We start from the raw sequence: 144,179 nt of genomic DNA on the forward strand, positions 1-144,179 counted from the left end.
ATGTATTCATGACCTCCAGACATTAATTAGATCTCAAGCAGATTTATTAAAAGGAGTTATTACTCCACCACCTGCGTGACATCATTAACCAACGTGGTTGAACTACCAATTTGCGACAATACGGGTTCAGGAAACAGTCGTGACTAGCTAGTTGATTTCTTCAACGATGCATCGTACTATGGTAGTTAAGCAGCGAGTTGCGTCGTTGTATGGGAAACGCACCCCAGGTCAAGAAAATATGATCATATAACACCAATTTTATCATCTCTACACTGGTTACCTATTAAGTTCCGTATCAATTCTAAAGTATTGCTACTGACCTATAAGTCCATAAAATGGTTTAGCTCCTGTGTATTTATTCTATCGCCCTACAATCTATCACGCTCTTTAAGATCACAAAACTAGAGGCTTCTAGTAGTACCTAGGATATTTAAGTCCACTAAAGGAGGGAGAGCGTTTTTGCATTTGGACCGGAGCAGACTGTGTGCCACTAACGTTAAACCAGACTTCATTTACCCCAATGGAAAGCATATTTACACTGTCTGAATCGTTCCCTATCACCTATGTAGTGCACTGTGCCATTCACCATGTAGAAAATAGTAAATGTGTGAAAAAGTGACAGATTTTAGCGCAGCATGAGCATCTGTTTATAATGTAGGGGACGGGACACTTCAGATAGAGAGCATTTGATTGGACAGAAAATCTGATGAGAAACGTCAATCTATATTGGCGGAAGTGAGGGACTGTAAGTTTTGAACCCATATCTTCTAAATGCGAATTTTTATTTCAGGGGGAAATATCCTTTAATCAAGGAACAAAAGATAGAGAAAATCTTGATTGAATAACATTTGTAGCTTTAAGGCGAGACACGGCAGGCAAAAACATTGGTTTTTTTAAAGATGTTCAGGTATGTCTAACAGGTAGGAACAGAAAAATGAATAGTTATCAAACTCTTCACTGCGTAAATTATTTATTACATATAAATGTAATCCTTATTAAGGCGAGACACTACAGGTGAATAGGGTAAAAATTTACCACAGTCTTCTTTCACCACAGTCTTCTTTCAGACTGTGGTGAAAAAAAGTCTGAAATACACATTTAGGTCTTTATTTTACTACACTTTGTCTGTTTGCGACTGTAGATTTCGCGTAAATTCAACAAAAGTTGTCGTTGTAAATCATCCCGCCGATCCGCGATCGCTGTCTGCTCCCTGTCATCACAGGCACCGCTGGAAAGCTCTCTCTTCACTGTACAATGCTGTCGGATCCAAATATGGTCATTTCCTTTTTATCAGCAACCAATCGCGAAAGTAAAAGGGCTGAATGCGCAATCTCATTGGCTGATGATAAATCTTTAAAGCCTGTTTTCTCAAAATGACCTTTCTCTCATACTCCAAGTCCAAAATCTCCACTTCAGAAGCACCTATATACACCAAACTTTCCAGTCTTGTACCTAGTTATATTATGAAGACATTTACAGAGGGATTTGTAAATATATTATTCCTAGCCTGATTTATATAACATTTTATTCCAAAAAACATGGCGAAAATAATTTTTTTAAGGCTATTGACAGTATATTTTGATTTACAGGATAACAAAAGTAGATATCCATAAATCCCTCTGTAATTTTTTCCCCATCTAATATGTGAACACAATGAAAAAATAATTTTTAATCTGGCTTTACCCAATACTCAGATTTCGTTTTTTTAAATGTATACAAATTAGCGCATATTTAATTAGATATTGCCTAATTTGCATATTTAAACATTAAATTACAGAAAACTTGTAATACATTTTTTTCTCATCTTAATGTAGGTAATCAACTGGGAAAGTTTCATGGTGATATCTGCTAGTTAAAATTTTTACCCTATTCACCTGTAGTGTCTCGCCTTAATAAGGATTACATTTATATGTAATAAATAATTTACGCAGTGAAGAGTTTGATAACTATTAATTTTTCTGTTCCTACCTGTTAGACATACCTGAACATCTTAAAGCACTGTTTACAAGGTTACATGGGTCATGGGCAGGGCAGGTACAAATCTGTCCCACCTGGGAAAAAAAAAAAAACCTTAGTGTTGAACCCTGATATATTAAAGGCACAGCTAAATGTGACATTTAATACAATGGGTTTATGTGAAGATTGTTTTAAGTTCACTTAAATGAAATGTTATAATTTTTTATATCCTATTAAATGTTAAAGGTCCTATGACATGCTGCTTTTTGGATGCCTTTATATAGGCCTTAGTGGTCCCCTAATACTGTATCTGAAGTCTCTTTCCTGAAATTCAGCCTTGGTGCAGAATTACAGCCACTACGAGCCAGTCCCACAATGAGCTTTCCTTAGGACGTGCCATTTCTGTGTCTGTAGCTTTAAATGCTAATGAGGAGGAGAGAGGCGGGGCAAGGTGGAGGGTGGGGGTGTGGCCTTGACCAGCTTGCGCCACGGTACCATGCGCTAATGTTTAGAGTTTATGTATTGCAATGGCTCGTAGACACGCAGTCGTTCAAGCTTTCCAGTTTGACCCAGAATCTGATCCGGATGGAGAAGCACCTGAAGAAGTTGCAACTCAGCGGCTACAGCAGGGCGTCTCCGAATGGTTTAAAATATTGTGTCTGGATACGGTACTTTAGTTGGTTTGTTTATGTATGCTGTTACAGTTATTATCATGTAGCTAACGCTAGCCTACATTGTTGGCTTTTCATGTTAATCTGATTTGCTATCGTTCTAAAGCTGTATTAGCATCTATATCAGTAATCTTTGTAGTTTAGAGAAGACTGTACTCTGGCTTCGCTCATTTGCAAGCCACAATGTCTCTCGAGGAAAAACCAATATCGCGCTCGCATGGACGTAGCTCATTTTCTCGTGGGCGGGCCAAATTATCTGGGCGGGAAAAGCAGAGAAAGGGGAGGTAATCTTTCCCCGTATGACGACATATAGGGAATATTCCAGATTGGCCCATCTGAGCTTTCATTTTCTCAAAGGCGGAGAAGGATACCCAGGGCTTGGTTTACACCTATCGCCATTTCTAGCCACTGGGGGACCATAGGCAGGCTAGGGGAGCTCATATTAATGTTAAAAAAACCCTCAAAGTGACATTTTCATGCCATGGGACCTTTAAAATCGATAGATTTCAATTCTACTGTAATGTTGAATGGCTATAATGGCTAAAATAAAAACAAAAATAAAAAAAATCCACGCAATAACATCCTTATTGGTATCAGTGATACTAGCCTTCATTCATAGTGCCATAAAAAGATGCCATTAAACAAATATTTAAAATATACTGTTTTTATGTTGTTTCTACGTTATTTTGGTGATTGTTACAACATTTAAATATATTAAGAACTTTAATGTTAGGCGCGATTAAAAGCGATTAAATACAGAAAAATGTGCGATTAATTAGTTATTTTATTTAATCGATTGACATTTATGCAACCAAAAATACACTCACCACCACACCACATGGTTGTCAACCATCAACCATCCTCAGTGGTGAGTCCAAGAATGCTTTTACCATCATGTTATACACTCTCTTGCTAAATTGCCAGCCAAGATCAATTTAGCCCACTCCACCCTGGTGTAGACCACAATAGCACTAATATAACCAGGGCTCGTCTTGCGAGGGAGGATGGCAACAGAGTGCTGATATTACCCCAATGAGCCTCTCTTTCTCTGTTTCTGTCTATCAGGGTGGACAGTTCAATTGTTGAAAGGAGCTGCACTTGAGCGGCTCTTCTGGCGTGAGTCACTGGAAGATTTTCCACTTGTCTTAAGCAAAGAACGTTCACGAGGAGTCCACACTGGCTGGTTTCTGGGCCAGACAGTCTCTCTGCCCCCCCCCCACGGCCCTTGTTCATCCTAATAAGCCTAATCTTCCTATTTTTACTCCAACACTCCATCTCTCATAATGGAGAGGAGCAATTTTCTCCCATAATTGTACTTGATTGGGTGGGCCGCTGTGATTTTATATTTCCTTCTGTCTTGGGCTCTTCGAGAGAGTCACTGTGGCTGGTGTCGGGTCGTTCTGAGCTCATCGTAATTGACCCATCGCTAAACTATGCCCTATTGCTTGTTGCCTGCACAGAGAAGCATAAAAACTGTTTTTCTTTTGTAATATGTGCTCAAAATAATAATAATGGGTTTTATTCTTACATGGGCTGAGATGCATTCTGAAATTGCAAAGCATTTTTTTTTTTTAATCTCCAATTTATCTTTAAAGAAATTGTTAAATTATGTACTAACGTGATTAAAAACTGCAGTGACTGCAAATCTGAATCGAGGCAAACGCTTCTCACAGTCATCCGGAAAGAGAAAAGCCTCATGTGACAGTGATTACGAAAGATAACGGTGTTAGTGAGCATAACTGTTCCTAAAGTTTCTACAACACATTCATTTTCATTCTTTAGTTATCAGCGTATCTATTGTGGCCTAAATAATAATTTAAATTAATTCAGTTAATTACGTTATTAACATTCATTTAGATAGGGGAATAAATGAGTGTGATTTATTATTGAAAGAATAATGAGAACTGATCATGTCATACTAGCTTCATGTTTCCATTCTTTCTGGCCATCTGTCATAAATACGTTCACTTGCGTAAATGTAAAGTGTTGTGAAGTGTGCTCTAAGTGTAAACAAACGATTAATATTGAGATTTAAATTTTTTAATCTTAATATTCAGATCTGCTTGGCTACAAACATTCTTCCAAATATCTTCCTTTGTGTACAGCAGAACAAAGAAATGCACTGTTAAGGCCATTGCACACTGAGTCCGAAATTTTCGTATGCGTTTTTTCGTGTTCGTCAGCCTTAAAATTCGTCACGTACAGAAACCTTGCACACTGAGTCCGATGCGTATTTATTAAACCTTTGCGGAAAAAAACGCAAAAAATACAAAATGGATTCGTCAAGCAGTGAGCATGATTTAGTTTTTGTTGCCCTCTTTCTTCTTTAAAAGAGAAAAAGAAAGAGGAAATATTGGGTCCATCCAATCCTGAGATTGCGCCGAGAGGAAGGAGAGTTTCACCTCCTTATCAAGGAGTTGCGAAATTATCCCAAACGATTCAAAATTTACCTCAGAATGTCAGTGGAACAGTTTGATGCTTTGCTAGCGATACTGGAGCCACATATTAAAAAGAAGACCACCAATTTCCGTGAACCAATCGATCCTGAACAGAGACTGGCAGTAGCCTATATGTCTACGGTATGGGCACACAGTGTTGCCAGATGTACGATAATTATCGTATTTGTACGATAATTTTGACCTCTGTACGATGTACGATCAATAATGGAAAAAATCCTATAATGTACGATAATTTCAGAACTGTGTGACACTTCAAATGATGGTCGTTGTAATAGGGCTTCTCATTGATCTAGCTGTGGATTCTACGTCTACCGGGGGAAGAACGTGTAGAGAGAGGGAGCGAGAGACCTTGCGTGTGTGTGCTAGTGTGCCTCACGAAGCGCATGTAAGGACTCAATCAACCGATTTCCGGTTTTGGATGGGCCAGACCAATTGTGAGTGGGCCTTAAATTAAAAACCTTATCCAATCACTGTTTAACCTAATAAAAATTACTGACTAATAGGCCTATACTGTTATATTATCTGTGCGTATACATAATATAGATTTTAATAGCTTGATGCTCTTTAAATATTTTGTTGCATTGTAAAAAGTTTCGGTGCATAGGACGGACCTATCCGCGATCGCTCTCCATGGTTCTGACCAAAGAAGAATCTCCATTACGCATCATACCTGGGCTGCGTTTCCCGATAACGCTGTCTCTTAGCGCGCTACGAAGACTCTCAAGGTATAACTTAACTAAAGGTATACTACCACTAAAGGTATACCATTGCTAGGCGTCTTCAGAGCTATCATCCACTCGCGAGGCAGAGGAGCTGAGAGGCAGAGGCGCTGGCGCCCTCCTAGCAACGGCGCTGGTCACGCTAACTGCACTAGCCGCGCTATCATCCTGGGGTGGCAGAGACGAAGATGTGCTAGGTGAAGTGGATCTCAGCTCTCTTCATCTCCTGGTTGCAGCGATGACTCCGAGACTGTACGTGCGTGTTTAAGGTAGCCTACCTAAACAACGACTGTTGCAACAGGGCCGAGGGCTGGGCTAGAAAATATGTGACGTCATTATGTTTTTTAATTTAATCAATGTTGATTATGAAAGTGCATGCAGCATGAGAAAGATATTATACATCATGAGATGCGCAATGTCTGGAGACATGGAGTGGGTAAAACATGATTTTGACCACTTCATTGAGTCTTGTTTTGTAGAAAGTCTCTTTTTAAAAGATTTTCGTTTTGTATAAATTGTATCTTAATTTTGATCAATGTTTTATCAACCAATTGCCTGTATTTACTAAATAAGAAGCAAATATATAGCAGACAATGTAATAAGGCGCCGGCACGATCACTTGCATTGCACGTGAACTGGAGGGCGCCGAAACTCAGCTTGTGCCTCACAGATTTGAGAAATATAGGCTATCTATTATAGAAAGCTTGAAATGTCTACTTTCAAACAAAAATATTCAAAACCAAAAGAAATAGGTTATTCTCTGAATATGTCATCTGAAATGTGCATTTCTCTCTGGCGTTCATGGCGAATCCACATCGTCAACTTCATCTTGACACAGAAAACACCAGTTTATTAATAAACAATTAAATGTCTCATTGCTTTTTAGACACATTCATAATCATTACTTTTACCGGTTCTTTGTGGCAAGCTTTATGCGTGCGTTCGTGCTCTTGAATGCGGCTATATGTAAACGCTCTTAGGGTATATAGCCTAAGTAATTAAATTAATATAAAGGGGCGATTTGTCCACGAATGGCTTAAATGAACAACTACTAGTCGACTAGAAAAAATTTAGTCGGAAGCAGCCCTTATTCCACATATTTTCGAACCAGCAGGCCATTCTGGGTTGAGCGAGCGACCCTGCGGAATGAATGAGCGGAGCGGAATATATTCAGAGATGCACTCTCCGCTCACGAGCTCTGATTGGAACAAACCCGAACCTCACTGTCTGCTGAACTTGCGCAGAAACATCAAAATGGACATAACCAGCTTTTTAAAATTGTTCTTAAAACTAAACATTTAGACTATTTTAGCACAAATTATGAGCTTATTGACGATTTTTTATAATTCTTGACAAATTAGAATATATTAAAAGTTTTTTTTTTTTTTTTTTTTAAGAAAAACAAACCCATAACCGCGCCGCGAACAAAAAAAGACCCTAATTGGCCCATAAGAAAAAAAAAAAAAAAAAAAAAGAAAAAAAAACCAAGCAGGTGATTGGGTAGATGTGAATTGGCCACCACTTGAAGGAATGTAAAGGAAACACTGTAGTGTTGGCTCTCTCAATGTGTGTATGCCAGTTCACCGTAGTTGCGTGTGGACCATGCATGGCACTAAATAAATTTTTAGGGGGGGCCTCACACAAAGAGCAGCCTAGGGGCCCCTGACCACCTTAATCCGCCCCTGCACACACGCATACACATAGCCTGCGCACGCACGCACGCACGCACAGACACACACACACACACACACACACGGCCGGCGGAAGCGCTGGGCAGACAGAACAGCTGTATACAGGTTATATTTTATACCCAAATAATACATGATTAGTAATCAAATTGGGTGCTCGATTTTGTCGTTCGCTTGTACAGTGGCTCTGAATTGTCAAAAAACCTCTCAAAATACTGGCTGTGGATGCGAAAAACGCAGAAAATCGAACCTGATCCGAATTTTTTTATTACGGACGAAAGTTTCGCAGACAGTGTGCAAGCGTGATTGACATAACATGAGGTCGATTTTTTTTTTTTTACGTGCAAAAATTTTGGATGCGAATTTCGGACTCAGTGTGCAATGGCCTTTAGACTTTTCAAGGGTTTTTTTACAGTAACTTACTGTAATTAAGATTTACAGTACCATTACCGTATTTCATTTTTACAGTAACTACATGATACTGTAATTGTGTAATACAGTGCATTACTGTAAAAACGAAGCTAATCAGTACACTACTGTAATTATTATTTTTATTTGTACTAAATATAAATTAGATTTCATAACTTTGATATATAATTAATTTTATTTTTATCCTACATAAATACTACTGACATACAAACCAATTAGACAAAGTTATTACAATTTTTTTAATTTTTTTATTTAAAACATTTAATATATATCACAAAATAAACAGTCTGCCAATGCTGGAAATGATGTGTTAAATTTTTACACATTAATGAGTTTAGGGACAACATTTTGTTAATTTTGTGTTAATTTGTTAATTTGTGTTAATGTGTTAAAAAACGTGTTAATTTTAACTCATTCATTGTGTTAATGATTTTAACAAAGTAAATATGTCAGAAAGGTTAGCACAAAGATGTGTAAACATGTTAAATTAACACATTAAATTAACACATTATGTGCTGTCCTTCACTGCACACATTGTTAAAAACATACATAAAATCATAAACAAAACGTTAGCATTTGACAAAATTAATGTAGAGTTATTGGTTGTTTAGCTTATACAAGTATTATAATGAAATATCAACCATTACATTCATAAAACTGCAGAATATAAACATTTTTAAGCAGTCAAAACAGTTCTTTTCACAATACATGACACATAACCCCACCTTCAAAATAATTTCACTTATTTACAAAAATTTGTTGGATTCATGTACACTGGTGGCCAAAAGAAGTATTTAAGTGTCTTAATGTTTTTGAAAGAAGTCTCTTTGATGACTGACAACATCAGAATGTTCCCTGGTCTGTATGCGTGTCCACAAACACTAATGTACTCAGTCCTTCAGTGGAGATCCCGGTTCCAACACTATATAAAACAGAGAGAGAGAGAGAGAGAGAGAGAGAGAGAGAGAGAGAGAGAGAGAGAGAGAGAGAGAGAGAGAGAGAGAGAGAGAGAGAGAGAGAGAGAGAGAGAGAGAGAGAGAGAGAGAGAGAGAGAAATTTTTAGTGTCAAAATATTTTTAACCTCCTTTTTTACATTTTTATTATTATTTTTACAATAACTTAAGAATATATATTTGTAAACAGCTTTTGTCAATAGCATATTCAAACATTTCAACTGAACTAAATTAAATTATGCCAGATTAAATTTTAATACTTACAAATCCTAAATTCTGTCCAAAAATGCTGAGATCCATAGAGAGAAAGATTGAAATTGATGATTTTAGCCCATTTCAGCTTGTCTGCAGTGAAGGGGTTCCTGTTTGAGACAAATACACAGTAAGACATCACTGTGTGATGATCGTTCTCCTTCCTACAGTAGTTAACCCACATGTGCGCTGATGTTAGGACATTCCTGGTCAGGTGGGACTGCAAAGGTAGAGAGTCTTCTGCCTAATAAAATTTCAAAATAACGCAAAAATATAAACTAGACCCAGAGCACTCAAGAATCTCATTTTTCCTTTAAATATAAGGTGCCTTTTGACACCATTCTGTTTTCATTGACCGGACCCGAGTGTGAGGGAGATGAGGAGGAGGAGGGGAATAAAGAAATGAAAGAGAGGAGAGAGAGCAAAAGAGGCAGATGAAAATACAGTTGCTTTTAAGGGCAGAAACAGCCTGTTCAGCACATATGCAAACATGCTGCAGCAGTGGCGAACTCTCGCACTCAGGCACATGCTCAAACACACGAGCACAGATGCCTGTCCGTAGATTATGTGTGTAAGTGCGTGTTAGAGGCTGTTATGTCGTGTGGACTATCATCCATATCTTGGTGTCATACAGGGATGAGTGTGGCCCTGGAACAGTGTGTCTCTGTTGCGCTGTGAGACTATTACATGGTCTAACAGAGCCTAACTAATAACCTGGACCAGATCACCCAATTCCCTGCACCTCTTCACATCAGCACGTGGCACGTGAACAGGTCTCTCTCGCTCTCCACTTCCATTCGCACTCTTTTACCAACTTTCCCTCAATTTGACTCTCTGAAGCACATGCCTTCCTGTAGCTAAAACAGTAGAGCACTGCACTAGCAACACTATGGCCATGGGTTCGATTCCCAGGGAAAGCAAGAACTGATAAAAATGTGTACATTGAATTCAATGTAAGCCACTTTGGATAAAAGTGTTGGCCAAATACATAAATGTAACCATATTTTACCTCTTTTTATAATTTTTATTATAGTGTTTTCAAAAATATCCAATACATACAGTACAAATTCAGATTCAAAGACGGGGCACACGTATTACTATGAATGGGACAAAGTGCAACACACCATATTGGTTGTTAAAGAATCAGTCAGTGTTTGACTGCGCATGTGCTTTGGTGGATCTGGCTTGAAAAATAAGATTTTTGAGCATATGAAACAGCATTTACGGGACTGTCAGATTTTTTTTCCTGATTTGAATTATGTTATTTAATTGTGAGTTCGGCAAGCAGATTTTGAGATTTCAGGATTTCCCCATTCAATTAGATAGGAGTTAGTCTCGGATGCCCGAAATAGCTACCCAGAGCCATGCGAATATGGCTGCAGAGTGAACAGACTTTCCTTGAAAGGGACTTTGTAACACATTTTCCAAAGTATCTATACACTAGTACCAGCTGCGCATTCTCTTCTCTCTCTCTTCTCAACCCGACATCAAGTTGACAGCGTTTTCCCCCTTCATTTTACAGTAAAGTAGCATTACTCTAGTATTAAGTCTTATTATTTTTACTATTACTATTTACTGACTCAGTTATCAGGCCTGAGAAATCTCAGACACCAGTTTCAGTTGATGATAAAATACTTTGGTCAAAAGTAAAAAATTTACTTAGATAATGTTTAAATTCAGTATTGTGACAACAATATACCTAAACGATATACCAAACGATATACCAAAAACTTCCAGCTTCTCTTTGACCCTCAGAGTTAAATGGGCCGCTGTTTTCTGCTGTACCTTTAAGATCTGAATTTAAATGACGTCTTTTACGATTGGCTAGTCTGTTCGCATGTGAAATTAATAAATCATGCCTTGTCCAATCAAGGAGTCAAGGGGCTCTATTTCAATGATCTAAGCACATGGTCTAAAGCGCAGGGTGCAAGTGCACTTAGTGTGTGTCTGAATCCACTTTTGCTAGTTTAACGACGGGAAAAATGGTCTGCGCACCCAGCGCATGGTCTAAAAGGGTTGTCCCTATTCTCTTAATGAGTAATGGGTGTGTTTTGGGCGTACCATGCAAAAAAACAATCAGTCTCTCATATGCCATTCCTTTTATAACTAAGTTGCGCTCGCGCCATTGCGGATTCACTATTTACATGGTGGAATTTGCAAGTGGAAAAACGACACTTCTCTAACAAGGAAACGGATCTGTGCGAAAATAGCAATGCACCTGAACACACCTTGTTTTCAGACCAGCACGCCCATGGGCGCACAAATGGGCGCAGATGTATTTGCCATTTAAACAACGTGGTGCAGGATGTGAAAAAGATAACTGCGTCAGGCTGAAACTAGTGCTGCACGATTAATCATATCACAATCACGATGTCAAGCCTATGCGATTATATGACGCAAAATGTTGCGATTTTATGAAATAAATAAATGCATGTGTGGACATGACAACCCATTCTCCCTGAGAGCTGTTTGCCCATTTTCTACACTGCTAATAAAAAGAAGACCAGTCAGTTTCAGTTTAGGCAGTGGCACGTGTGGCGCGTATGCTCACATCGTGACTTTTTCCGGTGTGCAGAGCGGAGAAGAGGTGAAGATGGATGCCGAGCAGACGGACACTGAACTGGTGGCCAGAAAAAAATTCTACCTCTGTTATGTGGCGATATTTTGCCTATAAGATAACCGACACTGAGCAGAGAGAGCAGGGATGCCAACTGACACTTTTCACACGCTCTCGCGCCACACATCCATTTTCTAACGCAGAGAAAAATCACGGAGCAAAGAGGACATGGAGACCAACAGACTAGTTACTTATGATAGGAAACAAATTCTCAGCTCTCAGATTCTGTCAATTTTATTACGAAATTCAAAGCGTTTTGGCGCTTGTAAATGTAACGTGACAGATCGTGGTCGTGAACCGAACATCTCTTACTCTTTAGTAGTTAAATAAAAACGAATGAACAAGTGTGTTGAAAGATACAGTGCAACTTACCGAAATGTTTATGCCTCATACATAATATTCTCAATTTTCTTGAGAAAAATTTACATCTACTGTACCTAATATTTATCCAAATGAATTGAATTCGTGAAATTTGTGTCAAGCAATAATAAAAACAGTAGCCTACCAATCATTGTACCATGTACAAAATGTAACATGTTGTCACTAAACTTAACAAAATTCTGTTTACATGTAGTTACCAAATGTTTTGACAATCACAATACACTTACAATAAAAATGATCCACTGAGTTTATACAAAGCATATTAATGTTACATCCTGCTTAAAGGTCCCTGCTTGTCTGGACAGAATGTTAAAAATATCTTATTTTCATGAGCATACAAATGTTCTTATGTATTGTTCTATTTATTTTATACTATTGTACTATTGAGACAATAAGTTTGCAGTAATGCAAAGATGTCATTATTTAATTTTGTAAAAAATATTATTTTAATTTGAAAACACTGTGCATTTAGTTCTTGTTGCTAGTTTGAGTTGAGAAATACACATTTCAGCATTATCACTAATATGTGTGTGCATTTTCCTTGAGAACCAAGCTAGTTGGCTCATGAAACCATTTGTTTATTATATTGCAGTCGCAACACTGACCTCAATAATTGCAGTATGAATGACATTTTCCCCAAATCGTGCAGCCCTAGCTGAAACTAGCAAAAAACACTTGCATGGCGCTGCATTGCACCAGGTGTATGATAAGGCCAAAGTTTCCAAAGCCTGTGTTGCCATTTAAATTCACCCTTTCTCTCCCTCATGCATTCATACCCCCCTCAAAATGTGGATATTGGTCAATGAGCTGCCAATCTATATTTGTTTTGGAGTACGATCCCTCTGGATGTGTTTGAGTGATTTTTATGCTCCTGTTAATCTGTTTGCAGTGTTTTTGAGGGCTTTCCAAAAGCACTTGCCTGCAAATTCTGCTCCTGGTGGCTGAGCACACATCTGTTTCTCAAGCAAACACTGTTCACGCAGAAACCACTGCACACCATACTTAATGGGCTTGTATGCTCACACAGCCCTTTTTATGATACGTGAGCATGGTGTTGTGTTGTTAGAATTGCATCTGTGCTATAGTCGAGGTGACTGGATCAATGTTATTGGCGTATCTATGCAATGAAGAGGACTCGTGTAAAAAAAAAAAAAAAAAAAAAAAAAAAACACTCGTTGGGACTCTATGGTGTTATCGACTGTAAAAATGGCCTTTCATACTAATTCATATGAATTTCCTTCACATGAAAAGCAATGCAGATAGTATCACAGAGAAGTGATTTTACAGGGTTGCTAGGTTGCAAGAACATAGGAAATTTACCAGAGATCAGTAATCTTAGCTAATCAATGGAATGTGAGATACAAAAACATGAAATAAATATTCATATTTTATTTAGTTGTGTATTTTAGAATTTACAATTGTCAGTGTAAATCAACTGATGTCACAGTCATCGAATACTAAATCGTTCTGCCAATGTTTTGTTGGGTTTAGACGGACGTTGTATTTGTTTTAGAAATGAAGCTGATGGCTGTTTGCAGTCATGAAGATGAATTCTCAAGTGGTCAGTCTCCAATGGACTTTGCAGCTGATGAATTTAGAGACTCGCACCACCCATCATGGAGTCCCCATTGTCTTAAATACACTTTCTTTTTTTTCTTTTTTTTGGCAAAACACATCTTTCTTTAGGGATGCGATTGTGTTACGCTGGGGAAATCTCTTACCAGCACTCACTCTATGGTTTCGGCGAGATGCATTAAACGCCTGTTGTGTTCTCACCAGACTGAGCCATTTTACACCACCTTCACACCCACAGGCAACTGATCTGTGTGTTTGTGTGTCTCTCTAGTCTCACATGCACACAAACACAGAACACTCACTCTCTTTTCCTTGTCAGTCCCTTGCCTCAACCCTCCACTTTTTCCCTCCATCACTTTAGTGACGTTCAGCACTGGGCCGTGACGTTACAGAAAAACAGAGGGGAAATCGACAATGAAGGCAAGACAGAGGAGAGAAAAAGATGTGGGGTGAAAGGGCTTCTGTAAAGGAAAAGTTTAAAGTCCATGTTGCAGGTTAACCAACACTGTCGATTAATGGGTACATAAATCACTCAAGATATGTATATCATTTTTAAAATGTCATAAAAATGGTCTTAAAGACCAGTTTTTTACATTTTTGGTATTAACGGTTTTTTTTATGCAATTCGGTGATGACGTCACGTTGGGGAGAAGTGGAGGAAAGGTAGCCTCAGCCTAGTATTATGGTGCGTTCAAGTCATCTCGTATAGATCGTATTTACGAGTTAAACGCACTTGAACGCCACCACAATGTCGTAAATACTTAATAATTAAATGCATGGTCCGAGGAGAATGAGTGGAGAGTTGGTGAAGTGTCCTGGTGAGTTCATTTAGCAACGCAGAAATGAGCACTGGAGCTAGTCTACCATAGACTGTAAAAAAAATAGTCTACGAGCAGCCGTGCACTAACGTGCACTTTTTTTTACTGTCATTGAATAGCACCGAGTGAAAAATCAACGTTTTCTTTATATCTAGTAGAAGTGATCATGACGTTAGTTCAGATAAGTAGGCTACCGCTAACCTTTGTCATAGTGTTGTAGACGTAGTACTGGTAAACTTTGTCTTTGTCATCTAGAAATAGAAGGCACCATGCTAGCTATATGGGCGTTTCTTAGCGTTTATCTCTTCCTCCGGTGAAAATGTTGTTGCAAACGTAGCCGCCGCATGTCTGTCGCTGTGTTTGGCAGGTGCTTGTGTGAGCGGTGCCGTCCCATGGAAACTGCGTTAGAAAGCTTGTGCTGTGTAGGGAAGTGAGTGCGTTTTGGTCGCTGGTCGAGGAGCTCACCCAGCGACCAGATGTGACGTGCCTCACTCAGCATCCAGAGTTTTTACACTCAGCACAAACACAGTAGTTCACCATTGTCAATCTACCTACTATATATTTCTATATATTTATCTATCTAGCTGCTAGCTATCTATGCTAACGTTATGCTATCTGGCTGTCTGCCTATCTCTCTCTATACTAGCCTATCTGTCTGTCTGTCTATCTATGTCTATGTATTTATCTATTTATCTATAATCTGCGCTATCTGAATACTCTCGTCTCGTCTACTAAGTTACTCGTCTCTCTAGTCACTCTCAATGCTCTCAAGGCGGGCTTTATTAAATTCTCTCCCCAACGTGACGTAATGCAATGCACTGTGGTGGAAAGGAGAATTGCAAGCCGCTGTAAGATAGTACCTACTTTTTCTTATTATATTCCGTTTTGTGATACCCAACAACATAAAATACAATGGATAACAGTTTAAATGTTTATTACCAACAAGTAAATTGCACAAATTCGTTGAAAAATTAACCCTGCAACACGGCCTTTAAGTGATGAACAACACAAAGGGGAGAGAGACAATGAACGAGTGAATTTTCAGTGAAAAAAAAGTCCAATTACATTTTAGAAAAGGTTGTTAGCTACATTAAGCTACTATTAGCCATATGAATTAATATTAGGGCTGGGCGATTTAAATCGTGAGATTGTTATGCGCATCTTGTCAGTAAAGCCGGTTCCTTGATTAGTAGTAAATCGCCATCACCTGCTTTCAGATGGAGCGGCATTTACTACAAAGAGCCGTAGTTAACTGACAAGCTGAGCCATATCGCATTAAAATCGCGGACGTATCGCCCAGCCCTAATTAATATATCATGTTTATTTCATCTCTCAATCATCATTGTATTGCATTGTAACACTTGAAGCTCAAACGTGCTGCGTAACACGAGAAAGAAACCTCACTGGTTCTTGCGGAAGCTCAAACGTGATGCGTAACATGAGAATGAACCTCATTGGTTCTTGCTGAAGCTCAAACGTGATGCGTAACATGAGAATGAACCTCATTGGTTCTTGCTGAAGCTCAAACGTGATGCGTAACATGAGAATGAACCTCATTGGTTCTTGCTGAAGCTCAAACGCGATGCGTAACACGAGAATTAACCTCATTGGTTCTTGCTGAAGCTCAAACGCGATACGTAACATGAGAATGAACCTTATTGGTTCTTGCTGAAGCTCAAACGTGCTGCGTAACACAAGAATGAACCTCATTGGTTCTTTCTGAAGCTCAAACGTGCTGCGTAACACAAGAATGAACCTCATTGGTTCTCGCACGTCAAGCAAACATGCTTGAGCTTTCGTTACCACAACTGATGTGCGAGTTGATGAGTGTTTATATGTGAATAAACGCCTAAATTCATTCTGTTCATCATATAAAGCAATAAAGTCTCTTCAAAATATTTTGGACTAAACCGCTCAATTCATATGGATTCGTTTTACGATCACTTTATGAACTTTTTGAAGCGTCAAAGTGTCAGTTGCGTAGCTGTCTATGGAGGGACAGAAAGCTCTCAGATTTAATCAAAAAGATCTTCATTTGTGTTCTGAAGATGAACGAAAGACTTCCAGGTTTGGAACGACATGACGGTGAGTAATGAAATAATTTTCATTTTTGGGTGAACTATCCCTTTAAGAACTTTAAAGTCACTAAAGTCCCCAAGCTTGCAGTGTCCCAGACACCAATTGTTTTATGTCAGAAAAGATCAAATCACTCTGGCCAACTGATATTTCCGTATGAAGATAAAGGTTAAGATCACAATTTTTTGGATGTGTACTACAGCAAACAGTGAGTGTATAAGCACCATTTGTTCTTTGCTTTTATGATCTGAAGGTGCATTTGGACCTGGAAATGACTTAACCATATTTACCGAAATGAATCAGACTTCCCAGCACTCCATTTGAGAGAGAAGGGGGTACCAAAGACTTTAGACACGTATTACTATGAATGGGAGAAATTAGCAAAATGGCGGAAGTCCCACCTTCTAAATTAAAGAGCCTATAACTACTTAGTAAAGTCATTGTGTTAGAATCTTCGTTTGCTATAGAAACCATCAGTGTTCTGAGACGCGCGCTTATAGAATGTTTATTGGCTGGTCCAGCCTGAAAAATGCAGGGTTTTTTTGTCAAGATTTGAATGTTTAGAAATAACATTTATGAGACAGCTGTATATAGGTGATTTTAAATATGAAATTTAATCGTAAGCTTGGTGAACAGCTTTGGAGAATTTGATGCTTACCCATTCAAAGAGATAGGAGCTACACTTGCATGACTAAAATGACTTGCCTTAAAGGGACTTTGGAGGGGACGCATTTTGTCACAAAATACTGCTACTTAATGGAAATAAAATGAGCCTGTTACTAGAAAAGCTACTGTTTTAAAAACAACTGAGCTTTTGACCAGCTGCTGAAAAATGTGTTTAAGTTAGTAGCATTGCAGATTTTATTTAATTACTGTCCTTGCCAGCACTGATGAAATGACTGTGTGCCAAGAACAGGAAAAAGGTAAGAGAGTGTACAGTGTGTGTGTGTGTGTGTGTGTGTGTGTGTGTGTGTGTGTGTGTGTGTGTGTGTGTGTGTGTCTCTGTGTGTGTGTGTGTGTGTGTGTGTGTGTGTGTGTGTGTGTGTGTGTGTGTGTGTGTGTGTGTGTGCCGTGATATGAGCGATTTCATGTCTGTCAGGAGGCAACGTTGCGAGTGTTGGTGTGCTTGAGGTGAAAGAGCGGTGAAGCAGATGAGATGGCCTACAGATCTGATGAGAGACGGATTCCCTCGGAAAGAATGACAGAGCTTAATAATTCAGAGAGTGATGCAATGGAGGAGGGAAAACGAGAGACGGAGAGAGCGATAAAAACAGAGAAGGGCGATAGGTGATGGCCTGGGGTGCAATAGTGTGAAATCACCAGCGTTTTGTTTTTAGGGCAATAAAAGAGTCGCATTTCTTACAGACTCTGCACTGCAGGTGCACAGCATGATGCAACTAAACTAGATTGCTCTTATTATAATCAAGTACAACCTCATTGTTAATACTGGGGACAATCCAGATTCATTGCATATACTTACTATAGCATTCAGGAGGGTCAAGGTTTAGCTAGTTAGTAGCTGGCTCCTGCTGGTAGACTCTTTACATTAACAAGTGCAGTTAAAAATCGAGCTATGACAGGGTTTTGTGCTGTCAAGCTATAGTTTTCATCTGCTGCTGTCCATGCGAATACTCCTTTTGCGTAATCACATCCAGGATAGCCAAGCTAACTGAAGAGAGACACACAGCCTGCTCTAATATTTATCTAGTTTTACTACCAGCCCCTCATTATGTTTAAGTATCAGGGCTCTCCATATACCATAATACCCATAAGCCCAATTCCTTTCAAATAAATAGCAGCGCTGCCATTTTGACTGTAACAAGTTTTCTTTAAACTCATTAATTTCATGCATGGGGCCTAATTAGGAAGGTCCTGCCAAAGCATATGCACTGCCAAAATGCAGCCAGTGAATTAGTAGCATAAGAAAATCATGTTTGTTTGTCATATACCACTGAATAGCAACGGAGAGTCAGTGTTATTGCTGAAGTTGTACATTGAAGTGTAATAAACAGAAGTTATTCCCTTGTGTTTGGAAACACATCATGTTCATTTCAGCCCAGTTGTTGCGGCCTAATGCTGAGAGGACGGCGGCACAGCAGCACCCAGTGGTAACTTATCTTATAACAACACACCATTTTATTCTCTCTACTTGCCTTTTGTGGCAGGTAGTGGTATTTAGAACTAGCACAGTATGGCCAGATTATACTACTACCATGGTACATGACAGTTCAGTTCAAGTTTTGTTCTCATCCAATAGTGTCAGTGCAGTCAAATAAATAATATTATTGTGTGAATATTAAGTGTTACCAACTAGCAAGCCAAAGGCGACAGTGGCAAGGACGTGCTTGAAAAGGTCTTTACCTGCAGTCTTTACCAGAGTCATTCACAAGGCCCATGTGCAGGTGTGGCAACTTCATAAAGACCTTCTTCAACACTGGCATGCGGTAGAATGCATTTTGCAGCAGGGTCCAATTCAGTGGATTGTATGTAAACACACTTCTTCCCGCGCTCTTTTAGTTCGCTGTGTGCAGAAGTATCCATTTATTGAGCGATATCCCGCTTCAAACGATTCAGCTTGCGTGAGTGATCCGAACTGTCCAAAATGATAGAGAATGAATCGCGAACCGATACAGGCCGTTTTCCTGACCCGTTTGACTGAACCGACTCAACAGAGTGATTCATTAAAGAGATGGACTTCGATTCGCTACTTCTAATTCTAATTCTAATTTATTAACAACAATCAGAACTCAGAAGATGTACATATTTTGCCTCTCAGTTGTTGATTGTAGTGAAAATTATCAAGATGACTTGATTTTTAATATGACTACTACTGTGTTTAACTTGGTCGTTTTGTAGGTTGTAGTGAGATCAAGGAGCTTTTCGAAATGTTTTTCGATGATTCATTATTTCAAAACGCTCAAACTCCACGCACTGGCGACACCTACTGGTCAAGAAATGCAGCCAAACATGTAAAATGGCAATTAATTTACAACCCAATTGCAAATGATTTCATGAAATTATGTGATCTATTAAACGATTTATGTCTAAACGTCATCAAATGCCATTAATTTGTTATTTTATTATAGTAGTTTTGTGTTTTTAGTGTTGACTAGGCCCGAAACAATGAACAAAACTAATTATCCTTTTTTTAAATACACACTTTATGTTTGTCCTACATTTACCTACCTAAAAACAATTGAAGGGGTTATAACATGATACATCAGATTTGCCTTTTCTTTTGGCTTTGTATGGCCTACTATTAAAACATCCTGCAAGTTTCACACAAGTGTGCCGCACAAGTCCTGAAAAGTGAAGCCAAAACATTTCGATCGCCCACAGGTGCTGGATGAAGTATATGTCATAAACCCCACCCTCTCCATGTTTTTTTTTTTATTTTTATTTTTTATTTACATTAAGACAAACATGAAACATTTACAGTTATATCAAGACATCCAAAAAGATAGTAACTAAAAAGATTGGGTTTACAATATATATAAAAAGAAAAGAAAGAGGAAAACTATAGGCAATATACAATACTATTGGTTTAAATAGAAATAAAGAAAATAAACAAATAAATCATGAATTAATTTTTTTTTTTTTTAAAGAAGACAGCATATACAATTTAAAATGTCATGCCCTCTCCATGTAATCTAATAGACTGGTGGTGCAGGTATGACATCACTTTGTAGTGCACGTGTTAGCATTTTAGCACTTCTGAGTTAGCATTTTAGCACTTCCGGTTCAATCCTCCTGAAGTCAATGGGTTCTTTTGAATGGGTTTTTGGTTAAATGACTGAAATAAGTTCTATGGTGAACACAAGATCAAGACTTTCACCTTTTATTCTATGACATAAAATACATCAGTATTGCCCCACTCGTGATTTTTTAAGCTGTTACGTGTCTTGAAAAAGGCAGCTAACAAGTGGCTAAATGGGACTACGGAGGCTGTCGAGGACATTAGACGTCATCACGGCGAACAGGTAAACTCAATCCGCTTTTACAGCCTCATTATAATTGTGCTCTTATAAACTATTCTAACTCAAAAACCTTTAGCTTTTTACTTCTGGCAACTGCCTTTAGTTTTCAAAATTCATAAAGGTTGTGTTCATCTGTACAAAAAAAAATTATTTTGATGGACAAAACGTGTAACTATCATAAACTTTTGTTGATCACAGAGTTTGTTTTTTGCGATAAACCAAAATCCTATTGAGAAATCCTATTGGGTTTTTGTTGAGGGAACCAGTGTGATGCTATCTGCTAGTTGGCCTACAAAGTGACGTCATACCTGCACCAATCTATTGGACGTAAGACAAACTAAACAATCAAATTACAATTATTATTTTTTACCAAATGTTTTTTTTTTTTTTGTTTAGAAATAAGTTTAGTTTTAGTTATTTATTTCTTTGATGCTATAAAAAACGGGGGAGGTCTCGTCCCACATGTTTCTAAATCGCTCCAGCACCACCGCCTCGAGCAGCCACTGGCGGTCACCACTCCTTCGTGCTGCCCGCCTTCCTCGGCACCGCGATCCCCCTCAGCAGCGAGGGCTCTCCGGCAGCGTGTCCCTCCTTCCACCTGGGTTTCGGCACCAATGTAACAAGGTTTGTGTTCGGGGAAGAAGGAGGCGGGAACCGGTGACCGTTTAACATAGACTTTAATCAAAATATTAACAACAAAATGAAAGTAAGGCGGCAGCCCCTCACAGATGACTGCCACATATAAACATAATAAAACACCAACATAAATGTCCCAGGCCTGGTCCTCTTTTGTCTCCCACTGTCATCACTCCTCCTTTTATCCTTCAGGAGCTCATCCATGGGACTCAAGACCGGTGTGGCGCGCAGGTGACGATCATTAGCACACGTGCCACAACCGCCCTGCTTGCCACAACATCATCTAGCGACATTTAGCTACTTCATGAGCAGGCTTTAGCTACTTTCCATTGGAAATAGTAGCAACACTTTATACCACCCTAATGTACCTGACAGTAGTATCACCATGTGCTCTTGAGTTCTGAAACCAATTCTACAGCACTAGCCAATAATTGACTTAAACTGGTGTGTAATATTTACAAGGAATATTTGTAGCCTATTACTTTTAAGCTGTCTTACCATATGATGTATGGTTATGCTAGCAGAGTATACAAAAATCTTATCGAATTTTGTTCCCCACGCACACTGAATTGTCTAAAAGTGACTTCCGTTCTTGGCTCCTTCATACTTTTCCTGATTTTCCCTTGCTTTTTTTTATTTTATATATTTTATATATATATAATTACTTAGACTTTCAAAAAAAAAAAATAGCAAACCCTGAGTATGTTAATGATTCAGAATTAGTAAGTATACAAACTATGATGGGTTTAAGAGAGTTTTAGGACCATGTATAGCTGCATTGGTCTGATGAAATAAAGGCCACGCTTCATACAGATGTCTTTGTAGTTTATTTTGTATCTCTCTCTTCAGTAAACACCGTAGACACCGTGAAAACTACAAGAAATAAAAACATATACTCAAAATATGCATTTCTCAGTCCTTCACAAGTCTCTCGAGCCAATGTCCAATGAAATGTACGTGAATGTTGCAACAGAAATACAATCAACATCATGAATAGCACATCACATTGTGCACGTAAAGTAATATAAAACAACACTATAAACATTATGAAATAAAGGCAAATTACCGTGTGCGCCTCTCAAACCATGCAGATCAGGCAATTCCTTCTCAGACTACATCGCTTCTCTGCATCTATATTCACTCTGACCCAAATAATGACGCAGACCCGCTCCAAACTGAACTGGGTCATGTGACACATCACGTTTTCTACGTAAATCTTAAAGAACCCCTGACTTTAAAGACCTCAAAGGGCATACATTATAAATATAGACTTCTAAACATCACAACTGTTTTAAAATTGAAAGAACTCAAATTGACATTAATTTATAACAAAAACATAAATACACATCTCAACAAAAAACATGTCCTTTGACAGTTACACTCCCACCAAATTACTATCATTTATGATGAACTTGTAAACTTGCAAAAGTTTGAATAAATTTAGTAATTTCACAAACCAAATTTCAGAACCAAATAGAATGTTCTCTGACTCTTGGCATCAAGTCTAATATTTAAACTCTTAATACTTCAAACTCTCAACTTGTGTAGGAGTAAAGAGATTAGTTCCATTGCATAAGATTTAATTGTTTTCTACAAGTACCACTAATTTATGAATAGGACGTTCAAGAATGGATGGATTAGTAAGTCGCTGACCCTCTTTCCCTAACCTTCTATTTCCTATTTGTATTGTGGTTTTTCGCACCAGGCCATCTTCATCTTCACAAACATCAAGCACTCTTCCAAGTTTCCATTCATTGCGCGGAACCCCTTCCTCCTTGATGATGACGATATCCCCAATCTTCACATTGCGTCTTGGAGTATGCCACCGTTGTCTGAGAGTGATGTTTGACAGAAATTCCTTCCTCCATCTACTCCAAAATTGCTCTGTCAGATATTGTACTCTGCGCCACCTTTTTCTTCCGTACAGGTCTTCTTGCACAAATTTCCCTGGTGGAGGCAGAGGAACAGAGGTTTTCATGGTGAGTAAATGGTTTGGGGTAAGTGGCTCTAGCCCCTTGGGATCATTGATTGTATCTGTGGTGAGTGGGCGGCTATTAATGATTGACATGGCTTCATAGAAGAAAGTTCTTAAGGAAGCATCATCCAATCTTCCAGAGCTCTGTGAAAGAACGCAGCTTAGAACACTCCTAACTGTTCTGATCTGCCTTTCCCAAACCCCTCCCATGTGACTGGCATCAGGTACGTTCATTATGAAATCGCATTGCTTCTGGGATAGGTAAGCAGTCAATCTGTCCTTGTCCAATTCTTTCAAAGCTTTTGTCAGCTCATTTTTCGCCCCAACAAAATTTGTCCCTTGATCCGATCTGATCTCTCTTACAGCTCCACGGATAGCTATAAAACACCGCAAGGCATTTATGAAGGCATCAGTTGTGAGATCTTCCAGCATCTCTATGTGGATTGCTCTTGAGGAGAAACAGGTGATTATGAGACCATATCTCTTATGCTCTTTACGACCTTGCTTGATGATAAACGGTCCGAAACAATCCATCCCACAATAAGAGAATGGTGGAGAGGGATCAACACGGCTAGCTGGTAGATCCGCCATCTTTTGCATCTCTGTTGGCCTGCGATTTCGCCTACACGTAACACATTGCTTAATGTGATTTGCCACAACTTTGCTGCCACCAACAACCCAGTAACCGTTCGCTCTCAATTCATTGAGGGTCTGCCCTCTGCCTTGGTGCTGAGTTTTTTCATGGCAGTAACTCAAGATAAGACGTGTGACTACACTATCTCTCGGGAGGATTGCTGGGTGTTTCGAGTCAAGAGGTAAGGAAGCTCTCATCAATCGCCCTCCCACCCTCAGAACACCATCATGCAGTACCGGGTCAAGTTGGAACAATGGATGACAATGTGGCAATTTGCCATGACTCAGTTTTTGCATCTCATCTTTGAAGGCATCCTTTTGTGCCAATCTTACAAGCACAATACTGGCCTTTCTCATGTCTTCAACATTTATGGGTTGAACGATTTTGTATCTTGCTAATTGCTGAATACGAGCAACAACTTTCAATGCTGTGTGCCATTTTGAAAACCGCTTAAACCTCTCCAAAAAATTCTCATCTTCTACTACCTTTGTTTGTAGTATTTGTGTCGTTCTGATTTCAGGATCACCAACAAGCAGCTCTGGAGTTGTCTTTGGTGTGATGATATCCTTTTCCCAAAGAAACTTGGGTCCCGTTAGCCAATTTGAGTGAATCAGATCTGACACCTTGAGGCCCCTGGAGGCATGATCCGCTGGATTTTGATCCGAGTTTATATAATGCCACTGTGCAGGGTCAGTTGTTTCACGAATTCTTTGAACTCGATTCGCCACAAACACGTGAAACCTACGTGCTTCATTGTTAATGTAGCCTAAGACTACATTTGAGTCTGTCCAAAAATATTCTTGATCAATTTTGAGCTCCAGCTCCTCCTTTAACATGCTACTGACTGCTGAAGAGATCACCGCAGCTGTCAACTCAAGCCTTGGTATGGTCACGACTTTTGTGGGTGCAACCCTTGCCTTGCCAATAACAAAGGAGCAGTGCACTTTGTCTTCACTCAACACTCGGATATATGAGCACTGACCATAGCCATGGCTACTCGCATCTGAAAAGTGATGGAGTTCGATCCTCTGAATAGTCCCTAGATGTTCAGGAGCAAAACATCTCATAATCTGGAGATTTTGCAGGTTCTTCAGCTCGTTCAGCCAGCATGTCCATTGTGGCATTAACTCTTCAGGCAGCGGTTCATCCCATCCAATGCCCTTTTGGCACATCTCCTGCAGTATCTTTTTACCTAATAGGAGGAAGGGAGCCAGGAAGCCTAGTGGATCAAACACAGAAGCCACAGTGGAGAGGATTCCTCGCCGTGTTGCTGGTTTTTCATCCAGGGCAACTTTAAAGGAAAAGGTGTCACTATTTACACTCCACTTTACCCCCAGCACAGTCTGAACTGGGAGTTCGTCAGAACCAAGGTCCACATCCTGAACTTCGCTGGCTCTTTCGCTGACAGGAATTGACTCCAAAACCGTTCTGTTGTTGGACATGAACTTGTGTAGACGCAATTTCCCTTTTGCACACACATTTCGGGCTTCCTGGATTAGTTTGATAGCTGCGTCCACATTTTCTACACTAATGAGCCCATCATCAACATAGAAATTCTTTTTGATGAAACTGGCTGCTGCAGGATACTCTCTTTCATTCTGACATGCAAGGTACTTCATTCCATAATTTGCGCAGCCAGGTGAGGATGCTGCCCCGAAAAGATGGACTTTCATGCGATACTCCTTTGGCTCTAAATTTGTATCGCCATTTTCCCACCACAGGAACCGCAAGTAGTCTCTGTCTTCCTGGCTCACATGGAATCTGTGGAACATCCTTTCTACATCACAAATAACTGTGACTGGATGTTTGCGAAACCTGCAGAGTACCCCTGTAAGCCCATTAGTGAGATCAGGTCCAGTTAGCAAGTGATCATTTAAAGCGGTGCCATCATACTTGGCAGAGCAGTCGAACACAACTCTAATCTTCTCTGGCTTTCTAGGGTGGTACACCCCTTGGTGAGGAATATACCAGACGTTTCCTGCCTTGGGTTGATGTTCAGCTCTCTCCGCATCACCATCATTGAAGACACTTTCCATAAACTTAACATAGTCACTCTTGAATTTGGGGTTTTTCTCAAATTTTCCTTTCAAACGTTTCAGCCGCACAAGAGCCAGCCGCTTATTTTCTGGTAATTGTGGGCGTGTCTTGAAGGGAAGTGGCATCTCCAGGTGTCCCTCTGTATTCTGATGAATTTTTTCATTCAGTAATTGCATGAACTGTATATCGTCTTGCGATATGCTCTTTTCCTTTGGGTTTGTATCTTTAAAGTCTGATTCAAGGGCTCTGATGACAGCAACAGGAGTCAGTATTGGAAGTTCCTTAACAGATACACGATGACACAGACCAGTGACTTCTGTCGACTTTACAACCTGTGGTGAACTACCAACAATACTCCAACCCAGGTCAGTCCTGATGGCATACGGCTCATTATCACCTCCTGTGATGACTTGTCGAGGTGCCAAAGCTCTCGAGCAGTCGTAACCAATCAGAAGTCCAACCTTACAATCCAACAGCTCTGGTATTTCCTGTGCTATTTTATTTAGATGTATCCACCTTTTTGCGGTTTCAGAGGTAGGAATGTGGGAACGTTCAAGTGGGATGAAATCTCTGGTATAGGAAGGTGGCAAATTTATTAGGCCATGAGAGGAAAACCCTCTAACTCTGAGCCCACTAACTCTTTCACTTTGAACGACAGAATCCTTTCCCATCATTGTAGTAAGCTTTAACTTGACAGGCTCTGAAACTACCCCCATCCTCTCACATACCTCTTGGTCTACAAAGGTGTTGCTACTCTGGGTATCTTGTAGGGCATAAACTAAGGTCTCTCTTTCAGGATTGTCAATTGAAGAAATCCATACAGGCACTATCATTGATGTGCTCCCACCGTTACTACTGTCTACACAACAGGAAAGGGAAGATGTGTTTTCTTCTGTTTGCATAACATGAGAAAGTGCTGCAGAAGACGGACGGTCTTCATGAAGTGGTGTTGGATGATGTTTCTTGCATATACTACAAGTAGCTTTACTCTTGCAATCCTTTGAATGGTGTCCTTTCCTAAGACAGCCAAAGCACAGGTTATTGTCAAATATGAACTTTCTCTTGTCCTCCACCGACTTACTGGCAAACGTTTGACATTTGTATATGGAGTGACTTTCCCCACAACATCGGCAAGTGACTAGGTATGAACATACAGGCGCTGCGCTTACTTTATCGAGTCTGTTTGGAACCACTGAGTTGCTTCTCTCAACACTGTATGTTTTCGGCACTGTACTTGGTTTGTCTGATGCTTTCACATTTGTGATGAATGCATTAGCCCTTGAGCGCTTAACTTCTCTAGATGGCCGTTCTTCAGAGAGTTTCAAGGCGTGAAAGGATGTTACAGGGTTGCAGGCTATTTCTGCTTCTTGAGCCAGAAATTCAGCAAACTCCTTGAAATTAGGGTATTCCTCTGTTTGTCTCAACTGCATTGTAACATAGCGATTCCAACGAGACGTCACCCAATCAGGGAGTTTTTGTAGCATTTTTCGGTTCTCTTCACAGTCATTTAACACCTGAAGCCCTTTGATATGTGGCATGGCATTGCTGCAGGCAGTCAGAAAGTCACTTAACTCTCTCAGTTTAACTGATTCTCTTGAACCAATCTTTGGCCAGTTATTCAGTTTTTCTCTAAAAGCACGCTGAATTACAAATGAATGGCCGTACCGAGAATTTAAAGCTTCCCATGCTTGATCATAGGCTTTATCGTCCTTTCTGTAGAAGCTTCCTTCCAACACAGATCGTGCCTCACCACTGACATATTTTTGTAGATAGAACAACTTATCAGCTGAATTTGTGCATCGCTGTTCTATCAATGCCTTGAAACTTGTTCTCCACTCTAAGAACTTAAGTGGGTCCCCTGAGAAAACTGAGGGCTCAGGTGCAGGAAGTCTGCTGAGAACCATTGTGTCATGTAGGGCTTGTACTACTGAGGCTTCCCTATCAGAAGGAGTTGTTTGTTTCTCTTTAATTTCCTTAAAAGACACTGGAGGACAATTAGCTACATCACTGTGTGCTATTCTACTTTCGTTATTAGATTCACCTGAGTCAGCTTCAGAGTATGCTTTGAGCTTTGCAGCTATTACTTGAAGATCACGCTCATTTTCCAATCTTTTAAGTTCTTGTCTTTGAGCAGCAATAGCCTCCTCCATCTTTATCTCTGCCTGCTTTGCAGCCAACTGTGCGGCAAACTCTGCTCTTTTTGCGGAGATGCTTTGCTGTCCTGCTGAGCAGCTTGAACGGTGACTACGAATTGTAGACTTGGAGCTTGTAGCTGAAAATATTGACTTAGCATACTCTTTGTCAAGCACCATACGAATTCTTGCATCTTCTGCACTAGCATCAAATTCCTCCTGTCCCACTTCACTCATACGTACTTTCATCAGCCCCATCAAATCTGTTGTTACTGCTGTACAGGAATCAATTTTTCTTCTAATCTCAGTTTAAGGTACTGATTGAGATCGTATAAGCTCGTACACATTTTTCACTTGAGTTTCGAGCCCTTCAACACTGTCCATCATGTCACCCAAGTCTTGGTCAGAGCACTCATCCTTAAGTTTGGTACGGGTAGATCTTACTTGTTCTTTCCAGCTTTCATACAACTTGAAGAATTTACTCTCCTTCTGAGAAACTTCTTGCTGCTTAAGCTCTTGCATTTTTGGAGTTAATTTTCTCTCTCGTGAAGATTTCCTGGGTTCATCTCTTCTTGAAGTGGAAGCAGTAGGTTTTGCTATTTGAAGTATTTTAGCATGAATATCAGCTATGAGTGACTCTAATCTTTCCCTTTCAGCATCATCAGTTTGAAATCTTAACTGTTCAGTTAAGCTAGTCAACTCTACCTGAAGGGATTCAGTTTGTTCACTTGAATCATCATATTGTGATTTTTCTCCACGAACTGACATTGCAAAAGTTTTAGCAAAGTACTAGTGTTACTTAACTACTACTCTCAGATCAAAAAACCTTGTAACTATTCACCACTAAGTCAATTATAAAGCATACACCAAATTAGGCTGTAAAATCAAACAATATAAATACAAATAAATTCTTTACTTTTTTCTTCTTCTTTTATGTCCATAAAGATGTAAAAGCAGCACAGTCTAACCTGCTGTTAATTGCAGAGCAGCACTCTTCTGCTTGTAACAGTAATGAAGTAAACAAACACTGTTCTCTGAAGCCTGCAGAAAGGATACTCGCGAAGCTGTAGTCTACGCGGTTAAATGTCGCCCTCTACTGGTCGGGTCGCGGTACTTCCCTGACGGTGATAACTGCGTGCAGACAAGCCTCGTCTCTGACGCATTCTCTCTCCACGCGATAGTCCCGCGATGGAGCTTTCTCTTCGTATCCGACGTCTCTTCTATACGCGATGCGCCCGCGATCTCGTTACCTCTTCTCATCCAGCCGATGCCGTTCCACTCTTTAAGCTGTCGACTGTAATGGCGTCACGTTTTCACTATAGCTGCATTGGTCTGATGAAATAAAGGCCACGCTTCATACAGATGTCTTTGTAGTTTATTTTGTATCTCTCTCTTCAGTAAACACCGTAGACACCGTGAAAACTACAAGAAATAAAAACATATACTCAAAATATGCATTTCTCAGTCCTTCACAAGTCTCTCGAGCCAATGTCCAATGAAATGTACGTGAATGTTGCAACAGAAATACAATCAACATCATGAATAGCACATCACATTGTGCACGTAAAGTAATATAAAACAACACTATAAACATTATGAAATAAAGGCAAATTACCGTGTGCGCCTCTCAAACCATGCAGATCAGGCAATTCCTTCTCAGACTACATCGCTTCTCTGCATCTATATTCACTCTGACCCAAATAATGACGCAGACCCGCTCCAAACTGAACTGGGTCATGTGACACATCACGTTTTCTACGTAAATCTTAAAGAACCCCTGACTTTAAAGACCTCAAAGGGCATACATTATAAATATAGACTTCTAAACATCACAACTGTTTTAAAATTGAAAGAACTCAAATTGACATTAATTTATAACAAAAACATAAATACACATCTCAACAAAAAACATGTCCTTTGACAGTTACACCATGGCTCCTGTAATCCCTCACTGGTGAGGACTGGTGAGGATTCTTGAACACTTGATATACTCTGTGTCTCCTGATGTAATCACAGCTGTACTGTAGCAAGCATGCTCAGCAGGGAATGAACTGATTTTCACTTCAAAATGTCGCCTTCAGTTGAAGTACCGGCTGTACAGCGTCTCATTTCTGCTCAAAGGGAGATACTTTGCTAGAGCTCTCACAGAGGGGAAGTCATTGACGTAGATTAATGCATCTCAGGGATGAAACGCTCATAGTTCTGTCTAGATGAGCCCGGTACCACTGGCATCGCACCAAGCTGTAGTGCATTGTAAAGTTTCTTGGTAATGTTGTCTTTGTGCTGTAAATTTGCAAAGGTAAGAAAAATCTACAGCTAGCTACAATTTCCTGATTACTCTCTTCCGAAACAGGCAAGTTAAAGGAGCTGCCAAAGAGTGGATAAATTGCTCTTGCATGTCTCATAACAAATGGGATGCAACAAGTTTGAATATGTGGAAGTAAATAATGCATTCATTATCTGTCCATTATGTAACATTTAAAAAAATAAAATGTAAATCATTAAACTTCACAGACATGTCTATGTCTAAGGGTACGTTTACACGACAGCGATATGCTTAAAACGGAGAAGTTTTTCCTTTGAGTTTTCCGCATACAGACGACACCATTGTCAAAACGATCCCCATTCACACGGCTGTCAGGCCATTAGATGGCGATGAAACACTATAGACTGAACACGTAATACACATGTGCATGACGTCATCGTCTTCAGAGATACGCATTTTTGTTGTTTATACGGAGACTGCTCCTTGAGGGCCAATGCCCAGCAGAGTTTGGCTCCAACCTGTAAGCCCGTCTATTGGCCCAACCCATACGGGTTAAGGTTACTGCGTGTTACTGTCTTTTCTGCGTGGCAAAGTAATTTGATTCCAATTAAGCTTTTATTTGACTCCATTTTATCACGACCTCGAATTAATGTTGGAATGCCAATTGGTTATTGGTATAACAGTTTAGCAATACATTTGATTATTCCATTTAACTCTTTACTTTATATTTTACTCGTTCATTAGGAATCTATGTCGCTTAGAGAGTCTCGCACCGGCCGTTCTTTTATGTGGATCTCACGATCACAAACTCGCCAGTCTGATAGATAACCAGAGGTTATGGCTAAAGCAGTTCAACAATGCAGCACACATTGAGAAAGGTCACATGTGATCGAAACGTTTGCCACTTTTTCAAAGCAGTGGTTTTTATCTTGCATTGTTGTTTCACTTTCATTGTTAGAGTGTGCAGGATTTTGTTGAAGTGTTTCCCTTAATTGAGGTTTTGGTCTATGCACCTCATTTGGACAATTTTAAAGTTATGGTGAGTTCCTGGCTTTTCATCATTCTGAACTCAAATGACCTCATCATACTTCATGCACTATACCTTTACACACTTCTCCCGCAGAACCACAGCAGAACTGTAGCAAATCCATTGCTCTATACATGGAGTCTGTCAGTGTGAAGTCTTACTTAGCCTACTCTCTCTACAGGGAGCAGGAAACATGTAATTGTGTTCCTCCCTTGATAATGACACTGCAGTAGTCTACTTTAATGCATACATCACTGTAATAATAGCAGTCAGGATCAAATCATGCTTAGAAGGTGAATGAATGTCTTTAATGCTGCTTTTTAATTCAATAGTTCTCAACCGTTGTAACACCAAGGCTCCATTGTTTAAGACATATCAAAGGCTCCTCTTTTATTTCAAGTTGTGCTTCAGCTGCAAAGATGACAGATGTGCTTTTTTTTCAATCTACAATAAATAAATAAATAAATAAAACTAATCTGGATGTTTTTAATATTTAACTCAGTTCATTGTAGGGAGAGGAAACAAAAAGAATATATATATAAGTGTCAGAGATGACAAGCTCAGAAAAGTCATCCTAGCAATAGCAGCTCACTTTTGCTAGCATGGCTAAACGACATGAATATTTTGTATTTATAATCTGTACAAGGGAATCATGGGACGTCTGTATCAATATATTTTAGCACTTTTGTATGTGCTCTCAATATTTCTACCTGGCCTTTTTATGCATACGGGACTGGTCACTGGTGTTTATTACAGTAAATCATATCAAATAAAAAAATGTAGCCTAATAAGGTGAAATATTTCATGAGAGTGTATCCGCTCCACAATTCAGACGGCCTGGTACTAGTAGTGACAGTCAGCAGGTTTCCAGTGTTGCACAAGTCAGTTAGATAAAAGCCCTATTCGGACGGGATTAACTTTACAAGGGTAGATGGAGTAATGTAATTTTACCTCAGGACGTCTGTAATATTAATGGCCAATTTGCACAGGATAAGATATCTCAGTAAAACTAGCAGAAGTGGGAGGGGTAACTCGATTTGCGCATTGTCGTCACCCTCCTGTCGTCATGCGTATTACATTGCTTCCTGATATCACGTGCGCAAACACATATAACCTATATTTATATAAAACAGTTATGTCCGGTCGAACGATGTATTAATTAACTTCAGATTGGATTGTGTTGGTAATAGGCACTTGCCTAACACTAAACTATGTTTGTGCCTCCAACAAGTGCTTTCGATCTTCTTTCTGATCTGAATGGTGTGTGTGGAAAACACTTGAGTTTTGCCACAGACTTGTCCCAGCGTCTAGAATGCAAATGAATGCTTTTCAAGCGTCTCCATACTTGAAAAACTGCGGAAAACTACTTTTAAACAGGAAATGACGAAATATTTACGTACATATTTACAGCGGGTCTATTCACACGGGATAGTATTACCTGAGGTAATTTTTCCGGACCTTTTTACTGAAGGTAAAAGTCGCTGTAATCTTTACTGACATTGTCCAAAATGATTATTGAGATGGCACATTCGGGCGGGACTAAAATTACCGAGAAGCTCTGGTAATTATTACTTTACCCCACCTCTCAGTTAAACTAGTCCCGTCTGAATAGGGCTAAAGAGAAAGCCAGTGCAAAGAATAAACCCAGGTTGACCCAACATTGCAAAGGCCTGGCTAGTAACAACAAAAGAATGACCACAGCTTATGGATCATTTGTGAGGGAATGAGTACTTTGAACAGTGAGATTACTGCAGTGAAGCACAGGGCTTGCAACTGGTAATTGAAAGGCCAGAGGGAAGGAGAGGAGAGGCAACTACATTTTGTGCCCTTTTTGGATGGCTCAGTTCAAATTCAGCTCTGGATTAAAATTGTGCACTTTCACCAAGAGATGGCGCCCTCAATTCATCAATGGAAAGATGCTTTACCAGTTTCATGTGTAGGACATTTTCAGTTCAACATGCTCCTGCCATATACAAGAATATTTTTAAACGTTATGAATTCAGTTGATGAGGTCTTACTGTATATCAACCCAGATATTGTGATACATATCAAATACATGATTCAAGTCACCAGCTTGTTTGTAGACCTGAAGTGGTGTGTCAGAAAACTTGTAAAATTGTATGAACAAAAACAGATTCTTCAAAATATCTTCCTAAAAAAAAAAAAATCATACACGTTTAAAACTTTGGGATGAACTATCGGGCATGTGGAACGAGAGGCGCAACAGTGATCACTGGCGTTCACCTCATCATCACCGATGCTGTTATGCTAAATATATTCCTCTCTTCTTTTCTTTGTCCGAGGTGTACCGAGAACAACAATCCCGGACTCGATAGCAGGCGTAAGCTACAGGCCGCCATGGTCCTCACACTCTGCCGACTCAATGCACTTTATTTTTCATTTCTATTTGTAAACACCTCTCTGAGACCTCATGACACACACACTGTTTCTGTCTTTGCTCAATCAGCCACATATTTTAATTTTATAGGTGCACTTTATTTTATTTAAACCTCCTCACCTGTAAATTTAAAGTCAATTCCTAACTGAGATTTAAATCTGAGTGTAAAGTTATGGAGCAACAGGATTAATGTTAATCTATCTTAAATATAAATTATATCCAGGATCAAAATAATGGTTTAAATATAAACCTGCTTTTTTCTAAACAAGGTTTAAAGTTAGGTGCAACAGAATAAACCTTGATTTAATCAAGATTTAAGATTGACCCTTATTGGTGCATATATATATATATATATATATATATATATATATATACACACACTGAACAAAATTATAAACGCAACACTATTGTTTTTGCCCCCATTTTTCATGAGCTGACCTCAAAGATCTAATACTTTTTTTCTATGTACACAAAAGGCCTATTTCTCTCAAATTTTGTTCACAAATCTGTCTAAATCTGTGTTAGTGAGCACTTATCCTTTGCAGAGATAATCCACCCACCGCACAACAGGTGTGGCATATCAAGATGCTGATTAGACAGCATGATTATTGCACAGGTGTGCCTTGGGCTGGCCACAATAAAAGGCCACTCTAAAATGTGCAGTTTTATCACACAGCACAATGCCACAGATGTCGCAAGTTTTGAGGGAGCATGCAATTGGCATGCTGACTGCAGGAATGTCCACCAGAACTGTTGTCCGTAAATTGAATGTTCATTTATCTACCATAAGCCGTCTCCAAAGACGTTTCAGAGAATTTGGCAGTACATCCAACCGGCCTCACAACCGTAGACCATGTGTAACCACACCAGCCCAGGACCTCCACATCCAGCATCTTCACCTCCAAGATCATCTGAGACCAGCCACCCGGACAGCTGCTGCAACAATTGGTTTGCATAACCAAAGAATTTCTGCACAAACTGTCAGAAACCGTCTCAGGGAAGCTCATCTGCATGCTCGTCGTCCTCATCGGGGTCTCGACCAGACTGCAGTACGTCGTCGTAACCGACCTGAGTGGACAAATGCTCACATTCGATGGCGTCTGGCACTTTGGAGAGGTGTTCTCTTCACGGATGAATCCCGGTTTTCACTGTACAGGGCAGATGGCAGACAGCAGACAGTGTGTATGGCATCGTGTGGGTGAGCGGTTTGCTGACGTCAACGTTGTGGATGGAGTGGCCCATGGTGGCGGTGGGGTTATGGTATGGGCAGGCGTATGTTATGGACAACAAACACAGGTGCATTTTATTGATGGCATTTTGAATGCACAGAGATACCGTGACGAGATACTGAGGCCCATTGTTGTGCCATTCATCCACGACCATCACCTCATGTTGCAGCATGATAATGCACGGCCCCATGTTGCAAGGATCTGTACACAATTTCTGGAAGCTGAAAACATCCCAGTTCTTGCATGGCCAGCATACTCACCGGACATATCACCCATTGAGCATGTTTGGGATGCTCTGGATCGGCGTATACGACAGCGTGTTCCAGGTCCTGCCAATATCCAGCAACTTCGCACAGCCATTGAAGAGGAGTGGACCAACATTCCACAGGCCACAATCAACAACCTGATCAACTCTAAGCGAAGGAGATGTGTTGCACTGCGTGAGGCAAATGGTGGTCACACCAGATACTGACTGGTTTTCTGTTTACTGCTGAAACCAGACCCTGAGACGCAAGTGGTGTGAAAGAGACAAGGGATTACTGTGTTTATTTTCACTGAAACATGGCTAAACGACAACATACCGAACTCCGACATTCAGCTGCACGGGCTAACCTGATACCGAGATTCATCACTGTCTGGTAAGACTCGCAGAGGCGACTTGTGTGTGTATATCAAACACTTCATCAACAGCAGAAACACTCGGAGCCTGTGGAAAGCCATTCAGACAATCATTGACTACAAGCCAACACTGACAATACATCCCTCCCAGATGCACTCAACCACTTCTATTCACAGTTTGAGATGCAGAACTACACACATGCACAAAAATAACCCACACCGCTCAACGACTGTCAATGTTGGTTGCAGCAGAGATGAAACAGGATCTAAGTGCAGCGATCTTTATTTAGAAAGAAACTCAAATCTTCACAAAACAGAATCTCAGGGACAAGATCAGAAACAGAACAACCAACATAACACGACATATAACTGACAATGAGCTGAAAGACACTGAGGGTTTAAATGCACAGCAAACAGAACTCCATCCATCCATCTTCTTCCACTTATCCGGGGCCGGGTCGTGGGGGCAGCAGTCTAAGCTGAAAACAGCATTGGTAGGGCACTGCTTCCCCCTCCTGAGGCGCCAGACGGTTTGCCAGAATCTCTTCGAGGCCGACCGGTAGTCCTTCTCCATGGCCTCACGGAACTCCTCCCCAGGCCCGATTTTTTGCCTCCACAACCACCCGGGCTGCAGTCCGCTTGGCCTTTCGGTACCCGTCAGCTGCCTCAGGAGTCCCACAAGCCAGCCAGGCCCGATAGGACTCCTTCTTCAGCTTTACGGCATCCCTTACTTCCGGGTTCGGGGATTGCCGCCTCAACAGGCACCGGAGACCTTACGGCCAGAGCTCCGAGTGGCCGCGTCAACAATGGAGGTGGAGAACATGGTCCACTCGGACTCAATATCTCCAGACTCCCTCGGGATCCGGTCGAAGCTCTGCCGGAGGTGGAAGTTAAAGATCTCTCTGACAGGGGATTCGGCCAAACGTTCCCAACAGACCATCACAGTAAGTTTGGGTCTGCCGAGTCTGTCCAGCTTCCACCTCCGCCGTCGGATCCAACTCACCACCAGGTGGTGATCAGTTGACAGCTCCGCCCCTCTCTTCACCCGAGTGTCCAAGACATACGGCTGGAGGTCAGATGAAACAACCACAAAGTCGATTATTGACCTCCGGCCTAGGGTTTCCTGGTGCCATGTGCACTGATGGACACCCTTATGCTTGAACATGGTGTTCGTTATGGACAAGCTGTAACTAGCACAGAAGTCCAATAACATAACACCACTCGGGTTCAGATCAGGGGGGCCATTCCTCCCAATTACTCCCCTCCAGGTGTCACTGTCGCTGCCCACGTGGGCGTTGAAGTCCCCCAGTAGAACGACGGAGTCCCCAGTTGGAGCACTTTCCAGCATCCCTCCCAGAGACCCCAAGAAGGCCGGGTACTCTACATTGCCGTTTGGCCCATAGGCACACGCGACAGTGAGAGACCTATCCCCGACCTGAGGGCACAGGGAAGCGGCCCTCTCATTCACTGGGGTGAACTCCAACACATGGCGGCTGAGCTGGGGGGCTATAAGCAAACCCACACCAGCCCGCCACCTCTCACCATGGGCAACTCCAGAGTGGTAAAGAGTCCATCCTCTCTCAAGGAGTGTGGTTCCAGAGCCCAAGCCGTGCGTGGAGGTGATCCCGACTATCTCTAGTTGGTACCGCTCCACCTCCCGCACAATCTCTGGCTCCTTCCCCGCCAGAGAGGTGACGTTCCACGTCCCTAGAGCTAGTTTCTGTGTCCAGAGATTGGGTTGTCGAGGCCCCCGCCTTCGACTGCCGTCCGATCCACTACGCACCGGCCCCTTAGGGTCTCTCCTGTAGGTGGTGAGCCCACAGGAGGGCGGCCCCACGTCGCTCCTTCGGGCTGAGCCCGGCCGGACCCCATGGGGGGAGGACCGGCAACCAGGCGCTCGCATACGAGCCCCAACCCCGGGCCTGGCTCCAGGGTGGGGCCCAGGCTGCGCCATGCCGGGCGACGTCACGGTCCTTGAATTTATCGTCATCATAAGGGGGTTTCTGAACCACTCTTAGTCTGACCCGTCACCTAGGACCTGTTTGCCTTGGGAGACCCTACCAGGGACATGTAGCCCCAGACAACATAGCTCCTAGGGTCCTTTGGGTACTCAAACCCCTCCACCACTAGAGCGCCCTCTGCTAGACGGCTCTATGCTTCCAAATGGTCAGTGTTCTCCGGCTGGTGCTCAGCTCGAAACTTGGATCCACAATGCTGTGGGGTGACGGAGATTCTCTCCTTCCTACAAGAGCTTTTGGACGAGGACAGGTCCCCCTCCACACTCAAAGTGTACGTTTCAGCCATAGCTGCGTTTATAAAAACAACGCATGGCCAGTCACTAGGTAGGAACGACCTTGTCGTCCGCTTCCTTAAAGGGGCAAGAAGGCTGAAGCCTCCTCGACCCCCTTTGGTTCCTGCGTGGGACCTTTCCACGGTCCTGGAGACCACTACAGTCTGTGGGTCTACGGTACCTCTCGCTTAAAAACGCTTTCCTGATGGCTCTCGCCTCGGTCAAACAGGTGGGTGACCTGCACACGCTCTCCACGTGCCTTGAGTTTGGGCCTAATGACTCCAAAGTCATCCTCAAACCGAGACATGGCTATGTCCCCAAGGTGCTTTCCACCCCTTTCAGAGCGCAAGTTATTTCCCTGTCAGCCCTCCCTGGGTCTGACAGCGAGAATGACGTGAATCTCCTTTGCCCGGTCAGGGCGCTGAGAATTTACGTTGAACGCTCTGCTGTCTTCAGACAGTCAGAACAGCTCTTTGTTTCTTTCGCCCGCGCCCTCATTGGTGCTTACGTCACGACCAGCCTCTTGATAGGTTGCAGCAGTTGCTGCAGAGCAACCAATAGGCGCGCGAGCTGCCTTGCCTAGGTCTGCTCTCTGCAACAAATGCGTTTTAAATTAATTCAAAATTAAGGATAATTTTTGGCTTCAGTATTCTCGAAAAAAGGAATTTTCCCATAGCTCAATAGCAAGTACGCAAAGTTTGGACTTGCCAAGTCCAGCTCAGGAGAATGACTCCCGAGGACGCGAGTCCGGTAATTCTGCAAATGGAACAGCGCGTTCTTCAAAGTGACACGTCACTCAGCTCGCTCTGCTACTCCAGTTGTACATTTTAGGCAACAATAAAACGAAATATGTTATAAAACACCACACTGCCTCTTTACGTTTTCAGTTAAAGAAATCTTAAACATTATAGCCATACAAATGTGGTTCAGGCAACGCGTATTGATTATATTCACTGCATGTAACCTTAGCTTATTTATAACACAAAAAAAAATCTTTAACACAACCCTGCCTCTTTTCGTTTAAATGTAAAAAATATTAAACTTATTAATATGGTTCATGCAATATGTGCATTTGTACTCTGATCATCTTCACTGTAATAAAATAAAAAAATACAAAACTAAACCCTGTCTCTTTTTGTTCAATTTCAGTTTTATCAATAATAGCCATTATAAAAGTATAAGTAAAAAGTACAAGAAGCTATACAATAAGAAATAAAGCAAACAATTCAGTCAAACATACAAAGTCTGCGCTCTAGTCTAACGTTACGGTAAAGTTAAATAGCCTAAATACAAAGTTATGAAATTTCACTTAGCCCTCAGTTCGGCCAGGGAACAAATTATAGATTCACAAGACCAAAGATCGCCCGTTAGGTCTACACTTAACCACTACAGAGACGTCAGAGTCAGCGGCAAATGTCAGAACAACTAGCCGAGGAAAGGCTGTTCCAGACGGGGTACATGAGCGCCCGGTGATTGCCTGGATCTTAACCTGGATCAAATTTTCATTAATCTTTATAAATAAACCACAGATTTGAGCTTTAAACAACTACATTCTCGCCTGAGTCTAGTCTTTAGTACCAAAGTACGCATTTACGGTACGCATTTATTTCCGCATTTATTTCCGTTTCCACTGTCAAAAGTTGTAAATGGTACAAAAATGCCGAACCGTACCGTACCACTTTTTGGGTACCCTTCCGTTGGGGTACCTAGCACAGTGGTACGGTACGGTTCGGCATTTTTGTACCATTCACAACTTTTGACAGTGGAAACGGAAATAAATGCGTACCGTACTGTACCGTACCGTACCGCTCAGTGGAAACGAGCCATTAGTAACCGAGACGTTTTCTGCCCTTATCGTAAACTGCCCATTTCTGCCTGTAGCGCCAGGGAATGTGTGAAATACTTTAATAGGGGTCCCAATTCAATCACGCCACAGCAGCTGTCTTCCAGTGCCCTGCGCAAGTCTGAGCTCCCTGTCGTGAGACTAGCACTGACGAAGAGCTAGGCTTAACGCAGGAATACCAAGGTACACTGGGTAGTATATCCCAGGTGGAATATGTAACACAGTGCCTACCCCTAGGGAGGACTTAGAATACACATATGACCCGAGTACGGGATGATCTCTGCCCAGTCCCCCTGCTGCCTGCGTTCGCTCTTCCAGTCGCTGTTCGTGGTGCTGAGTCTGCCGGCTGAGGTCTGTGCTCGTCTTCTACTTCTCGACTAGACCTGGACACTCTGTCTCCTGAGTTCTGTGTCTCTTCTCCAGACCTGCGTCCACCAAGAACGCCAGTGAACGGCAGGCTGCCATTGTTCTGTTAATAAAGAACATATAAACATCTTTAAACATCTAAACATTATAAACATCTGTTAATAAAGTTTGCTTCATTTTTAATTTTTCCATGATATTTGCGCTCCACACTTCTGAATTTGGGGACAAAAGCACCAATCAAACAGTTATGTGATGAATTATGTAGGTTACTTAATGCCTTGTTTACACCGAGCGGTACAGTACAGTACAGTACACTAAGGTACAGTATGATTCAGGACGGTAAACCCTGATCCGGCTTGCGTTTCCACTGCCAATCAGTACACTTTTGATAGGCATTGTGTATGCCAGAAAGTAAAGATCGATATCATTCGATATCATAAGAGAGCGACGCAGTAAACAACAAGACGATGGAGAACAGACAATGGTGATTCGACAGATGTTTGCATTTAGAATGTGGGTGAGAGTAATAATCAGAATGCGTTTTGTGTTTGAAATCACCAACTATACCCTCATTTGTGATTCCCTACACTAATTTAGTCCACTTGAAGGAGTGAATGAACACGAGCGAGTGAATTCAGACACTGAGTGTGCCAGAAGGGCTGCTGCTTTTGCATCGTTTGAGCTTGTTGTTTGATAATCTTTTGAAATGTAGCAAACTTGCAGCTAGTAGTACTGAAAGATTTATCTTGAACTCTGCCATGGAAACTAGCATGTATAAACTCTAGTTCAACCATTTAATAATAAATTTAAAAGGAATGTATTCCTGTATGATATTACGCTGTAGCCACAGCGGTTTGGAAAATGGATAGATGATTCGGCTGCGGGCGCCATCTTCTTGTCAGACGCGGGAATTGATTCGACACGTGACTCTCACAGTGAATTAGGGGTATTCTCTAGCCATTGAGAGTACAGTTGTACACTCGTTATTGCGGTGCATTGTGGGATCGTCCCATAGCACCGACCCCGATCATGATGAAGTGCTTTGAGAGGTTAGTCATGTATCACATCAATTCAAGTCTCCCTAACACGCTGGACTCATTTCAGTTTGCATACCATCCAAGCCGTTCTACGGATGATCATCCTCCACCTGGCTCTTACCACCTAGAACAGAAAGACTCTTAGGTTAGATTTATAATCAATCCCAGACGTTTGTTGGACAGTGAAACGACAATGGCAAATCAGATGCAGCGAGTTTGTCTAATCAGTCACAAAAAAAACATGTTTTATGCCCAAGTTTTAAATAGTCTGACATCCAGATGCTTGCTTACTTTCTTTCATTTCTTGTTTGTGATACCACACAAATCACATTTAATAATTTTCAGGATCCTTTCTCCATTACGGCCAGCACATACATGCAGGACTGCACCATTCAGGAGCTTTTTAGCCCAGTTAAACCAGAGGAGTTAGTGATGTCTCAGAGGGTTTGTAGAGTTAAGAAAGGCCCATCAAGGGTTTTTGCGAACAGAAACAAGTTTTTACCTTGTGTACAAAAACAGGAAATAGTGGGTGAGTCTGACTGGTTTATAGATTGTAATCAGAGAAAAAGGAACATTTCTTGTTTTAAGGAACATTCCTATGAGATAATATTTCAAATATGACTAAAAAACCCAGAGGGATTGAGACTTAAACTGGAGACATTCCAGCTGTCTTATTTTCTTAACTCTTTCCCTGCCAGCATTTTTGAAAATAGTTGCCAGTAAGCACCAGCATTTTTGTTCATTTTCACAAAACTTTCATGGCCCCCAGAATATTAAAAAAAAAAACTTTTATTGTATAGCTTCATGCATTCTTTTTTATCAACACTTGAATGTGGGTAAGTTTCATAAAAAAAGAAACATTTTGAGCAAAAAGCTGAGAAAATCGTATTTTTGTCAAAGACCACGTCCGGTGTCCTGACATTTCATCCACGATTCAGAACGACGAGCAACGCAGATAGAGTAGATCAAATTCATCAACACCCCCAAAGCTTCACGGTCCTGTTCCCAGGGCCGGATTTATTTACTTTAGGCACATGCCTATGTCCAGGGGACCCCAATTACATTGAGGATAATATTATTATTAATATCTCTATTATATCATATCTCTATTGGATCCTCAAAATGTCAGTCAAACTTCATAACTTCACCCGCCTCTATCGTGAATTAAGTGGACCATCTCTGCTTGATTGCAGCAACAAGGGTAAAAAAAATGGTTGTTTGAACTTACATCAGAACGTAGGCTCACTATTGGCCGACGGTCATGTGTGTGATGTGTGTGATGCTGAATAGTGAGCCTACGTTCTGATGTACAACCCAGAAGCGCTGCGCTGTTACACTACATTAACTCACTCAGAGGCCCACAGAGAAGAAAATGAATAGTTGAATAAAGTTGTTATTTTTGTTTGTTTTTGTGCAAAAAGGATTTCTCGTCACTTGATAAACTTATGGTTGAACCACTGTAGTCACTTGGACTATTTTAAACATTGTCTTTATTAACCTGTTAACCGTTGCCAGTGCGGCCGCGCACTGAAGCGTTTTTTTTTTTTTTTTTTTTAAAAGTTACTACTATCACATTTAATGTTATACCTTGACAAACTATACATCATTAAAAAGATATAAGACTCAAGTTTCAGTATTTGACCACTATTGTATTCTGAGAAACTTATAGCGACAGTTATTTCTTAATTTGTGTCAGGAGTTATGAAATGAAAAAATGAGTCGATACCTTTAATATGAATTATGAGCGTCAGCCGCTTTCATTCATAAAAAAAACTCAGTGCTGTCATCATGACAGTGCTTCACAAAACAACGTCCCTTTTAGCTCAAAAATGTGCAGATTTGGAGAAATATTGATAGATTCTCATAGGTTTACATCAGATTTCTATAGACATGAATAATATTAATTGAATTTATACCCAAATGCGTCGATGTAATCATTATGAGCACTGGATACTGATGTAATGTGTTTTCAATCCATACCAACAGCCTGAGGGTGCTATATGCACAATAATAGTCCATATATGGAACACATGAAGAAGTGCCATAATCATGTGACATTCCAGGACGTCACCAGAGCCCGTCTACGGAGAGCCTGCCCACTCCCTATTAAGTCCTATTGTACCGAATTTTGGTTGTAGTTCCACCAGAGTTCCACTGGGGGCGATCGCCCATGAGTGCAGAATGAATGGGAGTCTATGGGGCTAGACGGCTAAATTTGTCTCTTTCACCCGACTGCCATTGAGAAATCTCAGATTTGATTGTAGGTTTTGCAAGTTCAACATGGGTTATAGGTCCAAAGTTGAATGAACGAGTACTTAAGTTCTTTTGATTTCTTACAGGTTGAGTTGTTGTTGCCCATAACACGCTAGCATTCTGCTAATGAACGCTGATTGGTCAGTGAAGGACTGATTACGACCAGAGATGCCGCTTGATGGCATCGTGGTATCCGAAGCGGGACCAGAAACAAACAAAACAAAAACTCTTCTAGCATGTGTATTTACCTGTGTCAGCTGTGTTGTCCATGCCTCGAGAGAAAAGAAAGTGCAGAGCGCGAAAGCACCAAAGTGACTGAAGGATTGCCGTAAAGCAGTATCTCTGGTCGTACGATGTGTATGACGTCATTGACACTTTAAAAGACTTTTTAAAGCAAATAAGTGACTCTAAAAAATCGAACACCCAGCAATGTGTAATTTCTTTGCATCTCCTTTCGAATACAACATTCAAATTACTAGAAAAAAAATTATATCCTGAGAAAAGTGTATTTTGATGTGTATAGCGCCATAGACCTCCATTCATTCTGCACTCGTCCTGTGAGCGCCCTCATATGGAATCAGAGTGGAACTGCAACCAGTTCAAAAGCCGGAAGTGTACTGAGAGTGAAACTTCTCGCCTTATTAGACATTCTCTGACGTCACTGATACACACACAGCTAACAGATATCGCTGTAATGGATTTAACATGCAGATAAAGATGTTTTGAAGACAATAAACATGATTGCAATGATATTTGAGTTACCAGGGGCCTGTTTCAGAAAGGTGGTTCAACCAACTCTGAGTTAAAACTTGAACTCTGAGTTGACTTACCCTGAGATGGGAAACTCTGAGTTTTCGGTTACAGAACAGCTGAATTGAGTTAGTTCAATCAACTCTGAGTTGACCTACTCTGAGTTTAGCGCGTGCACCACAACTATAAAAAGGCATTATCAATGGAGCGCCGATATTATGAGTCACCATGGCAACAGCGCCAGACAAAAAGAGGTCTGCATATTTCTCACCAGTACGAACATTATTACTGGTCATACTGTATGTGATGAATAGTTTTAAATTAGGCTTTTATTTACATCTAAACAATGATCAACACACATACATAGAGCACATCAAATTTGGTAAACACGTGTGAACCAATGATATTTGTCATATGTGCTGTGCTCTATGTGTTTATATCTGTATGAAAGCCTAAATTTAATCTGTTCATCAAATCGATTGTATCTCTTCAGACTCACTCGATTCATATGAATTCATTTTAATATGCCTTCCTGACTTTTTTAGATCTTGTGAGTTTTGATTACCTTTAAATGGAGGGACAGAAACCTCTCAGGATTCATTGGAAATATCTTACTTTGTGTTTCAAAGATGAACCAAAGTCATACATGTTTGGAACAACGTGAGGATAGTCTCCTGTAGCCAGACCTTCAGATCGACGGCAGATTCCATCGATTCCATCCATTCCACTAATGGCTCGTGGAAACGAGCCATTAGTAACCGAGACGTTTTCTGCCCTTATCGTAAACTGCCCATTTCTGCCTGTAGCGCCAGGGAATGTGTGAAATACTTTAATAGGGGTCCCAATTCAATCACGCCACAGCAGCTGTCTTCCAGTGCCCTGCGCAAGTCTGAGCTCCCTGTCGTGAGACTGCACTGACGAAGAGCTAGGCTTAACGCAGGAATACCAAGGTACACTGGGTAGTATATCCCAGGTGGAATATGTAACACAGTGCCTACCCCTAGGGAGGACTTAGAATACACATATGACCCGAGTACGGGATGATCTCTGCCCAGTCCCCCTGTTGCCTGCGTTCGCTCTTCCAGTCGCTGTTTGTGGTGCTGAGTCTGCCGGCTGAGGTCTGTGCTCGTCTTCTACTTCTCGACTAGACCTGGACACTCTGTCTCCTGAGTTCTGTGTCTCTTCTCCAGACCTGCGTCCACCAAGAACGCCAGTGAACGGCAGGCTGCCATTGTTCTGTTAATAAAGAACATATAAACATCTTTAAACATCTAAACATTATAAACATCTGTTAATAAAGTTTGCTTCATTAATCTGCCACCGCTCTTAGGTCCTCTGTTTTCCAAGATATTTGCACTCCACACTTCTGAATTTGGGGACAAAAGCACCAATCAAACAGTTATGTGATGAATAATGTAGGTTACTTAATGCCTTGTTTACACCGAGCGGTACAGTACAGTACAGTACACTAAGGTACAGTATGATTCAGGACGGTAAACCCTGATCCGGCTTGCGTTTCCACCGCCAATCAGTACACTTAATTGATAGGCATTGTGTATGCCAGAAAGTAAAGATCGATATCATTCGATATCATAAGAGAGCGACGCAGTAAACAACAAGACGATGGTGAACAGACAATGGTGATTCGACAGATGTTTGCATTTAGAATGTGGGTGAGAGTAATAATCAGAATGCGTTTTGTGTTTGAAATCACCAACTATACCCTCATTTGTGATTCCCTTCACAAATTTAGTCCACTTGAAGGAGTGAATGAACACGAGCGAGTGAATTCAGACACTGAGTGTGCCAGAAGGGCTGCTGCTTTTGCATCGTTTGAGCTTGTTGTTTGATAATCTTTTGAAATGTAGCAAACTTGCAGCTAGTAGTACTGAAAGATTTATCTTGAACTCTGCCATGGAAACTAGCATGTATAAACTCTAGTTCAACCATTTAATAATCAATTAAAAAGGAATTTATTCCTGTATGATATTACGCTGTAGCCACAGCAGTTTGGAAAATGGATAGATGATTCGGCTGCGGGCGCCATCTTCTTGTCAGACGCGGGAATTGATTCGACACGTGACTCTCACAGTGAATTAGGGGTAGATCATCCTCCACCTGGCTCTTACCACCTAGAACAGAAAGACTCTTAGGTTAGATTTATAATCAATCCCAGACGTTTGTTGGACAGTGAAACGACAATGGCAAATCAGATGCAGCGAGTTTGTCTAATCAGTCACAAAAAACAATGTTTTATGCCCAAGTTTTAAATAGTCTGACATCCAGATGCTTGCTTACTTTCTTTCATTTCTTGTTTGTGATACCACACAAATCACATTTAATAATTTTCAGGATCCTTTCTCCATTACGGCCAGCACATACATGCAGGACTGCACCATTCAGGAGCTTTTTAGCCCAGTTAAACCAGAGGAGTTAGTGATGTCTCAGAGGGTTTGTAGAGTTAAGAAAGGCCAATCAAGGGTTTTTGCGAACAGAAACAAGTTTTTACCTTGTGTACAAAAACAGGAGAAAGTGGATGAGTCTGACTGGTTTATAGATTGTAATCAGAGAAAAAGGAACATTTCTTGTTTTAAGGAACATTCCTATGAGATAATATTTCAAATATGACTAAAAAACCCAGAGGGATTGAGACTTAAACTGGAGACATTCCAGTTGTCTTATTTTCTTAACTCTGTCCCTGCCAGCATTTTTGAAAATAGTTGCCAATAAGCACCAGCATTTTTGTTCATTTTCACAAAACTTTCATGGCCCCCAGAATATAAAAAAAAAGAAAAAAAGAACACAACTTTTATTGTATAGCTTCATGCATTCTTTTTTATCAACACTTGAATGTGGGTAAGTTTCATAAAAAAAGAAACATTTTGAGCAAAAAGCTGAGAAAATCGTATTTTTGTCAAAGACCACGTCCGGTGTCCTGACATTTCATCCAACACGATTCAGAACGACGAGCAACGCAGATAGAGTAGATCAAATTCATCAACACCCCCAAAGCTTCACGGTCCTGTTCCCAGGGCCGGATTTATTTACTTTAGGCACATGCCTATGTCCAGGGGACCCAAATTACATTGAGGATAATATTATTATTAATATCTCTATTATATCATATCTCTATTGGATCCTCAAAATGTCAGTCAAACTTCATAACTTCACCCGCCTCTATCGTGAATTAAGTGGACCATCTCTGCTTGATTGCAGCAACAAGGGTAAAAAAATAAATAACTGGTTGTTTGAACTTACATCAGAACGTAGGCTCACTATTGGCTGACAGTCATGTGTGTGATGCGTGTGATGCTGAATAGTGAGCCTACGTTCTGATGTACAACCCAGAAGCGCTGCGCTGTTACACTACATGAACTCACTCAGAGGCCCACAGAGAAGAAAATGAATAGTTGAATAAAGTTGTTATTTTTGTTTGTTTTTGTGCAAAAAGGATTTCTCATCACTTGATAAACTTATGGTTGAACCACTGTAGTCACTTGGACTATTTTAAACATTGTCTTTATTAACTTTCTGGGTCGGCAAGTTTCAATAAAATAGAAGCCTATGGAGGAGTGAGACAGCTCTCAGATTTAATCAAAAACATCTTAATTTGTGTTCCGAAGATGAACGAAAGTCTTGGGTTGGAACAACATGAGGGTGTACAGAATTTTCATTTTTGGGTGAACTAACCCTTTAACATAGGAACCCATAGATTTTCTGGCAATATCGTAAACTGCCCATTTCTGCCTGTATAGCGCCGGGGAATGTGTGAAATACTGTTTTTGTTTTTTGGAATGTGTGAAACACTACCGCGACCGCCCTGCTGAAGCCCTGTGCAGGTCTCCTTCGCGCCCTGTCGGAGGAGGCGTCATCCGGGGGTTACCAATATGAACCACGAATATACCTTCATAGTATAGGAGTCACAAACATGAAAAATAAGAAACTAAAATAATAAGTCACTTACCACAGTTGTGAATCACTCCTCTTGCCGCTACCTGAATGTCAACGACTTTAACATTTTCATGGCTAAAGTCTGATTACACTGTAGGCTACTTGAAGTGGTTCCATTTTAGCACAATTTAATATATTAAAATATAGTGCAAATAGCTTAAAATTGATCTTAAGCATATCTTGAAATACACTTAATATACTTGAAGCTGTTTCAAAATAATACATTTAATACGCATTCTGCGTATTAATTTTGAATTTGAATTTATTTATTAAAGGATAGCCTCTTGAGATGCAACATCTCATTTTCAAGAGGGTCCTATAAGGACCTATATAGGAACACCACACTTCCATTTTAATACTGGCTGCACAAGTCTACAATAGCAGCGAATAAGAAATTACAGTAAGGGTTAATAGTGGAACTAACTTAGAAATTATACTGAGACAACAGACCTATAAGCCCTAAGGCCAAGCAATGCCAATCAAACCAAGAAACAAGGAACAGGCACAAACTGTAACAGAAACCAATCAAAACACAGGAGGAAGTGGGTAAGACTGACAGGTGTATAGATTGTAATCAAAACAAAAATGTGTTCAAGTAACATTTCTTAAAAAAAAAAAAAAAAAAAAAAAAAAAAAATAGCTACTATAAATGTGACTAAAAACCAAGAGGGCTTCAGACTTCAACTGAAGACATTACCAGGCGACTTCTTTTTCCGAACATACTTAAGACACGCATAGATCCCAGGTGAGACATGACTTTAAAATGATACAAACATGAATTGTTGTGACTGTGAATAGCCACCAACAGTTGTTTAGACTGTAAAAATGTATTAGAGACAAGAAATATCATCAGACTAATCAGATGCAAATGTCAATTTGCCACAGGCGATGGATTGACATTTATAAATGGATAGAGTCACTCCATTCAGTGAAGGGACGATTTATGCTTTTAGTTGTCTTTATTGGAATTTTTAAACACTAAATCAGATACAATTGTAAGGGGTTTGGAAAACACTGGACGTATCAGGGGTAGTGGGAAATCAATATCGCAAACATTTGCTTAGGGATATTGTATTGATACACGGACACAAAATATTGAACTTTCAAGGGCCTAAATTTCTGAAATATATCCAGCTGCAGAACGGAAGTGAGGTGCTGAGCTTATGCAGTCTGGATCTATACACTTCATTTTCTTTTATTAGATATTAGCTATTTTTACATGGATTTTGATTGGATCCATATCTACAGTATTTAACAACAATACTTTTACATAAGGTCACTTTTCAATTCATATATGCACAAGATCATGCCGTAGGCTATAATAAACAATATTTTAAAATCACGTTAATGGTCAGTACAAACACATTAGTTCACACTGCAAGCACTAATGAGAACAAATACTTTTACATTTTGAAAATATATTATTAAATGTGTAACCGTACAGTAAAATGTGTCACATTTGACTGTATTATGTGATGATATTATTTCTTTCATGTACATGTGCTGTTACACATTGTACTTAATTACACAGGGTATGGGCATATTTAATGTAAATCACACTGGAGAAGACCGTGGAGGGAGGAGAGAGAGAGAGAGAGAGAGAGAGAGAGAAGAGAGAGAGAAAGAGAGAGAGAGAGTGTGTGTGTGTGTGTGTGTGTGTGTGTGTGTGTGTGTGTGTGTGTGTGTGTGTGTGTGTGTGTGTGCAATGTATAAATGCAGTCAATGGTGAGTAAGTAACTGATGACCAGCTGTGTGCATTTAGAATGTGGATGAGAGTGATCGGAGTGTGTTGGTGGTATTTAATCATATGAAATTCTAAATAAACATTGAATACAAAGCCTCAGGCTGGTGGCTCGTCAGGAACTAAAAATATTAGCGCACTCTCCTTGGGTCACAGAAACTATTTTCGGTAACATAGCGTTTCAGCGTTGAATGAAGTTAAGCATATTTTTTAACTAACGGTTTATGTATGCTCAATAGTTTTCTCAATGCTCTATATGATTAGATATATGATTATATGATTGTGCAAATAAAAGTATATATGCATAGTGCGGCCTCTCTCCTACTTTACGTATTCTATATGATTAGGAAAAAATGGTGAGATTGTGAAATTAGCAACCCTGCAGCACTTTCACAAGGTTTTAGTTCAATTCTACAAGCTTATCACAACAATTAAAATGTTAAAATTGAATTACAAGTGGTTAAATTGATCAACTACAAAGCTAAAAGTTACCAATGGGGGTGCATTTACAAATGTGTATATGGAGAAGACATAATTGGCATAATTGGCAGCCGGGTGCGGGTAGTGCTTAGCTGGTCTCTGGCGCCTGTGAGCTTTAGCACTAGATCCGTAGTGCTGCACAGGTCCCCAAAAGCCTCTGGATCTGGTCCAGCCTCGTCCATTGCACGGAGGAGCCTGGCCTGATACACTTGAAGAACGGCCATGGTGTTATTGGCCGACACAGCTTGGCCAGCGGCGGCGTAGGTGCGACTAGCGAGAGCTGACGTAGTGCGGCACGGCTTGGATGGGTGGACCACCTTGGTTCTCTATCCTCTAGAGGTGGGTGGGCAGAGGTGGGCGGGCAAAGGTGCACAGCCACTTCCAGGTGGGGCATCTTATCATACATCTTCTCCTCGGCGCCATCGATAATCGAGAGCATGGCAGAGGTAGAAGATTTCATGCGCGCTAAATACGGGGCGCGGCATGACTTCATGAGCTCCTCGTGAAGTTCTGGTAAACAGGGTGCTGGTCTCTGGAGGGGGGCCTGCTGGCGCCCTTGCAAAAAGCATCCGTCAAGCCGGCTCATGGGCTCCTCAGGCGGTGACCACTCGATCCTGAAGTCGCTGACGGATTTTTTTTAGGACGTGGATAAGCTCTGCATCGACACTCAATGAGAGGCATTTGAAACAACGCTCTCAGAAAATTGGCTTTTTTAGCAGGTGTCGCGGCGAGCAAAGGTGTTCAAAGTTTTATCTGATTATTTTGTTGATTGTCACCATTGTTGAGATTCATACGCTGATTTTTGATGTCTGTGTTGATCTAAATCATACAAAAGTTCAAAATTGTTTTTGTACACTATGTGGTTTTAAGGTTATTCAGTGATCTGTTTGTCACTGCTGGCTCGCATACTGTAGGGTCACAGAGCTATTATACTCATAAACATGAAATGTATTAAACATTCCTCATTCAATTAAAGATTTATGAGATCAGTGAACCAGGCAACTACATGATGATTATGTCAACATCAATAAATAGAAAACATTACCTGATCACATTTTCTCTCAGATTTTCGTGCCATAACGAATGTGTTTTATAAACACACAGTTAAAGCAGACAGAGAAAATCTAAAGTTTGAAAGTCAAGGGTCAAGAGCCCAACTAAAGCAAACACTAATCTCCATAATAGTGACTTCAAACTTTATTATTTTCAATAAAACATCAACATCTAAACCTCTGGTAATTCTCAATAACAACTTTTGTGACAAACTGGTTTGTAATACAATATTTTTGTGCAAATTGGTAAATTTACTGGCAACCACAGCTGCCAGATTATTATTTTTTTTAACCATAAATTGAAGTTCAGTGCCATAAGACCTAAAATATTACCACTGTTTTTTTACGGTAAAGCACTTGCAACCAGCTGCCAGCTTTTTACCGTAAACTTTAGTTCAATTCCGTAAAACCTAAAATATTTCTACCGTATTTTTACGGTAAAGTACTGGCAACCACAGCTGCCATTTTTTTACCTTTAAATTTAAATTCAGTGCCGTAAAACACAAATCGCTACCATATTTTTTACGGTAAGGTACGGAATATGCAACGGTATGTTTTTTTTTTTTTTTACAGTGTACTTCTAAAATCCTTACATTTTACAGTATTGTACTGTAAATTAGACAAAATGTCCCGTGAGAGCTATTAAAGTTTTTCACTGTATATAGTAAGGTTACATACTGTTAACCAATTAACATGTGTTTTCCGTAGCATTTTTACAGCTTTTTACCATTAAAATTACTAACATTTGTTGTATTACTGTACATACCTAAAGCGCTTTACAATCATGTCAGGGGTCTCTCCTCAAAATGTTCCTTGAATTCCTTGAAATGGTAATACATCACAATATTTTGCAATATATTTTATTGTAATACTCAGCATATAAAAAATCGCAAAAATGTCTTAGCATGGCTCAAGTGATATAGGGTACAACAGGGCTAAAGCCAATTTGCATTTCACTTCTCCCATAGTGTATGATTCCAGAAAAAAAAAGGTTTGTATTGAACATTTATGGAGCAACAGATTCTGTGTGAAAATAAATCATACGTTTAAATAAACTAGATAGCATGATTGACAAATTTTTGAAATTTATATGTTGTTGTAGAAGATGGATAGGCTATACAATATTTTTTAGCTTGTCGTGTGGAAGTAGGTCTGCTAGTGAGTAGCAGTCTGGTGAGATGTTGATATTGGTCTCTCATGCACACTGTGCTCCCAACAATGATTGCAGTCAATGCACCCTTATGTATTTTTCACATTTTATAACATTAGTGCAATACCGTTGAATACTCGCCCCTGCTTGTTTCGGATACTTGTTATCTACATTGTCACAATTTTTTTGTTGATAAAGTTACTTTTAATCTTACAATTCATAAATATTCTCTATGTTCAATGTTAAAATTACTACAGGCATGGAATCAAAGCCCATGGAAGTGGCAGCCCTAGGAAGACCGCTGTTTCCTGGTATGCTTTATGACTGCCGCAGCGATTGCTTCATTCCAGGTAGTGTACCTACTTTTTTTTTTTAGAATGATTGTTGTTCCCCTTTTCACGCAATTGTGAATCAAAAACATTGCATGAGGGGTATTGATTTGAGAAAATCAGGTAAAGAGGTTTAAAAATGCCTATTCCCTTTAAAAAAACGCTTGCAAAACTCAGTGAGTGAGAGAATCGTGCCAAAACTATAAGCGCAGCTAAAAGAAAGACTGAACTGTACATATCTGGTTATTTAGGGAACTTCTTGCCCTACAATCACAAGTCATTTAGTCACTTGCAACAGTTTTTTTGTATGTTTTTTTTTACACATACAGATTGGTTCAATGCAGTCAATCTGTTTTGCAGTTCTCTAAACTGTTGTTTTCGCTTGCAAATCACTGTTCACAGGCTTGAAACACTTTTGGCGGCATTTCGGATAAAAAAAAAATCGCCAAAAGTGTAAGCATGGAAAAATGGAAGTCAGAAGAATACAGTTCATATTTATTTTGCGTTAGCATGAAGCTGCAGTTTCACAATACATGAATTACACTTACGAATAACAGTAAAATTCTGCAAATCATTTTCTTACGCTGATTTACACTTTTACAAAGCTTCTCTTGCGCATGCAAATTTAATTCACGCTTACAATCAGGGCTGGACTGGGACAAAAAATTGGTCCTGGCATTTTGGCCCAGACTGGCCTACATATGATCATAAACACCACCCATCTTTGCACGCCCTTATAACCACTAATGCCATGTAATGAGTGAGGAGGAATGAGTGAGAGCTAACAGATGAAATAAGTACAAAATTGACATTTATTAATACAATTGGACTATAATCCACAGTGATGAATCCTAAAACAAGCTATAAGCTGCATTGGCAAAGCAATACTAGTGTTTCTCACAGGATTTTTGGTAAGACTTCGGCCCTTCTAGGTGGAAATAATGCGTAACTGGGTAATGGGTTCTTACACTCATGACATAAGCCTAAGTGTTTTGAAATTAGTTCTGCTTACCGCAGACTCTACACTTTTTCATCTCTCTCCTGATCCTCCTCACTATCATCATCAGCCACTGGAGCTGGTGCTGTAGAAAACATTTGACACATTTTACAGCGTCTGCTTGAAGGGCCTGTTTCTATTTTTCACACTACAGTATTTCTCTGCACATTCCTTGCGTTTCTTCTCCATCTCTCTGACTATTTTGACAGATACACACTGACACTGCACGCTCACTCAGAGCCCAGAGGGGGAGGTGTTTAAAGATGTGAGTGCACCAGCTGTCAATCAAGAAAAGAACCAATGGGCCGCTGATCTACATGTTTCATTTAAAAAAATAAAAATAACGCTGACTTTTTTTGACCAATGCATTACACCGGCACAAACCCAGCGGCGGCAAAACAAAACAAACAAATGGGTCGCAGATGTACGAGTTATATGGTGCTTTAAGAAAAATAAAAATAAAAATTTTAATTAAAAAAAGTATTAGATGTATCTGCCCAAAAAACACGTCGGCCCACAAATCTTACCCTGCCCATCATGCGACTCTTTATGGCATCATTTCATTCATCCTTCATACACTTCTCATTTCAGGTGTTACTCTGTGGGATAAGAAATCATTAAAGAACGATTTGGACATCCGTCTACAGCCCCGAACAGATTTAAAGTTCAGTACCTCTGACACTCTCTCTAGTAAGTTCAGTCTCATGGATATAAGTGCTTCCCTGAAGGCCAGTTTCTTGGGGGGGCTGGTGGAGGTGGGAGGATCTGCCAGGTACCTGCGTGATACTAAATCCTCAAACCAACAGTCCAGAGTAACAATGAATTATAGTGAAACCACCAGATTTGAACAGCTCACTATGACTCAGCTGGGCAGGTTCACCTACCCTAAGGTCTTTGACCAGAAAACTGCAACTCATGTGGTCACAGCTGTACTGTACGGAGCTCAGGCTTTCATGGTGTTTGATCTGACTTTTTCAGACGATGAAAACAAACAGGAGATTGAGGGGCATCTGAATGCCATGGTCAAGAAGATTCCTACATTTGCAGCTGAAGTAAATGCATATGGACAAATGACCAAATATGAGAAGGAGCTAGCTAATAGTATTTCCTGCACATTTCATGGTGACTTCCATCTTGAGCAAAACCCCAACACATACACGGAGGCCCTTGATTTGTACAAGAAGCTCCCCTCTGTGCTGAAGGAGAATTCCCAGGGTGCAGTTCCAATAAAAGTCTGGCTATATCCTCTTCATCTACTGAATGATAATGCAGCTAAGTTGGAGAGAGAAATCAGCACAAGTCTGGTTTCCAACACTGAAGATATAATAGAGCAGCTGGAAAAAGTAGAGAGGACATTAAACGACCTGTCAGAAAATCAAATGTTAGATTTTTTCAGTGACGTCAAAAAGAGTCTGCACTCATTTAAGATATCATTTAGCATTTACAAGGCGGCCCTCCAGAAAGCAGTCAGCAGGGTCTTGCCTGCTATTCGAGGAGGTGGAAAGGAGGAGGAGTCCCTGGCAAAAATCCTGCAGATTCACCATGACTCCCCTTTTAATGCTGACATGCTTAACAAGTGGTTAGGTGATGCAAAGTCTCTACTTAACATCTTGAGTTCTTACATCAAGACACTGAAGGGGATCGAAATGGAAGACTCAGTTGGTCTCAACACCATCCTCCTTGATCCTGATATTGATGTTGTGGTGTCCTTGACCTTCACATCTCTGAAGAATAAAGACAAGTATCTTTCAGCTCTGAAGGCTTTTCTGAAATCTGACAAGTTTAAAGAGCTTGATGAGCCCATGGATTTGGAGAAGTCTGACATGTCTGTCCCATGGTTCACTGATCCTGCTGTCATACCGAAGATGAGAGAGAACTTATCCCGCTTCAGAGGTTTTTCAGAGGCCAATGAAAATGACACGAGAATCCTCTTCATTATTTCTGCCATCTCTGATGCCTCCAATACAGGCTCCTCCATCTACCTGTATGAACAAGGGAAGCTGACAGACAAACACTTCCAGCCTGTGTCCAAACCGCCCAAACCGATAGTGAAGAGTGTCCAGGACCAAACTGTGTCCCTGAAACTAGAGAAATCCCCCACTGGAGAATCAGTGAAGTTCAGAGTTGAGTACAAGCAAGTAAAAGCAAAAATAAAAGCAGATTCTGGAGCTGAGGAACAGTGGCTTGTCATAGACACAGCTGATGAAGACTTTACTCTGACTGGATTGGTGTCTGGAGAGCAATATTTGATCCGCTACAGGATAGTGGGTAAAATAGGAGTGAGTGAAGCCAGCGACACTGTCAGCCCAATACCATCCTCAGGTAAGTGTCATTTGCACATTTATATGTTTTTTTGTTTGTTTGTTTTGTTTGTTTTGTCTTTTAATTCATCCAAATTGGCTCTGTTCACACAGCCATTATTTGGGATTGACAACTGTATTTAATATCAGGTGTGATGTCGAACAAATTATACTGTTCTACCATCATTTATATTACTCGTAAATTTATCATGACAGTGATTTCAGAAAACTGTACTAACCTTGAGTCTGAGGGAATAGAGGAGGAGAGGGGGGAGCAAAATCCATAGCCGGAGACTTTTCTTCATTCACTTCATTCATTCACTTTTGCCTCTGTTGGTAAAAAAATAAAAAATAAATAAATCATTCAGCATCTTGTATTTCACTTTTAGCGATTAGAGCGTTGAGAAAAAAATACATGCCAGAGGCTTGCCTACCTTTGGTATATCAACCAATCATCGAGAGATGTTAATTACTAATGTACCAATCAACTTATGTTTAACAACAACAAAATATCCTATGGAGAGGATCCCCAGGCAGTCTGCTACAATTTAGTGTGCCTCTTTCATTTAAAAACCCAGCAGCCGCCACTGCTTATCACTCTAAAACATGACTGACAACTAGAACTCTAACCTGTTTTTGTTTTTTTTAGCGCATCCTGTGATTGTGGGAGGGCTAGAAGGTGCTGAGTTCAACTTCACAACCTCTTCCAGTAGCACCTTTAAGGAGATCTACATTACTTACTCCGAGGTGTGTAAAGATTGTTTTCATTCTATTTTTTATTCCTTTAGTTTTTTGTTTTTTTTTCACATGAAATGTATTTGTGCCTTTTAGACATCACTGAACACAATCCAAGTGATTTTCAGCAGTGGCAACATGATGAACGTTGGAGACGAAAAAGGACCCAAAGAAGAAAAATTAATACTTACCAACGCTAAAATGGTCACAGCAACGCTGTGGCCGACCTCAGATAAAAACAAACTCGGGGGTCTGGAATTTGTCTTTGATGATGATGAGAAAACACAGATGTCTTGTAAATGTGGCACACTGGGTGACCCTGAGAGTGTTGATGTAAAGTCAGGAAAGTGTTATGGAATTACAGGGAGAAGCAATGGCGGTGAAATTGTTGCCTTGGGTTTCTACTTTATTTAGATGCCTCAAGCTATACACATGCCTGCATATCTGCAACAAAAATCATTTCTTCTGCAGACATCTGAACCGCATTCATATACTCCAAACATTTATAAGCGAGATTTTAGGAATAAAAGCGACATTTTAATCAATCAATAATATTTTTGTTTTCAAATTTAAGTCATAATATTATAATATTTTTTGGTATTTATTGGGTAATTATTTTTAGGTGAATGTAACCATAATAAAAAAATTAACTCCAATAACAAATGACAAAAACATATGAAGTGTATGAGCCAATCATTAAACAGTGATTGTATTTAGGGTTTTTTAGGGAAAACAATGTATTGCATATTTTGTTTTATCCATTTATGTCTACATTTTCTCCTTTATCTTCTATTTTCCTTTGTATCTTGTGGAATTATAATAAACGTTGATGAACTTGTATATTAACAATGAAGAGTTTAACTTGACTTTTAAAAAGCCTGATTGCCTCTCTTACTGTTTTTTTTTGAAGATTACTGTTTTCATGTGACCCTTTATTCTGATGCACACGAGTGTTATATTCACAGTATTTGTATTCATAGTAACAATCTAGTTAAATAGGATTTAAAAAGCAAAAGCAACCTGGAAGAAAGAAAAACAGCAAAAACAAACAAAAAAACTAACTTTAAAAGTGTACTTTCAAGAAATCTCTCTCTCTCTCTCTCTCAACATTTTTGTGAGCAAATGCAAATGAGGAATGCAAAATATTTGCAAGAGAACGCAAAAGCATTTCCAAATAAATTTCCTTGCATCTCTTATTTTTTTCCATCACCATCTCCCTTTAGGGCAGTGGTTCCCAAACTTTCGAGAGTGCTTTACCATTCTTCTTCCACTTAGACTGTCACATCTTTTCAATTAAGAGACAACATTTGCCCCCTTTAAATGATTTTCAAGTGCACTTTTCTTTTTTTAACATTTTAACCCTATTAAATGCATGTCATGTTTTGTAAAATTCTTAAATGTCCATTAATCTAATTATTACTATAATAAAGCAATAAATTCACCTAAATCAGTAAGTTCTTATCAAATGCCATCTTTGCACTGCAGTGGAATTGTGAGTGGCTAAACTCTTTAGTTTGCAAGCAGACCTCACCGCTTCTGATATGACTTTTGATATTAATTGTGTCACTAGGCAAGGATGCCCCTCTCTCCTTTTTTATTTTTATTTTTTATTTTACAGTGCATGTAAAAAGAAGCTTTCCTGTAGCTCAAACAGTAGAGTGTTGGTGCTTGCAACGCCAGGGTCATGGGTTTGATTCCCAGGGAAAGTAAGAATGTAAAAAAAAATTGTACCTTGAAATGCAATGTAAGTTGCTAATCGTTTGCCAAATGCGTAAATGTAAATCAGTTTAATAGTATTACAACTTAATTTAAACTTAGCCAGTTTGCTGATGACACTGCATTTTTTTGAAAAACAAATTTGAGGCATCAAACATAATTATATATATTGAGGCATTCACTGCTGTTTCGGGTCTTAAAATAAATTTAGATAAATCTGTATTGTTTCCCCTCAAAGTGTTAGGATATACCAGACACTAACAAGAAGGTTATTAAAATCAAACACTTGCTCTAATGGCAGAGAGGATGGATTGAGCACAACAGGTCAGTAAACAGTATATTGGCAGGTCGAGGGTATAATGCCATGAATAAAGATATATTTGGGTCATTCCTGCGATTCGGATATATTTTAGTCCCCCAGATTTTTTAATAAAATATTAAAAGCTTTTCACATTATAATGAATGATTGATTGATTGAATTTTTTATCATAAAATAATCTTATTTATATTGTACACTAAGCATTTTGTCACGTCCCTGCGGCACTTCACTGAATTTGTACAAAATGTGCAGTGTCAAAACATTTTTGGCAATATTGTAAGTATTTATTTGTTACTTTCTTGTGATTTTTTTTTTTAATGCAAATTTTGAAAAAACAAACAAAAAACAGACTATAAAGTTATGTCCCTCAGTCTGAACTCAACCTCGTCACACCAACTATTCTCTGCCTATAATAATTTAGACTCCACCCTGACCCATATGTGACATAATTTAACAGAAATCACATAATTCAGGTCTTTTTAACAATGGTGCAGAAGATGGTAAGTAGTATCATACTTTTTTATTCATATTTTTGTGGCCTGTTATAGTCAAGGGAGGGTACTGTCAAACTTAACAACTCAACCCCATCACATAAAATTAATATGGAAAATGATTATTTCTCAAAATTTTAGAGTATATACAATGTACTTATTTCATTGCTGCCATATATGGTCTACAAGAAGAGTAGTGGCCATTTTGTGCAACAAAAAAATCAACCCCATCACACTTAACCCTGTCACATAGGCCTATCTGTATATTTCTCATTGTTTTTGGGGTTGAGTCTTTCACTTCATTTATGAATCATTTTAATAAAACAATACATGGTTTCAGTGAAGATATACTTACAAAAATTATGATTATTATCAATGTTGAAAACAGTTATTTACATTTTTATTTCATGATGCTACGATGAATAGAAAGTTCAAAAGAACAGCATTTATCTGAAATCTAAAGCTTTTTTTTAACATTAAACACTACCGTTCAAAAGTTTGGGGTCAGTAAGAATTTTAATTTTATTTTTGGGGGAAAGAAATAAAATAAATCAATACTTTTATTCATCAAGGATGAGTTAAACTGATCAAAAGTTACAGTAAATACATTTATAATGTTAGAAAATATTCTATTTTAAATAAATGCTGTTCTTTTGAACTTTCTATTCATCAAAGAATTTTGAAATAAAATTGTACACAACTGTTTTCAACATTGATAATAAGAAATGTTTCTTGAGCATCAAATCATCATTTTATAATGATTTCTGAAGGATCATGTGACACTGAAGACTGGAGGAATGATGCTGAAAATTCAGCTTTGATCACAGGAATAAATTACAGTTTAAAATATATTAAAATAGAAATATATATTTCATAGTATACACATATAAATTAAACTACACTATATTATATTCGCTCTGTGTGTATTTTAAAACTATATCTGGGGAGCATCTGAACTACGACACGCATCCATGACTTTTATTTTGACATCTCAACAGTGAGTAATCCTGCTCACGGCTGTGTTAATACCAACGCAATCATCCAGAGACTCAGCACTTGTAAGTAGGCTACAGCAATATGAACCAGTTTTGCAGAAACGCATTGTTTTGTATTTATTTTATGGTTGTATGAGCGTTGTGCAGTGAGATGGAGGCGTTGTTGAAGAGAGAGCTGGCCACATCTGTTTTGAAGAGCACTGGTCATTCAGGAGGAGGATGCATCAGTGAAGGCCAGAGCTTTTACACTGACTCTGGTACAGTGTTCGTCAAGATCAACCACAAGTCGGAGGTGCGCGCGCACACATACACTTGAGCTCGACGCTTTGGATTTGCGTTGCAATCTTGCAATGCTACTTTATATGTGTCTGTGTCATCAAATTTGGAATAATAATGTGATTTGGTATAGTAAAGTACATTACGTATCGAACGTAAATGCTTTCACAGACAACTTAAGTCTAGTTGTAACTGAAAGTAACTTCTGACATATCTAAAAAATATCTAAGTGCAATTGTTTTGTCTCAAGATGATACCAAAATAAATATGAAAATGTAGGATAAACCAAACTGTTTTTGAGTAAATATTTTCAACATTTTCTAATTGTCTTTAGTATTTTATTTGGTAACACTTTATTTTACAGTGTCCATATACTGTACGTATGTTACATGGACTTACCATAGTAATGACAGTTAATTGTGCATAATTACATGCAACTAACTCTCAACCAAACCCTAATCCTACCCTAACCCTATGTAACCCACTGTGTGTAATTTTCTATATATATATATATATATATATATATATATATATATATATATATATATATATATGACACCTTAAATGACACTGTATATTGTGAATATACTGCTTCCATTCATTACAACTTTGTCTGACAGTCTTTTTGGAAGTACATCAACTAATGATCTTTATGCATTGTAATTATATATACATTATACATGCTAATATGTAGCTTATAGATATATATTTTTTATTCTTATTTACCTTTATGATGTTATTTCTGTATAATATTTGAAAGTACATTATCAGCTAATGATCTGTTACACATTATGCAATGTCATTTTATATACAAAATTTATAACGGTAACACTTTACAACCAGGTTTAATTAGTTAACATTAGTTAACTACATTTGTTAACATGAATTACCAATGAACAACACTTTTTTACATCATTTATTAATCTTATTTTAGTCAATGGTATTTTCAGCATTTACTAATACATTTTTAAGAACAAAATTCTCTATCTGTAAACACTAGTTAATGGACTGTGAACTAACATGAACAATGAAAATGTATTAACTAACATTAACAAAGGTTAATAAATGCTGTAATAATGTATTGTTTATAGTTAGTTAGTGAACTTATGAAACCTTATTGTAAAGTTTTTGCTTTAGAACTATTTGGAAGTACACAAATGAATGATCTCTCTTTCTTTAGGCTAGGAGGATGTTTGATGGAGAGATGGCAAGCTTGGAAGCGATCCTGTCCACGAACACAGTGAAAGTGCCCAGGCCTGTGAAGGTCTTGGACCTCGAGAGAAGTGGAGCTCTTCTCGTAATGGAACATGTGGACATGAGGAGCTTAAATAAGTAATCACGTGAACCCATAGAGCTTGTTTAGGATCTGAGAATTGGGTCAATGTCACATTAACATTGTTGGAAAGTGCTCCTTTTAAAATATGTAATGTTTATGTAGACACTCATCAAAACTGGGGGAACAACTAGCTGACCTGCATCTTTACAACATGAGACAGATAGAGAAACAAAACAAGGAGCAGCAGACTGTTGGTAAGTTTTTTTTTATATATATATATATATATATATATATATATATATATATATATATATATATATATATTGCATTGATGGAGACTTTTCAGTGCCATTATTATTTATCATATTTTCTGTATTTAAAAAAGGGAAAGGACCAGGACAGGCTGAGGTCGAAACAGCCAAAAGGTTTGGGTTTCACGTGAACACATGCTGTGGTTATATCCCTCAGGTCAGCATCTCTGCTCTGTATGCTGTCTGATCATAATAACACATGGAGTGATTTATATTCAAACATACTTTGCAATCTCTCCTTTCGGTTTTCAGGTAAATGACTGGCAGGATGACTGGGTGTCCTTTTACTCCCAGCAAAGGCTGCAGCACCAGCTCGGCTTGGTGGAGCAGTCGTACGGAGACAGAGAGGCCAGGGAATTGTGGTCCAAACTCCAAGTAAACCAAACAGCTCAGATTTTTATTCCAGCAAAATATCATGCAAACACAAAAAGATACTGGGTCTCATTTACTAATAATTGCGTACACTATACGCACATTTGAACTTCTCACAAAAACTTTCTGCCAAATTCACAACACATGCATACGCACATTAATTAGTTCTTAACCTCGTTCTAATGTTGATGAATTCAGAGTATTCTAAATGAGCGACCGCATGCCTGATGTAACTCATTTACATAAAACACGCCCAAACCATGTCCATATAAGGGCATTTCACACATCCTTTTCCCTCACACCAATATGACAACTCTCTACAGACGCGTTCTCGCAAGATCCCAGAGCGATGCCAAGAGTGCCATCCTCAAAACAAGTCCTTTATACATCCTTTATACAGACATTACAGACCTCTGTTTTGCCAGCTGTACGTACGTGTATCTGCGTCTTTATGCAGAGCTATCTCGCAGCATGAGCTATAATGCACCTTTTCTTAATCTCTTACTGATAGGCCTATATGATATCTATTTTTATCTATATATATCTATGTTGAAGATTTAAGGTCCTTGCACACTGAGGCCCCGTTTACACGTACATGGTTATTTTGAAAAACGGAGACATTTCCCTTCGTTTGCACCCTTCGTTTACACGCAAACGGAGGATTCGCCAATGAAACCGATTCTTTCTAAAAACTCCGGCCAGAGTGGAGATTTTGAAAATCTTCGTTTGCACGTTTGCATGTAAACTGAGAAAAACGGAGTTTTAGGCAGCGACGTCACGGAATGTGACCATTTTCGGGATTCTGATTGGCTAAGGTGGGCTTGAGCTTCTCGTTACACTGCCACCTACAGGTTTGGCATGCTCTTGACAGCATATACACAGGTTCGTGTGCACGATGTTATTTTTGAAAACGAAGAGGGGAGAAATGTCCGTTTATGAAAATAGCCATCCACGTGTAAACGTAGCCTGAGTCTGCAATTTTCACATACGTTTTTTCGTATTCCTGATTCGGTGGCTCTGAATTGTCAAAACACCATTCAAAATGCTTGCTACAGATGTGAAAAACGCAGAAAATCGAACCTGATCCGAATTTTTTAATGACGGACGAAAGTTTCGGAGGCAGTGATTGACATAACGTGAGGTCGTATTTATTTTTTAACGTGCGAAAATTCGGACGTGAATTTTGGACTCAGTGTGCAAGGGGCTTTAAAGGCAGGGTAGGTAGGATTTTTCAAAAAAAAAAACATTCCAAATTTGTTTAAACTGTCTTTATATACCAATACATAATTAAAATGTAAGTACTCTGAAAAAGAGAGTATAAAAATCGAGTGTCTGTAGACCTCTCACGACTGTTGTAAACACAGCTAATTATTTCCATTCACTCCACCCCCTCCCTTCTGGGCTCCTTCCAAAGCCACGCCCCCAAAACACATGAACGCGAGACGCCAAACGCTCAGGCTCAGGAAGACGCATTTATTTACCTGAGACGAGTGGAGAGGAAGGAGCGCAGTGCATGCAGTGACATCATGTCAGAATCACATGTAATAAAATTAGTGCTGTCAAACGATTAAAATATTTAATCGCGATTAATCGCATTAATGTCATAGTTAACTCGCGATTAATCGCAATTAATCGCACATTTTTGATCTATTCTAAATGTCTCTTGATTTCTTTTTGTCCCATTATTTTTTCTCATTTTAATGCTCTTATCAACATGGAAAAGTGGATCGGCTTGCTTTGAGCAAATGTTTCTTTTTGAAATCAACATTGGCATACTGTAGTGTTCAATTTCACACTAACATTCTCACTTGGAGCAAATAATCTCTCACACAATGTAACACTGTCCATCAATAAAAGGGTGAAAGAAATACTGACGAGGTCCTAATATTGACGAGGGGGTGGAGAATTCGCATCAGCGAATCAGTGTGCTTGGCCATCAAGTAGTAGGCCATTTCAGACTGGACGTGCTGCAATGATAGCTCAGTTCACAATGACAAAACACACAGATCACTTTGGTCTTGTCAACTGAAACATTTTGGCCACTTTTTTAAAATTAAACTTTCCATTCAGAATCTTACTGGCATCCATTTCGGCGTCTCGCGCTCATCATTCATCCACTCAAAACATAATGTTAAAGGGGGTCGCACACTGGACGAGAAGCGAAGCGCAGCGCCTCGTATTTAAAATTCGAACACATTATTCTCTATGAGTGTACACACACCTTTTATTGCTGGCCATAAACTGAGAAAGTACGCGTCCGATGTGCGATACAAGTTGTCCATAGACGCGGCTTCTCGTCCACTCTTTGGCCGGCTCGCAAGCCCAAACAAGTGTGTGCGGCGTGCCTGTTGTTTTGTTTCCGGTCTAGCTAGATCCGGTGGTGTTGTACTAACGTTACTAGTTGTTGCAAAAGCATGTCAAAAAAAAAAAAAAAAAAAAACTACAAAGTTTGCTAGGCGTTAATCGCGCGATAAAAAAATTGACGCCGTTAAAATGGGTTTGCGTTAACGCCGTTAATAACGCGTTTAACTGACAGCCCTAAATAAAATACCTAACTTTATCACTATAAATAGAAACAAATAAGATGGCTTTTAGTACTTACTATCAAGCTAGCATATCGATACTGGTAAAGTTTAAAATATATTTTGTTTGATTCGGTAACGAGCTATATTTAGGCTATAGGTAACGAGCTATATTTATAAGGCAAAGCTAAAAACAGGTTGCATTGATACACGTTTTTCCATTACCATCAGTTAAACTGTGCTGAAGGTGAATTTCGTGTAAGAGTCATAACATATACGGTGTTTTGCATGTAAGAGTTTCCATGATGAAAACATTGTTGACTCTGATGAGGACTAACGTTACACTCCGGTGACAAGTCCCGCATCGTCGGTTCAAGGACAGGTCCGGGGTCGAGGGCGAAGCAGAGGAGGTCGTTCAAGAGTGCGGGCAACCAGGGTCCGAGGAAGTAGTTTTTGCCTTGTTTGCCTTCGCTGACTGCATATGCAGGTGCTTTGAATTTTGAATGCTCTTTCTCTGCCATAATTTTACTCTTCGTAGCTTCCGCGCCTCTTTTGCACTCCCCTCAAATCAAACGGGTGCGCGCATATGGGCAGATCTTGTAGCAACAGTGGTGGTAGCCATGGTTGCGAGAGTGAGTGACAGTCGCCCAAACCAATCAATTGTTTCGTCCCGAATGGAAATAATGAGCTGTGTTTATTGCAGATTAAAAGGTCTACAGTCACTCGATACTCTCTTTTTCAGGGCACTTACATTTTAATTATGTATTGGTATATAAAGACAGTTTAAACAAATTTGAAAAACCCTACCCTACCTTTAATCTTGACATGTTTTTAAGGCCACTAAGACTGTGTCATTTTTGTGTACAAGTGGTTTCAGTTGTTCCTATATTTTTTCGTAATTATAGGATCAATTTTAGAATGAAAGTTGATGAATCATGATTTGTTCATTAAAATGTTCGTACGCAGATTTCACGCACATTTGCGCGTACACATGAATGAGACCCATTGTCTCTGTTTTTTTAAATGGAATAAACATGGGTAAAACTATTTTTAATTTAAACGTTAAAATATACATTAATGTAATATAATAGACTAGACATTATATTAATGATATAAAAATCTAAATATGAACTTCTTTTCTTGAGATTTTATAATTTTCGGTGCCTCTTAAATGACTTTCCAACCCTTCCACTCCAATCATCTGACTACATTCTGGTATAAAATCACCACTTTTCAAATCAAATCAATCACTGATTGAATCCCAAATCATCATTATCATTTTAAATTGTATATTGTTCTTTTTATTTTTGATATATGATCTAATTTAATGGTACAGTAGTAAAATGAAGTGTAAAAGTACACAACTTAAATTAGTAATTTGATATGTATCCATAATGTTTATCCAACATTTGCTCAAAAATATTTAAAAACAGAAAGTCCACATTATCCATTGACAGGATATAATGTAACTTATAATGTAACTTGAGATTTAATGTAACTTTATTTTAAGGTGGCGTAGTTACACGTTACTGCATGTACTTACTATAATAATAACAGTAAATTATGCATAATTACTAAACCAAACCCTAAACCTAACCGTATCTCTATTGTTAGTAAACTATGTAGTTAATTAATATTCCCCAGTACTAATTTGAGCAAGTACCATGCAACTACGGCACCTTAAAATAAAGTGTAAACGAAAATCATTATAAAGCATCTTTTATTTATAAACTTCTTTTTTTCCTGTTTGGTCTTTGTCTCAAAAGTGTAAATGGATAGTTCACCCACAAATTACAATTCTTTCATCATTTACTCCCCCTCATGTTGATCCAAACATGTAGGACTTTCTTTCTTCTGTGGAACATAAAAGAAAATATTTTAAAGAACGTTGGTAACCATAGAGTTTCGGTTCCCATTGAATTGAATTGTATGGACAAAAACACAATGGAAGTCAATGGATGCCAAAACTGTTTGGTTACCAACATTCTTCAAATTGTCTTCTTTGATGTTTTATAGAAGAAAGAATTGCACACATGTTTGGATCAGCATGAGGGTGCGTAAATAATGAGGATTTTCATTTGTGGGTGAACTATCCCTGTAGAATGACAAGCTAATGAAGTCTTCATACAGTGCTGCATATGTGCTTTTCTTTATTAGCTGAAGATCCCTCAGCTGTTCACAGATGTAGAGGTGGTTCCAGCTCTGCTGCATGGAGACCTCTGGGGAGGAAATGTGGCCGAATGCTCTGATGGTCCCATCATCTTTGACCCAGCATCGTTTTATGGCCATTCGGAGTTCGAGCTGGCTATTGGCGGCATATTTTCTGGTTTTGGGAGCTCGTTTTACAATGCTTACCATCAGAAGATCCCCAAGACCGCTGGGTTTGCAAAGAGGCAGAAACTATACCAGCTGTTCCACTATCTGAACCACTGGAATCATTTCGGCGGGGGTTACAGGGGCTCTTCTCTACAGATCATGAAGGATCTAACAAAGTAGATGCTCTTCATTAAAGGGTCCTTTTCAAGTCTTCATTTATGAAGGTGGATGATAAACTAATTCGAAGTTAGTCACACGCTTTGAATCGAACATTACCTGTCTGATGAAAATGCATTGACAAGATGAAAATAATTTGCACAGATTGAAAATATCTTATATAATATAATAATATATATATATATATATATATATATATATATATATATATATATATATATATATATATAAATATATAAATATATATTTATATATTTATATATAAATATCATATTCATATATAAATATATATGATCATATTTATATATAAATATATAAATATATATATAAATAATTTGTTTTTTGTTTTGTTTTTAGTTAAAACCATGAATACATTTGTTTTCCATGCAATGGCCAAAAAATAAATGATTTAAAATGCATCATTCCCTTTTTGCAAATTGCACTTTAACTTGACTTAAAAAACAAAAAAACAAATGTGTATTTTTCCACAAATTTTGTATGTATGCAAATTGTATAATATCCAAAGTACACATTTCTAGTAATTGTGCAGTTAACTATCATGTCCCAAAATGTGTCACTACCGCAACACAATAATAAATCATTTAATAAGAAGGCTTATATTGACCTATTAATATTTTGTTTACATCTACCTTCTAAATATATGTTTTGCTATATATTAACAATATTTCAAGTGTAATTTATAAGATTTGGTGTATTTTGAATCCAATCTTTCTTTGTGAAAGGCATTAAGTTAATCATACTGATTTCAAAGTTAAGGATTCATTAGTCTGAATATACATTGAACCAAACACTATAATATCATCTTAGTTGATAATTCAATATACTTTATTTTAGACAAAACATGAGTGACGGCACATTTTCGGTAGTGACAGTAATGCTTTGGTACATCACATTGGTACACCACATCACATTCCAGAATTTTAGCTCACATACTAAAACATTACTAAGATACTAATGATTTGCATAACTGTACTAACATTTTGTTTATTTCCCCCAAATAAATGTGTCACTACCAAAACGATGACATGTTTCGGTCATGACTGTTTCGGTAGTGACAATTTTAGATACTTTTGAGCCTAGTTCAAATATGATAACCAGCACATGGTTACCTAACACAGTTCTGAACAGTTGTACACAAATAAAAAACTCAATTTTATCAAATAACACCCAAAAAAGTTTGCTTAATTGCAAAATTAAGCAACAAAAAATTCAATATCATTTTCACAAGTTGAAATTTAGGGGTTAGGGTTCAGGACAGCCGCCTCCCAATTGAAAGTACCCAATAAATTATGATTTTATATACATTAAGCTTACTGATATTTTAAATATTATTGTGGGATTCAATAGATAATAGAATGATCTTTGTAAACATCTAAGATTTGAATACTTAAATGCTTTTTAATTGTGTTTTTTTGGTTGCTGGACAGCAGTTTGCATCAATTCTGTTGAATGGCCCAAATATGCTTTTGAAGAGAGCCCATTTTACAAGACTCCTTGATTCAACATGTGCGCATGAAGTATTCGATGATAACATTTCACTGCACTACATTGTTACTAACTAACATACTGATGTTTAACGGGTTAGTTCACCCAAAAATGAAAATGAAAAATAAAAATGAAAACACACCTGAATACGGTTTATTTAAACAGCTATGATCTTGCTGAACTGCTTGCAGGAATAACAGGATGCTTAATGGATGTATGGACATTCAAATAAAACTTTAAAAATAACTTTGTGTTGTGTCTTTGATTGCCATGTAGTTTTGGAACTATGTATGCATTTACAAATATGACCATAGTTTATTAGCTTTAAATATTGCCAATCTGTTCGAAGAGAGAACACAATAACCATTTGAATAACAACAATAATGTAATTATTATTTTAGAAATTAATGTAAAATCCTGTGACCTCACATTTTGATTTGGAAAATTGGGTGGATGATGAAACGTAATCATTAAGAGTGTTTTTATTTATTTATTTTATACAGTATATGACTGCTGCTGGCTATCAAGCTAAGTTAGGCCATTATTAGTTGTTCTCTTATGAACTGATACTTTGTCGGGAACAAAAAAAAATATGAAAGGGAATATTAAGCTTTAAAAAATATAGGAATATAAATTAAAAGGTGCGAATTTATCGCATCTAAAATTGTATAATGCGTTTCATTGCAGCATTCCCTTTCAGTTGTAAAGACTTTAAACTTGAAGTTAAAAAAAAACGCGTTTTTATTTATTTTGATCCTCGCGACTTGCCGTTAACATGCAGCCTGCGCGAGCATCATAATAATACGCGGGGTTCAGTTATAAGCCTTTACGGTCTTTTTTGATTGTGTCATATATTTGACTATTTGTGAGTAGTTTGAAGAAGACAACAGCAGTTGCTTTTAATGCATGTTTTGCCGCGTATTTTAGAAACTGAGAAGTGATGAGCTGGAGTTTGAAGAGACTTCAGTGCGTCATTGTGAGGAGCGGTTGAGACTTCATCTTGGATCAGTCAGATCCTCTAGTCTGAGAAACTCTAAACAAACGTGAGCGCGCGCACGTTTAGCGCATCTGTAGCCTGGTCAGTCAGAGACAGCAGTGATAGATGTCGTCGGCGATGGAGGGAGTGTGTAATGGAGAGGAGCCGGAGGTGACGGCTCAGGCGTGTGTGCTGTCCGAGTTCAGTGAAGGCGCAGAGGCTCGGGCTCTCATCAGCAGCCTGCCGGACATCCATCACGACACGGTCGGCAGAGAGACCACCATCGAGAAATTTGTGGGTAAGAATGATTTTCATGTACATTATGTCTTGCTAGCTACAGCTATAGCTCTCTCTCTCTGTCATATGTGGTATCTAACGTTAGCTGTATATCTGCCTGTTTACCTGTCTCTCTGTGTATGTCTGTCTCTTTAAGCATATCTATCTATCTATCTATCTATCTATCTATCTATCTATCTATCTATCTATCTATCTATCCTGTCTGCCTGCGTCTGTCTGTCTGTCTATGCTATTGTAATGCAAAGGTGAAGTAAGTTATAACATAAAAGATCATGGTGAAAATGTCAAGTCATGCTTTGGGTTGCTGTTGCAGTTATGATGGATCGCTACCAGGAGCAGCCACATCTTCTGGACCCTCATCTGGGTAAGAGGAAGTATCATGGATGTGTTGGACATGGTGATTGCGTTCTGTGGTTGGACGCTGCTAGTAACGCTGTGTTTGCCGTTGTTCAGAGTGGATGCTGAATATGCTGTTAGAGATGATCCGCAATGAGAAGTCGCCACCTCTTCTGGTCCATCTCTGTTTCAAATTCCTCTATATCATCTCAAAGGTATTAAGATGGTGCACGGTTCTCTAAGTTGGACTGATCCTCTCTCTAAAATCATGGTTGGGAGATCTGTGACTGAATTTCTGGTGCTTTCGTAGGTCAGAGGATACAAGATTTTCATGCAGCTGTTCCCCCACGAGGTGTCGGACGTTCAGCCAGTTCTGGACCTTTTATGCAGACAGGACCAAAAAGACACTGAGGTGAGCTGGTCCCACAGTTTATAGGCTCTTTTTAAATTGTATTTTTTATAAATGTACTTCGTGTCTGTGTCCATTTTGCACCTTTTCAATGATCCTTAGAATTTAACAATACATTATTTGCAGCTGTGAATCACATACACAAATGCATTCATCTGTCTAAGGTGAGAAAGTTGCAGAGTTCAGAAGGGTTTTTTACAGCTTGGTTTCAGTAAATGCTCTTTTTGTCCTGGGAAGGAAGTTTTGAGTTTTAAAAGTAACTGTATGCTTTCATAATGCTTCAAGCTCTTTTATAAATTAAATAAATAAATAAATAAATGTAACTTTTTCTGTTATTACCACATTATTTATTTCTCTGCATTTTGAGCAAAGAGCCACATTTATCTGAATAAATATTGCATTACTTGATGACAACAGACAAAAATTGTAATTTGTTATCAGGTGCACTTATGCGAGCGTTCAGAAGTGCTTAAATCTGTGCTTGGCACTATCGATACTACAAGAATGTCTTAAAGGTCCCATATTGTTCACCTTTCTGGAGTTTTATTTTAGTTTTTGATGTCCTTAAGAATATACATTTGTGGTATAAGTATCAAAAACCATCTCAATATATTTTTACAGCTCCTTTCTCAGGAGCTCTGCCAAGATCAGGTCGATTTTGGCCTGTCTAATTAATATTCATGAGCCTCTCTTCTGATTGGCTTGTTGTTTTCTGAGTGACGTATGGCCAGACCAACCACAAGTAACTAGGGTCATGCATGCTGTGGCTTGGTGATGCTCACAAGTAAGGTAAATTAAACACCTGTAATGATGGTGATACATTATTTGTTATTAAAGCATAAACATTTACAAATCACTGTTAATTCAACATAAAAGCAAGCATAGGCTACTTGGTGCATGGTTTGGCATGACAGAAATAGTGCAAAGTGCGCTCCCTTAATAATTCCTAAAAAGCTGACATCTCAGTTCATTGCTATCTCACAAAGCTCCGTTATTATCTTTCATAATGTCAACACTTCGTTTGTTATAATCAGAGGATTTGCCAGCATGCAGAATTCAGCACTGAACAAAAACTCAGCTTTGAGCGGTGAGTGGATTCTATCTTAATTGCATCTCATTGGCCATTGCGTTCAAGAAATCAACACGTATGTCTGTGATTGGCTACAAACATGTTATAAATAGAAACTCATTCTGGCCTGTAAATCGTTTTTATTTAGTTTTAGTTATTCTTGTTGCTTTTGTGCAACATATGAATAACAATTTATTTGTTTTTAGACGTTTTATTTTTAGATATTTCTATTTTGCGGGAGTCCTGCGATTCCGCAAATAGTTTTATTCTCCCGCAACCCGCACACACACACAAGAGTACCTTGCGCCCGCGCCCGCACTCGGCCATCAAATCTAGTCCCGCGCCGCACTCTGTTGCGTTGGGTCCCGCGGGAGTGCAGGTCTCCACATCCATCGACTGAACGGCATTTTCTCTACATGTTTCCGTGTTGCTGTTGCTTGATCAGCAACGATGTTGTCTGGGGTTTGGGCAAAAGGAGAGAGGGATGGTGGGCAGTGCTCGGGGTGGGACTGAAGGTGGTGACTGAGTAGTTCTGACGTCACATTTTTACGGAAGTTACAATGGCTTGTGAAAAGGCACAGCTACTTTATGCAGGCTGTGTGCATTTGTCTGTGGATTGACTGTTTTGAAACTTATATGGTAGTTACATAGTCCCTAGACCTCTGCTATCATGAAAAAAGCCAGGAAATTTCAGTGTTGACAATATGGGACCTTTAAAGGCAAACTATGCAAGATTTGTACCTTAATATAACAGCTTTGAAATCATTTCGATGGTAGACGAACTCGTAGTTGGGCAAATCATCCCGATAGCAAAGCTGGGGTGGGGGAGGACACCGCTGGCAAAACCAGCAATGCAGGTTTGAGAGGTGGCACCCCGACAGATCTCGCGAGAATCACGACTTGCTTTGCGGCACGACGTCACATACATCAACAACACATGAAGCAGCCTCTATGGAAGACACTAGCACGCATTTCAGACTTGAATCATGGCAGAGTCGACGAAGAAAGCGCGGTCGGAAGAGTGCAGAGACGGCTCTGCGTGAGTGGTATTCACGACAGTAACGTTAAATACAAGTACTCCACAGAGACTCTAGGGGTCGCTGTTTGAGAAAAACGGAAACTGCATGGTGTGCCTTTAACTTTTGAGCCCACCACTTTTGAACTAGTCTCTTATTTCAGACTTAATGTCCTAACATTGATCAATTATTTTTTGTCATTTGCAGTTATTAAGCAAGAAATGACCACTGAATAGCTTCAGGCAGTAACTAGTGGAGCAGGTCAACATTTGTCATGTCTGGAAAAATGCCATCCATGTGTTTTTTGTGATTTATCCTTCCCAAAGCACAAAAGTTGTACATCATCTAGTAATCGACTGTATGTTTCTGTATTAGACCTGGGAAACACGCTACATACTCCTCCTCTGGCTCTCCATGACATGTCTCATTCCCTTTGACTTGTCCCGTCTGGACGGCCACATGTCCGCTGACCCCGGGCTGAACAGAGAGACCATAATGGATCGTATCCTGGCTGTTGCCAAGGTGACACCCACAATCGCAGACCACCATAGACAACATCTGTATTATTAATTAATAATTGTACTATTAAATATATATATTTATATATTTGCAGTCCTTTCTCAGAGTCAGTGACAAATCTCGAGATGCTGCATCAGTCCTTGTATCAAAGTAAGTTGCATGTTATTTGTTGTTCCTCTATATGTGTGTTTATTATCTGGGTAGAGCTGGGCTTAAATATTTAGATGTAAATATTGCTATCATTTTAATGAGTTCGTTTTTAATTGGCCTTTATTTGTGTACTTTTAATTTTTTTAAAGATTGTAATTATACAAAATTCATAATGCCTCTGTGTATTAAACAGTTAAAGGGATGGTTCGGAGTAAAATCAACCTAGGGTCCTTTGCACCATGACCTCGAGCCAAACACCCCCCCCAGAAGCCTTTTTCCCCTTGGTCGAACATTATTAAAGTTAGAGCTTATTTAGAGATATCAGCCGGATGGCTTAGTGCAGGCGCTATTGAATCCAAGGTTGTATCCCGTAAATTGCCCCACTAATAATGCCTGGAATGGTACCAAACTTCTACAGTAGTACAAATAGGTTCTGTACTCATAAAACGAGGCATTGGAAAGTTTGTAAGTACATCAGGAGTTTATTTAAATAACACTTGCCTGACGGCTCATGTTACTGCCAACCCGGATGGGTCACTTCCGTTATTTGGGAAAAGCCCGTAAAAGTCATGTAAGTCATATAAGCATGTATATGTTGCTGTTTAGTGCTTTGGTCTAATAATGTACAATGTATTGGTGCATATAAATGAAAATTATTAAATATCATTCTTTCTAGCATTCATTTAGTGAAAAGAAGTGTGGAAAACATGCTTTATTAAATATTTTATTTTATTTTTTATCTTTTAGCATTTTGAATCCTCTTGTGTAAATAGCTGTTTGGTTTAAATGATAATTAAAAACAAATTTGTAATAAAATAAGGTGTAATAAAAATTATTTCCGATGAATGCCACTCTTATAATATCCAAAAGTGGGTGTTTACTGCAAAATATTGCCAGCTTTACTCACTGAGCAGTAGAGGGCACTGTTTAAACACTTGTGGATGATCTCTTTGCTTGAAAGATTTGTATTATCTGCGCAGGTTTGTGACCCGCCCAGATGTGAAGCAGAAGCGTTTGGGTGATTTTCTGGACTGGTGTCTGACCACCATATCTCAGACCAGTGAAATGACCATGGAGGGAACCGTGGCCCTTGACGGAGCTTTGCAGTCCCTGGTGAGCCTCCAATCCACTGTTTATCTCACACATAGGGCTGTTTACATCCACCACTTCCCCCCTTTCTTTTCATGAGAATTAAGATGTCGAACATGCAAATGCTTGGCAAAAACAATCCAAACTGATTCACATAAAACTCCATGAGATTTCAAGCAATACAATATTTACCTTTCATTAAATTCATTAACAATAAATGAGACAATTGTATGTATAAATGTAGAGTAAATGGTTTCAAGGGTGGGTAAACATAAAATGCATGGTTGCAGTTTGTAACTTTGCAACTACATGTCAACTTGTTCTAACTCTAATCCTACCAGTCTATTAATACTCTATTAATACTCTAATGAGAGTTAGTAGACATGTAGGTGCAACATATAGTCGTCAGAATGTGTTAAAGGGACCATCAAAATAAAGTGAACCCTTTTTTTTCTAGCTGACGAACAATAAAAACATTGATAGCCAATCAGAATCCATTCTGCTTGAGCATTACAGAGACCGATAACAACTGCAGCATATGCTTATAATAAACAACGATATTATCTGTTGGTGTGGACACTAATATAGTTTTTGTTGTAGTTATTGGTGTGAACGGCCCTTTAAGCTTATACTGTAATTCCGGCACTGGTTCAATAGCTGCACATACTATGCATCCGTTACCTGCCAGATGTCACATGCCCTCCTACGTGTATTTTTACAGTGCTGTGTTAAAACACTCATAATTGCTCATTTTAGTGACTGATCTTTATCAGAATTATTATTATTTTTATTTTTTTGCAATGGGACATCCTACATAGTTTAAAGTCCAGAGATCTGTGAAAACAATCCTGCAGTTGTTATTCTTTTGTGAAGCATGTCTCTATTGCCCGAGGTGCTCAAAACTGGCTCTGTGTGTTGAGAATGCCTGAGGTACTAAAACTGCCAGCAACGATTTGCATATAGGGTTTAAGTGCTACAAGGCAGGGAGCAGGAACATGTGCGGTGCACACTGAATAATTACAAGATACTGCTGCTGGCATTAAGCGTAACTGTATTCAGCATTTTACAAGACACGTTGCAAATGGGTTTAGTTAATTTTAATAAATTTGACTCCACATCAACCTAATGATATATAGGTAATGTATTGCTCATAGATTTTTAATGAGTAGTTTGGTATTTTCCAACCAGGGGTAGACCTATGTGTACCGCAGGACTTTAAGCACAGTTACTATGATTTTGTTTAAAAAGTTAAATGCATGACAAAAAATGTTAGCAAACACTGCATCAGTCCTAATCAAGTAATGATTTCTCTCCAGGCCCAGCTCTTCAAGCATGGGAAACGTGATGACTTCCTGCAGTATGGTGTGTATATGTCTTATAGGTCTTTCTTTGGTCTCTATAAAGCCAAAACATACAAACAGATAAATGTTCGCTAATCTTTACATGACCCTTCGTTCACAGCCCCCACAGTGCTTCAGTGCCTGAACCAGAAGAGAATAGCTGAAAGCAACCAAGCCACGTTGCGTAAGCTGGGAGTAAAAGTTGTCCAGAGACTTGGCTTGACTTGTCTAAAACCACGTTTGGCCAAATGGAGGTAATGGAGGAGTGACCGACTGATAAAAACAAAACAAAAACATAAAAATGAAACAAGGAATGCTCAAAAGTGTCAGCTTGTTTGTAAGCATTTTGTATGACTGCATCCAGATACCAGAGAGGAAGTCGATCACTCGCAGTGAACCTGGCCCTGTCTTCTGTCACTGGAAGTGTTGAGGATACAAAACCTGATCTAGAGTCTGTCAGTCAGGAGGAAGACTATGACATACCTCAGGAGGTAGAGAATGTCATTGGTAAGTATGCAGGCATATTTCCATTTCTGTTTTGTTTGCTAAGTATTTAAATGCTATCTCGTTAATGCTAATTTTCTTATTCATTGTTGCAGAACAACTGTTGGTGGGACTGAAAGACAAAGAGACAATAGTGCGATGGTCTTCTGCAAAGGGGTGAGAACAGTCAAGTTTAATACACTTTGTTTGATTTTGTCTGTCTTGGCTTGGTATGACAGTGCCATATTTTAGAACCACATTTCTCTGTAATAATCTCTAGAGTACTAAAATTATCCATTTTTTAACTGGTTTCTGGTTTTTAATACACTTTCTCTTTTTTTAACCACCTGCAGGATTGGAAGGGTGACTGGTAGACTACCTAAAGAGCTCGCAGATGAAGTGGTTGAATCTGTTTTGGAGTGTTTCAGGTGTGGCATGATAATACAGGAGGCTGAGATGTGATGATGTGAATCTCATCAAATACTTAGTAAGGTATTTTTTCTGCATATTGCAGTTTCCAGGAAACAGATAATGCATGGCACGGGGGCTGCCTGGCTCTTGCAGAGCTAGGCCGTAGAGGACTCCTGCTTCCTTCGCGTCTTTCAGATGGTTGGTTTGGATTCTCTTTTTTTATTCTCTATTGTATTAAATTTGAAAACTATTGGTTTTAAGTTTACCCACTGACATCAATTAATGCTATAGTCTTAATCTAAACATTGTAACTCCCCTTGATCGTACTCAGTACAAAACATTCACAAGCAAACATACTTCACTTTATGCAAACACTTTATTCAAATACTGCAAGTTTGACTAGCTTCTTTATTAAAACAAAGAAAGAAATGCCACCACCCAGCTCCCTTTAATGAATTGATACATACTTTTGTAAGTCTGTCAAAGAGCAGAAGATTTTCAGTATACTATCTGGGGTGCCTTCTTTTTCCAATCAGTGCATAATGTTGTATTATGGATGTATCTACATTTGCATGCATTAGCCAGACACTTTTATCCAAAGCAACTTACATTGGATTAAATTGATACATTTTGCCATTTAGGCATACAGTAGTCTTTGAATTGATCCCATGTTGGCTGAAAGATGTTGACCATCTCTTCCTGTAAAGTCTCTTGAGTATTGATCTTTTCACTGGAACTCCTTTCTATCAAATATTTGAATTGCAGCAGTCCATTCTTTTGAAATCTCTGCATCAGCAGTTTTGCGACCTCTTTCTTTGAGTTCGGGACGGTTCTTTTACCTTTGCTCTTTTGGTATTGTGCCTCAGAGGTCTGTTTATTGCCCGTTTTTGTCCCAGCACCCGTGTGTTCTGTTTGGGTGTGTCTGGAGTGTCTTTTACTGGGCAGTTGTCTGGGGGAGGAAGGTAATGGCTGTTCTGGCCCTCTGCCATTTCTTGTTGATCAATAGAGGAGTCCATGATAATGTCCCTTGAGCTAGCTAGCTGACACAGAGCAAAGGCCGCTGAGTGCCTCTGGTCACATGGGTCTAGGTCTTGTTTTCTGGGTGAAGCAATTGTGGATTCCTCAACGTTTATGAGGGTTTGTCTTTCTGGAGTTTCTGAGCCTGTGGTGTTGGGCAAGGCTTGGTTTTTGGACTGTCCCCTGAGGCAGAGGTTGAGCGGTGCCTCTTGACTACTTTCTGAATCATAATGGAGCTCTCGGTCAGAGTAGTGGTGTGTCATGTGACTTGATGCGGCCTGGTCCCTCTTCGAAAGGTTAAGAGGACCTGGCTCCTCCTCATTTTCTTCGTCCTCCACCTTTTCTGATGAAATCTCACTGCCTCTTGCAGAATCTGTGGTTTGTGGGTCATTCCTAGAAAGAGAAAACAAGATACCAATGTTATTTCAAGTTCTGTAAAGATTAGGGAAACCATTAACTTGCTTTATTTGACTGTCAAATAAAGTGTCTTTGGGGCCTTTATGTCTCACATAGTTTACCTACCTCTCTCTCTTTTGTAACATGTTCTCTTGAGGTTGTCCACATGATTTCTCGGTTAAGTTGCCGGTTGCTGTAGTTGCCCCTTGTAAGATATGCTGTGATTGACTAACTGGGAGTGACTCCCCATGGGAAGCGAGCCTAATTGTAACCGGGATACGCTGGATGACATCTGCGGTACTGGGCCTGTCTGGCGACCCAGAGGCGGCACATCCTGCTAAAGGACTCTGGCGAGTACCTTTGTCTCCTGGACTGTGCTCTTGGACAGCCCTGTCCTCAGGAAGTCTGCTGTAGGAATCCGGATGAGATATGGGGACCAGGTGTCCTCCGTACTCTCGAGGATAAAATCTGTCGCTGTATACATCCAGAGGAAGATACCTAGTTCTCTGTAAGGACATGGATAGTTCAGGGTGTTGGTAGACACTGTAGGGTAGAGGTGGACCGGGTATAATAGAATGAGCATATCTATAGTGATAAGGGTGGAGAAGAGAAGGACTAGGCGGGACCACCAAAGGTGATGGCACCAGAGGTCTCTGGGTCTCCCGGGGTGTGAGTTGGTAAGCAGAGGTGTTTGCTTGGTTGTGTGGGTAAGGTGTGTAGAGGGAGTGCAAGGGCCTCTCAGGTACCATGTATGAAGGATAGTCTTGTATTAGAGGAAGAAGAGGTGCTGTGGAAGCAGGTGCGACCCAAGGTGCCATTTGATTGTAGAACTGAGGAATGGGTGAAGATGTTTGATTGTCTCTGCGTGGAGACAGAGTTTCACTTTCACCTGTTCGTGCAACTGGTGAGAAAGCCGAAGATAATTTGTTCTGTGCAATGTCTATGTCTGCACTTTTGTCCCTAATCTCACGGACTGCCTCTGGGACTTGCTTGCTGACCTCCTTGATGGGACTTTCAGGCTTTTGTCTTGTTTCTTTAACCATCTCCTCTTGTTCAACCTTGTCACTGATCCTTTCTATAGGTTTGCTGGCTTCAGCTTCCAGGGGTGGTTCTTTACTATTGTGGTTGAAAGGAAGATTATTCTGGGAGGGTCTGGTTGTTTTTCCTGTCTGTTCCATGCGCTGAGATACCAGAGAGATGGAGTTCTTGCAAAGGTTGTACTTCATGTGGTTGAAGAGATGAGACTTGATGTTGCAGGTGAAGGGACATTGGAAGCACTGATATTTGAATGGTTTGCCAGGAGGGCGTGGAATATAATGTGGTTTCTTCGGTTTTCTCCCCTGGAGAATGTCCATACTTGTGCAGTTGTTCCAATCCAACACTTTGCGGTTTGTCAGCTTTATCTGGCAACAGAAGAAAGAAAAAAAAAAAAATCATTAACAGTTCTGCCACACACTGGACCAGAGCATCTGCTGTTTGTTGGGTCACTACTTTAGGTTTATATAAAGGGAGTTTGCATGTTCACAGTCCCTTAAGCCTTTCAACTAGTTTGTAGCAGTTCTGTATTGTTCGCTGGCCTGCGTGTTAGCATGGCATGCTCTATCTGCACTAGTGAAGCCAGGGTAGGCCTGTACAAACATGCTACCCTTCATCAAAACCTGATGGCGTGGGAAACCACATACACCTGTTTCCCATGAACTTGCTTGCAAGATACAAACTCCAGACATTTAAAAGTTGATTTCACTCGCACTGTAAATGTAGAGAAGCTACCAGAGGTATTAGAATGGAATTTAATTGTTATAAAATAAGTAATCAGTTGGACTGCTTCTGTGATTGAAAGAATTGGCTTCTACAATTCTTCACTACAATGAGGATACATAATGGTCTGGTAAGTGTGCAAAGATTTTTTGAGGCCTGAAGGTTTGTATAGGGAAGCGGAATATTGAAGAAAGAGATTGCCGGGCAAGTTATGCAGAAAATGACTCCACCTTAAGGAACCTGTTTGTCACATGCTGTCGCAAGAAGTGGTGGCTCAGGTTTTGACTCCCATGTTTCATATCAAGCCGCTCCCTCCTTAAGGCACAAATTAAAAGAACGTTTCTGTATTGTGAAATTTTATTTTGCTGTATTATGCGTTGTTTCCTTGTTTCCTGGTTCTTAATCAACTATTCTATGGGTACACCGAAATCTTGTGATATTAGCGTAAAACGAGAATTGTAAATTTTTGACTGTTTAGACACTGTGTATATGTGTACAACCACATCACAAATACAAAAAGAGTATTTTCTGCCAAATGTGGTCTAACAGGTGCATCTGTAGTCTCTTGTAGAAACACCTGCTATAAAGTACATCAGCCTTAACAAATGCTAGTACATACAAACAGCAATAAGAACAGTTGCCATTAAAAAATCTTAGTGATTTAGCTTTTACAGCCTTACCTGTTATCAGATTCCACGTGATGTTGGAAGTAGCGTCAATGGATAATGTCCACAGCGGACCTCCTGAAGTTTATGACAGTCCCACAGTAGAACAGTTTGGCTGATATGATTGTCCTTGAACGCAGGTGTCTGCTCTTTAGGTGTTCTGTCACGTTTCTGATGAGTCTGATGAGTCTCTTGCTTTCTGAGGTGTTGACTCTGTGGGGTGGAGTCTATGCCCAAGCAGTAGAGCCCTGAGGCAGCATCAATGTGCCTGATATTAGGCAAGCCCCAAGCCACGATACATTGCAAGTTTGCCTCCTGTCTCACCTGTTAGTGAGCGTCCACTTGGACTAGAAGCCAGACAAGACTGTTTGTGGCTTATGTTTGCCTGAATGGTTGAATTAGCCCAGGAGTGGTAGTTAGGTGTGAAGCAGGTTTGAGGATGTTGTCAGAGGGGTGTGGAGATATTGAGGACAACCAGTGAGATTTGCATGGAGCCAAATGTGTGCTTCACCTGATGTGTCTTTACAGCATGATTATGAAAATGTTTGTTCTGAGCAGTTATTTACGCTGGATCTCAGTTTGTTTAAATTTAATGGTAAAGTTTTGTGTTTTGAAATTTATTCAGCATTAATTTGCACATATAGCATGAATCATAAACTCTTAATACTTCAAATTCTGGCCCCACCTAAGTTTTAGGAAGAGAGTTTCTTGTAATAAAGGACCTTCCAAAAGTCAACTATCACTACTCTCTTCTTCGTTGGTGTGTCTGTGTATATTTATGCACCACACACATTATATTATGCATATGTTGTATTTTAGTTATATAATTATATTAAAAAAAAGTTCAAAAGTTTGTAGTCAGTAAGATTTTTTTTTAAGAATGTAATTGTTTTTTTTGTTCAGCAAGAATTAATTAAATAAATCAAAAGTTACTGTAAAAACATACAAAAGATTTCTATTTATCTAAGAAAACTTGTAAATGATTATTTTATTTATATATATATATATATATATATATATATATATATATATATATATATATATATATATATATATATATATATATATAAATGTGTGTCTATGTATGTATGTATGTATGTATGTACAGTAGTCAACATTTGAAGTGGATCAAAAAACTTCATCAAACTTGTCCTAAGACAAGAACGGGTATTATTCAAAATTCATGTATTACTTTGATGAAAGGTTTTGATCCACTTCAAATTGTGACTACTGTATATGCATGTATGTATATGTAAATGTATGTAAATATTTTATATTTCAAAACTAATGATTTTTGCATACTAATGTTTTGTCTCTGAATCCTACAGTGGTGCCTCTGGTTCTAAAAGCTCTGATATATGACGAAAAAAGGGGAGCATGCAGTTTGGGATCAAATGTACGTGATGCAGCCTGTTACGTGTGCTGGGCTTTCGCCCGTGCCTATGAGCCAAGCGAACTAAAGCCTTATGTCAACCAGATTGCCAGGTACGATCCCAACACCACCACTGACTGAGACATTATGCATGTTATTTATGCCATTCATCAAATTTGCTAATTAAGTTACCAACCTTAAGTATCTCATGCCCATACCATGTGTGCTACAGACCTACATTTCGCGCTGAAAAAACCCACAAACAATCTATTTAATATATTACTCTTGGCTTTTAATTCACAGAGCTAATTTTACTATGTTATTTATTCTTTTAAATAATCCAACTCAATAGATTTCCTGCCTGGCAGGCGTGTGGATCAGATCTAGAGTAATTCATCTTAAATATGAAAATATGAAAAATGAACACAAATTCTTTCTCAAGTCTGGATAGCAAACTGACTCCTTGTTCGCCCACCATTTATACAAGCATTTGGCGTGACCTTTCTTAGATCTCTGTGAAGGTGTTTTTGGATGTTCTCCAGTATGAAAGCTCTGGTTGCACCACAACCAACTGTGGTGAGAGCTGATCTGATGTCAGTGACGAGTGAAAATGACAGCTCAACTTGGGTGGCTCTTGACAATACGGTTACACTTTCTCTCCAATGAAAATGTTTTTTCTGTAAGTGAGGTTAGGCTGTGGAATTTGATTAGTGAGGCTGGGCAGCAGATCTGCAGCACACAACATACTGAGGGCTATTTGTTCTTTAGTCAGCAAGCCCTACAGTATGTGGCAAGATGACTGGCCATTTTTTTTCACCTCACTACCTGGTAATTATTTTCAGAACATTCTGTCACAGCAAATTATATTTGAAAGAAGATTACGTTTTTTTATATAATTCTATTTTAAGCATCCGTTTTTTCCCCCCTCACTTTATGGACATATATAGAGAAAGTTTTAGTGAGATTTGAAGGACAAGTATTATAAGAGCCTCCTCTCATACCTGTTCTCCTGGCTGTAGTTATTTACCGCCTTAACCAGTTTATACACCTCTTACAGCTCAAAACCTCTCCCTACTGAGGAAGTACAGTTCATTCGGTTGATCTATGCATCTGCCAGAAAATTAAAGTACTCCGTATGAGCAGCAACAACAATGAACTGTAATGTACAATTAGCTTTTTCAGCTCTAATTATGATATAAGAAGAAAAAAAAAATAGCAAGGCCATGCTGCTACTTAAATCTGTTTTGTACCTTTAAAATGTACTGACAAACACCATAATAATACGGGAGGTAAAGAGAAATCCACATGATGAATCAAAATTCATCACAAGTTGCTTTTTTCACATGCTGAAGTAAATACTAATATATAGAAGGTGTGCACAGTGTCATAAAAAAAAAAAAAATCATGGTAACACCCAGCACTAAAGTAATGCAATAATTTAATAACATCTTATTAAATTATATGACCCTAATGTACACAACTGATAAAAAAAACTAAGAAATATTAAAATGAAAAAACATAAATTGTAAAGTGTCACACAGGAAATGTCTGTTTATGGCTTTTCACTGTAAATTATCAGATGATTTGTTCCTTTTTATTTCCAACAACTGTTAAACAGTATTTTACTGTAAAATTAAAGTAATTTTTCGAATGTACGGTTAGATATAGATCTATTACAGTTTGTTTCCGTATATAGTAAGGCTTATAGTAAGTGCGGCTTATTGCATTTAAACAGCCAAATGCACACAAAAGTTATGTCAGAATGGCCATCTTGGCAAGTATCCTCATAAACACTGTCGGGTAAGTGAACGTGAACAGTTGAGAAAGAAAACGTCTAACAGTATACTGGATTCATGCATTCGATCTTAAAGTGACAGGAGCCTAATAATCCTGCTGCCGTCTGTGTCATTAATGTTAATCAAATAAAAGACAAAGAAAATCACTCTGCTCTTGACTGAATAACATTTTTAACTTTAATTTTAAGGATTCATTTTTTTAATTTAGTTTATTCAATGTTGTATTTCTGTACCTGAATACAACTTTCACTTGTTTCTTTATTCTGTTGTACAAATTACAATGCTTAGCATTCAGGCATTCAGTCATGTGACATTGTTTTCTGCATGGAGGAACGTCTGGCACACGCACAGCTTGTACGTTTTGTTAAAACAAATAGCATTAATAGTCATTGATTTTTGTTAAGATATGCTATGATAAATTTTAACATGGATTTGTATTCTTATTTTACACATGTATTGCACACAGACTTTTAATCGAACATTAGATCATAAATAATTGTCTCAAAAATGCGTATGAACCCTGGATGAACCTGACAAAAGATGACAAACTTCCCAAAGTTGATCATTTTGGATCATTTTCATTTAGAAAATTACAGGAATATTTCACCCTACGCCGTCATGCTATTACAAACAGGAATGCAAACCTGAAATGAGAGCCATTAACCAATGAGAACCACTCCCTTTGATTTGCCAAAAAACAAAACAAACAAAAGAACACAAAGTTCCAAAAAAAAAGAAGAATCTTCATGTGGCTTTTTTACCGTTGAAGCTCCAATAAGGACAACAACAATGAAAAAGTCTTCTGAAGTCATATGGTTGTTTTGTGTGACAATGAAACCAAAATAATTACTTGACAAGTCTTCACTTCTGCCAAAGCTCTAAACTGGACTACAAGTTTTTGTGGACTACAACAGTTGCACACCTGCTTAAAGATTCTTCAAAAATTTAGTAATGCCTTGATACACATGACTGAGATTTTTTTTTTTTTTACACAGATTTTCTGAGAAAATCTGCAGAGTGAATTTAATAATGGTAAAATGTGTTAACCAATGCTGAGAGTACTGTGCTGTTATTGGTAGCTGAAAGCATTATCAAATTAAATAAAGCTTAAAAAAAAAAAAAGGTTGTGACCTCATGTTTATGCTTTTTGTTTTGTAGCTTTAGGTTCAGTGTTAAAAATGACATCTAAGCAACCAGGACTAAATGTTTCATTTTTGGCTTGGACTGAAAGAACCAAGAGAACCGAACTACAAGTGTGAACACACCCTTAGGGCTGTCACTAACAACTATTGTGGTGATTGAATAATCTGTAAAAACAAAAAAAATTGACGATTAAGTAAAAAAAAAAAAAAAATTGTGCTAATAAAAAATAACAGTGCAACACTTTGCTATGAAACACAAAGCGCACTTTATATGTGTTCCCAAATGCACGTTATTGGAACACCACACAAACAGCACATGCAGAGACTGAGTTTGTGTGGAGCAGCATTTACTGTGAGTTGAGACGCTCTTAAGACGCTGGAAGAAACGTGCAACCTGCACGCATATATACTGTATCATTAAAGCACCACGCTTTACTCAGAAACCCGCAGCACATATATGTATTTAATTTAATCACAACCTTTATGATTCCACAATAGCACTATGCAGGGCTGCAACTAATGAATATTTTGATAATCGATTAGTTGGTCGATTATTACTTCGAATAATCGGATAAAAAGGTCCGTTTTTTTTTTTTTTTTTACTAAATACACTATTCCACATCCTGCCCAATGCTGGCCTTCAAACAAATGTGTCAACTGAATGCTATGAAAACTTATATATATATTCACTATATATCTATGCTATACATTATATGAGTTATAAAACAAAAGGACAGTTTAAATCTCTGCATTAAAAATTAAGATATTAAAAAACAATATAAACACAAACTCTGTGTTAACATTAGAGGAATGCACACTGTTACTGTCATTTCTTTATCCTGTAAATGTGAGAAACGTCTTACATTTATATTCAATTACACGCTGTTATTCCTTTACAGTTACTACTCTCATAAAATACTTACATGTAGACTTTTAAACCTAAATTTAACGTCCAACAACAGATATTTCAGGTAAATTAATATTTTTGTGCTGTCAGGATGAGCCTTCATGCAAAATGGAAAAACTCACGTGAATTTGTAACATTTACAGATAAGGATATAACCGTAAAATGCAAGTTTTGCACTGAGGAAACGTACAGTATCTCACACATTAAACAGCACAATCTGTCAAAGCGCCTGCATAACGCTTATGCATTAGCTTGATGCTTAAAATGAAGAATTCTCATGTTTTGGGCGGCTTGGATCACGCACCAATCCCGCAACAACTCGCTCCTTTTCCTCCGCTATTTTTAGATGCATTTTGTCCATAGAAATGTGTTATCCAGTGCTGTAATTTGACGTGGCTGGCGGAAGTTTTTTGCGTTGTGCATTAACTAATCAATGATGACATTCGTTGTCGATGATTTTCATTATTGATTATTATCGATTTTATCGATTAGTTGTTGCAGCCGTATAAAACTGAAGTAATACGGTTTATGGATTCTCACCCTTGAAATGCTCCATTTCCGGGTATTTAACTTAAATTAGGTATCGTGACAGCCCTAACAGCGAGTATTATTTCATGGATCTTTTTCAGATAGCTAACGTTTTTTTCTGTGGTGTCCCACATGGATGTTGTGTATTTGTTTTATCTGTGGTGCTTGCTATTATTACTCAGACTTATGGTTAGGGGTTTGCTGTGTAACTGTATTCTTTAATTCCTCTAGCAATTCTGCCATGTTCGGTTTGTGTGGTGATGTAGTGGTGATTCAGCTCAGCGAAACAGTTTCATCAGCAGAAAGCATTTTTTCCCCTCCCAAGGTTCAACAGTAAGCCTTTCAGTCACCGTAAAAAACATAATGATATTACGAGAATGACAGCTTAAAGATGCTCCGCTACTCCCCCTCTCGCTGTTTAGGGCAAGTGCGGGCCTGTATGTAACTGACTGTGCTTTTTCATTGCTCCTTCGGTTTGTTGGCCCTCCCCGCAACTTCCCTCCTCCCTACCCCCACGGTGCTGCCAGGTTTCGTCTGTTGTCGTGGGTTTCGGTCACCATTTGGCACCCAGTCTGAAGGCCTGTCGAGTCCTGTTCTAATTTCATCAGCAGTCATAGGCTGTTTCTATGAGCTTAATGACGCTTTCAGAAACCGTGTCATTGCATGAAACTACGCTATTGTTATTTTTTTCCCCAATTCTTTTTTTACATATACATTACCATGCAAACGTTTGGGGTCCGATTTTTCTAAAAGACATTATTTCTTTCATTTAGCAAGGATGCATTCAATTGATCAAAAGTGACAGTAAAGACGTTTACGTTGTTACAAATAAATGCTGATCTTTTGAACTTTCAAAGAATCGGGAAAGAATCGCAGTTTTCACAAAAATATGATCAAACTGTTCTCAACATTGATAATAATAATAAATGTTTCTTGAGCATCAAATTATCACATTAGAATGATTTCTGAAGGATCATGTGACACTGAAGACTGGAGTAATGATGCTGAAAATTCAGCTTAAACATCACAGGAATAAATGACATTTTTCAAATATTTTAAATTAGAAAACTGTTATTTTCAATTGCAATAATATTTCACAATGTTACGGTTTTTACTGTTTTTTATTTATTTAAAAACTTCTTTTTTTTTTATATTGATCAAAAAACTTTTTAAAAAAAAAACAAAACATGTTAAAATCTTACCTACTGCAAACTTTTGAGCAGTAGTATCTTTACAAGAGTTTAAAAAAAAAAAAAAAAGATTCTTAAGAATAATAAATCATCTATGGTCTCCTCTGTTTTTCACAGCATGTACATTTTCTTTTTGGGGACACTTAATTTAAAGGAAAAGTTCACTCAGCTATGATAAATCTATCTTTATTTACTCAAACTAAATCTTGTTCCAAATATATATATGACTTTCTTCAGGGGAACAACTGGTCGCTCTGGTTTGTTCTTCAAACAAACGTATTATATGGCTTCGAAAGATTTGAAATATAGCAGTTGTATGAAGCACATTAATAAAACTCTTAAGTCTTGTTTGAATCTTTAAAGCATCAGTCTCCTTTCACTGTAATTGCATTTTTGTAGTGTGACCAGCACAATTTTTCTTCCTTTTGTGTTTTTTTTGGAAGAAAGTAAGGAAGAACTATTTCTTACTACAACTACACTGCACATTGCACAAGCCGAAGTTTTCAATGGTTTCCGTAAGGCGTTATTATAAAACAATAACAGTGACGTGTCTAACTCTGCATGCATGTTCAGTCCCTGTCCATTTTATGCTGCTCCGGGCCACTATCAGTTGTTCATCGAAACCAGCGCGGCCGTGTTAAGCCCTTAGGCTTGTGCGTGTGTACTGTGTATGTTTGTGTACTTCATTCTCCCAGGCTGTGAGTGACGGTGGGAATACCTCGCGGGCACGTTCACACAGCCCGATTGAGGAGGAGGAGTGGTGGAATAAAGGGAAGAGAGTGCAACAGGTTTATGGGGGCACTGAAATGATAGATGAGATTTGAGATGAGAACTACACACTTGTTTTTTAATAATATGCCTCATCACTGGGGGTGAAAGATGTGAAAGTTTAGAGCTGTACACGTTTGATTGAAAGCGGTAAATGTGCGTTACCTCAGGCTGCCAAACTTACAAAATCAAGAGATGGGATACATGATATATAATAACAGTTGTCCTAGTTTAGATAGATAGATAGATGGGTAGATAGATAGGTAGGCAGGTAGGTAGGTAGGTAGATAGATGGATGGATGGATGGATAGATAGATAAATGTCATTCTATCTATGATCTTTCATTTGTTTCTACCTTTATAGTGCGCTGGTCATCGCAACTGTGTTTGACAGGAACATCACCTGCAGAAAGGCCGCGTCTGTGAGTTTATCCTGAAATTCTTTTTAAAGCTGCTTTTTTCCCCTTTTTTGTAACTGTGGAAATGTTTCTGAAGTATTTAAAAGCATTAGCATTTTTGACAAGGAGTTTGCTTAATGTAACATCTGGATAGGAGGAAGTATTGTAACAGGGAAAAAAATACACACTTTTGCAATAAGACATCTTAGAAAATGTAACGTTTGCTTCCTTTTCTTTTAGGCTGCTTTCCAAGAGAATGTGGGCAGACAGGTACGACGAAAAAGAAATACACTTACATATTCAGATCCATTATTAACACCTGCACTGATTTGTAGTGCAACTGTGAAGCCTGCCGAGTCTGTGTGTCTAATCTGATCCCCTGAGATATCCTGTCTCCACAGGGCACTTTCCCCCATGGCATAGACATTGTCACAGCGGCGGACTACTTCACGGTCGGTAACCTGAATAACTGCTACTTGACCATTAGGTAAGGAGTAAGGAGGTGACAATGTGTGACTAAGAGTTGTTTTGATGTGCTTAATTAAGCTCCATTGTTCCTCAGTGTACATGCCTCAGGTAGATCAATCATACACCCCATTTCTCAGAACAATCAGACAAATCAAAACACAATCATGGTATTTTTTGAATGCATCTATGAGTGAAGCAGTGGTTACGCTGTCGTGTCCCTTTCTTGTGTCCCACCCTTCCGAAAAATGCCACCATTTGACTGCGTCATCTCAGTGTAGTGAAAAAGCAATGTGAAAAATGCTAGCCTTAGGGAGCAAAGAGCCGCACTCGAGTCTTACCGCTGAAAAGATGGGTCTCTGTCCGCTTTCCAGCGAACTCTGGTGCAGTTCCACTGAAACGAACTGAATGAACGCAACAAAAACAGGACATGATGTCACAAGATGCAACCGTAAAAAGGACAGAATTCTCAATACAAGCACACCTGTTTTTCCTCGTCATAGTCGCGATGTTGCCCATCACAGTTGGGTACAGGCATCAGAACTACGTCTCCTCGCAGCAGATCTTCGTTTGTGTGTGACGGAGGGATTCCTGCTGCTGTTTTGACTCCTTTACACATTTTAGAAGCTCTTCACAAGTTGTCAGTTCCATCAAAAACCATCATATTTAGGCTAGGCACACACAACGAGCGCATTTAGCCCAGAACACAGCATTGTTTCCAATGTTCGACGAGGTCTGTCGCAAAATATACATCATAAAAGCCTTTTTTTGCTTTGTATCTTAAGGTTCTGTGTTAAAAATGACAGTGTGAACGCAAAGCGAACCAGAACTAAATGTATTTTATTTTTTGGTCTGGACCAAAGGAACCAAGAGAACCGAACTACAAGTGTGAACACACCCTTAAAGTTGACATATGATAGCAGTCCCCGTAGCAGTCTGGACAAACCTTTTTAGTAAACGTATGCTTTAAAACAGTAAAACTAGGCCGTTCAGAAACTGTTGACATCAGAACAATAAGCATGCTAAAGGTCTTTTCACACCTACTGTAAAGATCTTTTGTTTTGGGACTTATTTTCTTGTTCGATTCAATTTCTTTTCAAAACATTCCAAAATGTGTTTATGCAAGTCACATGTGACGCACCTGTTTGTTCTACATAGCTTCATTCATCAAGATGGATTGACAAGTTCGTTTTGTGGAGTAGCTGTCGTTTCCCACACACACATATACAAATGCATATACGCTATGATTCTTCCTCAAACTGATACATTTTATCAGTTAGAGAGGGAATCTAGGCTTTGTCGAGACCATTTGGTCGGGTTGATTTCTCAGCTCAAGCTAATTTGAGCCTCCAAATTCCCTAGCATATGACCGCCTGCATGCATACCCACATGCATATGAACAAATCATAATCCTTGTCATTTACATATGTGGCCTTAAGTACAGTAGCAAATCCGCCTCTTGAATACTAACAGTCAGAAATAGCTGTGTAAAACTAATGTATGATTTTTTTCAGTGTCTACATCGCTGGTTTTGAGGAATACACCAAACCCTTAATTGACCACTTGGTGGCTATGAAAATCAATCACTGGGACGGGTAAGTAATTGAACTGTTTCAATTGGATTTTTAGTTTTTTTGGGGATTTTATCATTTTAACTAAAGCTATATTCGCATTTATTAGGGTGATCAGAGAGCTGGCCACGAAAGCACTGCACAATCTAACTGCCCAGGCTCCTGAATACATGGCCAACACAGGTGAGAATAGTGTTCGTTTTCTCAGCTATTCATTTTTTCATTTAGTCTTACGTACTTTTCAGTTTTTTCATTTAGTCAACATTGTCCTGTTTTTGTTTAGTCAAGTTTTAGTTGACTGCATAATGCATAATGGTTAAACTGATAATAACGATTAGTTTGCCCAAGATCATAATCGCAACGTATTGTAGTTATTTGCGAAATGTATTTTTACATGTCATCAGAATTTTTGCACTTATAAGCATCAAGTCAAGTCAAGTCAAGTCATCTTCATTTATATAGTGCTTTTAACAATGTAGATTGTTTCAAAGCAGCTTTACAGAGATAAGCGTATAATTTAAGGTAACAGAGATTGTTTTGGCTTTATAGCGGTTCTTTAATAAAGTTATTTTCCAGCTAAAGTTAGTTTTGATTAACTTTCATCAAGGGAATGTCATGGTTTAATTTTCCTCATTTTAATTTCTGATTTATTATGGGCTATTTATCATATAAATGAACACACTCTCTACAAACTAGTAAAACATGAAACGTCTCTCAAAAATTAAAATTCCTAATAGTAATTCCAATAATTCCAAATGTTTTTATATTAAAACAACAGAAAATTCAGCAACCACAATCGCAAACAACATATGCGAGATCCATGTTTGGATTTATTACAGTTCATCACTGAGCAAGCGTTTTCAATTAATCCCTATGGAAGTTGAGCCAGCACAGCGTGAAGCTCAGCTTTCATAGGAATGAACTGGAAATGCTCACTCTGCTCCGCACCAGTGGACACTCATTTTACTTTCCCAATTAGCGGTAATTCGGGGAAGGCAATTGCTTAATTGGTGGGTTCATTATTATTCATAATGAAAAACACAACAGTTTTCAGTTTCCCTATTAGCACTGGGTTTAATCCAAAATATTGCCAAATAGGCGCTTTTACATTTTGCTTTGAAACCAAATCTTCCGCCATTGTCTTGTCAGTCAGCTGAGTAACATAAATGAAATGTTACTCCTGCTGCTGATCTGTGCTACGACTCTCGTTCGGCTCACGCTGAAATGAGCAGACATGTTTAGTTTTTAATTGTAGCGACTGTTCTCTAACTGAACTAAATTAGTTTTATTACTATAAAAAATCAAAACGACGGTTGGGGGCGGTGATGTAATCGGTGTGCGGCTGAACACCACGTAACACTGACTATATCAACAGGCTTGCTGCTATAGTCGGTTATCGTTTAATGACCTTGGTGTCGTCTCGTCTTAGTCATGGGAATAAAGCTTGTTGACGAACATTTTTCACCATAGTTTTCGTCTGTACACATACAGCAAACCCAATTCTTCAACACAGCTTTTTCACCTCTACACAGATGCCTAAAATGTTGTGCCATCTTACCTTTGTTTTTGATTTCAGTTTTACCCCAGCTGCTGCCCATGGCGACAGGGATGGATTTACACCGCCGTCACGGCGCTATCCTGGCCTGCGCTGAGATCACTCATGCTCTCTATGAGCTGGCCTCCCAGAACAATAGGTTATACCCGCTTTTATTTATTACAGCTTTGCCTAACCATAACTTTATTTTATTTAATGCATTTATTTCCTTGTAGGTCAGTGACTGACTTCCTGTCCTCTGACACCATTGAAGGCCTTAAAGACATTCATCAAAAGGTCTGCAGAATTAGTCTCTTGTGTTATTTTGTGAAATAAAAAACAAAAAGCAGTTTTTTTTGCAACTGATCTTCCATGTGTTTGTTCACTTTAGCTCTCTGACAGAAAACAGTACAGGTAAGCACTTGCTTCATAACCTGGCAATAGTTGACATCAAAGCTTTTCAGGGGCACTTATTTTTTCTTATAGCGTGTAACTGATGTTTTATTTTGTTTTAACCCTAGGGGATTTGGTGGAGAGCTAATGAGACCAGCTGGTAAGAAATTATATTTCTGTAGAATTGATTGTGCTTCACGTGTTGAAATTACAAACGAATATGTAAGTGTGTGTGACATAAAAAAAGCCTCATTACTACTATAGCTCATACTAATGGTTAGTGGTTTGAACAAATCTTTAGCTTTCTGATACAGACATGAATGATACCTCAAATTAAGGAGAGGTGTGTACCACTTATAATTTTGCTCTGGCAGGAAGTGGTGGAAGGCGGGACCTACGCCATATAGGAACCAGAATATCAATAAGACTTAGGGTGGGCTCTTTTGACTTGGACTAGTACAAAAATCCCCTAGCAAACCACCAGAACATTTTCTTTAGAAGAAGTTTATCTTTTCATCTTACTACTGGAGCTGCCAGTTTGCTAAGTTTCAAATGATTATTAAACAAGAAGCACAAACGATGCAAAAGCGGCAGCCCTTCCTGCGCTCGTTGTCAATCACTCCTTCGAATGGACCATAAAATGGGAGTAATGTAGGGAATAGTGAATGAGGGTATAGAGGACGGTTTCGAACACCGCTTATGTGTTGCAGCGTCTGTGTGTTGCTTGGCAAGGATTCCGCTTCTGAAAAACTACATTGTGTGGCGGGAGAATAATATTTTTTTATCAATAGCATTACATTTTTGTGTCTTTGTGTTTATTTTATGAAACCTTGACGGGTATGTGGAAAAACTGTTTTATAAAAGCAATAAGCCCCAAGAAGCCGGGATTTACAGTGACTTTAGAACAGCTGAAGGGGCTTTCAGGCACTCCGCTCCACGCCTCTTAGCTGTTCTGAATTCACTGTAAACCACGGCTTCTTGGGGCTTATTGCTTTATTTTATTGCTCCTGTCTCAAGATGGAGCGGTCTGTTACATTAATTTAAAGCAACACCAAAGATTCTTTTGTACCTTAAAATAATGTTTCCAAAATCGTTTCAGTGGTTCATCTACTCGTAACAGGGTGAACGGCACTTCTGCGTTCGCTTTGCGACCCTCTATCGGCTAGAACCGCACTTTGCAAGTTTGCCAGATCGCGTAGCGGATCTGTAGTTCGAATGAGACATAAGAAACTACAAATTTGACTTGCTTTACGGCAAGCGATACTACAGTCGATAGGTGGAGCCTATATAAAAAATAGCCGTGTCTGATGTCGCAATACATCATACTTTCATAAAACCATGCAACATACTCTACCTTGTCTGTGGACGTTATTTCCAAAGCCGGTGCTGAATAAACAAATAGCGTGCGTGCGACGGTAGGCTGCGGGCGGAGAAATGATTTACGACAGCGGTAATGGACAATTCCGCTTCCAACCTGTAGGGGGACCGAAGAGGAAAAGTGCTTTAGTGTTGCTTTAATAGAGTGTCAGCTAGACCTGTAGTTGTTACAGAATTTCCAATTCAGCAAAAAGTCACTTAATGCATAATTTTAGTGCAGCTAGTGTTCTTATAATGCTATCTGATAAAATTAATTAAACATCTTACCAATTTGGAATCAAGAAAGTTGTACCTTATTTATTTATTTATTTTTGCATGGGAAAGCACTAGGGATGCACAGGTTGTATGTCGGCCACCATATTGGTATCGGCCAATGAGAAAATTTGTCCGATATATTAAAGCGATAAATAATGGATTATTTCCTTCAGCTGGGACACTTCTGATGCACACTGTTCGCCTTGATGGTTTTGAATTGCTGTCATATACTGTAGGCTACATAAAATTCTAATGAGAACACCATTATAATTGTGTGCTTGGGACATGGATTTAATGGTGAGAGTTGTTTTTGTAATTAGACAAAAAAATATAAAAATTTGGATTTAGATTTATCGGCCAATACATCGGTTATCAGCTTTCAAATATTTTTTGAGGGTTATCAGAGAGTTGAGTTATTTCAAGAGTTATCGATATCGGCCAAAATTTTCATATTGTTTCTTTAACCCTTGTGCATTGTTTAAATTTACTACCTTTCGTTATGTTAGTGGCTGAAAACAGCCACTACTTTAAACTGCTGTAAAAATGTATCAGATAAATATTTTTTTCAAATTTTTTTGCATAAATCTATTAATCAACCTCAGTCCTGCTCAAAAATACTAAATGTTTAAAAAAAAATCAGGATTTTAACTCTTTAATTGCCAAATTCGTAAATGATGTCACTGATTTGGGGGAAAAAAAACACAAAATGACTAATTTTCAATATAAAATGTGATTGTGGACTGGATTTTTTTTTACCTTTTATCACAGTCTTGGACATGTCAAAGATTAGAAACAACATTGGTTTTGATGCATTGTTATTTTTTTTGCAGCATCAGATTTTAACTTTTTCTCCCTCATTTACTGTTCGTGGCTGTTTTTGCCCCATTGACTTCCATTATAACCACATTTTTTGATTGCAAAGCCATGACACCATATAATCATGCATTTTTGATTGTTGGTGGTTTTCCCTGTTGGGAAGAGGTAAAATTTGTAATTTTTACTGTTGATAACCAGGTGGCACCATTAACCCTTTAGATAGGCCTGTGCAAAAAAAAGCTTAGTTTCTGGCTTTTACATGGAGTATTATGGAGTTTATATGGAGTATAAAAGCATAATAAAGTGTGTGTGTGTGTGTGTGTGTGTGTGTGTGTGTGTGAACTCACCTTGATGCATGTGAGAAAATCAAAATATGCACCTCAGCTCTCAGAACTACATGGAGTAAACAAAAACAAAGTAAGTGTATTTATGCATCTGCTGCCTTTTGATGGTGAGAAATGCAGACTAAACAAAAACAAAGCAAGTGGATTTAAACGCGTGCATGCAAGCCTGCTGCTCATTTGATGGTGAGAAGAGCAGCAAGCAACATGAGAAAGGGCTTGACTTGTAGTGAAGTTTTAGAGATGATTATGCAGCCTGACCCCTCCAGCGAGCTGCATGATGTATCGTCTTCCCCCTCTGACACCACAGACTCAGGAGAGTCAGATCCTGATTTGGATGTGGCACCCTCATCATCCTCTCTAGCTTCCACTGAAGGCGAGGAGGATTCGGAGGATCCTGGATCTGGGTAGATTGGGAGAAACGGCGAAGTGTGGTTTTCCACTAACGCGGAGACAACTCCCTTTCTTCAGCCTGCCAGAGGCGTGACTCCAGGGCCGACGCGCTATGCCATCGCAAAGGTCCAGAACATGGATTCCGTGTTCAATCTGTTTTTTATGGAGGAGATGATTGACCTCATTGTCAGCATGACTTGCGTCAACACATACATGTTTGTACAGTCATACAAACATGTATGACTATGCTTTGTGATGGCATAGCGCGTCGGCCCTGGAGTCACGCCTCTGGCAGGCTGAAGAAAGGGAGTTGTCTCCGCGTTAGTGGAAAACCACACTTCGCCGTTTCTCCCAATCTACCCAGATCCAGGATCCTCCGAATCCTCCTCGCCTTCAGTGGAAGCTAGAGAGGATGATGAGGGTGCCACATCCAAATCAGGATCTGACTCTCCTGAGTCTGTGGTGTCAGAGGGGGAAGACGATACATCATGCAGCTCGCTGGAGGGGTCAGGCTGCATAATCATCTCTAAAACTTCACTACAAGTCAAGCCCTTTCTCATGTTGCTTGCTGCTCTTCTCACCATCAAATGAGCAGCAGGCTTGCATGCACGCGTTTAAATCCACTTGCTTTGTTTTTGTTTAGTCTGCATTTCTCACCATCAAAAGGCAGCAGATGCATAAATACACTTACTTTGTTTTTGTTTACTCCATGTAGTTCTGAGAGCTGAGGTGCATATTTTGATTTTCTCAGACGCATCAAGGTGAGTTCACACACACACACACACACACACACACACACACACACACACACACACACACACACACAAACACACACTTTATTATGCTATTATACTCCATATAAACTCCATATAACTCCATGTAAAAGCCAGAAACTAAGCTTTTTTTTGCACAGGCCTATCTAAAGGGTTAATGGTGCCACCTGGTTATCAACAGTAAAAATTACAAATTTTACCTCTTCCCAACAGGGAAAACCACCAACAATCAAAAATGCATAATTATATGGTGTCATGACTTTGCAATCAAAAAATGTGGTTACAATGGAAGTCAATGGGGCAAAAACAGCCACGAACAGTAAATGAGGGAGAAAAAGTTAAAATCTGATGCTGCACAAAAACTAACAATGCATCAAAACCAATGTTGTTTCTAATCTTTGACATGTCCAAGACTGTGATAAAAGGTAAAAAAAAATCCAGTCCACAATCACATTTTATATTGAAAATGAGTCATTTTGTGTGTGTTTTTTCCCAAATCAGTGACATCATTTACGAATTTGGCAATTAAAGAGTTAAAATCCTGAATTTTTTTTAAACATTTAGTATTTTTGAGCAGGACTGAGGTTGATTAATAGATTTATGCAAAAAAAATTGAAAAAAATATTTATCTGATATATTTTTACAGCAGTTTAAAGTAGTGGCTGTTTTCAGCCACAAACATAACGAAAGGGTAGTAAATTTGCCCACAGTGTACTGTTGAGTTTTTGAAAAATTTCAAAGCATTTTCCCAAAATATGTGTCAAAATAAGATTTGTCACCAAAAATCATTCCATTTGCTGAAACACAGAGAAAGTTATGGCCAAATTTAGACTAAAAAATACCCCATAGTGGATGAAAACATCCCCAACAGCACATAAGGGTTAAAAAAAATCAACCAAATTCTGGTATGATGACATGCGGTTGAAGGGGATGTGCATGAGATTTTGATAAAATTAAAGATAAAATCAAGTTAAATGTTAAATATAATTCATTGGAAAAAGTAATTTGATTCAAAGTGGAAATGCTGCCAAAAACTAATGGCACATAAAGTTGAAGGACGTGTTTTGTCCCATATCTTAGGAATCTGTGATTAATAGTTCAGGAAATAGAAGTTTAAGACATTGCAGATGGCCCAGTTACTTTAAACAGTTTTTTTTTACACCCTTTTCCTTTGTCTTTGTCTTTTTTTTTCTTTCAGTCTGTGGCCTCATTGAAAAGCTCTCTCTCTCCAAGATGCCTTTTAAAGATGACCCAGTTATCAGTGAGTCAACCACACCTCTTTACAATTGCATTATTTAAATATGTTAGACCACAAATGTCTCACGGAGGAGTAATTATTTGATGGATTTTTAATGTTGTCGACTTGTGATTGTAAGTTAATGTGTATTCTGATTTCTTTCAGCTGGTTGGCAATGGCTAATAGACGACAGCTTGAAGAACCTTCACCTGTTCTCCAGCGGTGCCAGACGGGGTATACAGGTACAGGCACCACCTAAACACCCAGAGGGCCTTACAACTGTAACGAATGTGGTCGTTATGAGAATATAATGTGTTTTCTGTAGGATGCCGCGGTCTCAGCATTGGCAGCGTTGTGTCAGCAGTGTTATCAGGTTCAACCCGGGGTAGCCGACCTGAAAATGCAAGGTACAGGAAACTAATTCATTTAACACAATAGCAGGTTGTGGTTATTATTATGATATATATTAACTCTTTCCCCGCCAATGTCATATACCTTTTCCTGGGTCGACATTTCATTCGGTAACGTTAGGCAGTTTTGAATTACATCCTGTCGAATGTTTGGTGATCACGTTAGCTTACTTGTGTGTAAGCAATGCTTCTATCCACTCCTGGTTTACGCAGATCATCTTCCTCGCTTGTTTTTGGATCTGGAGACGCTTTAATATTTCAGAAGATCTGTAATAGCGCCCCCTACCGTATAACAATGGCGGGAAAGTTGTTGTGTCATACATGACGGAAAATCTCGTCAATGGCGTGGAAAGAGTTAAATGTTGATTGGTACTTGTTGGTGTGGTTATTGTGTGTCCACATACTTTTGTCTATTTATTGTTTGTTTACATCCATTTGTTGCCATACAGATCAGTTGGTTAGTCAATACCTGTCAGCCCTGGAGAGTCCCGAGGTTCTGACACGCTGTGGCTGCGCTCTCGCCTTGGGCTCAATGCCTCCGTTCATGATCCATGGCAAACTACAGCAGGTCACACCTCATAACGCCTCTTGTTTTCAGCTCAAGTGTGAATCTGAGCCATTAGTCTGAGTATGCATACTCTTACGTGTTCCACAGATCTTGCCTGGGCTCCAGGCTGCCTGCAGAGTTGCTCAGAGACAGGAGAGTCGAACTGAAGCCAGGAGGGATGCGGCCACAGCCATGTCTCAGTGAGTAACACCTTCTCCTGTCTCCTCTGCGCTTGAATAACCAGTCTGCCAGAGCTTAGCGTGAGCCAGCTTGGTCAACGCCTGCTCCTTCCTGCAGGACCTGAAATTCATGTCTAGTTTCACTGCTTTGTCCCGTCTTGCATTGCATGTCCATGTGTCCTGTGCTTTCTTGTCTTCTCAGGGTGTGTGTAGCTGTAGGAGTGTGTGCACAAGGAAACCCGGACCGCGTCCTGTGTGAGGGCAACATAAGGCCTGTGTATGACGCCTTGCTGGGCTGTATGAACGACTACAGCACGGACAGCAGAGGGGATGTAGGGGCCTGGTAAGTTCACATGCTGCCTTGTGTTGCACAGTATACAAGTGCAACAGTGCTGTCGTGGTATTCAAACCTCAAAATAAAGGTACAGCCTTGGGTCACAGTAAATGCTCCTCCACGTGGACTACATCTGCTACATCTCCCTGCGGTTTTCTGCCAAAAATAAAAGTTCTATGGTTTAACGTTTACAAGCAAAGAAATTAAGACAGCTATTGTAAGCTATTAGTCTTGTAATTTTACTGTTGCTCTATAAAATAAATGTATTATTTATTTAAATTCTAGTTTTATTTTACAGTACAATAGTATTAGCATAGTAATACATGACTTTGTTGTTTTGTTAAATTATTATAATTTGGTGAATTAAAAATATTTTAATGATAGTAAAAACTATTATTATTATTATTATTTATTATTATTAAAAAAATATATAGTGAAAAAATATTTAGTGAAATAAAAATATTCGAATAATAACTTATTATTATTATTATTATTATTTATTCAAATATTTTAATTTACAGTACAGCGGTATTGTATTGCTACGCTGTTTATTGTGTGTTTTATTTTTGTAATTTAAAAAAAACAAAAACAAACTATTATTATTAAAAAAAAGTACAAAAAAATTGTCTATAAAAAATTAAATATAAATAACTTTATTTGACTCATTATTTGTCATTTAATATAAATAATTATGTATAGCCCTGGTATATTAATTTAATTAATTTAGCTTTTAAATAATTTTTTTTAGCTTTCACTTAATTTAACCCATTTTAAATTTTACTTAATTTGACTGGAACTTAAACTTAAACTGGCAGCTATTGCAATTCTACACTATACTGTCTTAAAATATAACGCTGAACATAATGTATTGTGCTCCGCTGCCCCCGGCCTGTATTCCTCAAAATCCCCACTGGTGCCCCCAGGGATAGCAAAAACTCAACGCGACGCTAAAAATGTGAACAGTCAACTTGTGCAATTGTCAAAGCATCAACAAATATTTGAAGCATCTCATGTGTGGTTGCGGTTCTCTGACAGTCATATTGTAGCTCAGATTTTTCGCGCTCGTTCTGTTTCAGGGTGAGGGCGGCAGCTATGAGCAGTCTCATGGACGTGACCCTGCTGGTGGTGGCGTCTGCTCCAGAGCTCCTCTCCTCTGACCTGTGAGGCACTATCAGTCTCACTTAACTTAAACACAGCTAACCAAGTGCACATTGCAGACTGCTCACAGATGTTTTTCTCATTTTCTGTAGTGTTCAGCGCATGATGTGTTGCCTGGCCCAGCAGGCAGCAGAGAAGATCGACCGCTACCGAGCCCATGCCGGAACCGTTTTCCTGCGGCTGCTCCATAGCACGGAGCCCGCAGTACCACACATTCCCCACCGGGAGGAGCTATTGAGCATCTTCCCTCCGTGAGTGCCACACGTGCTCGGAAACGTTAATATAGTCCAGTTTTACAAACAGACCTACTGCTTGCTCACAGATCGCCATATTTGTGTTTTTTACGAAAGATTTGTACGAAAACACTTGAACCCTGATAATTGCTGCTTGCAGCTATATTTATTATTATTAATATAATTTTTCTTCGCTAAGCTGATCGTGCAGACAAAACCGTAAGGTCTAGAGACGTGAATCTTGTGCTGCGTTCCAGTCCGCTTTTAAACACGTACTTGCAAACTTCCCTAAGCACTTCCCCTCGGGGGAATCCCCACCGCCATTTCGAAGTGCGCTCCACTTCGTGAAGTGGCGAGGGAAGTTTAGATGGATAGACCCTCGTTCCCTCGATTTTGACCGAGGGAGCGAGTCTACTTCATATGTACACTTCAGGCACCTATATGTCCCACAATGCAGTACGATTGTGACGTCCCCACAGATCTTATCTAATCACCACCACAACAAACAACTCTATGATATATTAATTCAATTTTTTTTTTTTTTTAAACAACCCAAACAAACCTATAAACATTTGGATGCTGCATTAAACAAATTCTTAAATGGAAAAATAAATAAATCAACTCCACAGCTGATTCCAAGTGATCAAGGGCTTAGAACGTTCCAATTCAGCACATTGCAGTTTCCGCCAGTAGTGGGCACTCGTGCAACGTAAGCAATGACATACATCCGAGTGAACAAGACGGAGGGAAGTTAGTGAAAGGCATGACAATTTTGGACTGGAACGCAGCACAAGCCAAACGGTAGTACTATTGCCCGCTACTCAGATGCAAAGCGTCACCCTGATCGGCCCATAGGGGGTGCTACAGTGATAAAAAATGCTAAATAGCTCATTACACCTAGACCGTTCGTCTCTCCGATTTCATTTCCTCATTAAAATTTTTCCACCATATTGGATTTTGGTCAAAACCTACTTTTCGGAACGTAGCAAACAAATTAAACCGATCTGATCAAAACATGGTTTACACTTGATGCATCCACAAAAGCATGAGGGTGCACTCACTAAAAATTTGACGTTGCAATTCTCAATCACCGTTTTGTGCAGTTTTAACAGGCCGCATTATTACCAACGTTTCAATTGGATGATATGAGGAAAATAGCCTTTTATACCAAACACTTTCTGCGGCAGACAATCACAGGTAATGTTTTTGCCTAAATTGTTTGTTATAGTTTATCGGTTGCATTGAAAAACTTGACTGAGTTGTGATGCACTGACATTTTGGCAGCGGAACATTTTTGCCAGAACATTTTCAGATTAGACTGAAACAGACCGAGATAACTGATGAAACTATGACATTTAATTGATGGCACATTTTGACTTTGTCAAGGTCTATTTTGTGTGCACATCATGTGAACAAGCACACAGGTAGTTTTAATAAGGTAGGTTAAAAATGCCAACTGTGTTGACTATCGATTTGTCATTTTTTTTCATTCGGTTTCCATAAACTCGATAGTCAGATAGAAAAAAAATTTGTATTAAAGAGGAGCTTTTTGCTGATTATATGCACTGTATTACATATAAATTTTTTTTTATTTAACCTCATTATTTAATGTATGTTTGAATAAATGTCATGAAATAAGTTTTTATTACAACCACCGTTTAAATGTGTTTCAACAACAAATCATTATAACATTGGTATTAAAACTGCCTTATGTGCAATTAAGATTTTTATATACAACAATTTGCGGCTTGATTTTTAAATAAACTTTAGTTTATTAAAAGTAATTTTTTCGCTGTATCACCACTTAATAGCGCAAGAGGAATGAGGAAGTTTATTTTTATCTTTGGGTCAATTGTAGCTATAATTTCATAACATTTTAAGGCCACTTGTATTTTTGGTTTATATACTACATTATATAGCATTTTAGTGTTTATGGTCTTATTATTACAAACACTACATTGAACTATGGAAAACATTATGCTAGTTTAAAGTAGAAATAAGGGCTTTAAATCTTGGTTCTCCATGACTTTGTCTCAAACTGTCAGTTTTCATTAATGTATTCTCTCTGATTGTAGAAAAAAACTCCAAAACTTGTCTGCCTTCAGATATTGACATGCGTTCAATTATTAAGAACTGTTCATCAAAAATAAATGTGGTTTTTTTTTGGCCTGGATTCTGGCTTAGTTTTCTACCTACACCTCTTTTTACCTCTGATTTGCATGCAACGGATGCGTCAGGCATTAACAAGGCTTACATTATGTCATTAAATTTGGGAGGTGCACTTTTGTATTGAAGTTTCTGGAAAGCACATCTTTTTATTTTCATTGTTTACAATTTTAGCTGAAGCTCAATAAAAAGTCCCATCCCAAATGCTTCAGTCATGTTTATCTCTGACCTCTGATGTTTTTTTTTTTTTTTACATGTACCCTAGAGAGGCAGTAAACTCCCTCAACTGGAACGCCGCGGCACAGGCCTTTCCTCACATCACGCAGCTGCTGCGTCTGCCTCAGTACCAGTACCACACACTCCTGGGCCTTTCCGTGTCTGTGGGTGGCCTCACCGAATCTACAGTAGGTCACCACATAAACACAACCATTAAAACACAATTCACCCTCACCCTTTTTCCCTTGAGAGGCGGCTGAGTATAATTTGTAAAAAAACTAAAAAAAAACTGGGGATTTTAACCTTTCTAAAGGTTAAAACACAGAATAAAAAAGGTTGTTTTCAGTCATACTTTTCAAACATCAATTTAGTTCTGTAGATTAATAAGGTATCACTTTACAATGAGGTTATAATTGTTAACATTAGTTACATTAGTGAACAATGAAAAATACTACTACAACATTTATTATTCTTGTTAATTGAAAACCTCAACATTACTAATACATTTTTAAGTTCAAAACTTGTATCTGTTAATACACAGTTGTGTAGTTAAGGCACTGTAAACTAACATTAGCATTTTATTAACTAACATTAACAAAGGCTAATAAAAATGTGTTGATCATTGTTAGTTCATGTTATTTAATGCATTATATAATGGTAAAAAATTAGACCTTATTGTAAAGTGTTACCATTAATACTTTACTATGTTAAAGTTAATTTAAATTACATTTTTAATCAATTTACAGTATTTTGAACAATAACCAACATTACTATATTGCATAATTCTTAACAAATAATAAGTTAATAAATAATTAGTTGTTCGTTCTAAAAAGTGAAAATGGAAATCGGTAAGATTTGTATGCAAGTTGGTAAGATTTTTTTTTATTTTTGAAAGAAGTCTTTTATGCTGGTCAAGACTGCTTTTATTTGATCAGTAATACAGTAAAAACAGTAATATTGTGAAATATTACTATGTAAAAGAATTGTTTTCTATTTGAATGTTTTTTTTTTTTTAAATGTAATTTATTCCTGTGATCAAAGCTGAATTTTCAGCATCATTACTCCAGTCTTCAGTGTCACACGATCCTTCAGAAATCAGTCTAACATGCTGATTTGATATTTAAGAAACATTTCTTCTTATTATCAATGTTGAAAACAATTGTGTTGCTTCATTTTTTTGTGGAAACCATGATACTTTTTTCAGGATTGTTTGATAAATATAAAATGTAAAAGATCAGCATTTATTTAAAATATAATCTTTGAAACATTTTAAATGTGTTTACTGTCAATTATGATCAATTTAATGCATCCTTGCTGAATATGATAAATTGTAATAAATTATATTAAATATAAAAATCTTACTGGAACTACTCCTCTGACCCCATGGAATGGGTTCACAGACCCCTGATTGAAAACCTTAATTGAAAATAAATCCACCACATAACCAGACCACAGCCATCAGAATAAGCATGTGAGGAAAAACACTATGGGTAATTAAATTGAGAAATGGTTCAGTTAGAGTAAATTGCGTGGTTAGAAAAGACACAAAAGCGACCAACAGAGGGAGCCGTCGACACTCTGTTCTCCAGAGAGTATGTCTATGGTGACCGCAGTCAGTAGTGTGAATAGTTTCAGGGAAATTGAGACTATTAGATCATGTAGGTTTACTTAACGTTGCTTCATTTCTTATTTGCAAGAATTGCAACACAAAAGTGGTCCGTTATTTTGGGTTTTCAAAAATAAGCTGGTGTTGAAACGCTTTGGTGTTTTAAGAAAATTTCTGACATGAGTTTGAATAAACTGAAATTTTGCCACAATTGCAAGTCTGTGCCCGTCCTGGCCTCAAAGTGCACAGGGTGTAAACGGCCTAGAGGCGAAACCACAGCTCCTCCAGTGGGCCAGGATTCGTTCAAAACAAATTTAGCTGGAACGGAGCAAGTGGGATTGGCACCATGTCCCTTAGCATTTGCACTCATGCTTTCGGTGGTGACTTAGGGCCCCTGGAGGGATCTTCAGCTCATCAGCTCTCATACACTTAATCTTTTCCTTTCTCCTTTTCTTTAAAATGCTGATTTTCTTTCTTCCTATTCTTACTTTCTATACTTATTTTTCTATGATGCAAAGCTGAATTTTCAATTCAGTTCCTTCAGAAATCATTATATGATGATTTAATGCTTAAGAAACATTTCTTATTATTATCACAAACATTAAACATTCCTGCTTCATAATTTTGTGGAAACTGAACAAAAAAATTGAAAGCAAATTTTTGAATGATAGGATATGTTTTTCTGAAGAACATCACTGTTATTCTTTTTCAATTTGGGATTGGAGATTGAACATTAATAATTTGATTTAACATTTGATAACAGTTAATAACAAAGGAATGTATTTGAATTAAAATGCAATTCAAACAGTTGTAATTGAAATTATTCAACTCCCATTGCAAATCCCCATCTGCAAAGATTTTCAGCTGTTTGCAATGAACAAATCAAACGGAAGTAATTGAAATAGCTCAACACAACAAATGTTTCAAGTGGTTTCCCCAAATTCAACTGAAAATGCAACTTTTAATGACAGTCTCAAAATTATTCAACCCCTCCATGGCAAGCATCTTTAGTTCAAGTCAGGTGACTGTGATGGCCACTGTAGAAACTTCCAGGACTTCTTCTGCAACCAAGCCTTGCTGGAATTTGAGGTATGCTTGGGATCATTGTCCTGTTGCAAGGTCCAATGACGCTTAAGCTTCCTTACTGACGGCATGACATTTTCTCTTAGGATTAGGACAAAAATGAATTCATCTTGCCTTCCACACGCTGCAGGTTTCCAGTGCCAGAGGATGCAAAGCATCACCGAGCCCCACCATGCTTAACTGTAGACAGAGTGTTCTTTTCAGCATATGCTTTATTCTTCTTCCTCCAGACATACCGCTGATCCATAGGGCCGAAAAGTTCCAAAAAGTTTTTTTTATCGCTCCATAGAACAGAATCCCAAAACTTCTGTGGCTTATTTACAGTGGGGAGAACAAGTATTTGATACACTGACGATTTTGAAGGTTTTCCTACTTACAAAGCATGTAGAGGTGTGTAATTTTTTATCATAGGTACACTTCAACTGTGAGAGATGGAATCTAAAACAAAAATCCAGAAAATCACATTGTATGATTTTTAAATAATTAATTTGCATTTTATTGCATGACATAAGTATTTGATCACCTACCAACCAGTAAGAATTCCGGCTCTCACAGACCTGTTAGTTTTTCTTTAAGAAGCCCTCCTGTTCTCCACTCATTACCTGTATTAACTGCACCTGTTTGAACTTGTTACCTGTATAAAAGACACCTGTCCACACAGCTGTGTTAAGGACATCAGGGATAAAATTGTAGATCTGCACAAGGCTGGGAAGAAGTTCAAGATGACGGTCAATCTCCCTCGTTCTGGGGCACCATGCAAGATCTCACCTCGTGGGGCATCAGTGATCATGAGGAAGGTGAGGGATCAGCCCAGAACTACACGGCAAGACCTGGTCAATGACCTGAAGAGAGCTGGGACCACAGTCTCAAAGAAAACCAGTAACGCACTACGCCGTCATGGATTAAAATCCTGCAGCGCACGCAAGGTCCCCCTGCTCAAGCCAGCGCATGTCCAGGCCCGTCTGAAGTTTGCCAATGACCATCTGGATGGTCCAGAGGAGGAATGGGAGAAGGTCATGTGGTCTCATGAGACCAAAATAGAGCTTTTTGGTCTAAACTCCACTCGCCGTGTTTGGAGGAAGAAGAAGGATGAGTACAACCCCAAGAACACCATCCCAACCGTGAAGCATGGAGGTGGAAACATCATTCTTTGGGGATGCTTTTCTGCAAAGGGGACAGGACGACTGTACCGTATTGAGGGGAGGGTGGATGGGGCCATGTATCGCGAGATCTTGGCCAACAACCTCCTTCCCTCAGTAAGAGCATTGAAGATGGGTCGTGGCTGGGTCTTCCAGCATGACAACGACCCGAAACACACAGCCAGGGCAACTAAGGAGTGTGTTAGAAGTGTGTTAGAAGTGTGTTAGCTCCGTAAGAAGCATCTCAAGGTCCTGGAGTGGCCTAGCCAGTCTCCAGACCTGAACCCAATAGAAAATGTTTGGAGGGAGCTGAAAGTCCGTATTGCCCAGCGACAGCCCCGAAACCTGAAGGATCTGGAGAAGGTCTGTATGGAGGAGTGGGCCAAAATCCCTGCTGCAGTGTGTGCAAACCTGGTCAAGAACTACAGGAAACGTATGATCTCTGTAATTGCAAACAAAGGTTTCTGTACCAAATATTAAGTTCTGCTTTTCTGATGTATCAAATACTTATGTCATGCAATAAAATGCAAATTAATTACTTAAATCATACAATGTGATTTTCTGGATTTTTGTTTTAAATTCCGTCACTCACAGTTGAAGAGTACCTATGATAAAAATTACAGACTTCAACATGCTTTGTAAGTGGGAAAACCTGCAAAATCGGCAGTGTATCAAATACTTGTTCTCCCCACTGTATATGATTTTGAGCACTTTTCTTGTGCTTTTTGGTCAGTAGTGGTGTATCTTGGAGTTGTGGCATGGAAACCGCATGCGTTTAGTACGCGCCTTACTGTGCAAGCTGAATCCATCGTGTCTGTTGCCACCAAGTCTTGCTGCAGGTCTTTTGCAGTCACTCAAGGGTTTTTCCTGAACCTGCCTTCTCATAAATCTGGTTGCAGCCGTTGATAGCTTCCTTTTTCTGCCTCGTCCAGGTAGTGCAACCATTCTTCTTTTAACTTTGCGAACTATGCTTTCAACGGTGTCTCTAGGAACATTCAGTGCCTTTGCTATCTTTTTGTATCCTGTTCCTTGTTTGTGAAGGCAGATGATATCTTCTCTTAACTTTTTGGACCATTCTATTTCTAACATGCATTCAAACCTAGCCAGTTCAGATATTTCATGTGTTCTAGCTCAAGCACACCTGGTGCAACTAATGAAGCCCTTGATTAGTTGCATCAGGTGTGTTTGAAACAACACCTGTTTTGCAGATTTCTGCTGTTGTGAGGGATTCTATTCAAGAGGTTGAATAATTTTGAGACTGCAGAAGTCATTAAAAGTTGCATTTTCAGTTGAATTTGGGGAAACCACTTGAAACATTTGTTGTGTTGAGCTATTTAAATTACTTTTGTTTGATTTGTTCATTGCAAACAGCTGAAAGTCTGAAAGTTTTGCCAATAAAGTTAAGGGTTTGAATAATTTCGATTACAACTGTACATATGAAGTCATGTAGTGCAACTAACATGTCAAAACCTGCAGGTAGTTATCTAATAAAAATAAAATGGCAAGGTTAGTTCAGGCTTAAGTTCTTATTTCTATATATAAAGTCTGGTAGATGCATTATTCTTTCTCCATCCCACTTTCTTAGTGTTTTAGGCTCAGTGCCTCTGCTCCAGTGGCTGTTGGGACATCAGCTTGATTTTAAGCCCTTTTGTTATTTATAGCCACCAGTGTTTGTTGATGAAGAATAAATAATGTAAAGGCCTTTTAAAGGGAGCTTTGAGCATAGTAAATGTCAACTCATCTGCCAACTGGACCTATAAATGAGTCCCCCATTAGAAGCGCCAGAGTTTCCTCCCCCTCTTCTTTGATTAGAGACACGGTAGAGGTTATGCTCTCACCTTCAGCCTGGAACTGGGTGATCTCTCTAAGCCAAAACTGCTGGATAAATGAGCGGTTCTCACAGACTCAACACTGAATGATCAAGCTTCTCTCTGAAGATCAGCTCCCTCTGGACAGCTGAGTCCGTACTGATACCTTACATAATCATGCACCATCTGACCCCTCACACACATTAGCACACTGCTGCATGGGAAAAGTTTTCATTCAATATGAGTGTAGTGGGTAAATGTTCAAGATGTGGAGTGAAAGTACTGCTTTCTTTGCTTATTATTTCATGTTGTATCTGTGAAAATATAGGAACATTCTGTCTCGTACCATTACTTCATATGACTTGCACTGAATTGGACTGCCTAAAGCTGAAATGCAATTAAAATCTATTTTCTATCTATTTATAAATATATTTTCTAAATGCATGCTATTGATCTTATTGTGAATGATTAATCTGTGCATGTTTAATTTTTTTAAGAATGCTTTGACCTTAATCATAATAAAAAAAAAACTGGGCCTTCCAGTGAAAATTACAGACTTCTCTCTGGTGGTGAATGCCGGTCTTCTCCAATCTCCAATAATTTTCCCATTTTGTCTGCCTTTAATCTAAATTTAAACCCATTTAAATGATTGGAGGTTAAACCAGTCCCTGCAAGCTCATGCTCCTCTTACTCCACTTTTATGTGCAGTAACCACAACTCAAAATCCAATCAACAATCGATACATAAATCCAAGTCCCTTCCCTTTTTTTCTTTTTAATCTGCTACTCTTGGATTAGTCTCGCGTAGCCAGACCTTCAGACTGATATCAGAATGGCCTGGTCTCCATCGCAGCTTTCATTAGCCAAGGACCGCCCAAGATGAAGACTGACCGACATGCAAAGCAACCAGGGGTGTGAAAATATAAAGTTGATGCCCCTACAATAACAGACCGGTTTGCGTCTAATAAATTATTAGTTCAAGAATGTTGTGCCAAGTTTACTGCAAAAATGACGCCGTGAACTTCACATAGTTGAATCCAGCTTTTAGTTTATCCTGATTAGCACTCATTGTCACAGTAGTAAACACCACAGCTTTCTTTTTCCATGAGGGGGTTTGGCATCACAACGGCTTTGTTTCCAGGCAGACCTGTTGCCTTTGGCTAGCCTGACTACGTCAGACTTCGTACTTCCGCTCAATTTCATTTCGCTTCTGTACTCAGTCTGAGACAGCGTCAGAGCTTTCCGTTTTCCTCCGGCCTGAAAAAAGCCGGCCAATCAACGAACAGAGGGCGGGCTGAGAGCCGTGACGACGTAGACACTGATTGTACCGTGGATGCGTAGATTTACTTCACATAATCTGCAAAAGTCGTTCACAGCCATGTTCACTCCGGTATTTCGCTCGATGGTTTTGTTTTCGCATCATGCGATGTTTACAGTGGAAGTTAGATGCGGCTGAGCATGCGCATAACACACGCCATAACCAAACGTTATGTGATTGGCTTCCGGGTAACCAATGGTTTTAAACTTCAGACAAGTTTATTCAGACACATTGTGTGCCTCATGCATCAGACATTCATCCATGGAAGAAAAGATCTTTCACAATTTATTATTTGGCTTCAAACTGTGATGTGAATCACAATGCATCTTATATTTTGATGGATCGATCCACAAAAATAAAAATAAAACAATTATAAAGCTGAAGTGTGTATTAATAGAAATAAAACAATACAAACATTACACACTTCAGCTATTAAAAATGTGTATTTAATACTTGCTCATGAATTAATACTTGTATTTATCAAAGCATATGCAAGACAAAACTTTAGGGTCACACGGTCCAATTCTCACTATTAACTACGACTTTTACCTCAATAAACCCCTAATTACTGCTTATTAATAGTTAGTAAGGTAGTTGTTAAGTTTAGGTATTAGTTAAGGGATGTAGAATATGGTCATGCAGAATAAGGCATTGATATGTGCATCATATTTATTATGATCTCATGCACAGTCACATAAAACAAGAGGTTTTTTGAGGGGGCACTAGTGGCAGTCCTGACTCATTTGATGCCTTAAGTAATTTAAAACACTTGCCCCTGGTTTCACAGACCAGGCTTAAGCTACTCCCAGACTAAAATGCATGTTTGAGCTGTTGTAACTGAAAGCAATACATCTTAAAAATATGTCACTGACATTGTTTTGTCTCAAGATCCACATAAATAATGTTTTTTTCTAAGGCACACTTATAAAAGCTTACTTAAATGTCCTAGTTGAACTAAGGCCTAACCTTGACTTAATCTAAGCCCCGTGAAACCGAGCCTTAGAAGTTATATAAATGCAAGACCAATCAGTTTAGCTTTTTTAATTAAATACACTTTTATTTTCAAAATAGTTTTGAAGAATACAATCGTGATGTGGATTAAAATTCTGACCTAATTATTGTAATTATCCAAAAGCAAGCAAGACATTAACTGTACGAGACAGCCAGTGATCATGATGTGTTTTCATTGTATGGAAAATAAATACAATAAATAAATATAGTTCATATATTATATGAATAATTACCAAATATAATTTTAACCATTAATAGATCAGTCTCTCACAAGTAAAAACTTTTTTTTGCGTGTTTGCAGGTGCGTTTTTCCTCTCAGTCTTTATTCGAGTACTTGAAGGGCATTCAGCAGGATGACGCAGCGCTTCAGCAGTTTGGAGACACTTTGTTGCGCATCTTCAGAGATAACCTGCACATTGACAGGTACAACTGCACTGCAAAACACAACATAGCCACAAAACCGCTGCATATAATCATACAGATGCAGTGAGGAAGATGTGGGCGGTATGGCCAAAAATCTTAGTATCAGTAATTTGACATCATAGTAATGGTGTACATGCTTGAAAGTTCAACAACAACAACAAAAAAATTATTTATTTCACATTTTTTTGGAACTTGGTGGCTGTGAACCATATGATAAGATTTTATTTTTTATTTATACTATATATTTTGATCTGCCCACAGGGTTTCTGTACCTTTGCTGAAGATGGTGGACCAACTTCTCGCTAACGGCTGTTTTGAACTCTTCACCAGCGAGGAGAGGTGAGCGTGGGAAAGCCCAGCGTACATTACTGCCTCCCTTGGCTCAGATACACAAACCATCCAAAGCTCGGCAGGAGAAATGATATCATGACAGAAATACACAGAAAGGACTCACACAGGGAACCTTTGGGAGAACTTGAGATGAGCCCGGCCAAGTCATATGTTGAAACACGAAGACAGAGGGTGAATGTTTGTGTTGGTTTGGTTTAATCTGTAAATTTTTTTGTTTTGTTTTCAGTCATCCTTTTTGCGTAGAGCTGCTGTCCCTGTGTAAGGAGGAAATCAAGAAGTCCAAGGATGTCCAGAAGTTGTTTTCATGTATAGCTGTGTAAGTGCAGTTGCGTTTCCAACACTCTGTGGATACATGGGGCAAATAAAGACCAATTCACGCTGCACCGACAGACGCAGATCAACACCGATAGTCGCCAGATTACAGCAAGCCACTTTTCAGACATTCTTATTGCAATTCAGCTTGTTCAACTGGCGAAAACAAGCTCTGACAGACGCCAACGGTGGTAACGCACTGAACCAACAAAACACGACAAAGTGTCTTTTGCCGTCTGTCGGTGCAGTGTGAGTTTGCCTTAAGGATGTGGAAATTGAGAAATCTAGTTGCTCCAATGTTCCAAATTCTTGATATGTAATATTTTGACAAACTTTTACACTGTTTTCAATGAAAATGTTGATTTAATGACTCTAAAAAGATTAATTTGTGCCCTTTCAGGTGTGACTATTGGATTTAGTGTGATCTCTCTTGTGATTGGTCATTGTTGGATGGAAACACCAAAATCTGCATAAATTCTAAAAATGTGCATAAAAACGTGTGCGCTCGTTTTAGTTGGATCATTTGTTTCTCCGATAAGAAAACATGCGCATAAACTACGACGGAAACACATTTGCAGAATAAATTCCTCTGTGCATCAGTGTCACTGTCACGATGTATATGTATATTTTCGTTTCCACGTTTCTATCTGAACTATGTTTGTTTTAACGAATGTATTTGTATGGAGTTCAAATAATTTTTTGCATATTGATATATTTTCCAATTAATTATTTCTAACTTTTTAATTATGAAAAACAAACTGTATTGCTGCAATTGTTATGCATGTGTTATTTACCATCTTAAAAATTAATTGTGAAATATCACACATAGGCTACGGTCAGACTGCAGGCAAATGTGGTGCAAATCAGATTTTTTTGCTCATATGTGACTCGCTGTTTTTCTCATGACACTGTGAACAGCACAAACCACATGGAATCTAATTCTTTCAATTTGGATTTGGGCCACTTCCATATGTGGTCCTAAATCCGATACAGGTCAGATGTTTTGCAATGCGACCTCAGTCTGAAATGTCATATCGGAATCCATGCGACTTGTACGTCACTCTAGATCAGGGTTTCTCAAACTCGGTCCTGGAGGGCCACTGTCCTGCACAGTTTAGCTCCAACCCTGATCAAACACACCTAGCTGTGAGTTTCTAGTGATCCTGAAGACATTGATTAGCTTCCTCAGGTGTATTTGATCAGGGTTGGAGCTAAACTGCAGGACAGTGGCCCTCCAGGACCGAGTTTGAGAAAGGGAACTCTGAGTGTTCTCAGTCACTTCAAAGATTTTACATACTCAATGTTATCAAGACAATTGAAGACAATTGAAGGAGTGATGTGTCAGAACTCACAAGTATTACAGTGACAGCTCTATATACACTTACTTTAATGTCCTCCGTGTTTAATTCCTTATGACATCGAGTTGCGTGATGTATTTTTATCGTTCTTTTGCGCATGCGGGTCAGTTCAGGACCATGATCTGTTCGCACTGGAATCTGATATTGGCCACGTTTAAAACAACAAAATGTGAAGAACTGTACAAAAAAAGGCTCACAGTGTGAACGTAGCCATAGCCAATTGGCTTTATATCACTCCTCCCTAAGATATTCGCATCGGCCAATCTGTCGATCACTGATTAAAATAGGCTCTATCCTGCAGCCCTTCTGACTGACTCCCACTCTTTCACCGCAGGTTCTGTGGAATGGTGCAGTTCCAGGGTGATGTGAGGAAGAATGTCTTAGTGCAGCTGTTGATGTTGCTCTGTCACCCCTTCCCTGTGGTGAGACCATAAGCAGACCACTTCAGCCCAGACTTAGTCTAGGCACTTCTGATGTAATTCTGACTCCATTGTCTCTCTTGGGTCTGTAGATCAGGAAGACGACTGCCAGCCAGGTATACGAGATGCTCTTGACCTACGATGATGTCATTGACGACGATCAAGTGCTGGCTGATGTCATGGCCTCGCTTAGTGACACTAATTGGTGAGTGTTGACACGGGGCTTATTGGAGGATTATGATGAAGAACTTCAGCTCAGCTACTGATTTAATGCTCGTTTCTCGTTCCCTGTCTTAGGGAAAGTGACATTGCTACTGTGCGAACCCACAGGAATCAGCTCTGCGATTGGTTGGGAGTCCCAAGGCCGACTCTGGTAGCCAAGGTGACACATTTAGGCATCTAAAGAGGTTTTATGGGAGAACATTTTGTAGTGTGGGGGATGTTGCATCATACGGCATCTGACATCCAGATGCTGCTTTCAGTGTTACGCATCGACTGTTGGGAGATCAAGGTGTTTTTAATGCGTTAGTGGTTGTTCAGTTCTCCTAATCGGACACAGAAACCATTAGGTTTCAGTTACAAGAACATTTGCAATTAATGCGGACATATCATGAAAATCTGACTTTTAAAATCCGTGTTTAAGTGCTATAATCGGGTCCCCGGTGCATCTACCAACCCAGAAAACATGAAAAGTGACAACCCAGTAACTTTGTTTTGGTAAGCCTTTCTCTGCAAGCATGTTAAAAAAGAAGCCGATCAGGTTTCTACGTCAGAAGGGGATCTTATTATAATATTACCGCACCTTAATCTGCTAGTTTCCACCCACGGCGCCCCCATTTGGTTTTCGCAAGCGACAACAGTGTAACCAGTTCTAACGCAATAGCAAAAGTTTGAGCAAAGCATGCAAACTGTTCTGTCGTCGCTGCACAGACGAGCACACAACACTATTTGGCCAAAAAATGTCACAGCTGTCTTATAAAGACCTCAGGGAACTGCCAACTTGTGTGAAAGTTAAACATGACGGTACATGCAAGTCGATGAGATGAATCAATGTAACTCCACAACAACTACATACATTTATCCACTAACCATTCAGAAACGTCCAGGTTCAGTTTAAAAGTAGCAAAACTCTTCCTGAGTCTCTCCGTAAGTTGCACTCCATTTATCTGGGGGGTATTTTGAGCTGAATTTTCACAGAAACATTCTGGGGACTCCATAGATTTATATTATATATTGTGAAAATGGGAATAATTTGTCACCTTTAATCTGTGATGAATATGCCTTTCTGCTTCAATATGAAGACTTTCTGTCAGCACAATACTGCCCATTGCTACAATGAAATAGATGAGCTGTCACTCAATGGAATAACTGTTAGTAATAATAAAATGGTACGCATGTGTATATACAATGTGTGTGTGCACTGTAAATGTGTGAGGTCAGTAAGATTTTTCAGGAAGAAACCTTACTCAAAAGTGGTGCCTTAATATTGGTTTTAGTGCATTTGTCATCTCGTCTTGTTTGTTTGTTTGTTTGTTTCAGACTTCACTTCAATAGATCTGTTCAGTCTCACCTGGACAGAAGTTCACCTGTCGGCCTCTCTGCATTCTGTCTGGACATCAGGGACAGTGTCCTTATGTCTTCTCTGCTGTCTGATAAAGTTGTCCATCTAATAGTATATTACCTGTCATCATTAAATTATTAAGGAAAATGTCTTTGAGCTCAGTGCTTAATTTTTTTTTATTATGATTTCCCAGTTTACCAAGTTAAAGGGATGGTTCAGAGTAATTTCAACCTAGGGTTTTTCGCACCATGACCTCGAGCCAAACACCCCCCCAGAAGCTTTTTTTCCCTTGGTCGAACATTATTAAAGTTAGAGCTTATTTAGAGATATCAGCCGGATGGCTTAGTGCAGGCGCTAATGGATCCAAGGTTGTATCCCATAAATTACCCCATTAATAATGCCTGGAAGGGTACCAAACTTCTACAGTAGTACAAATAGATTCTGTACTCATAAAACGAGGCATTGGAAAGTTTGTAAGTACATCAGGAGTTTATTGAAATAACACTTGCCTGACGGCTCATGTTACCGCTAACCCGGTCGTCGAGGTCACTTCAGTGATTTGGGAAAAGCTTGTAAAAGTCCTGGCAGAAAGCGATGCATAAGGATGTAGTGTAACGACGCCCAGTTCCAGGAATGCACTAATATTTTGTTGGTAGTACCAGTTTGCAACAATTATTAGTTAACACTAAGTTGTCAACACTTAAATAATAAAAAATGCATCGCTTTCTGCCAGGACTTTTACGGGCTTTTCCCAAATAACGGAAGTGACCTCAACGTCCGGGTTAGCAGTAGCATGAGCCGTCAGGCAAGTGTTATTTAAATAAACTCCTGATGTACTTACAAACTTTCCAATGCCTCGTTTTATAAGTACAGAACCTATTTGTACTACTGTAGAAGTTTGGTACCATTCCAGGCATTATTAGTGGGGTAATTTACGAGATACAACCTTGGATCCATTAGCGCCTGCACTAAGCCATCCGGCTGATATCTCTAAATAAGCTCTAACTTTAATAATGTTCGACCGAGGGAAAAAAAGCTTCTGGGGGGGTGTTTGGCTCGAGGTCATGGTGCAAAGGACCCTAGGTTGATTTTACTCTGAACCATCCCTGTAACTTGGTAAACTGGTATTTTTATTGCAAATTATTCATAGCATGTCATTCAGAGGCATATGAGGTGGAGGATCCATTTCCATATTTGACTTGTTCCAACACAAATTCAAGAAATCGTTCACCCAAAAATGAAAATTAATAATTCATATTTGACGCACTTTCATGATTCCAAAACCAAATCAGCGAACAGATCAGTTTTTTGAGGCTATGCTTTTCAATAAACCAGTTGAAACGGTTCACAAATCTGATTCATTCTTTAATTATTTCATTTTACTGACTTGGTTCATTTGGACTGCTTTTAAGGTGATACTTTGAAAGCTTTCTGATACTTTAATGCTTTTTTTCCCCCCTATTTGGAACTTAATAGCAGCTGTGGTATGAAAACGGCTGCATCAAGATTATTTGAAATATTATTGTTCCACAGAAACAACACTGAACTGACTTCAGCTGAACAATGACACTATTGATCACTGTAAAGCGGCTTTGAAACAATCTGTATTGTATAAAGAGCTATAAAAATAAAGGTGACTTGACTTGACTTTAAATGATGACATGAGGGTGAGTAATATTTATTTTTTGGCACATCCATGTCTTTAACCCCAGCTTGTTGTGTTTGTTTCACTAATAATAACACTGGTGCCTTTTGGCCCTTTTTTTTACCACCTTCAAATTGATAATTGGGTTTTGAGGGAACATAGGTGCACTGGGACCTGAAGGTAGATTACTTCCTTCTCTCACACCCTCAAACAATTAGTTCCCCCTCTTCATTCTCATCCGTCACAGCCAACACAACAGCTTTCCAGACAAGCATTATAGCAATGAAACTCAATCTAATCCACCTCATTATACTCCAGGGAAAGTGTTAACATTTACAGGAGAGGAAGCCCTGGCAGTGGACAGATGCAGCTTGGCAAGCTCATTCCAGTCCTGGCTTCCTATCCGTGTGGCTGATGTCTGACTGTGGGCCGGACGAGGAAGCCTGGCGCTCTCTCATGCGCAGCCCAACCCAACTCGGCTCTCACTTTGGGCACAGGCTTTACTGGAGCTTAGAGAAGAACCCACATGGTCTCAAAATACACAACAGCACTCCTGGCTAAAACAAAGGTCTGATTGTTGAGTTGGAGCCCTTAGATGGAAGGGGTCTCATTCTTTTAGAGAGGCACAGTAGATGAAGTAGTTCGATTTCGATTACTGCCTGTTGGGTAATCAGGATTTGGGCTTAATTGTGTCCCTGCCTTCCCCCTGAACTTTCAATAGTTTTTTTTTCTTTTACTTGAAGGAATAATTATCTCCAAAAGAAATATTTTGGCATCATTTACTCACCCGCATGTCATTCTGACATTTGTAAAAAAAAATCTTACATTAAACAAAATTAGATGTTGGCAAGAATGTCCAAGTTGCTCTTTTCCATACAATGAAAATAGATGATTTATACAGAAAAAGACAAAAGAAAACCGGTCACTTTATTATGTACACCTTGCTAGTACTGGGTTTTGCCTTCAGAACTGCCTTGATTATTCATGGCATAGATTCAACAATGTGCTGGAAACATTCCTCAGAGATTTTGGTCCATATTGACATGATATCATTACACAGTTGTCGGCTGCACATCCATGACGTGAATCTCCCATTCCACCTCATCCCTAAAGTGCTCTATTGGATTGAGATCTGGTGACTGGTGGCCATTTGAGTATAGTAAAACCAGTTTGAGATTTTGTGACTTGGATCATTATCCTGCTGGATGTAGCCATCATAAAGGGATGGACATGGTCAACAGCAATGCAGGGGCCCAAACAGTACTAAGTGGCCCAAATTGTGGTAAAAAAAATACCCCCCACACCATTACACCAGCAGCAGCCTGAACCGTTGATACAAGGCGGGATGGATTCATGTTGTGTATGCCAAATTCTGACCCTACCATTTGAACGTTGCAGCGGAAATTGAGATTCATCAGACCAGGCAACATTTTTTCAATCTTCTATTGTCCAGTTTTGGTGAGCCTCAGTTTCCAGTTCTCAGCTGACAGGAGTGGTCTTTCGTTGTGTCTTCTGCTGCTGTATCTGCTTCAAGGTTCGATGTGTTGTTCGTTCAGAGATGCTCTCCTGCAGTCCTCGGTTATAACAAGTTGTTATATGAGTTACTGTTGCCTTTTATCCAGCTCGAATCAGTCTGACCTCAAAAAGGCATTTTTGCCCACAGAACTGCCACTCATTGAATACTTTCTCTTTTTTGGACCATTCTCTGTAAACCCTAGAGATGGTTGTGCGTGAAAATCCCAGTTGATCAGCAGTTTCTGCAATACTCAGACCAGCCCATATAGCACCAACAACCATGCCATGTTCAAAGTAACTTAAATCACCTTGTTCCCCATTCTGATAATCAGTATGAACTTCAGCAGATCGTTTTGAGCATGTCTACATGCCTAAATGCATTTTAGGTGTTGCTGCCATGTGATTGGCTGATTAGATATTTGTGTTAACAAGCAGTTGAACAGGTAATAACGTGGCCCGGTGAGTTATCCATATTACATGTGTGCTTAATTCTGTGTCTTGTCCTGTAGCTCAGACGGTAGAGCATGGTACTAGCAACACCAAGGTCATGGGTTCGATGGGGAAAAAATTACACAATTATTAAGGCTATGCAGTTGTGCTGGATTAATAATAGGTCCTGGAAAAACCACTTGGCATTTTCCAATTAAAAATGACAGATTGAGTTTTCATGCAATAATGGCAATAATGGCTATATGAAGACATTTTAGAAATAGCTTTATAAATATAACCAGTTAAGCTGATTATGCTTTTCAAAAGTGTCCCCTATGCACAGGGAGTCTCTATAGTCATAGTCTCCACAGAAGTAACTAAACCAGCCTGTCCTCTTAAAATTGGGCTTAACAATTGAGCTTAAATTGTCTGGGTGGAGACCAAGAACACCATTACATAGTGTCCTTAATGAGTGTCTCCATCTAAATTCTATATGATAGAGAGACAGTGTAGTGAAAATAACTTGTATCATGTGAGTGACAGGTTGCCCTGAGAAGAGAAGAGAAGAGAAGAGAAGAGAAGAGAAGAAGAGAAGAGGGGTTTTAGAGGGGTTTTGGCCACTTCTTTAGATGGTTAGGCTGGGAGACCAGCTGAACACCAGCTTGGCCCAGCTTGGAGATCAGCTTAAACCAGATACATCCAGCTAAGACCAGCCAATCAGCTTAGCCTTGCCATGTTAAAGTTTCCACCAATATCTGATATGAATAGCAACCATTATGCCTAATGTTACCATTGCCAAACTTTAGTAACATTATTTCATAACAATAATAAACAGGAAAAAACTGCCTCTGTCGCAGTTTTTCAAATTCAGGAATCAGAATTTTAGTTATAATTATGACATCAATTTCAACTATAAAACATCTGTCTAAGCTGAAGCTGGTTAAGTCTAAATTTAAGAGATTTATAATGGCTTCCTTTATCCAATTGCATCTGGTTAGAACATCTCAGCAAACAAAAACATGTTCCAAGAACATCTTGCTAACATTCCTATTACAGTAAGTAATGAAATTTGTATTTCTGAATGTTCTCTGAGCATTTTTTCTTGGTTATATGAACGATAGGGGAACATTTTTATAATTATGGGAACGTTACTTTTGAATGTTCTCTGAAAATGAAATGTATTCTGAAACGAGCAGTAATGTTAGACGAATGTCCAACTAAAATGTTCCATGGACAATGTATAAATAATGTTTTTTGTTAACGTTTTGAGAACATTATTAAAGACCAGTTAACTGTGAATGAACATTCTATTAATGTTACTGGAAGAAGATTTGTTCATATTTTTTAGAGAATCTTGCCAGAATGTTTGACAAAGTTCTGAGAACATTCTCTGTTAGCTGGAACGGTGCTACGTAATGCTGGTTTTTATTAAACGCTGTCGTTTTTTAAAGTTTCTTCCATCGCTGCTGTGCAAAAGCAACACCAGAGTCTTAATACACCTCACACAAACCCTGGGTGTTTAGTTAGTATGAGGTTTCACCTTCTCCACTCCAACCTTTTTGTAATTCGAATTTAATTAATTTTGAGGGGAGAGAGATGGAAAGTTCAGTTCGTTTTTATCTGGCTGATTTTCTGGAAGGGCTCTGCTACAGTGCAGAGAGTCAGGAAGAATGCTAATAATTCTGAAAGGCTTACAGTTGGCCGACAGTAGCCATGGCGATGGCTCCTGTACAATGGAGGCCTTTTAAAGAGGCCGATGGGGAGGGGGGCCGTTCTCATCCACTCAGCGGTGCGGTGATATTGCGGCCGGGCATTTTCCACTCTCCCCTGAGCTGTTTGTTATGGGATTAGGTGCCGCCTGTAGTGATCTGCACCATTCTGAGGTTAAAGTCTCTCTTTTAATAGTGTTTTAATAAAGTGCATACTATGAACCCACTGTCTTTACGAGAAGGGAGCTTTATCAGCTTAGATTAAGGTTGACTATAGGACTATAAGTATGTAGATACCCATACATTGTTGAGCAGCTTCAACTCTTCTGGGAAAGGTTTTTTTTTTTTAAGCTTGTTTGTTCTCTTCATATGAATAAGTGCTTCCCATGTTGCACTGCATCATGGTAACTGCCCCTCTGAGAGTGAGGTGCAAGTATGAATGAATAAGCTTTCATCTCTACACCATGCGGCCAATTCAGATGTCACTTAACACAAAGACCATAGCAAGTACTAGCACAAAGAAATATGTGTAGCTTAACACATTTCTCCTCTAGTCTGCTCCTCCTGACCTTTTTTTTTAGTTTGATTATTATCCATTTTCATTCAGCTATGTTTTTGGAGAGAACAATGTGTGCTCTTGTAGGGAGCAGCGTTTGTCTCGGAAACGTCATTCTAAGAAGAGGCCTTGTTGAGTTTCATCTTACAGCTGTCTTGTTCAAGAAAAGAAAGGCGTGTCTAATTAAACCTCATTATCTCACTTATCCATCATATTCAATTACATCACCAAATGAGCCCAATAATCATGCTGGTAAGTATCTTATCTGAAGGTATGAGAATTGTTATATCATGCCAACAGTATCACAACATAATGTTTGATGAAATTCCTGAAAATGTTTTATGTGATATAAGCAGTCATGGGTGGGTTCACAAATAGCACGACGCTGGAGATTACAAGAAACAAACAGTCTTTAATAATAAATCCAACAGGGAAACACGTAAGAGAAACTCAGGAAATATAAAACACAACCACGTAAACAAACTAACAAATGGAAACTGACTAGTAAATACAGACGGGCAGGCACACAGGGCAAATTAAAACAAACAAGCTGAACCCTTCCCCCCACACACAGGTGAAGACCCCGGCGGCGCTGAAGAGCCAAAGGAACCGAACGACACAGAAGTTCCTGGAGGCCAAGGCGGAGCCGTGGTGACGACCAGCCGAGAAGGAATCGGTGCCGGAGGACTGAGGTGCATCCGGTGGGACCAAGAATCAAGACGGAGCCAAAGGGGTGAAGGAACAAGGTGCCGATGAAGGCCTGAAAGTCTGTGGCACAGGCAACGCGACGACTGACCAAGTTGGAGCTAGAGGGACAAAGGAGTCAGATGGAGCCGTTAGGATCACAGTCCCAGGTGGAGCCAAGGGGGCGAGGAGCCAAGGTGGAGCTGACTGGTTGACAGGTCGAGGTGGAGTAACAGGCTCGACGGCTAGAGGCAGAGCTAGGGGACCTGCGCACCAAGGGGTAGCTGGCGACCGGAAGACTCGAGCCGGATCCGAGCAGCAGAGTGGAGTTAACAGAGGAGAAGACAAGAGACTGAAGGGAGCCAGTGGAGGCATAGGCAGACAAGGCGGGAGAGGGAGGCTGGGAGGGACAAGCGGAGATTAAGGAGACTCGGACAGGAGAGTACAGGGAAATCGCTCTTCTATTTCCTCATGCCATTTTACTGGAACCTGGCGAAGCTCACCTTCAGTGGTGGAAGTATGGGTGGGGCTTCAGTCCATGCCGTCAAACTCCACAAGGATGCCCTCCCTGATGGACATTGTTGCCCGGCTCACGCACCTGGTCCGACTCTCTGTGGGCCTCAAGCTCCAGAGTGATTTTGGGCTCTGGTATAAACTCTGGCGCTGGCATTGTGACGACTCTGGCTCTGTGTTGCGATGGGCCCAGGCTCTTGGCCCTTGGGGGCATGGCTAATGTCTGGCTTGGCTCTGGGTCAGGAGTGGGGCTGGTTTTGTCCCTGTCCACAAGACAGATGGAGGTGACTCGCAGGTAACCAGCACCCACTTCATTAAGGTTAGGTCGAAAAAACATACAAAGGCAGAGTGATCCGGGAAGTGTGTTAGGCACGCCAGTCCTAAAAATTCTTCTGTGTGGTCCTTGAGGGAACTATGCTCCTGCTCCAGGCAAAGAAGGCGGGCCGCTGGTAAGTCCATCTTTTTTTCCAAAAATTACCTTTTTAGGGGTTCAGTGTTCTGTCATGGGTGATTGCACGAACAGCTTTAATAAAAAATCCAACAGGGAACACGTATGAGAAACTCAGGAAATATAAAAATCGACCACGTAAACAGAGACGAAAACAACACCAAACAAAAACTGTGAGAACTCAAGGCTTATATATACGCAAGGGAGGCTAATTAACAGAAACTGAAACAGGTGTGTAACATAATCAGTTACCAAGACACTAACTAGTGAATACAGACAGGCAGGCAAACAGGGCAAACTAAACTAAAACACAAACAAGCTGAACATAAACCCGACACTGTAATTCCTTTTTTTTTTTTTATGTACTTTTTATATAATTTTTGTTGCATTATATATCCATTTAGCTAAAAAATAAAAGCGTTGACATTTATGACGTTTATGACATAAAGTAGTATCTTAGTTCAATGTCACTCTTAGATTTTTATACATATTCCCACATATTTATAACAACTTATAACTTATATAATTTGTAAAAGTGTATAATGTGTTATACATTTAAAAAACGTTTATGACAAAGTAGTATCTTAGCTCAAAGTCACTCTTAGATTTCTTTTTTAATCAATGCACATTTTCGCAGTGGCGGAGCCAGGATTTTTTCATAGGGGTGGCCAGGCAAGGGCCAGCAACCAGTTTGGGGTGGCACAGAAATCTTAATTATTTTTTGATAAAAAATAATTTGAATATAATGTATTGGACTGTTTTAGTGCCTACATAACTGAATAAAGTTAATTTGTACTTAATTGTAATTGAGTTAGTAGTGAATTAGGAATCATGGATTACTGAGTGAATTTTATATTTTTTTTATTATTACCCACCACCTCATATTAAAATTAATTAAATAGTAATAAAAGGGCACACACTATAGCTAAAGTTCAACTTGCTTGTTCTACATTGTTGCATCTTCATGGATGAGATAGCATGCAGATAAATACTGTAGTCCAAAGATTATTCAACCTTCAATGCATTTTTAATAATCAATGAACTCTTCAACCAATTCCGAGTTTGTCAAAAAAGTTTAACTTTCTATATGAGTTGTCAAAATAAATAATTGCAACAGTTCTATCATACCTAAATTAAAAAGGAAAACAAAAGTTCTCTTTTGAATCCCCATGTGCAAGAATGTGAACAAGGCGGAAGTCAACAGCACATAATGTAAAATGAACAAATTACAAATTTTTACAAATTAACAAATTAACGCAAAATGAATGCATATCTTCTAGTACAAATGCACAGTGCTCACATTTATTTGGACATTAAAATATTACATATCAGTTTGTGCCTTATATTGTGATCTCACATTGCAGAATAATTTAATCCAGACACATGTGACGCATAGTATAACAAATACATGCATGCAGTTTTGACAGCTTTAATCGCCTTTTTGATTCTTACATGAGTTAATTAACGGCAACTACGGCTATAGCACGCCGCATTTGCGCGTAATGTGCAAGCACAGTACAACGGCTGTCAGCCATATGACAGAAAAGTTAGTTTTACTGACATTTGGCCTGATAACATCTAATTTTACCGAAGATAGCCAACTGAATAAGGACAATGCCGTTTTCTCAGCATCTGACAGAAGTGTCACAAGCTTTCACACACACCTTCTAAAATAAAAGTAGCATGAGAAAAAAAGAGAACTACGTTTGTTGTTGACTGCACTCTATTCGACGTACTAAAAACGTTCTTGCAACCAACCAGTTGAGAAAGATTGACTCTATATTTACTATGTGCATGAGAAAAGTCTCACGTTTTTTGTGGTCTTAAAGAGACGGTTCAGCGTTTTAAAAAACACAATTTTTGTCAATAAAAAAAGAGACGGAAACAGCAGTTGTGAGAGGGGTGGCCAAAGGGGTGGCCAAGCTTAGACCAAGGGCCACGGCCACCCCTGGCCACCCCCTAGCTCCGCCAGTGCATTTTCGATCATGAAGGTCACTCTTGTCTGTAGTCACATTGGCTTTGCAGACTTACCACTTCATTGTGATATTAATGTTCAATAAAAAAATATTGCTTTATCCTTGTACTTGTTGAATAGTTGGACAAACAAATCTGTTTTCCATTATTCTGTACAATTCTTTGCCTTTGAGTAAAGTTTCAGCTGAATTTCCATTTCAAAGTGCATCAAGACAACCTAAAAGTTACATAAATAACAATACTGTGAGGAATATATTTACACGCACACACAATGGATAATGTTGTATGAAGAAAGAGCAGATGTTCCACTTTTGTGGTGTGTCCTGTGTGTAATGATATTCTTGTACATACCCAAATTATGGTTTCCACATGGTACATTAATTTTTAATTTGCTATGTTTATTTCAGCAGTTTCTTATAGGAAACCAACTCTTCTGTATCTCATTAGGTAGAAGGGTTGGACAGTGAGTCATAAATTCAGCTCTGTTGGACACAGCCCTTGGTGACTATGTGGGGCCCTTTATAAAACTGTTATAAATATGTGGGATGTTTAATTACGCCCAGGTGGAACTACAGCACACAAGTCCTGGAGCTCCTAACACCTGGTGAGAGAGAAATGACACCCTGTGCTCATTAACGTCTCCTGGCCACAGACTGGTTGGCAAGTCCTTTGTGATAATGGCCATGATTTTATTTAGAGAAGCTGTGGTGGGTCTGCATTTAACAGACCTTGAGTCTTTTTAAGGTAGCTGCTTTTTTGAGACAAAATTAAAAGGAATTAGGCACATCCAAAATGTGCAGACATTTTAGAAAAATGTTTACTGAATCCAACTTTTGCCTGAGCTCATTGTTATGATAACATGGCAGCTGCCTGCACTAATAACTTTCAAAGGATTGTAAAAGAGGAAAATAACATTTTTATCTCACACAGAGTTAAGAACCACTTTATTGAAGAGATACATTTCCTAAAACATGAAAAACTAGCTGAGACAACTGTGAGAGAATTGTGATTTCAATGCTGTTAGAAAAACGAATGAGCCATTGTTTGCTTTCAGATAGGGATTTCTGCTTCAAAAATAATCATGTTTTCAGATCTTATTCCCTGTGTGTGTTGCAAAATGAGAATCTACAGGAAATGTTTTTGACAAAATAGATAGGCTGTATGGAATTCTTGCCCGTTCATCATCATGTTATCATCTATCAGAGCTAGTGGACTCAAACAAGAGGTCCCGACGCCAAACACGTGGCTCACTTATGGATAAATATCTGTGGACATTCACAGATATTTCATTTTCGAAAATATAGAGGCCTAAGAGAGGGTATCTTTCTGTGAGGATGGCCAAATAATGTAATTATATGATTGAAATACCAGATATGTTGTAATTATATGATTACAGTAGAAATAGCAGAGATGCTATAATTATGATTATGACAGCTGATGCGGTCATTCTCCAGGAAACCACACTTCTTATATCTTTCCAAAAGCCTTAATGAACAGTTTGAGAGGCATACGCTCCATGCCTTAGAAATTGCCACGTTGTTGTTAGGAATTATAGTAATTTGGGGAAGGAGGCTGCTGGATCGCGACGGGAATGTGGGCTAATTGCTAAGTCGTGTGCTTTTATAGACCACAGGTTAATGGGCAGGCCGTTTTTATATAGCGCGTGCAGAAGGACGCCTATAGATTATCTCGCTAATTGACTTGAGAGGTCAGATTTGGTTGCTGACATGCGGTTGATGTCAAATCTATAGCTAATGAGGTCATAGATTAGCTTAATTGACATGTTTTTAGCTTTATGGTTTTTTTTAGGTTAGCAATGTGCTGTGCTCACATCTTTTTTTTTCTTCTTCTGTTTACATTTGAAATGAAGCAATGTGCTGTGCTCACATCATCCCCCCCCCCCCTCCCTTTGCTTTTGTTTAAATCCGATATGAAGTATAAACAGATAAACTTAAAGGGACAGTTCGCCATGTCATGAGGTAGGCTATTCAGGCTTAAAAAATGTACTATAAAAGCATCATAAAAGTACTCCAGTAATTGCATGGAAAATAATGCAGTTTGGTTACACTTTACAATAAGGTTCCATTTGTTAACATTAGTTCACGAACCATCTAAACCTTTTGTTAGTAAATGTCAATTTCAGCTATTACTGATACATCACTAAAATCAAAATTTACTGTTAATATTACTTAAAAGTTGGTAGGCAATTTCGGGGAGGCTAGCATTAGCTAGTTAGCTTTGAAAGCATAAGATCCCACCCTCCCTTCAGAACGTCTCCAAAGACAAGCCTCCTTCAAAACACATGAACACACACGTCAGAGCAGAGTCTGCAAAGCGTTGTGAGATATGGCGTTAAATTACCTTATGTCTCAAAGCACATAACATTACAATAATAATGAATGTAAACGACCTAAAGGATAACTGTCACCAAAATGCAACCTATAGGGTCTTTTTGTTAATCTACCCGAGGCAAACTTTCGTTTAAAAGCATAATTAGAATGCAAAGGCCACTTTTAAGTTTGACCATATTGTCGTTTTCGGTCAAATTGCCTTTTGAATGGGAGTGCACTACTATGATAGCATCAAAAATCACTATTTTTAAAACACTAAGGAGGCTCGACACAACATGAAACTTTGCTTGAAGTATCACCAGGGGCTCTACACATGAACCCGAGCAATGAGAACATTGTTTGTGAACACAGAGTTTACTAAAAAGAAAGATTTTGAACAACTCACTGTAGCTGTGTCCGCCGGCATTTTGACAGTCAAAAATAGTCGATCTCTTTATTGCCTGAGACTTCCACAAAAGATTTATGTTAAAAAAAAAAAAAAAAAAAAAATATATATATATATATATATATATATATATATATTTAGACAACCTCTTGTTGGTTGCTATAAGGATGTGAAGAGAGTTTCAACCAGAATAACAAAAAGTTTTTATGAAAAGAAAAATGTCTACCCTATCTTTAACATGATAACATGAACTAACAATGAACAGTTGTAACTAACGTTAACAAAGATTAATAAATACTGTTGCAAATGTTTTGCTATTAACATTACTTAATGCATTAGCTTATTTTAAAGGATTAGTTCACTTCAAAATGAAAATTCTGTCATCATTTACAGATGATATTTTGAAGAATGTCGGTAACCAGACAGTTGATGGACCCCATTGACTTCCATAGTAGAAAAAAAAAATACTATGGAAGTCAATGGGGTCCATCAACTGTCTGGTTACTGACATTCTTCAAAATATCTTCCTTTGTGTTCAACAGAACAAAGAACTTCATACAGGTTTGAAACAACTTGAGTGTGAGTAAATGATTTTTCAGAATTTTCATTTCTCTGTGAACTATTCCTTTAACTAACGGGACATTATTGTAAAGTGTTACCTGTGATTCTTTACGCAAGTCATATGGGTATGACTTGACATTTACTCAATGACATGAAGCTGAGTAAATATTGACAAAACTTTTAGTTTTGGGTGAACTGTTCCTTTAAATCAGTGTCATTATGCCTGGTGTCATAACACTCAAGCTGTTGGTTTTTGAAAGTGCAGGGATGTTTTTGTTTGCATTATACCACATATGTTCTGTCTTATGTTAAAATAGATTAGCTACTGAGTCCTGCGCTGGTCTATGAATACTGTGGCTTCCTGTGTCTTTGTCCTCTTTGAATCTGTGGGCTTGCCTTCAGATAAAGTAGACTGCCCCCAATTAGCCTCTCATTTCCTCGTCACTTTCTGTCTGAAGTTACCAGATTCCTCTCAAAAGACTGTGTGTGTGTGTGTGTGTGTGTGTGTGTCAGATGTTCCAGGAAGAGTAAGGCAAGAAACATACTTTACATAAGTAGTTAAATGCTGACGCCAGTGCATTGCAAGCATTGAGTCCCTTGTATTGTGTGTTCTTGTGATACTGCAGCAGTGACAAACCTCAATACTCAAGGCACCCATACAGTTACTTTCAAATGCCTGTGTCATCCGCTTGTTAAGTTGTGCCATTAAATAGGCCTACTGTTGCTGGGTCCAAGCCTTTACTCCTTTTCAAGTGAGAATGCAGTCTTTTATGAGCACTATTTCATTTTTAGCACACCTTTAAGATATCACAACTACACTAGTCTCTGGGCTTGTTAAATATTTTAATGATTCAGAAAAGATGAATCACTGTCTGGCCAACTGAGAGTACTGAGATAAAGGTTAGGATCATGATTTTTGTCAGACTTAACAGCGGGATTAAACTAGATGTGAAGCAGGCTGTTTTTTACACTAATACCTGCTCTAGAAAAATACTCTTGACAGTGTCTCCTTCACTAATATATACCAGTGCCAAACAAACAGTGCAACTAAAGAATGAATAACTCTTATTATCCAGTTCTTTTTAAATGACGGAGAAACACTTCAAACAATCAAACAAAGTGTGTACATGATCTCACTAATTTACTAAACAAGAAGTTATCACTTTCATCCTGGCTGACCGGAAAATAAACCTTAAAGTTAAATTGCACTGAGATAGTTTGTGATACTGTGTAGTTACTGACTGGCTGTATATTTGATTGTGTAAATATATATTGTACACATTATGAGGTTTTTTTTCTATTTGGTGTAGCCTATACTTGGAGCCAATTTTAAAGGACTGCATTTATGGTGCTTCCAAGTGTAAGACAAGTTTCATTGATCTGATTTTGTTATTTTTGTTATTTTGAAATCCAAAATGATCTCATCATTTGGCAATGGAATTCTGAAGGAAGAAAATAAGAACTGCATTTCTTTTTTCCAAATATTTCTTCCTCAGAAGTAATTAACAAATTGTTAATGGCACCGTTAAGGATCCAGAACCATTAGGAGAAATCCAAACTTTTCTGTTCCTTTCGATTCCCATCCATAACTGCGGTCTTATGATTGCGGTCTGAGGGCAATTCGGAAACACAATGGCGAAAGCAATTGAGGTTGCATAGCTAGGAAGCTTCTGCGAAGTATGCTTTGGCTGCTCTGCTCTTTCACTATATCCCAAAGATAACCTGTTGGATGTAGATGTGGTAGCTGTGGAGGCCATTGCGTACACTGAACTGAACTCAATGTCATGTTCTGATGTTTGACTTCAACAACAATGAAACCTTTATAACTTCCTGATCTGCATGCTTTTGTTTGAGTTGCTTTTGAGGACTGGGTTGCTGATGATTAGCTAGTTGCATATTTGCAAGCGTACAGGTGCACTTACTAAAGTGCCCACTGAGTGTTTATTCAAACGTGGTGCTGTTATCTTTAAATTCAAAACCGCTGGTCCATCGGAACCTGAAAATAGCAGGCTTTTCTTGGCACTTTCTTGAATCTTTAGGCAGCTGCCTACAGAGCCAGAAATGCTGAGATTGACCTCCCTTATCCCGTGTCAGCCTGCCATGACCTCACCCTGTGATTGACACCGATTTTTTTTATTCAGTACTGTTTGTTCTTTGCCTAACAGGACCTTCGTCATTGGTGTAACATGACCGGTGTGTACGTCATCGCTCGACCCCTTTTGTGATGGTGTTTGGCTCGGCAGGGTTACAGTGTGTTTTAGTGGTGACCTCATAAGGATAGCTAAAGCTTCAGGGCCTGTCTGGCTCTTGTCCAGAATGAGCTCATCACCGAAAGAGCAGCCAGCTGGTGATGGGGCCGTTGGTCCCCTGACCCTTGTCTGCTCTGTGCATCCTCTGATGTGTTTTGAGCCTTATTGGGAGCACGGTGTCAGCCTTCACGCTCTTCACACCCCTTTCTAGAGTCTGTTTCCTTCTGAGCCAACGGCTGCCGTATGGTCCTCCGGCGCCTGGCTGAGCAGCAGTAGAGCCAGTTCATTGCGATGCGTCCCGTAGAGGGAGGACAACTAGTTTGGTCTGGCCTAACTCCAGAACTGAGGTCAGTCCGACTTTTGGGGTGGTCTACTGAGAACTCACTGAGAGTGTGTTGTCCTCAGATGCAAGTGATAGGAGGATGTTGTACTTTGCTTTTGTGGTGTTTTTCTAAGTTGCAGTGAAGCGCCTTTCATGGTAAGTCCACTCTTTCCATCTTTCCAGACTTCCCTTGCGTCTTGGGAGTAGGAACACAGATGGAATGCCATGCATCATAATCGTGATTGTGTGTCACACTGAATGAAGATGAATGAGGCTGCTCCGGTATTATGTTGTATGCGGATTTGACAGTGTGATGTGGTATGTCTGCTGCATAGCGCTATTGAATTACTACTATTAGATCCCAACCCACAACAGGCGTCTAAGGTTGGACTTTTGGCTTTATACATGGCTCTTTTCGCATGAAGCCAATCAGTGTGAGTTTAAAGGTTGCTGCACTCCAGATCCTTGCACTGCATCATGGAGAGATGGTCCCTTGTGGTGTCAGTGGATAACGTAGATAGGACCAGTGTTGATCCCATTAGTCAGAATGTTATTCAGGATTTTTGTCCCAGCTCACAGTAACCCTCTCAACCTGGAGTCAATCTACTGGAGGCCATACACGTGTGGGGCCAGCCAGGGGTCAGCACTAGCCACAGAGCCGTATCTCCTTTCTCCCTTGTACCCTCTCCTGCCCGCACCCTGCATTTGGATTTCATTATTCAATTCCTTAAGAATTCTTCAATAATTAAAAAGACGTTTTTCTGTAGATTAACGGCTATTCCCTGGGATCTTGTTGAGCCAATCCAAACATGTACAGGGAGGCCAGGAGGGGTCAGTGGCAGGGCTCCTCACACCCTGGGCCTGTTGGCCAACCCTGGACACCTCTGGATCTCAGGCACAGCTGGATCCAGGGACTTCGTTGCTCTAAGGTCAAGCTGAAACCCTGGCTGAATGCCAAATGCGAGTCACCGACTCTTGCACAGCTTGTCTGATTCGTATAGCAGCACTCCATAAAATCTCCTTTGACAAGGCTTATTTTTTACTATACTTTTCATGGCAGAAGTCTTTGTTTACATACCTTTCTGTTTCATTTCGTTAGAATCGCTTCAGTATAGACTTTCATTAGAAAGATGGAAATTACAACACACTCTTCAGAAGTCATTAGTTTAATAGTTCCACCCATAAATCATTGAAAGAGAGCTCCAGGTGGTAAAGGCTTTGCTTCAAGGAAAATTGGTTAAGGAAAGGTTTTCCTCCCTATAAACCCTTTTGCGTTTACAGACTGTAGTCAGCATTGTTTTGTTAAGGTTATAAAATGTCTACCTGCTGTTTTTCTCTTGAAGAAACTCTTCATAGGCACTGTTCTACCTTCTCCAAAATTTCAGTGCGTCGCCTGTTATATCAGTATGAGTTTTCCGCTTTACTGTGTTATTAGATTAAGTAAATGACACTGGTCAATGCTCTTATTGTGCAATCACCAGTGTCTTCTTGTATAAGACAGCAACAATGCTAATGTTGATATGTTCTCATTTAGTTGACAGTTTTAGCCAAAATTGCCAGTTCTCTAACCGCTAGTCTACACCACCCATTGTTCACTAAAGTGAGAGAACCTGCACCACAGGGCAGCATGTAGTCAGAAGATGCCTTGTATAGAAAAGATTATAATCTGTGCTGCTAAAGCATGTGATGAAGCTGTGACTGGCAAATAGGTGCAAACAAAGGACACAACGTTGATTGGGGGGGTTGAGTCTTAGGCCTTAAACTTGTGATCAAAAACAAATGGAAATGCGCACCCTCAAGGACGTCACAGGACACCCAAATTAGATTATCTCCTGTGTGTTTCACTCTTTGTGTGTTTACGCTTTACAAAGTTTGGTTATAATTTTCTGTCATATGATGCAGGGGGAGGGTTTGGGGTTATTTAATTCCATGCCTGTGAATTTCCTGCTCATATGAGCTCTTCAATGAAACACAAAAGGACACTGTCACTTTGTGTCATTTTGTTTTTGACATTCACCTGATTATTATTGTCGACTGCTACTGACAGCAGGAGAATTATGTCATTTTATCTATGGAACCGTACAGATTAGGCCTCGTTTGTAAGGTATATGCCCTTCCAATTTAGTTTTGTGTAGGTGGAAAGGCAATTACATTTAAAATAATTGAAAGCTAAGAATGTGTCTATTCTTGACCTAACCCTGCTTTTAGAATTAGGGATTGATTTGAGCTCTCTGCTGAATCGCTTTGATTGTCTGTGTTCCTGGTGGGTATTCAGTCTCGCCTGCCTGGTTAACCTCATGGATATGGCTGGATGTGTGTCAAAGACACTGATTATTACCTGACCTGACTCTGGTTTGAGTTGGCTGCCTGTGCTACTGGTCTTTATAAAGCGTTTCTTGTGTTCTTTAACAGGAGCCTAAATTACAGACCGCGTACATTTATTTTCAGGTAGTGGAACCAGGCACAATGGTCCCAATCTATCATTTTGTAGAGATTACATGCTGTTAGTCTCAGAGGGCTTTTGAGGCTAAATTAGTTGATCGATTTACCAAAGTGTGTGAGGTTTGCAATACAATTCTAGATGTTCAGAAGATTTAGATGTTTAAAGTTTGGTTTGATGCACTGAGTAGCAAGTAAACCGAATATGCTTGAGCTTAACTATATTTCATTACTGTGAAGTAAAAAAAAATAAAAAAATCGGACTAAAGCATGACGCATTTTGCAAGTTTTTTGTGTGTTAAATACTCTTAAAAATTCTTAAAAGCAAAGTTTTTAACCTCTTCAGACCTGAATTTTTTCCACAGAGCATTTTTTTTTTTACTAAAAAGTCTAAAAAACAAAAGTTTTGCCAACTAAGTTTTTAATACTTGCTTGATATTTGGTCTTCTTTAATGTAGAAATGAATCAAAAAAAAAAAAAAAGTTTTGCCAACTAATTCGTTTATTCGATTTTTTACATGTCCACTACGATGGACATCACATCTAAAAAAATCCTCATATTTTAACCATACTTACGAACTAGAGTTTGAGAATTAGTGTTGAAGATTTTGAAAAGAACATATACTGTAAGAACAAGCAATGCAATAAGAATGTAGAAAAAAAAAGGTAAGATGATATAAAGTTGTTTTTTGTTGGTTGCCGTGGGTGAATCTGAGTATATGTGTATATGTCTCTGTGTGTATGTTTATGTGTACTTGCTAAATGTTTTAATGAATATATTATTGTGTGCATTATAGCGTTATACATCAGTGTGTTGCTGTGTATTCATTGATCTCACATCCATCCACTGTGGCTATTTCTCACTGAAACCAATGAAAAATATATGGACAATTTATGGTCACTTGTAAGACATCAATAAAATCATATTAATCATGTTTAAGAAATTAACATTAATGTTCATAAAACATCAACATTAGAATTTGTAGCTCTGTGTTTTAGCTTTGAGAGGCTTGCATAAATTTCACAACCTAGCACACAACTAATTCATGATATCTTTTAACACCTGATGTCCATTGCGATGGACATTAAACTTTCAAAATTAAACATTAAAATTCCTGTGTTCTGCAACTCTGAAATATCTTCAAAATAACTTTGAATATTATAACTTACTATTAATGTTATAATAGGTGCAAGTTGATGAAGCTACCATGAACATAAATCAGCATATAAAAGATAAAATCCTCCTCCTCCTGTCTAGTTGGTTAGCCATGCCTGTCTTTTGTGATGTCTGAAGCTCAATCAAATTAAATTATGGGGTCATATCTTCATTGTGATGCATGTAAAACCTCCCCTGTACATCTAGCAAAAAAATGAATGTGAATTAATTATTACTTTACTAGCTTCGCCAGAATTAGCTTTTAAAGTGGAAGCTTTCCAGTCTTTACACATCTGTTGCTACTGCTACCTTTCAGTTCTAAACACACACACATTATAGACAGCAAAGCTTTTAAGATCCTGTTGTCTATATTTTCCCAGTGTTAAGGGGTGCCTCCATTTGAAAAATCTTTGCAGGTCTCCTTATTTGAGCTGGATGGCATGTGCGTATCGCCTCCCTAGGGGGTGGGCATGCCGCCATACTCGTGTGGTCCCACCCCCCACATCAGAGCACAGGAACTCCCACATCCGCTCTACCCGTAGCCCACTCCATCACGCTATTTTAAGAACCAAGTCCGAGGGGAGTTGAATTACGCCCAGACGCCTATAATCACTTCCATCAGCCCTCCACTTTAGAGGATGGCCTCCATCTTTGAAACATTTCTTAGTTAGTACTAAACATTTTCCACAGTGCAATGGGCAGCGCCAGCTGAGCTGAGTCAGATTTTGAGTCACTATCATGGGTTGATGCCATTGCAGAGGTGTTGTAGCTGTTTTCTGAATGCTGCCATTGTTCTGGCTTTAGCCAGGCTGCAAGCAAGGCGTTCCTATTTGTTGGCTGTCAGCGAGAATTGATGTTGAGCATGTCAGCAGGGTTGTGGATGTGGTTTCTGTGGATGAATCCATGCTCGGTTATTGTTGTGGAAAGTAACAATCCCTCCTCAGAAGGGAACAACTACAAAACTCCATCCAGACCATTTCCTGCTTGTCATAAGTGTTTTAGATGAACGTGTCCGTGTTACATCCTGACGTCTCGCTGCTTGCTGCCATTTTTTCTCTTGATCTTGCGAGTTTGATTCCATTTATTGGATTTCTGCATGCTAGTGCACTGTTGACAACAACAAAATGTGATGTTTTGTTTAAGGCCTTGTCCACACTAATACGTTTTCGTTTGAAGACATCTTTTTCTCTCCGTGTTGGCCTTCCGTCAACACTGAGACGGCGTTTTTTATTAATGAAAACTAACCTTTTTGAAAACGCTCTCCAAAGTGGATAAATTTGAAAACGCCGTTTTATCGATGTAGTGTGGACTGTCAAAAAGGAGGTATTTAAAAACAAGGACGTACGATTAGTCATGTGACGCATATTGTACCAATAGATATTCATGTTTATACCGGTTATTATGTGCTGTTCACTTTCACACTGTTGCTAAAATATGTTACTTTGCACACTCTTCATATCACAGTCCTGCAAAGATTTGCTGTCCTGTGGCAAAATGAAAGAACGGTTGCGTTTTAGACCAAACATATGGTGAATAGTGCGACCTGGATGCATCAGTGAATGGTGATATATTTTGTTAAATAAAATTCTGCCAGAAGAATAACGATAACTTTATTATTTATTTTTCCATCTGTATCATTTCAGTGAGCTTTCGTAAGGTTTTATGCATGTGCAGTAAGGTGAATTTAGCGTTTTCCGACGTTTCAGTGTGGATGAGAAACTTTTGGAAAACGCCTGAAATGCTAGTGTGGACGGAGAGCGTTTTTAAACGAAAACGCCGTTTTCAAATGTATCCGTGTTAATGTAGACGCAGCTTAAATGGACTGCATTTTTTTTCTTCTGCAGATGTGTGTCACAACAGATAAGTGATTCAATAATAAGACAGTGTCTCGCAAAGTCCTGTGCCTGCCGCAGCATGTTTTATGTGGTTTAGACAAAGGAAGGAAGGACAGGGTGAGAAGGGCTCAAATCAGAGATTGTGTACATTTAGAGAGTTGCTGTATAAAGGAAAGCCGGAGTTGTGTGTGATGTGGTTAGCCTCTTGCACATGGAGCTCATCTTTTGTTCGCTGGCTGGTGAGATCAGAGCAGCGCTAGCCGGAAATGGGCCTGTCCCGCTCTGCCCGCCACAAAGGGGCTTTGAATTCTGCGGTTATCTGCTCCAGTGGGCCTGCTGTGAGCCTGTCAAACAGCTCCATTATGAGCCTCCTGTCTCTGCTCTATTGCGAACAGTTTTCGATGGAGTGACTGCTGTCTGCATTAGCATAATCAGCGAGAGGGGATAGTTACTCAAAAAAGTGCTGATTACTAATTATAATTGTACAAAAAATTATTAAAATTGTAATCAGAATAGTTCATCTAGCAGTGGAAACTTCTTAAAGGGATACTTCACCGATTAGCATTAAGCTTTGTATCAGTAGAAACCTGGTAGTATTTTCAAATGACCGTGCTTCCCTCCCTCATGTCCCCCTGAGACGAGAGATTTCTGCATTGTGTGTCTGGAAAAAAATCTCAGATGATGCAAAAACTCAGATGACGCAACGTAATTTTGCGTCATCGGAGGCTTTTTTGTCCAGAGGCTCGAGACTACAGCCAGTAGTAGGAGCTCGTTCCACATGTTTTCAACCCGCCCATAGGGGGATCTCACGATAAAACAGCGTCTTTTCAGTTTCGAGTCAACTAGTCGCCTAGTTGTATCATTTCTTCCGATACTGCCCTCTGTAACCGGTAGGCGTGGCTTGGGAGTGGCCTCGTAGGGCAGCGAAGCAAGTGCATTCTGGGAGTTGTTGTCTTTCATCCACATGAGCCAAAAATACATTTTCTAGCTTTTCTCAGTCTAGAAGGCACCAACTTCTAAACTAATTTCACATTTCTACTACATAAATGACCCAATTTAAATACACATTCATCTATCCAGTAGTGAAATATCCCTTTAAATATAATAAACGAAGCTCAGAAAATCATTCAACGCCTATAAATCTTAAAATTTCAAGGCTTTTAAACTTTTTTTCTCTAAAATGGCAAACATGACTTTCTCAAGCCAATATTCAAAGTCTTGACAACCTTTGCTTTTCTACTTAAATTTACATTCGAAGAAATTCATATTGAATTTATTTTTCTTACATTTTAAGTATTTAATTGGAATTTAAGTGGCATTCTCAATTTTATTCTGCATTCGTGTTACTGTAAAAGCTAAAAGAAAAAGAAAAAACAGCTGAACTACTATTGAAAAAATTAGTAAAATACATTTGCATGAATGCATTTGGCAGACTTGACAGACAATGATTTTTTTTTTCTCTCTATCAGATCATGCTTTCCATGGGAATTAAACCCATGACCTTGGCGTTGCTAGCGCCATGCTCTGTGGTTTGAGCTACAGGAATTATTAACTACTTATAGTTAGTTACTTTTTGATTGTAGTGTGTCGCTACTTTTTCTAAAGCTTGTGTCTAATTTTCTTTATTGTCACATAATTATGTCATCACTTGATCCTCGACGTAGTCATAGTATTCAAAGAATTAAAAACAATTTTAAAACCGTTGTCTGTGTTGATAAAATTGTCATAGAATAACCATTCAATCAAGTAAACACATTTATAGTTCTTCATTTTGTATGTCTGCATTACATTTTCGGCTCACGGTCAAATCTACATTCCAAATGGCAGTATCAGCTCATTAAAAGTGTCCAAAAAAGGTGGTTCCCGGTTCAGCAAGTTGCTGACTCATTCAGATCATTTTTGTGAACCGGTTCAGCCATTTCAATGAAAAGGATTGATTTTTTTATGGTGTGTGACTGTAGCTGAACTAGCTTATTTGAATCTTTGCAAGCTATAGAGTACATAATTATATGCGTTCTAAATCATCTAGACAGACAAATAAAGATATAGATATATGCATATACATATAACTGACAAAGATCTTACCAGATATTTTCATGTTTTCCACAGTTTATACATTCTCTAGAGCCAGAATATGGAGTGATGCAGGTGTGACGTAAAAGCCCGGAAGTCTAGTTCGCCGTTGGTTCCCTCGAGATTTTCTGGTTTTCTATAATGGGGGTTTTCAATTTACAAGTAAAATAAGGTCCGTGGTGAATATAATTTGACTCATACAATGTAAACTCATGTTGAAAATGCTAATTTTGAAGTCAAGTCACGAAGCAAAACGTCATGTCATGTTTACCACGGACCTTACTTTACTCATAAATTGAAAACCCCCATTACAAAACCCATAGGAAAATCTCGAGGGAACCAGTGGTGAATTATCATCCCTTCAGCGCTCCATATGCAGTATATGCTTGCAGGAAAAGCTACACCTTGTGCATACTTGTACAGTACATATACAATATCAGCACGCGTACTCTTGAAATAGGACTATTTACACAAAGGCAGATGGTTACAGTTTCTTATTCAACATAAGTGAATAGCAAAGAAGTGATAACTGTAATCCTAATCAGCTCCCTCGACAAACACACACACACATACTCCCTTATGTTTACTAAGAAGGCGTGGACAATGTGTAGGAACAATGATATGTGCAAATGTTGTGTTGGGCAAAGATCCATGGTGATAAACAGTGTCACAATGGCTCAGGCCACAGGCAGGGTGCTCTTCCCTCTGAGCCTGCCTGACCTGTTGTTTCAGGACCAGGATGTGTGTCTGTCCCTGCCAGCCCCACATGCGTGTGTGGCCCCCTCAGGGGTCAGCGTGGCCCCACTGTGCGCTTTGGAAACAGGATGTATACCTAGGGCTTACGGCCCTACGCAAGGACAAAAGAGACGAAAAACACTCACCGTCTCTTAAAACAGATGCAGGTTCATACAAGTATGCCGTAGTAACAGTTAGCGAGATTAAGGCGAAGCAGGTGTGGGGGTGACGATCTGTCAGTCATGAGGTGAATAGAGGTCATTATCTTACTGAGGGTTTGTGTTTTTAATAGCAGACGCCTTGGCCGAAACCCAGCCTCGTCTGCGGCAAGATTTGAGCTTGCTGACAGGTCACATCACTCCCCAGCAGAGATAAACTGTGAGCATGGCTACTCAAAGCTAGCATAGACAAAACATAATCCTGTGTTATCTATGTCACCCAGTGAATACAAAGCCACGCTTGTTTACATTTTGAAAGCCAGCTCTGATACTATACAGCTAGCTAGCTTGAAATTAGCTACCAGTTTAGTTTTTCCCTAGACTGTTCTTGTATTGAGTCTTAATTAAGAGCATAACAATAGGTTTCCGGAAGTTAAAAAAATAATAATAATTCAAAATCCATCTCAGGCTTATTGGTAAAATGTTTGACACATGCAAATTACATTTTAGTGAGTGTTTCAAAAATCATGTTCAGTCTGCGAAACCGATGAATGTGAATGTGACCGGGTAGGAATTATGTATTATGCCCAGTCACAAACAGAATAAGCTGCTGCATTTTTATCATTGTATATTTTTATTGCACTTTTTTAAACTTGAATTCCTTTCATAGGCGATGAATGAATGACGTCACCTTGGAATTATAAGGTTCTATCGGACATTTTTGTCAAAACTGTGTTATTCACATATTCCTATTCTGTGACAACTTATTTACATTATGGGATGTTTTTTTTTATTTAATTGTTGACATTTTAGGACTTTATTTAGAAAATAAAAATGTCCTAAATGAACGAATGGAATGCAAAAACTATGAAGCTCAATATCCCAAAACCGCTCAGAATGCAGATAGAACCTTATAATCCCAAGGGAGTGAGTGAGTGAGTCATTTTTAAAGGAATAGTTCACCAAAAAAGGAAAATTCATTGCTGAATTTTGTGCATCTTGAGACAAAACAATGGCGATGACATATTAAAATATGTTGCTTTCAGTTAAAACAGCTCAAAATGCATTTTACTCTGGGACTAACGTAAGCCTCGTCTGTGAAACTGGGGGTAAATGTTCTAGAACTGACTTTATTTATTTATTTATTTATTTAAGGCTCTTAAAACACTGGACTTTTTTCATGAATTTTTTCTGTCTGTTGCCTTTAACTTCATTGCTCATGATGGTCACTACTGGAGGGTTTGGGACTCTGTGTATTCTTGTGGTGTCATTAGCCAGTCGCATGTTGTGATGACATCAAAGATGGTCATTCTGTGGTTCTGCGGCAGCCGAACAGCTGCCATTGAAATGAATGCTGTAACAGAAAGCTTTATCCAGATATTATAACCCTCCTTGTGTTTAGCTACCAGGGTCGGATGAGGACAAATCATCAAATTCAGGCCAATAGCAAAGCTACCCTGAGAGACCTATAGTCAGCAGTGAACGATCGCTCCTCAGTGGAACAGTAGTTATGTTATGACTGGCAGCATAATCAGTGTTAACAATAAGCGTCAGCCTCAGACTGTCTCGTTCAGTCACTCTTGCTCAAGCCATTTATTTATTAAACACTTCAGCACCTGTCTCTGGGGATGAACAGTATAGCTACACATTTCCTCAGTTGCCTCCTCGACCCACAATGACATTAAGCTGGCGGTACTGGAGTCAAAGGTCACATGACTTGGCTTTGTGGTTGGTCTCTGTCAGCAATACCTTACAAGAGTAGCTTGGTGGTATCTCCATTATTAAAGTGACAATTTCAATATGTTCCTGAGGAGTTTGCATTTTATCTTTTTCTCCAATTCTTTTGATAGATCCAGTCAAAAATCCCGTTTAAGCCACAGCTGGCCCAGGAATGTCCCTTTCTTCTCACCCAGCTCTATTTGCACTTCAGTTCACCCCTCTCTCACACACACTTTTCCCTTTTCACTGGCTCTTTTTTTTCTTTCTTTAAGTCCATTGCTTTCTTGCCCTGTTTTTCTAACATCAGTCTTTCTCCTCAAATCATCAAATCTCTCGCCCTACTTCTATTTGTCATCTAAAACTCCCCCAACTCCTCTGTCTCCATGTTCTTTTTCTTTATCCCCCCCCCTACTCTTTGTCTTAAAGCGTCATCTTATGTGGAAAAAAAGTGGAAGTTTTATCAAGGGTAGGAATCAGCGAGTGCCAAAGCCCACAGTCTTATTCCACAGCACACAAAAAGTTGCTGTGGAGATTGGATTACAGCATCACATACAGCTAAAATTAAGTTTGCTCTCCCGTCTCTTTTCCCTCTGAGTGCCTCTCCTCCCTCTGTCTGCTTGTATTTTTGGCCCCAGATTTGTTTTTATACTCCCACAAAAATACAGATTTGCTTGTAGCTATTTTATTGTTCTTTTCTTATGATTAGTTGTCAAGTGACCAATGTGGTAATGGTCTGTTGTGTTTGCTAGAATCGTTTGCCTGCAGCCTAAAAACTGACCTCAGATAATATTACCAAATCACACTCATTAAGAGCAGCATTAAATAGTAACAATGGAATCTGTCCAGTAAAAAGTTCAGCAGTTTTCCACAACTGAAACCCCAGTCATTGACAGTTATAGTGACACTTGTAGGTATCAATTTGAGTGCATTATGATGTTTAAACCCATTTTCCTCCAAAATCAGCAAAGAAAATGTGAAAGTTTTCCATCATTAAAACACACAATGTTTTATGGTCATCCTCCAATGACAATAAATTGATAGTACAATAAGCCTCAGATTGATGTTAACAAACCATTCACTTGTCCGTCTGATACATATTGTATACGTAATTGCAGGAGCTTTCCAAAATCACTAATTTGAATCATTTTGATCCAGTTTAAGGTAGCGCCACAATGAGTTATTCTGAGGAAGAACTGGTCACTGGATTTAAAAAAGGTTGCAAGGTTTGTGCCATTAATTTTTCGAAGATCTTGTTTGTGGCAGTCAGTAAAAAGAAAACGATAATCTTGTGCACAACCGAACCGTTTGCTTTGGTTTATGCATTAAGTCCATGAAATGATTGGTAACCTATTACTTTTGGATGAAAGGAAATTCTGACCACAGTAATTTTCCACTGATTTTGTATTACCGGTAGCACTGTTGGCGAATACTACTATACAGTTTGTTTAATGATTTATTACTTTATTGCACGTTGATCTGTTATTTCAGTATCACCAGTTTCTGGAAGTGAATTGTTTGCTTTACATATCAGACCAGTCCTTCTTTTCTAAGAAAAATAAGGTTCCATGTGCAACAATCTGATTGTGTTCAGGCACAAGCATTACTGTTTACAGTCAGACTTGTGATATAAAAATGCCTGTGCTTCATCGCACGTAATATGTACCACTGTAAATATCTTGAGTTTTATAGTGAGGCAGGTTTAGATTTATTTATTTTTTATATTTATGAGTTGAAATAGAAACTCGACGTGATCTGCTGCCCAGCTACAGCACAGTCATTGGCTTCCCAAATTCGTAAGAGCCCCAGGGACTGATATCCCATAAGTCCATGGGATAATAAAGTGCACCCATAACTGTGACCCATCTGCTTGGAGTGATTTACAGCATGGAACAGTATTACTGGCATTTTTTCCTCTGTATTACCAGTGGAACAAAGAAATCTTTGTTCAGTTCAGGGAAATGGTACAGTGTAGTTTTATTAGAGGGGGACCGGTCTGCCTATGGGACTCCTTTAAAGGTACAGAGGTGAACCTCAATATTTTACATGCGTTTGGAGGGGCTCCTTCTACATTGACATGGAACACACAGTCTTGGCATTCAGTGAGGGTTTGGCATCTCTTTACACTTTCTACTGCCTGGAGTTGAAGATTATACACTTTGGCTTTGACAGTCTTAACCGACTGTGACTATAAACACCATATGCATTCCTTTCCTGTTTTTCCTTTGCTCTGTTCCCCTCCCTCTCCTTCTATCCATCTCAATTGTTGGCAGATATACTCATGCACACCTTTTTAAAACGGTTTCTTCCTGTAGTACCTCCTCCTCATCGCGTAATTGCCGCGAGGGTCTCGTATCACGAACAGTTACTCGGCGCTCTGCATTTCGGAGCTAAAAATGGCTCCAGCTGCACTTTTGTAGAAAATTCTTCATCAGTTCCTCTTTTATTGCAAGCTTGGATCACAAACCACAACCTCGTATGGAAGAGCACTTGAGTGCATGAAAGGGAGACGAGCTGATGAGGTCCAACAAAGTGGAGTTGGACGCTCCTATTCCCTTCGGTTCTTCCTATGAATATGGATGCCACTTTCGAGCATAACACGGTAAAGTTATTGATAAATAAAACATTAGCCCTAAAACCTCAAGAAAATCCATGGAAACACAGCACCCTGCGCACACACAAATCTAATATGCTGTGTGTGTGCACACTTTTGGAGGTGAAAGCTCCTTGGGATGCTGGAGCTAAAGTGAACCAGATGTAGTGAATAGAACATGCTGCGTTTTTGAGCACTGAGGTAATTCTCTGGTTTATTGCAGGATGATATATCTACGCTCAT

The 144,179-nt window shown here is 39.1% G+C and overlaps 5 protein-coding genes across 6 annotated transcripts; 3 read left to right on the forward strand and 2 right to left on the reverse strand.

The window, feature by feature from the left end:
* Positions 1 to 21,977: 21,977 nt before the first annotated feature.
* LOC311098470 (uncharacterized protein) lies at positions 21,978 to 27,023 on the reverse strand. Its single transcript, XM_084138679.1, has 2 exons — positions 22,274 to 27,023; positions 21,978 to 22,080 (listed from the first exon to the last, which is right to left on the reverse strand). The coding sequence occupies exon 1, from the start codon at positions 26,753 to 26,755 to the stop codon at positions 22,787 to 22,789; it is 3,969 nt and encodes a 1,322-aa protein (XP_083994805.1). The 5' UTR covers positions 26,756 to 27,023; the 3' UTR covers positions 21,978 to 22,080; positions 22,274 to 22,786.
* A 21,665-nt stretch (positions 27,024 to 48,688) lies between these two features.
* On the forward strand, positions 48,689 to 57,676 carry LOC311067884 (cytolytic toxin-alpha). The gene is made up of 5 exons (XM_084090030.1): positions 48,689 to 48,758; positions 52,694 to 52,786; positions 54,354 to 56,084; positions 56,712 to 56,809; positions 56,894 to 57,676. The coding sequence occupies exons 2-5, from the start codon at positions 52,696 to 52,698 to the stop codon at positions 57,209 to 57,211; spliced, it is 2,238 nt and encodes a 745-aa protein (XP_083946156.1). The 5' UTR covers positions 48,689 to 48,758; positions 52,694 to 52,695; the 3' UTR covers positions 57,212 to 57,676.
* A 2,635-nt stretch (positions 57,677 to 60,311) lies between these two features.
* On the forward strand, positions 60,312 to 67,716 carry fn3krp (fructosamine 3 kinase related protein). The gene is made up of 7 exons (XM_084131478.1): positions 60,312 to 60,381; positions 60,466 to 60,610; positions 61,775 to 61,926; positions 62,033 to 62,124; positions 62,256 to 62,338; positions 62,434 to 62,556; positions 67,233 to 67,716. Exons 2-7 carry the CDS (start codon positions 60,470 to 60,472, stop codon positions 67,569 to 67,571), a joined length of 930 nt encoding a protein of 309 aa, XP_083987604.1. The 5' UTR covers positions 60,312 to 60,381; positions 60,466 to 60,469; the 3' UTR covers positions 67,572 to 67,716.
* A 2,119-nt stretch (positions 67,717 to 69,835) lies between these two features.
* Positions 69,836 to 117,553, forward strand: tbcd (tubulin folding cofactor D). Its single transcript, XM_084110397.1, has 40 exons — positions 69,836 to 70,348; positions 70,661 to 70,711; positions 70,801 to 70,898; positions 70,994 to 71,095; positions 73,553 to 73,699; positions 73,791 to 73,846; positions 74,827 to 74,959; positions 76,252 to 76,297; positions 76,397 to 76,529; positions 76,640 to 76,782; positions 76,875 to 76,935; positions 77,112 to 77,186; positions 77,273 to 77,367; positions 82,334 to 82,490; positions 89,072 to 89,129; positions 89,346 to 89,375; positions 89,507 to 89,592; positions 91,085 to 91,165; positions 91,251 to 91,324; positions 92,718 to 92,835; positions 92,912 to 92,972; positions 93,067 to 93,089; positions 93,197 to 93,228; positions 98,222 to 98,284; positions 98,426 to 98,502; positions 98,586 to 98,667; positions 99,120 to 99,238; positions 99,326 to 99,417; positions 99,599 to 99,739; positions 100,807 to 100,890; positions 100,981 to 101,139; positions 103,553 to 103,691; positions 111,769 to 111,890; positions 112,152 to 112,229; positions 112,468 to 112,557; positions 114,246 to 114,333; positions 114,423 to 114,535; positions 114,628 to 114,712; positions 115,870 to 116,127; positions 116,953 to 117,553. Exons 1-39 carry the CDS (start codon positions 70,177 to 70,179, stop codon positions 115,882 to 115,884), a joined length of 3,579 nt encoding a protein of 1,192 aa, XP_083966523.1. The 5' UTR covers positions 69,836 to 70,176; the 3' UTR covers positions 115,885 to 116,127; positions 116,953 to 117,553.
* znf750 (zinc finger protein 750) lies at positions 77,407 to 81,462 on the reverse strand. 2 transcript variants are annotated; one of them, XM_084110407.1, is made up of 4 exons: positions 81,021 to 81,462; positions 80,571 to 80,655; positions 78,709 to 79,985; positions 77,407 to 78,579 (listed from the first exon to the last, which is right to left on the reverse strand). In XM_084110407.1, exons 2-4 carry the CDS (start codon positions 80,637 to 80,639, stop codon positions 77,961 to 77,963), a joined length of 1,965 nt encoding a protein of 654 aa, XP_083966533.1. In that variant the 5' UTR covers positions 80,640 to 80,655; positions 81,021 to 81,462; the 3' UTR covers positions 77,407 to 77,960. The 2 variants fall into 2 exon arrangements, with proteins under 2 accessions (XP_083966533.1, XP_083966534.1); XM_084110408.1 differs by lacking the exon at positions 80,571 to 80,655 and having other exon boundaries at positions 81,021 to 81,396.
* Positions 117,554 to 144,179: the final 26,626 nt, after the last annotated feature.

The sequence above is a fragment of the Abramis brama genome (genome assembly GCF_963993115.1).
Source record: "Abramis brama genome assembly, chromosome: 1".
Lineage (NCBI taxonomy): Eukaryota > Metazoa > Chordata > Actinopteri > Cypriniformes > Leuciscidae > Abramis > Abramis brama.

What these genes read in the sequence shown, in the direction of transcription:
- LOC311098470 (XM_084138679.1), bottom strand. Translation starts at nt 26,755, where the DNA reads ATGCAAACAGAAGAAAACACATCTTCCCTTTCCTGTTGTGTAGACAGT.
- LOC311067884 (XM_084090030.1), top strand. Translation starts at nt 52,696, where the DNA reads ATGGAATCAAAGCCCATGGAAGTGGCAGCCCTAGGAAGACCGCTGTTT. An exon ending in CAGCCCAATACCATCCTCAG is followed by an intron (nt 56,085 to 56,711) that starts GTAAGTGTCATT and finishes TGTTTTTTTTAG; the next exon opens with CGCATCCTGTGATTGTGGGA. An exon ending in TCTACATTACTTACTCCGAG is followed by an intron (nt 56,810 to 56,893) that starts GTGTGTAAAGAT and finishes TGTGCCTTTTAG; the next exon opens with ACATCACTGAACACAATCCA.
- fn3krp (XM_084131478.1), top strand. Translation starts at nt 60,470, where the DNA reads ATGGAGGCGTTGTTGAAGAGAGAGCTGGCCACATCTGTTTTGAAGAGC. An exon ending in GCTGTGGTTATATCCCTCAG is followed by an intron (nt 62,339 to 62,433) that starts GTCAGCATCTCT and finishes TTCGGTTTTCAG; the next exon opens with GTAAATGACTGGCAGGATGA. An exon ending in AATTGTGGTCCAAACTCCAA is followed by an intron (nt 62,557 to 67,232) that starts GTAAACCAAACA and finishes TTTCTTTATTAG; the next exon opens with CTGAAGATCCCTCAGCTGTT.
- tbcd (XM_084110397.1), top strand. Translation starts at nt 70,177, where the DNA reads ATGTCGTCGGCGATGGAGGGAGTGTGTAATGGAGAGGAGCCGGAGGTG. An exon ending in AAAATCAATCACTGGGACGG is followed by an intron (nt 91,166 to 91,250) that starts GTAAGTAATTGA and finishes CGCATTTATTAG; the next exon opens with GGTGATCAGAGAGCTGGCCA. An exon ending in GATAACCTGCACATTGACAG is followed by an intron (nt 111,891 to 112,151) that starts GTACAACTGCAC and finishes ATCTGCCCACAG; the next exon opens with GGTTTCTGTACCTTTGCTGA.
- znf750 (XM_084110407.1), bottom strand. Translation starts at nt 80,639, where the DNA reads ATGAAACATGGGAGTCAAAACCTGAGCCACCACTTCTTGCGACAGCAT. An exon ending in TGACAAACAGGTTCCTTAAG is followed by an intron (nt 79,986 to 80,570) that starts GTGGAGTCATTT and finishes TTCTGTTGCCAG; the next exon opens with ATAAAGCTGACAAACCGCAA. An exon ending in ATGTTACAAAAGAGAGAGAG is followed by an intron (nt 78,580 to 78,708) that starts GTAGGTAAACTA and finishes TTCTCTTTCTAG; the next exon opens with GAATGACCCACAAACCACAG.